Genomic DNA, 116,828 nt, shown 5'->3' with positions numbered 1-116,828 from the left:
TAACTGCCTGGTATGTATTGATAAAACACAATATTTGATGTTCTATATTATTTGAATGGCAGCGTGTAAATATTATGCCTTAATGTACCGGAAACATGATTTATGCATTTTTTAAGGTTTACATCAATCTCCCACTGGTGTATGTTAAGTCATACCTGGGTGATAATACAACAAATAATAAACGTGATAAAAAACTATGATTAATATAAGATTATTTTTAATGAGGCTAATCAACAATTTTCCAGGCGCTCAAAGTTTTGACTTAGCACTCGGTGTGTGCTTTCGTTCTAAATTTCATTTTAATAGACAGTGTAAACTTCGTCTAAAATTCCAGAAAAAAATAGCATATTTCGTATAAAGAAGATATGTTCTTACACAAAAATATACATTAATTCTGTATACTTTATAAAGAAATTTGGTAGGCTCAAAACATTGTTTTAAGCTGCGATGCGCCGGTATATGTCTTGAAATATGAGTATGGACTATATCATCGCCTTGGACTATATCTTATTTATTTATCATTTACACGTTTAAATTCTAATAAGAGAACTTTCTTTACTTATACTTAAAACACATCATATCTAAGTATTAGACATTAAATGCTATGTATCTGAATAATGTTGAACAATGATATGAGCATCTTAAATGAGTTCCGGTATTTCGAAATCCGACGTTTCTTAAATGACACAAGTGACAATTCTTACATGTAAATTACCTTATTTAATTTACCTAATTATTTTGAAATAGGATTCAGAATCCACAGTCTGATTTCAACCTTAATTAATAAAAATCAATGTTCTAGTCTGCTTAATATAGTCATATCCTACATGATTTCCGGGAGATCGAAATTTGACGCTTCTATAATGAAAAAGAAACGGACAATTAAAAAAAATCACAAAATCAGCTATAATGGTTTCAGAGATTTCCGTCTTTTTTTACGTGTTTTCCGCTCGGCCCCCTGTCTTGTTTAGTTTTCCTCATACTCGGGTGCAGTTCCCGGCTTTTAACAACAACGCATCGTTGTTTTTTTTTTTTAGAATTCATGTTTCGCTACAGAACATCCACTTATTAACGATTGTGTTTTGTCTTTTCACTTTAGAAATACGTGTGAATTGAGGAAGCGCACGCCGAAATCAACTAGAATGTCTTCGCCATTTGATTCCTTTGTTTGTCGGGCCTAGCATGAATTGTTCCCCCTGAAAACTGGTAGGCGTGGCTACAGGCTATCTGGCGTAAGGTCAATTGTTTCTGGAATTTCATACGAAGGCCCACTTATTCACCAAATGAAGACTTTCCCAGCAGTAATCTACACAACTTACTTTTGACACACTTCTATCAAAGCACAATTTCTCCATACCTAGGTTTTATTCATAACCTTGTGCTCCTTTAAAATTGCTTTGAATACATAGCTTTCAGTTAACATTTTGTTCGGACCTTGGGCAATAGATTTGACTATACATGTAGACCGGCGAGCCATTCAGTAAGTGAATTTGCTAGAGGTTTGAAGGACCAAGGGCTAATAGTTTTTACTATTGCCCAGAATCTGAAAGAATGTGCAATAATTTTAGAAGTTTTATTTCGTAATACATTATTTACTAAATTGGACGGCTCCTCCAGAAGACTGTTAGTAATATTTGTTTGTCAGGGTATGAGTTATAAGACAGGGAAGTGCCTACGCCTTTAGTATTTTGAACAATGAAATGGGACTAATCGCTAAGGTGACTATGTCTTTAGACTAGCTGACAAACGAAACAGAATGTCCTTTGTTAAAACGTATAGCTGGTGAGACCAAATATCTCGTATATAGAATTTTCCTCTAGCTACCTTGCCTAAATGATACGTGTACCAATGATTCGTAAATGATTTCTAAATAATTTCAGGGATCTGGCAAATCACTAAATGTTTCAAACTAACAATCTTCAATTAATAATGATTAGCTCAAACTCCTATAGGCTGGAGACTCTATACTTGACTAGTCTTTTTGTTGAAGTTCCCGTCAGACAATGTCTGAATCAACAACATACGAGTCCTGTTGTATAGATGCTCGGCCTCTGTCCTCTTAATTGAAGTTGCAACTCTATATAATTGCCCTGACTCCTGGATGCTCAGTGCCTATATGCTATCATATGTAGCATTCAGCTACCATATAGGTATATCCTCGATGCCTTGGCTGTACTTCGCCAATAATGCTGAACAGTCTATAAGCTGGAATTCTCAGCTTTCCGATGCTCAGCCTATATTTGCTATAGTCTAGCATTCAACTACCTTGAAGGTAAAACTCGTATGCGCTGGTCCTATAGCTTGAAACCTTGTTGAAATTCTGCAACTCTTCTTTAGTCTATGAACTTCAAACGTCTTCTTTTTAGCTCACCTGAGCACGAAGTGCACAAAGGTGAGCTTTTGTGATCATCCGTCGGCGTCGGCATCATCAACAACTTTACTGTTAACACTCTAGAGGTCACAATTTTGGCCCAGTCTAAATGAAACTTGGTCAGAATGTTACTCTCTATAAAATCTTGGACGAGTTGGATATTGGGTCATCTGGGGTCAAAAACTAGGTCACTAGGTCAAATCAAAGGAAAAGCTTGTTAACACTCTAGAGGTCACAATTTTGGTCCGATCTTTATGAAACTAGGTCAGAATGTTACCCTTAATAAAATCTTGGATGAGTTCGATATTGGGTCATCTGGGGTCAAAAACTAGTTCACCAGGTCAAATCAAAGGAAAAGCTTGTTAACATTTTAGAGGCCAAAATTTTGGCCCAATCTTCATGAAAGTTGGTCAGAATGTTACCTTCAATAAAATCTTGGACGAGTTTGCTATTGGGTCATCTGGGGTCAAAAACTAGGTCACCAGGTCAAATCAAAGAAAAAGCTTGTTAACACTGTACATGCCACATTTATGACTGTATCTTCATGAAAGTTGTTCAGAATGTTAATCTTGATGATCTTTAGGTCCAGTTTGAATCTGGGTCATGTAGGATCAAAAACTAGGTCACCAGGTCAAGTCAAAGGAAAAGCTAGTTAACACTCCAGAGAACACATTTATGACCGTATCTTGATGAAACTTGGTCAGAATGTTAATCTTGATAATCTTTAAGTCAAATTAAAGTCTGGGTCATGCCGGGTCAAAAACTAGGTCACCGGGTCACATTTATGACCATATGTTAATGAAACTTGGTCAGAATGTTAATCTTGATGATCTTTAGGTCAAATTTAAATCTGGGTCAGGTGGGGTGAAAAACTAGGTCACTAGGTCAAATCAAAGGAAAAAGCTTGTTAACACCCTAGAGACTACATTTATGACTATATCTTCATGAAACTTAGTCAGAATGTTAATCTTGATCTTTAGGTCAAGTTCGAATCTGGGTCATGTGGGGTCAAAATCTAGATCACTGGGTCAAATCAAAGGAAAAGCTAGTTAACACTCCTGAGGCCAGATTTATGACCATTTCTTAATGAAACTTGGTCAGAATGTTAATCTTTATGATCTTTAGGTCAATAGGTCAGGTGAGCGATACAGGGCCTTCATGGCCCTCTTGTTTAATAATTTATCTGCCCTGACAGGGTAGTTGCAATAACCTCCTTCTCAAGGTACTGGGATAAATTATTAGTTGAATCCTCGATGTGTCTTCTATCGCTGGGCACGGAATAAGCTCTCTGTTGTTGTTGTTTGTAGTTTTATTTATACTCGCTGCTGGGAGTCCCATATGAGCGAGAATATTTGCGCCTTCGCTGTCCATCATAGAGCGTCAGCGGGCGTCTTGTCATGCTGTCCCTTGTAGTCCTTGCGGAGTACCTATCTCAGTGTTCAGCGTGGAAGGTGACAATACAAAGCTGAGGTGGTAAACGATCCTTCTTAGGGCCACAGCCCTCGCCCTTAGTTGTGACTACCGGCTGTCCTCAATATATTTATGATCACTTCTGGTAGAGCCGCATGCCTGCTTCGCGACGTGCACGCGGCGAGAGCTCAGGAGCAGGAATAAGCTCTCTGTCATCCATCTACCTATTTATACCGTAGCAGACGTGAGCTTTGATTGGTGCTATTTATAGAACTTGTTTCTGATTGGTCCAAATTTATACATAGGGTTTTACAACGAGTACCTGCTCTAACAAATATCTGGTTCCCTTTAACTATTGTATATGATATAATGTGTGAAGCTAGGATCCAGCTATCGACATAATGAAACTAAATCAGCCACAAATGAACCAATCCTATTCTTAACAACAATTCAACAATAATTATAGCAATGATAGCATGAAAAGGGAGTCAAGCACTATCTGAGCTTATGTGTTATGTTATCAATATATCAAATATACAAATTATTCTGGCATAGTTGGAGGATAGTGCAAGATAAGGGATGCTCCAATTCCAGAAGCTTTCCTGCCAAGCATAAAGTACCCATACAAGGGACTCATCCCAGTGTTAGTAACTGAATTACGTCTTCTCCTCGCACTTGGGGACACATAATGTTTTTGCCCAGTCTGTAGAACCTTCAAACTTCATAGGGTGGCAGGGCTTATAGAGTAGATGACCCCTATTGTTTCTGGTTTATTTATATTTATATTGTTTGGTTTAACATCGCACCAACATAATTATAGATCATATGGCGACTTTCCAGCTTTGATGGTGGAGGAAGACCCCAGGTGCCCTTCCTTGCATTATTTCATCACAAGCGGACAACATGTTAGAACCACCTTCCGTAAGCCAGCTGGATGGCTACCTCACATGAAGAATTCAACGCCCCGAGTGAGGCTCTAACCCACATCGATGAGGGGCAAGTGATTTGAAGTCAGCAACCATAACCACTCGGCCACAAAGCCCCCTATTGTTTCTGGGGTCACTCCATCAAAGGCCAAGGTCACAGGGGCCTGAGCATGGAAAACCATTACTGATCAATAACTTGAGAACCACTTGACCCAGAATGTTGAAACTTAATAAGATGATTGGACATGGAGTAGATGACCCCTACTGATTTTGGGATCACTATAAGGTCAAGGTCACAGGGGCCAGACCATGGAAATCCATTTCCAATCCATAACTTTAGAACCATTTGACCTAGAACCTTCAAACTATAGGGTGATAGGACTTGCAGAGTAGATGTCCCCTATTATTATTTTTTTAGTCACTCCATCAAAGGTCAGGGTCACAGGGGCTGTAACCTTAGAATTTAGTAGTGTTAAACCTTAGAATTAAGTAGTATGTAACCTTAAGAATTTAGTAGTGTGTAACCTTAAGAATTTAGCAGTGTGTAACCTTAGAATTTAGTAGTAATCTGTAACCTTAGAATTTAGCAGTCTGTATCCTTAAGAATTTAGCAGTCTGCTTCCTTAAGAATTTAGTAGTGTGTTACCTTAAAATTTAGCAGTTTGCATCCTTTAGAATTTAGCAGTCTGTATCCTTAAGAATTTAGTAGTGTGTTACCTTAGAATTTAGTAGTCTGCATCCTTAAGAATTTAGCAGTCTGTAACCTTAGAATTTAGCAGTCTGTGTCCTTAAGAATTTAGTAGTGTGTAGCCTTAAGAATTTAGTAGTCTGTAACCGTAGAATTTAGTAGTGTGTAACCTTAGAGTTAAGCAGTCTGTTACCTTAAAAATTTAGTAGTCTGTAATCTAAAAAAATATTAGTGTTATCCTTAGAATTTAGTAGTCTGTAACCGTAGAATTTAGCAGTCTGTAACATAAAAAGAATAGTAGTATGTCACCGGTTGGCAAGGGAGGTAATTTGTAAACATGCCTCCCAAAGGGAAAGGAGCTGCCAAGGTTATTAAAAAAGTAGTTGATAAAGTTATTCATCCGCCCTTCCTGAAGACAAATATAGCGGCAGGTCAAGCAGCAGCTGCTCCTCCACTTGGACCACAGCTAGGACAGGTAATTTAAAGGCAAAAACTAGTGAAGTCTCAAGTGTCTTAGTATTTGGACACAAGGTAATTCGGGCAACTAGAAGTTTCAGAAGGCTTTAAAGAACCGTCATAAAAGTCATATCCGTTTTTGGTTGTTTAAAGAAATCACTACATTTTTCAATTACAATTCTCTGGAATTCTTTGCCGGCTGACATTGCTCAGGCACCTACCCTGGACCAGTTTAGGCAAACTGGGCCAGGACTTCTGAGTGACCAGGCTGTTTTTAATCCTTTTACTGTACATTTCGCCTTTTTATTAGCACTATCAGCTTTGTCTCTAATTCTCACAAATACTTTATTAGCTCGACTATTCGGAGAATAAGTAGAGCTATCCTACTAACTACGGCGTCGGCGTCACACCTTGGTTAAGTTTTTCGTACCAATCCACATTTTGATAAAGTCTTTTGAGATAAAACTTTGAAACTTTCAACACTTGTTTACCATCATCATGGCCAGTTATAGGCAAGAGCACATAACTCCATCAAGGATTTTGGCTGAATTATGGCCCCTTTTGACTTAGAAATCATGGTTTAGTTTTTCGTACCAGTTCATATTTTGACAAAGTCTTTTAAGACAAAGCTTTGAAACTTTCAACACTTGTTTACCATCACCATGGCCAGTTATAGGCAAGAGTACATAACTCCATCAGGGATTTTGGCTGAATTATGGCCCCTTTCGACTTGGAAATCTGGGTTAAGTTTTTCGTACCAGTTCATATTTAGACAAAGACTTTTGAGATAAAGCTTTGAAACTTTCAACACGTGTTTACCATCACCATGGCCACTTATAGGCAAGAACACATAACTCCATCAAGGATTTTGGCTGAATTATGACCCTTTTTGACTTAGAAATCTGGGTTAATATTCCGTACCAGTTCATATTTTGACAAAGTCTTTTGAGATAAAGCTTTGAAACTTTCAACACCTGTTTACCATCACCATGTCCAGTTATACGCAAGAGTACATAACTCCATCAATGATTTTGGCTGAATTATGGCCCCTTTTGACTTAGAAATCTTGGTGAAGTTTTTTGTACCAGTTCATATTTTTTGTAAAGTGTTTGACATATGGCTTTGAAACTTTTATCACTTGTTTAGTATAATAGTTTCTATCTGTAGGAAAGAGTACATAACTCTGTCCTCTATTTTGGCTGAATTATGGCCCTTTTTGTACTTTGAAATTGGTTCTGTTTTCATACAAGTCCATGTTTTGTCAAAACTATTTGACATATGGCTTTTAAACTTTGAACACTAGTTTATCAGTATGATTTCCATCTGTAGGCAAGAGTACATAACTATTTTGACTGAATTATGGCCCTTTTTGGACTTTGAAATTGGCTCATGCATTGCCATTTTTGACTTATCGAAATCAAAGAAATACAGGAACATTGTTTGTCTAATCTATTTATTTCTTTTGTCTGAATATCCGTGGAAATATTTTGACCCCATTCTTCAATCAATGCTTCGAATAGTCGAGCGCGCTGTCATCAGACAGCTCTTGTGTATTACTTTATTTCTCCTGTACATTCCTGCTTTTAAACTCTTATGCACTGATGCGCACCTGCATAAAATACTCACAAGGGTGTCATGCAGTATTTATAGATAGATACATAATAATTCTTTAAGATCGTCAGTATACATATTTTAAACATCCTGAAATACACACTGCTAACCATAAGAGGTCAGTGACTTCAAAATACGCCTTACTTGATTTTCAGAAATCTTCATTTTTAGCTCGACTATACAAAGTATGGACAGCTGTCGTACAGTAGGTATTTTTTAGATTAAGCCTTTAAGGCTAATTATCCTTCAAAATGCACTGAGATTTTTGTGAGCAGTCCCTTCTCTACTATGTCCAAATAATTGTACTCAAGAGCTGAACATGAGGAAGAATTGACCTCATGACCAGTATGGCAGAAAATCGATATCAGGGGAGACAACAGCTATATGGTATTGGTAACGGGTGACCGGCATTACGATGTCAATATCTGTTGCCTCCGGGTATTATCACCTGGATGTTTATTTCAATTTCAAGAGGTTTTCCATAACTGACATGCACTTTTAATTACAAAGTATGTAAAAGAAGGGACTTTTCATAAGAAATTAAAAAAGTCATTTTTACCATAACAATACTTTATATCAAAGAGCTATAAAAATAAATAGATTGGCAACTTGAATAGCATATAGAGCAAATCTCGCCAACCTCCCGTGACAAAAAAACGAGATCTCGTTTACTAGAAGTGGTGTTTTCTCCACACGCCATTTTGTATGTGAAAGCAATTATTCATCGGTAAAATAATTATCACGGTATGACCACGCTTCTTTCGATGGCAAAAAAAAAAACGTGTACTTCGTGTCTTAAGACAATTTCACATTAAACTAATTTTGTTTTAGAAGCTAAAATGTATTTTAAATGTAGTTTTAAAGGTACGAATTGTAACTCCATGCTTGCTGATGTTTGTTTTTAGTAAGATAACGCCGAATCACGCTCTGACACGAGCTCACGCGAGATTGCAGCCAGTTGCCATTCTGTGTATTTTATACTTCTTTGTTTATATGTAGTTTCTTAAAATTTAATGTTATTTTGTATTTTTGTCTTTCAAGTCACAAAATATCAATAAATAAAACAAATAAATTTTAGAATTGACATTGTTAAATCATGTCGATTTATAATAGTTAATACTGCTCTTTCTTTTCTGTGTGGCATGTAGTATAATTATGTTATCAAATGTTTCAGACCCCAGGTTAAAATCCTGATAATGTTCTTGTTAGATTTTTACAACCACGTCCATTTTTAAGTCACAAAAATACATATACAAGCTGCGTTTTTTTGAAAACGGTTGATTACAATTTATACTATTACATGTGTAGATTTTTTTTCTACTATAAAATGGTTAAATATCACATTAATATATCAATTAAGTAATTCTTTATATATCGGGAAAGTAAGAAATTAAATGAATCGAAAATTATGGTATGTTTGTAGAATAAATAAAAGGGAGACTTCTGTCACCCTTGGTTAAATTGATAATTTTCTTTGTCCTTTAAAAACATTGGCAATCAGTGCGGTACAGGTATTTTGCCATATTCAATGTGAAAATAACTACACAAATTTTACCAAACTGTTGCAAAATAATAATTAAAAGAAATGACGTGAAAAAGTAAAATGGCATTATAATGATATTCAAAACGAATTAAATTTTATAGCCTTATCAGTGTTGTATTATGTCTGTGTTGTTTTAACGCTCCTTATTTAGTGGTAATTGGCATGATTGGGGGCCAATAAAACGGTTATTTACGCGTGATGGATCAACAGTTTCTATCACCTTGCATTACTGTATAGAAATGACATTCATGTAAAATCGTTTCAAATTGAACATGTACAATCAGTTATGAAAGTTTCATAATGACGATTTTCATGATAACTGAAAAAATAATGAAACCAGTTCAAATTGTCATAAAAAGTAAAATTATATTTCCGTACAATGAAAAAAATGATCATGATCATTGTTTTCTAATTTCATAAAAAGTTAGTTGATATGAAAACATATGTATTGCTGATGCAGTTTAAAGCACTGACTTGAAAATATTTTTATATTTATCTTGCATTCATGGAAAATTTATCTGTTATCATCCTTTTTCGTTTCATATTAAATTGACACACATTGTAATTTGCATAACTGACACTGATGTTTAAATGAAAATTAAAAAAGGTAAGAAAAACAACATAAAAAGAAATGCGCATCTCTTTCTTTTTAGAACTAGGATATTAACTGCAATATTTAATTGAATTTCTCATGTTGTAAAATGTGTGATATTAACACAGAAGGAATTACTCGCTAAATAAAATTGATTTAAAACTTACACTCATTGTGTCAAATAAAACATTCAATCACAAATTAACTAAACTGATTATAAATCATTTACTTTAACCCATTGATCACGATACCGCATGTTCACGTGACATTGATATGTCGTCTGCACATAACGCTACAACAACAACTTGGCACTGAAGTTAAATATTCTTCAAAATCAGTGAAAATTAATGGTCTGAGAACGAATCAAATTTTTATTTTACAAAAATGAAATAGATATCATTCAAAAGATAAATTTATTGAGAGTAGGAAATCATTTGCACCTAAGCTTACATATCAATGGTTTTATCCAAAAAATTGCTTTTAAGAAACGCATGTATTAGGTTTTTACACATTTTATATGGAAAATAGAAGGGAAAAAATGACGAAATGATGGCATTAAACATCATGTAAGGAACAAATCAAAAATAAAATATAATTACAAAATAACGCGTGATGAATCAAATGTTTAACTTTAGAAATATTTTTGCACCTAAGGTTTCTTATTTTTAGTAATTTTGTTATTAAGTGAAATGTGTACATGCCCTTCTTATTTCTATATAGAAAATCTGACCGCTATCGATTATTGGCCGGAGGAATATTCTTCTGTATGTATCGTTATATTTTTTTTTACTGGTCAATATCCCCCTCCGAGTCCGAGCTCTTATGGTAGACAACGTGAAATATCAGAATATAAAAGTGGTCTACCCAAGGTCTAGTTATTTAGACTAGGCCTACTTCTCTGCATGATATAATTGCAACCAAACAATCCTTTCAACACTTTCCTGAAATATGTCAGAGTGGGTGCTGAATTATTTCATTATACTCAAGGGTTGTTCTGGGCCTAAAAAGGTCAAAATATAAGATGTGCCCATCCATAATTTTTGTGGGTACATTGTTGATATCTAACTTTTCAACCCATTTGAAGGTTTTGACAAGTATTAATTAATTTTATATAAAAATACCTGGAAGCATCAAATACCGAATATTAGAAAATGGAAATTACGTTTTTAAGTTTGTCACAGCTTTCAATAAAGCTATCAAAGGTTAGATAAATGCAATAAATTTCACAAGTTAATAATGATTAAGTACAATGATAGCCTACAGTGAAATACAATGCCAAAATGAAGTTATTTGATTTCCAGATTAATGAATGATTAATTGCATTGTCAAACCTGTTGAATCATTAATTGCATTATCAATTCTGTAAAAGTTAAAAACCATATATTCAGTTATATATGCCTATCTGTCTGATGATTGATGTCTCAGATTTTGACTGACTTGCCCCACACCACTGTAGGAACAAAACAACAGTTGGAATGTTGAATGAAGCTTATGGGAGTCTGCAAATCGCATAACATAAAGTTGTGTAGTTTTGACTTATACCACAAAATGAATCCCCAAAGATAACGTCAAGGGAAAACAGTGCAACTGCCTGATCCATGTTCATTACGGAGCTTAAAGTTCTGTATCTGGACAAAGGGTGGCAGATAATCACAATCATTATGTTATTTTTAAAAGAGTTGTAGACAGGGATCAGGTCTTAATGATGATATAGTAGCTTATCTGTTGTGGCATTTGTACTAAAACGGGAGAATCTTCTGAAATAAGTTACTGAGTACTCACAGTGTACATACCTGTAATATATAATAGAAACTCATTGACAATGAGCATGTTGTTTTGAGCAAGACATTTTTAAAACCTGGTTACACTGCTTTAGTGCCGACTATTTGTGATTAATATTCTATTAGGCAAACTGACTAGCCACTGAATATATAGTGAAGTATTATAGGCTTATCTATAAATTATTTTCATGAATTTTTTTATACCTTGCAGAGAGGAATACAGATCGGACCATTCTGCAAACAGTTCAATGACCAAACAAATGACATAAAACCAGGGATACCAATACCTACCTATGTGAAACTGAATGTAAGTGAATACCAATACCCACCTATGTGAAACTGAATGTAAGTGTATACCAGTACCTACCTATGTGAAGCTGAATGTAAGTGTATACCAGTACCTACCTATGTGAAGCTGAATGTAAGTGTATACCACCAGTACCTACCTATGTGAAACTGAATGTAAGTGAATACCAGTACCTACCTATGTGAAGCTGAATGTAAGTGTATACCAGTACCTACCTATGTGAAGCTGAATGTAAGTGAATACCAGTACCTACCTATGTGAAACTGAATGTAAGTGAATACCAGTACCTACCTATGTGAAGCTGAATGTAAGTGAATACCAGTACCTACCTATGTGAAGCTGAATGTAAGTGAATACCAGTACCTACCTATGTGAAGCTGAATGTAAGTGTATACCAGTACCTACCTATGTGAAGCTGAATGTAAGTGAATACCAATACCTACCTATGTGAAGCTGAATGTAAGTGAATACCAATACCTACCTATGTGAAGCTGAATGTAAGTGTATACCAATACCTACCTATGTGAAGCTGAATGTAAGTGAATACAAATACCTACCTATGTGAAGCTGATTTGCTTAATTAGTTTTATCAGCTTGGATGAAATTTAAGTCTGAAAGTTATCTAAGGATAACATAGTTAACTGATAGCTGATTTTAAGTATAAGATCATTATTGTATTTTGTACATACATTACTTTTGAATGAGAGTTTAACAACAATATTTCATAGCATAAGAGCTATTTTTACTTTACAAATGTATTCCTTAATTTAAACAGCTTTTGTTGTATAATTGCAGCCAGATCGATCTATCAGTATAACTATACATAAACCTCCAACATCATATTTTCTAAAGATGGCAGCTGGTGCAAGAAAAGGAACCATAGGAAGTATGCATAATTCATGTATCTTTGCAGTTTTTCTTTTGAAATCAACTTGCGATCCATGCAGGTTGATTATGGTATGCACAGTTCGCAATTCAGTCAGAAAATTGTCAGTGAACACCCCTTTGATGAATTGATACTGTCCAAATTGAGTGATGGACCAATCTATTTTAGAAATTTAGCTGGATAAGGGCTAATATCTCCACTGCAGAAAATGTTTTATGTACAAAGCTGTTAACCTAGAAATAGTGTGCGACAATAAAATGTGATATTGCTTTTAGTGGGTAACTATTTATCTACCCAAAATTTGGCCCGCCCGCTTAGCTCAGTAGGTAAGAGCGTTGGTCTACGGATAGCGGGGTCGTGAGTTCGATCCTCGGGCGGGGCGTATGTTCTCCGTGACTATTTGATAAACGACATTGCGTCTGAAATCATTAGTCCTCCACCTCTGATTCATGTGGGGAAGTTGGCAGTTACTAGCGGAGAACAAGTTTGTACTGGTACAGAATCCAGGAACACTGGTTAGGTTAACTGCCCGCCGTTACATGGCTGAAATACTGTTGAAAAACGGCGTTAAACCCAAAACAAACAAACAAAACTACCCAAAATTTAAATCCCTACAAGCAATTTTTGAAACAAATAAAAATTCCAAGTGTCCCTTCAAATATTTTGATGAATTCTGTCATAACAACTTTTATGTAGTGTGCACAAATATGTAGTGAAAAATGACTGCCGGAAGGAATACAAATTTTGAAAAGCAATAACTTTTTTACTGTTATTTGCATTTGCAGGAGATGATGTAGCAGGCAAAATATCTTTAAAGCATGTCTATGAAATAGCAAAGATAAAGATACAAGACCCACAGAACCGGGGAAATACATTACAAGATGTGTGTAAACAAGTGATTGGGACAGCTCATTCTGTTGGCATCCAAGTTGTGAAATCTCTGGACCCAGAAGAGTATGCTGAATTTTTAGAGGAAAGAGAAGAAAGACTTCAACAGTTTGAAATAGAATTAGAGGAAGTTAGGAAATCAAAGTTGTTACGATTGTAGCACAAAGTGATTGTGTTTTGTATGTGTTTATAGAAATTCTGATTAACTATATCTGTATCTGTATTGTGCTAAATAAATATTTAGTGCTATGTTTCAGTTTGTGTGATATTTTGGAGATATTTATGAAAAACAGTAAGGAACAACAGAACTATGTCTTGTCTATGGGTGATGTGGCAAACAAAATATTCAGAGAAGCTTCTAGGATTGGAGTGTTTTATCTTGCACCATCCTCCAAAACCCAAAAATTACTAACATTATGATTATCACAGAGGAGTTGCCAATATGAATAATCAGTAGCAATTTTTAATAGTCTTGATATAAACATACACACACTTAGCCTGTTTTACAAACATTCACAAGTGTCGTATTCTGTTATAATGTTAGATATTTTTTCAATCAGAACTAAAATCGGATAATGAAGAGGTTAAAAAAAACTATATAGGAAGTCCTAGAAACACCTAGTTGAAGTTCTTGTCATAGTAGCCATGGTAAAGCCATTTGAACATTTTCTGAATTTTAATTATAGACCATTTGAGCTGAAATCTTGCATCCCAATCGAAGTTTTTTCGATTTTTTTTTACAGCACTGCCCATGCTACATATAAAATGTAAAGTTTCTTCGAATTGCTCAGCAGAATTATTCTAAACCTTAATTTTAGCTATGTTAAGATGTAGCCTCCTCACAATGTCATGGATTTACTAGATGAATGCTTTTTCCAGGTTAGCATGTTTATAATTAGCAACAAAGTTTGAAGGAAGTGACGATGCAATTGCTCTTTTGCAGTAAATGTCATGCAAATAACTGCACCATTGTACATGTACATTATTGACACTTTCCTCAAATAACTGCACCATTGTGCATTATTGACACTTTCCTCAGAATTGTTTCATTTTGCTTTAAAGTGTAAAAAAAAAAGTCCTCCAGTGAAAATGCCCTTTGAAATGGATTTTGGTAAACATGGTCGGTAGAACCCACACATGGCCTTCTATTCAAAGGTTTATATCTTAGCAGTTCTCCCTGCTACAAAAGGGGCAAATAAAGTTATCCAGTGACGTATCTTAAAAGGAGCAAAAGGGTCATTATAGATGTACATCAGTTTAGAGCAGTAATATGATGTATAATATTTCATTTGCAAGTACATTTGGTTATCATTACCTGTTATCTTGCAACTTCTGATACTGTAAAAGCGCATATTTTCGCTGGGTCAAAATTTCGTGAAATTGAAATTTTGAGAATGTTGTGAGGTTTAATATTCGCGAAATTGTAAAAATAGTATCCTACATGAATTTGAATTATATTAATGGTGAATATTTACTAGAGGATTAATTTTTGCGAGATGTAGGGCCTTGCAAATATACGGTAGCGAAAATTAAACTCTCGCGAAAATTTCTGCTTTTACAGTACATAATCTCAAGGACAACATTTTGTACATGTAAACAAAAGATACAAACTTTTAAGATATTGCTTTTCTTACATACTTTATTTTATATAATTGTATTTTGCTGTTACGAATCATGGTGCATTCTGTGCTAATAGCCTGCACTTTGTTTTATCTAATACTGATGTGTCATTCAGAAGCTGTAAATGAAGACGTAGTACATGATTTAATAAAAAGGATTGATATGCTGGAAAACAAAGGTGCAGTACATTCAAGTTTAAATTAAACCATGTATTCAACATGTCACCTATCATTACAATCTTCCCTATTTACATATGTAAAATAAGTACAAAATGGGAGATAATTAAAAAAATATTCAAGATAGAGCTACAGTTCTTGTTGAAATTATGAAAATATAAACACAAAAGGAGATATCTCTTTATTCCATATACATAGTTATCTTCTGGTCTTTTTGCTTTGCACTTCCTGTCATGGTCATCTATCTCTATATCAAGTTTCATTTCAGCATTAGAACATAAGAAAAGGTGAAAAACAAAATTTCAGCTTTCAAACTTTACTAGATACCTCAGCATCACACGAGATTCCTTGTTTTTTTGGCTCCAGAGATCACATCATAAAGTATCCATAGCTAGCAAACTTTACACAATGTCTAAGTACCACTGGAAGAAGTGCTCTTCTGTTTTAGGGGTCAGTGACTCGAAGGTAAAGGACAGATGAACCTAATTTAATGTTGCCATTACGCTTCTACCATTTCCCTATTTTGAGTGCTAGGGAGGTTTTTATCCATGCTGTCTAAAGATTTGGGAAACACCTGCCTTACTTAGGCAGTCACATTAGATCATTTTTCTTGACAACTTTTGATATTACTGCAATATTTTCAAAGATATTATAAAACTCGCTCATACACTATAAAGTCAAAATAGTATTATTAAATAAATGTCAATATGCCCATGTGTAGCTGAACTGTTCCCTAGGGAAAAGATAAGATGATATCCCCGTATGGAGAGCTGTTCAACTCGACCCGGCGAAGGCGTCCTTCAGCATCCGCACTTTGGTTAAAGTTTTGATGCACTTTCTCTTTATCTCTGTAATTACTTGATGGATTTGTTTCAAACTTGAAGTAGTTATTACTCATGATCACCCACATCAAATGGCACAAGGGCCATAACTCCTGCACCAATATTTCATGAATTATCTCCCCTTTTGACTTAAAATTTCAGGTTAAAGTTTTGGTGCACTTTCACTCTATCTCAGTTATTACTAACTGGATTTGATTCATATTTAAAATAGTTGTTTCACATCATATGACACAAGGTCCATAACTCTGGAACCAATTTTCCATGAATTATGCCTCCTTTTTTACTTAGAATTTCAGGTTAAAGTTTTGGTGCACTTTCACTCTATCTCTGTTAGTACTAAATGGATTTTATTTTGTCTCTCCCCACTGGGGGAGACATATTGTTTTTGCCCTGTCCGTCTTCCGTCACACTTCATTTCCGATCAATAACTGAAGAACTATTTGACCTAGAACCTTCAAACTTCATAGGATGGCAGGGCTTATGGAGTAGACGACCCCTATTGTTTTTGGGGTCACTCCATCAAAGGTCAAGGTCACAGGGGCCTGAACATGGAAAACCATTTCCGATCAATAACTTTAGAACCACTTCGACCCAGAATGTTGAAACTTCATAGGATGATTGATCATGCAGAGTAGATGACCCCTATAGATTTTGGGGCCACTCTGTTAAAGGTCAAGGTCACAGGGGCCTGAACATGGAAAACCATTTCCAATCAATAACTTGAGAACCACTTGACCCAGAATGTTGAAACTTCATAAGATGATTGGACATGTAGAGTAGATTATCCCTTTTGATTTTGGGGTCACTGTATTAAAGTTCAAGGTCACAGGGGCCGTAACATGGAAAACCATTTCCAGTCAGTAACTTGAAAACCATTTGACCCAGAATGTTGCAACTTCATAGGATTATTGGACATGCAGAGTAGATGACTCCCTATTGATTTTAGGGTCACTCTTATTAAACGTCAAGGTTGCAGTAGACAGAACATGGAAATCCATTTCCAGTCAGTAACTTGAGAACCATTTGACTTAGAACCTTCAAACTTCATAGATTGATGGGACTTAAAGTGTAGATGACCCTTATCATTTTTTGGGTCACTTGAGCTAAGGTCAAGGTCACAGGGGCCTGAACATAGAAAAGTCTTTCCAGTCAGTAACTTGAGAACTACTTGATCCAGAATGTTGAAACTTAATAGGATGATTGGACATGCAGAGTAGATGACCCTTACTGATTTTGGGGTCACTCGATCTAAGGTCAAGGTCACAGGGGCCTGAACATTGAAAACTGTTTCCAATTCATAACTTGAGAACCACTAGGTTTAGAATGTTGAAACTTAGTGGGATAATTGGACATGCCAAGTAGATGATCCCTATTGCAGCCAACCGTCAATGTCTTTTTCACTTTCGCTCCTGTCCCCTATTGACGTCGTGCCTATACGATTGTGCATTGGGGGAGACATGCACTTTTCTACAAAAGCATCTTCTAGTTCAAACTTGAAATAGTTGTTCCACATCATCACTCACATCATATAGCAGAAGGGCCATAAATGTTGCACCAATATTTCATGAATTATCCCCCTTTTACTTAGAATTTCATGTAAACTTTTGGTGATGTTTCGCTCTAACTCAGTTAATACTAAATGGATTTGATTCAAACTTAAAATATTTCTCTTATTACAGAGAGGATTTGATTCAAACTTAAAGTAGTTGTTCAGCATCATCATTCACATTATATAACACAAGGACCGTAACTCTAGCACCAGTATTTTATGAATTATCTCCCCTTTTGACTTAGAATTTCAGGTTAAAGTTTTGGTGCATTTCACTCTATCTCAGTTATTACTAAATTGATTTAATTCAAACTGAAAGTAGTTGTTACACATCATCACCCACATCATATGACACAAGGTGTGTCACTCCTGCACCAATATTTCATGAATTATGCCCCCTTCTTGCTTAGGATTATACTTACTTAATGTTTTGATAACTTATCTTTATCTCTCTTATTACTTAATTCTTTTGACACAAACAAGTTATTGTCCAATACCTTCATCCCCACTGGAGTCATTAAACACTCCAGTGACTGCTCCAGCTTCCTCAGATGTGCCAATTTTCACTATCCAGCATCTAAATAGTCGAGCGCGCTATCTCCTGCGACAGCTCTTGTTAAATTTTAGCCCCTAAAAGGGTGTAAGTTGAAGAACTTGAGTAAGGTACATAGAAGGATGTTTCAGACTGTTTCAAAGCTTGAGTCCTTATACTTGAGGGTTCGCACACCCATTCCTAAAGGCATTTCAGAGTCAGTTAATAGTTTCACTGAAACTGATTTAGAAAATGCTCAAGAAAATGTCACAGGTCATATTTGATTAAATTCCATCAGTTGTTAAATTTACTCCAGTCGGACAACAACTATAAGTAAAATTATATATGAACAATACACGCAATTTTCCCAGACTGGCAATTTATATCTGGCCCAAAATAAAATTATACTGAAAGCTTTGAAGACAATGTTCCTAACTGCTATGTAAGAGGATCCTTAATATTGTTTTTTAAGGGTATCCTGAATGCTATGTTTTTATGCCCCCGAAGATGGGCATATTAAAATCGCACTGTCCGTCAGTCTGTGCAAATTCTTGTCCAGGCTGTAACTCTGCCATCCATACAGGGACTTTGAAATAACTTGGGATAAATGTTCACCATAATGAGGCTATGTGTCGTATGCAAGACCCAGACCACTAGTTCCAAGGTCAAGGTCAAACTAAGAGGTCAAAGGTTAACAGGGTCTGTTTCGTGTCCGGTCCATAACTCTGCCATCCATGAAGGGATTTTGAAATAACTTTGATTAAATGTTAACCATAATGAGACGATGTGTCATATGAAAGACCCAGACCCCTAGCTCCAAGGTCAAGGTCACACTTAGAAGTCAAAGGTTAACATGGTCTGTTTCGTGTCTGGTTTATAACTCTGCCAAACTCTATCAAGGGATTTGAAAATAATTTAACATAAATGTTAACCATATTGAGAAGGTGTGTCGTGCTTATGACCTGGGTCTCTCAGGTCAAGGTCACAAAATGATTCATACCTAACCTATTCTGGCATAATTTGTGCAGAAAACTGGCATGCTTCGGGGGCTTTTGTCACCAATAGTGACAGCTCTTATTTCTACATGTTATGTAATGGTATCCTGAATGCTGTGTAAGGATATCCTGAATGCCATGTAAAGGCATATGTGTAATGTGAATGCAATGTAAGGGTAACATAACTGCTGTATAAAGATATCCTGAATAAATTCAAGGGAATCCTGAATGCTATTTAAGGGCATAAGGTTCTATTGAATGTCAAATAAAGATATCCTGAATGCTATTTAAGGGCATAAGGTTCTCTTGAATGCCGAATAAAGATATCCTGAATGCTATTTAAAGACATAAGGTTCTCCTGATTGTTAATAAAGGTATTTTGACTGCTATATAATGGGATGATGAATGCTGTGTAAAGCACTTTCACCAATTCTGTCATTTCGTTGATAAAATTATTAGGAAAGGCGCAGGAGATGCTTATCAAGAACCTTCAAGAAAGAGTGTACGAGGTTGGAAGCAAGATCAACTTGGGGAAACAAGAAACTGAACATATCAAAGCTCTTAATGATAGAACAGATGGAGAAATCAAACTCGGAAGTAATAATGGTGATGAAATACAACAAATTTCAGCCTCACATAGGAAAAAAGTGAAGCGAAGTCAGAATAGTATTCTGACAGATACATTACTTAATCCAGGTGAGCGAATGGTATACATTGAGTAGTCTTTAAAGTCAATAAACTTCTGTTTCATTACTACTTTTCATTACTACTTTCTTATCATTGTTAATGCTACTACTTCATATTGTATGGATCGATTTGAAGAAAAACTGGAACACTGTGATTTACTTATTGTTGGATACACTAAATCCATAACCAGATTTTTCTCAGATTCATTCCATGTAAAGGTCTAGACAAAAGCTATTCATCATTCTACAGGTCTACAACGATGGCAGGGTAAACTTCATACGAGACCTCTTTTAATCATTCTGTAAAATCTTGTGGGAAGCACTGTAATATTCACAGGAAAATCCGGCCTTAAGTAACTTTTGTCCTTTTAAAATTTCAAAAAATAATTTTTATCAAAATGTTATATTGTAATATGTTGTTAGTATGCCTACTAAGATGTTCTGAAAGTCATTTGAATCAAGCAATTTTATCTTTTAAATGTATGACCTAAAGTAGCTGGAAATGAAAAATAGGCCTAGTACCCTGTAAAAATCGGTGCAGAACTTTGGTACATTATAATTTCATCAAAATGACAGCAAGTGTTTTGGTAAAAAGATCATTATTGGGAAAGGGTTGTGAAGTTTCATTTGGTTTTGTCAAAGATGTAGGAGCTTTTTGAGAACCGTAAACACGGGGTCTACGATAATGACAGGCATGTAGCAATAGCTCCCCATACGTCTATTACATTCAGCTAAAAATGCGAAACCTTTTACATCTCCGAGACATTAACCTTTAAAAGTAGAGGTATTTGTTTTATGTGTCACTTATAACCTTGTTTTAGGAAAGTACAAGTATAAACTAATATTATTATTCCTTGACGAGTTCATGAGCAGACATGAAACAGACCTTTGACTTTAATGTGTGACCTTAATCTTTGAGCTAATGGCCTGGGTGTTGCAGATGACCCATTTTCTTGTTCTGGTGAATACTTGTGCCATGTTATTTAAACATCAAACCCAAGCATGGAAATGTTACTGACCACACAGAAAACCTTAAATCTTTTAACTCAAAATGTGATACTGACCTTCAAGGGGTCTGGGCCTTGCCCACGACATTTTGTTACGGGGAACATTTAGTCAAGGAATATTTAAATGCCTTGATGAGTCGCAGTGTTTTAGACAAGAAACAAACCTGTTAACTAGAAGTGTTACCTTTATCTTTAAAGTATAAAGTTAGGTCTTTCATATGACATGCCATATTGATGTAGTTACATTTAAGCGGTCTTTTGAAAATAGGCACTTGCCTTTGGAAGTTATAGCGCAAAGACAAAAAAAGTCCCAAAACTGATTTTAGAAAAAATATGCTAGTGATAGCTCTAATATAAACTGATTTATTTTTTCGAACAGGCACTTACAGTACTGGTACTGTAGCGTTCCATGCCACAATAGACACAAATACAGGCTGGCCTTATGCAGTATCTCATCTAACAGTTGGTCAAGTTATTGTCTTCGACTCTGTGAAACTCAATGTAGGCGGAGGATACCACCAATCTACTGGATTGTTTATTGCACCAACTCCAGGAATATATATGTTTTCAGCTTCTGTGATGACCAAAGGAGAAATTTCATTAAATATTGTGAAGAATGGTGTTCCTTTGGCTGGTGTGTTTGCTGCTAGCAGACAACAGGGCTCTGTTACTATAGTTACTGAACTGAAAGTTGGTGATGAAATGCTAGTTAGAGTACAGAGTCCAAATGATGCATATATTTGGGGTGATAGGCTCACAAGCTTTTCCGGAAGTTTGATACAATCTGTTTCATAATCTTATGTTATATTGATTTATATGAGTTACCGGTATGTCATACAAATTTAGAATTTTCACAAATGGCAATATTTTCAAAAGGGAGATGATTAATTTTTTGACCAACTCTGTGACTATGGACTCTGATATGGCATAGGTATCCATCTCTAGATGTTTGTATAAAACTGTCAACCCGAACACAAAGTTGTAAAAACAGTAAGACATTAGCCATTGTTCAAAATATTACTTCAGCTCAAATTACAGAACATAGGATTGGCTTTTCAAAACATTTCACGTGCTAATGGTTATATGGTTGTGCATTTTGAAAATCTTAATGATAGAAGTATACTGTTTCTAAACCAGTTATAACAAACATGTCAGTATTTTAAGAAGAGTTTTGGCCTGAATACTCTTACTTGGAAATTTATTTGTCACCAGATTTTGCAATAGTTACATATCTGAGGATTTTATCACAAAAAGGCTTTTAGTATTTTTGTATGTGCAATATTCATATATCGGTAAACATAGTGGTGGAGGAAATTTATCAAAATTTCAGCTGTAACAGCACATCTAATTCTGGCACATTACATTCTTCTTGTCAAAGGAATAAAAGAGTGCATTGTTCTGCTCGAGCATCAAGCCTTATTTAGATTATCTGTAGTTAATAGGATCCAAAATCATTCTTTCCAGTGTTGTAAATATTAATGAGGTGACTGTTCTGTCTGCACCAGGTTTTATTTAGAACAGTCTGCAAATGTTCTCAATATTCCAGAACACTATTCTTTTCCACTCTACTGACTTAGTGTGCAGAATGTTTGGATAAGTCAAAGGAATATGGCCTAAGGGTGGTGTGTGTTTCTGTAAGAGTGGTTCCCTATGCCGAGTGTAAGTTTGGCAATCTAAGACAATTATTGGCTATGTCTAAAATTTGCCAATACACAGTTCTTTTTTCCAGAAATAAATTACAAAGTTTGAGAACTACTGTTTTATATTATTATTATTACTACTACTACTACTACTAGAAGGACCCAAATGCCTAATAACAGTACCACAGATTCATTAAGTATTGCCATAATATAACCAGTTGAACCTTGACTGGAGAAATATTTTTTTCTTTCTTCTAACTTTTCAAAAAGCACTGGTTTCAAACATAATAGCATGTGAACAGTACTAGAATTTTAAATTAAATCTTTCCTCTGTGTTTTAACAAAATTCAAACCATCTGCAGAGCAATATATTCCCAAAGGTATGACCTTTGACCTCTAAGTGTGACCTTGACCTTGAAGCAAGCCATCCGAAACATGCACTCTACACGTCTTAACGTGGTGAACATTTGTGCTAAGTTTCTTTAAAATCCTTTAAGCAGTTCAAGAGTTACAGAGCGGACACTAAACAAGCTCATATGACCTTTGACCCCAAAGTGTGACCTTGACCTTGAAGCGAGCCATCACAAAATGAGCTCTGCACGTTGCCTTGATGTGGTGAACATTTGTGTCAAGTTTCTTCTAAATCCTTCAAGAGGTTTAAGAGTTACAGAGTGGACACCAAATTGCTGACAGACGGACGGATGGACACCAGCATCATCACATAATATGTCCTTTTGGGCGTTTATAATGAAGTTTGTGACTGACAGACTGACAGTTTAATGCAAGTATATTGTTCACCATCAAACAGCACTAAGACACAAAAACAAAAATAAAATTCAAAACTGAATGTATGATGTATTGAATAATGACTATTTCACATAAATCTCTGATGTCTTCCTGGTAACTTTTTCTTCTCCTTTTGTGCATTCTTTTTCAGTCTCTTACTCATGTACTGATCCACTTTCCCTGATTTCTGTAACTCCTTGTATTTCTCTGCAAGCTCTAGTTTCTTCTTTTCAGCTGCAATATGATTGGTAATTGAACATGTATGAAATAATGGTATTCATGAAGTCATATCTATCGATAAGTATGAAATATGTAAGTAGCAAACATTATCTTTTTTATTAAACTCCAACAACAGTAAATAAATTATATGCATATAGTAATTTATTGACATACTTTTCCCAATATGCTTGCCATATTTAGTCATCTGCTTTTTACGTAATATAAGAATCTTCCACTGTTTGTATATGCTGACTGGAATATCCCACTTAAGAGTAGCAGTTTAGATTAAAATGAAACTCTCATGAAATCTCAAAATTATAAAACTTTAGTTTGAAGACCAGTCTCCAAATACAGCTTTGCCATTAGTCAATTTCAAGACTGAGCTCAAAGTCAACCAATCTGATCAATGAGTAGTGAGACTGGTCTCTATGTAACTTACATTTCTTTAGGAAGTAAGGTGTCTTTCCATCTTTCACCAACTGTTTCTCTTTCTCCTTCCACTGTTGTTCCATTTCCATTCTATGTCTCTTTTTCTGCTCTATCTGCTCCTGTTGATTCTATTTAAAGAAGAAAATATAAAATTTATGAAATAAAATGCCTTTTTATTCACAATTTTGTTCAAAATAGCCCACCTAAGGCTAGCTTAGCAGGACCCGCATGTCTCAAATAACAGATGATGTGTTCACACAATAACTTTACCAAAACAGTCATGCCCTATAGATGCAGTTTGTGTCACTCCTTAAAAGATGATACCTATTTGTGGTTGGCACGATAAGAAGGGGCTAGAAATTCATTCAAGAAGTCGTATGAAAGCTATGGTGGAGTTTTGTTCAAAATGGAACTAAATCATAATATGAACAGATCTTTGATATTTCAGAATATTTACCCAATATGTAATTGGCCTTGATTTTTTTTTATATATAGCCAGGGCGTCAAGTGCTTTTGGGAGTCAAAAATATAGGTAGGATCCTGAAATATAGGTATTTGGGGGCCAGAAATATAGGATTATATAGGTTGCTTATAATGACGAAAACAAGTCAGACAAGTGTTTTATCCTCCTCCACCACCTACCAGCACTCTCTTTTATTAAACATAAAATACAAAGGAACAGAAAAAGTGGCTACTTTTATGATTTTAAACAAATAACATTTTAACATATATCTTATTTTCATAATAAACTATTAATTCACCAAAATACAAAACTTTACCAATACTGGTACTCAAATCAGTTTAACAGGGAATTAGGCAAACCAAGCCATATTGCTAACAACATATATCAGTACATTGTTAATACAAGTATAAAATATTGTGTTGGGCCTGCATTTGTACATGAATGGAAAAGAAAACAATTATAATCAAACCATCTACAGAACAAAATTACAACAGTTTCATACTTATGAATACTATGATCTCTGTAAACATGATAACACATGGAGTCCCTTGACCCAGGATCCTATAATGTTGTTACATTAGACCTTCTTGGATTTCTTGGCATCTGTTTCTTTATCTTCATTCTTTCTCTTGGATGAATGCTTTTCTGATGAAGGACTTGACTTGAAGAAGAGGCAGCTTGCTTGTCTGGTTCAGATTTTGAAGTTCTTGTTGAAGCAGTGGCAGAGCTTTTGGAACTTGATATGGCTGATTCTTGTTTCTTTCCTTTGCTTGATGATTTAGAACTGCACTTATCTAGTCTGTTAACCAGTAACTGTCTCTTTTGCTGCTCAACTTCCCTTTGGTTTTCACGTACCCTGTCCATTTCCTTTTTTATACCCTCTATCTTTGATGTGGCTGTTGCTATCATCATTTGTGCTACAGAAGCACCTTTCATGTCACTACTTTCAACAGCTTTAGAAAGCTTTTTGTTCCAATCTTTTAACAGTTCCTCTGCTACAGTCAACCTTGTCTGAATCTCCATTTCTTTTTTAAGCAGTGCTTTTTCTTTTTCAAAGCATGGAGGAGGTCTTATTATTCTCTTCTGTTGCAAGTTCTTCCAGTCTTTTCTTTTCAAGCCTTTCTTTCTCTCTCTCTCCTGTTTCTTTTTCTCTCTTTCTTCTTTTTCTGTCTCAATCCTCTGTTTATACTTGTTATGGGCCATTTTTGCTGCCAGAAGTATTTCACTGTTTAATGGTATTTTGTGAGGTTGCTCATCTACAGGATCACTGAACTTAACTATGTCCTTCAAAGTTCTGATGGCAGTAACAGTTTTCTCACCCAAGGCAACTCTGTCCTTAGTCACTACACTAGTGTTCACTGACAAACTTCTCTCAACCTCTGAATTTCCATGTGGTAATACCAGAGCTTTCTTGACAAGTTTGGGTAAAAATCTGTACTTGAGCTGCCCACTATCTTCTTCACAAACACTTGTCTCCAATAATGGTCAATTCTATCTTCTTCTTTCAAATCATCTTCTGTTTGGTATACCTTCCATTCATCCACAATATTAACAGTCATATTTTCATCAAAATGCATCTCCCTGGACAAAATTTCAGCATCAATTACAGAGTCTTTTTCAAATCTTCTGACTGGAGTCAGGCAACCTAATGACTTTATAAGTTTGTTCTGGAAAGGAAGTCGAGTGACCAAGTATTTTGATACTGAGGTGAAGAATGCTCGAATTCCAAGGATTTCTTTGTGCTGAGCTGCTGATGATTTCATGTTTGATATTTCCTGTCGTGCTTCTCCCAAGACAATATCTTCATCACTAAGCTGATTAACAATACTGAAGTCCTGACACACCATAATTTCAGTTCATGTCCATTGCCATCTACTTCTGATAGCCACCTATCTCGAAACTGACTCTTATTAGCAGGCATTATGAGGCTTAATTATGAAACATTAAGGCGTGTTTATTCTGAAAACAAAATAAAAACATGTGCATTTCCTATTCATATTTTTATACATGAAAGCTTTAAGAAATGGAAAATATTCCAATTGAAAAAAGAACTTCCATTACTTAAAGCTTTCCTAAAGCTGGGCTGGGCAGGGTCGCTACACCTAAAGGAATACAAATTTCAATGCCTAAAAGGTAACAGCATATTTATAAACTCAATTATCATAGAATTACTTCTTTTTTAATGGTTTGAATGACCTTTGTATTCCTTGCTTACCACAAAATTTCCAGATTATAGGTATTTATAGGTATTTTGGCAAAATATAGGATTTTATAGGTTATTATAGGTAGAGGGCTAAAATATAGGAAAATATAGGTAAATATAGGTAACTTGACACCCTGTATAGCTGTAAACAATAAATAAAACAAGCATTACTCTTAAAACTTATAACTGTTGTCTCAATAAATCAGTTTTGATTATCATTATATCTTATTATTATGACAAACACTATTAAATCATAATTTAACCATCCCCCATTTTAACAAGTGAATGAAGTATTGCCATGCAATACAAACTCCCCTACTGGAAGGCACCTAATTTTCTCTACTGCAGTATAACATAATGAACTGATATCTGTCAATGATGTGTAAACAATATTGTACTACATATACAATATGTTATAACAACACTCTTGGATTAAAATGTGCATATATAAAAACCCACAGTTGTTTTCATATTGAATTTTTTTGGCTGATTATAAAAATGTTATCATGTAAGTTATTTATAGTAACAACAAAGGGAAATTAATCTTTAAAAAAAAAAAAAAATAAAATAATAATATAAGTCCACAAGAAACTCTTTACCAGGTAGAGATAGGTCAAAATACACCTAAAAATTGGATGTAACCTGCATGCTGTACCACAGAAAAGTGGTCTCGATTTTTCTCTACCGCCAGTAATAAAAAAGTTACAATAAAATCTATTTATAGTAAAACAAAGGGACGTAATTCTAAAAACAAGGGTGCCTCATGGTGGTGAACATTTGGTCCAAGTTACATCAAAATCCCTCCATGAATGAAGAAGAAATGTTCCGTACAAAGTCACTCTTGAATTTGACCTTTGACCTCTAAATATGACCTTGACCTTAGACCTAGGGACCTGGTTCTTGCGCATGACATGTTGTCTCATCCAGGGGAATATTTGTGCCAACTGATATCTAAATCCTGCTCTGCATGACAAAGTTATAGACCGGACAGGAAAAAAATCCTCTTGACCTTTGATCTCAGTGTGACCTTGACCTTTAAGCTAGGGTACTGGGTGTTGCGCATGACATGTCGTCTCATCATGGGACACATTTGTGCCAAGTAATATTAAAATCCCTTCATGGATGGCAGAGTTATGGACGGGACAGGAAAAAAACTCTGTTGACCTTTGACCCCCAATTGTGACCTTGACCTTTGAGCTAGGGGTCCGAAATTTGCGCATGACACGTCGTCTCATCATGGGGAACACTTGTGCTAAGTGATATTAAAATCCCTTAATGAATGTCAGAGTTATGGACCGGACACGAAACAGACCCTGTTCATGCTATGTTAACATTTGACTGCTAAGTGTGACCTTGACCTTTGAGCTAGGGGTCTGAAAGTTGTGCATGACACATCGTCTTATTATGAGGTACATTTGTGCAAAGTAATATTAAAATCCCTTCATAGATGGGAGAGTTATGGACCGGACAGGAAAAAAGCCTTGTTGACCTTTGACCTCCAATTGTGACCTTGACCTTTAAGCTAGGGGTCCAGGTTTTGCGCATGACATGTCTACTCATGGGGAACATTTGTGCCAAGTAATATTAAAATCTCTTCATGGATGGGAGAGTTATGGACCGGACAGGAAAATAGCCCTTCACCTTTGAGCTAGGGGTCCGGGTTTTGCGTATGACACGTTGTCTCATCATGGGGAACATTTGTGCCATGTAATATTAAAATCCCTTCATGGATGACAGAGTTATGGACTGGACACGAAATTGCGGACGGACAGAATGACGGAATGACAGAATGACGGAAAGACGGAATGACGGAAAAGTGCATTCCTATAGTCCCCGAAACTGGTTTTCAACCAGTAGGGGACTAATAATACGCCATGATAGGGAATAAAGCAATTGAGCCGCACCGTAAGAAAACCAACATAGTGCATTTGCGACCAGCATGGACCCAGACCAGCCTGCGCATCTGTGCAGTCTTGTCAGGATCCATGCTGTTCGCTAACGGTTTCTCTCATTGCAATAGGCTTTGAAAGCCAACAGCATGGATCCTGACCAGACTGCACGGATGCACAGGCTGGTCTGGATCCATGCTGGTCGCAAATGCACTATGCTGGTTTTCTTATTGTGCCGCTCAATTGAAGTATTCTACTGTTTCTGTGTTTGAAGACATGGGCAATACTTACCATTCTATTGAGCAATTTTGCCAGTTCTTTCTTCTTGTCTTCATCTTTGGTCTTCTTCATCTTTTTCTGCACAAGCTATTAATACAAATTACAAACATGTTTATTCCAATGAAAACATATCTCAAAGATTTACTGCAAAACTTGAACTATGAAATTTTCTAAACTTTAGGCTGTCTCAAAAATTTCAAAACTTGTGAAGGTTGGGTCTATAATGATTTCATTACTAAGCTTATCCTACAAATAAATTTGTCAGCTCTCAGCTGGTTTCAATGGTGTTTGCATTTAAGTTTTTATAGATTTTGACTACTAACATTTACGTGCAGTTAGATGCAGTTGCTTGCAGTTATGTGTAATTACAATAGATATGTGCAGTTACATGTACTTAAATGAAATTAAGTGAATCAAACTAGCTAAGAAAATGACTTTAGGAAAAAGAAAATGAATATAATTCTTTCATTCTTACCAATTTCTCTTTACTTTTAACATCATTAAGAAAAGAGTAATTTTTCATAAAGTGTTTGTCCTGGAATTCTCCAGATAAATCATCAAATCTTGGATCACGTCTAACCTGAAAATACAATTTGGGTGATAATTCATATAAAATGTGTATTTCTTAAATTTAACATAGTATACCATTGCATCAAACTTAAGGTTTCTCAACAAGGGTGAAAAAAAATTTTTTGGAAAGGACGACAGAAAAATAATTAGTACATGATTTACTTTAAAGCTCATTTATTTGATCAGTTTAAAGTAAATTACACTTTAACACTATTTTTATAGGTGTAATGACTGTCAGTTAACATAACTAGTGTTCCTGGGTTTAGTATTTTAACTTATAAAAAGAATGCTTAAGGTAGATGACAAGCATTTAACCTTTTCTTTTGCTACCGTTGCATGACGTAACACAGGGACCCGTTTTTTTGCTGACATTTCCATAGGTCTGAAATGAAAAACATCAGGCCTAATTGTGCAATATCATATAACCAGTTATTTGAGAAAGAAGACATATAACTATGGACACATGGCCTAATATGGCACCACTCTTTTGCTGAAATGGCTTTACTATATACCTTCAGATAGGACCAAAAGCTCAGTCACATGATCAGTTGTTTATAAAGAAATTTTATATAATTATAATGATATTAAGTCTTGAAAATGAAAAGATACTGGTATTTTAAATCATTTTAAAAAAGCAAAGAATAAGTTATACTCCAACCAACAAATCCAATTAATATGTCCAGTTTTGGCCTCACTACAGATACATAGTTGGTATTTCAAATGTACTCGATGCGGGAATTAGAAACAGTGTACATGTACTATGTAGAGAATTTTCAGACCTGTCAGAGAAAACACACTGTATTTAAGGAACTACTTCTCAATACTTTCCCTACCTGTTTTTATTTTCTCTTTTGAATACTTTCTGTTTCTTCTCCTCAAACTTATCACCATGCATGATTCTGTTGAACCTATAATATAACGGCTTTATAAATGAATACTGTGAAATCATTCAAGGCACTGACCTCCAGGTTTTGGCTAAAAATGAGCTTTCTGTAAAATTGAAGTTTGTTCAAATCATGAACATTAAAACATGAATTTTTGTTTCTAAACTATCTTGTAAATGCCAAATCAAGACAAAAGAAACAAGAGCTGTCCGTAAGACAGCCAAGCTCGACTATTCGAAATATTGTCACAGAAGCAGGAAATTATTACCCAAAATGTTAAATATCAAAAGAGTTTTAAGTTCGAAAGGGGACATAATTTGACCAAAATGCATATCAGAGTTATGGGACTTGATGCTATCAACTAGTTTTATAAACTCGAAGAAACATGTTAAGTTTCAATTCCATAATCTGCATTAGTTTTGGAGATAGTAACTTGCATGTAAAACTTTAACCAGAATTTTCTAAGTCCAAAAGGGGGCATAATTTGCTCAAAATACAAGTTAGAGTTATGGAACTTGACCCAGTGAGGTTGGTAATTGACCTAGAAAAAGAACAAATAAGTTTCAAAGCTATATGCCTTTTGGTAATAGCTGTATGTACTTGCACGCAAAACTTTAACCAGGATTTTCTAAGTCCAAAAGGGGGCATAACTTGCCCAAAATACATGTCAGAGTTATGGGACTTGACCCAGTGAGGTAGGTAATTGATCTAGAAAAAGAAAAAATAAGTTTCAAATATATATGCCTTTTAGTAATAGCTGTATGTACTTGCATGCAAAACTTTAACCAGAATTTCTAAGTCCAAAAGGGGGCATAATTTGCCCAAAATACATGTCAGAGTTATGGGACTTGACCCAGTGAGGTAGGTAATTGATCTAGAAAAAGAAAAAATAAGTTTCAAATCTATATGCCTTTTAGTAATAGCTGTATGTACTTGCACGCAAAACTTTAACCAGAATTTTCTAAGTCCAAAAGGGGGCATAATTTGGCCAAAATGAAGGTCAGAGTTATGGGACTTGGTGCTATCAACTAGTTTTATAACCCCAAAGACACATGTGAAGTTTCAATTCAATATCTGCATTAGTTTTGGAGATAGTAACTTGCATGTAAAACTTTAACCAGAATTTTCTAAGTCCAAAAGGGGGCATAATTTGCTCAAACTACATGTTAGAGTTATGGAACTTGACCCAGTGAGGTTGGTAATTGACCTAGAAAAAGAATAAATAAGTTTCAAAGCTATATGCCTTTAAATGATAGCTGTATGTACTTGCATGCAAAAACTTAACCAAGGTGTGACGCCGACGCCGACGCCGGGGTGAGTAGAATAGCTAGACTATTCTTCGAATAGTCGAGCTAAAAACATGACAGAGTTGAGAATCGAACCCCAGCTGCCATGGTGATAAAAATTTTCCTGCCTTCTTGACCAATACATCTATTTATATCATTAAAATTATAACACCATACATTCATGTCCCCACAAAATAAAACTTTTGTGACTACAAAATGAAATGATTAAATCAAAGTATGACAAAAGGCTTAAGGCTTATCCATGGCAAAAAATGCACTGGATGGCTAGTAGCCCACAAAGCATTCACATGTTAAATTTACTGAACTAAACAAAAAACCAGACATTCATGTCTCCTTAATTTGAATATAATGGTACATAATGACATAACAGCAAAAAAAATCAACAGCTCCAAAAATTAGGCGAGGCAAACAAGACAAATCATCTCCTCTTGTAGAAGGAAACACAAAAATTGTTACGTAATAAATATTATGACACACTGAAAAAGCATCCAATTTACCAGAACATAAATGCTTTCAGATCAGAAAAAGGTCACAACTCCATAAACAGATGTTTTCAAGAGATAGCTACTTACATTTTCAGTCCCAATTTCTCTTTTACTTTCATCAAATCTTCTAGTGGAATATTAGCTAACTCTAAAATGAATGAGAACAAAATTTAACACACAAAAAATTATGCACTCGGCCCTGCATTTTTAGCTGAAAGAAAAAGCAACAAAGGACAGACACACTTCAATCTGCAAGTCTGAAACTCTGAATGACAACAAATTTTATCCAGTTTATAGTTATAGAGCAACTACTGATTTAATAGAATAAAGGGAAATAATTACTCGGACACATCATACACATGAAACTAAAAGAAACTAAAAAGTGTAATAAGAAGTATACTGTCAAGATGATTTTTTGATATAAAGAAGAGACTAAATATTTTACCTTTCTTCACAGCAGCCTGAAATTAGTATAATAACACACATTAGAATTTATATACATTTGTACTGAACCAAAGTCATGTGGTATTTCAAATTTATACCAAACTTACCCAAGAAAAAAACCTACTGTACAAAAAAAGAAATTTCTAATTGTCAGAAAACCATTTGATTTCTATCAAAACTTACAACTGTGAATACCTTACATATAATTACAGGATGGTAAAAATGATGACTTCTCTATGAAACTGCCATTTGTCTATAAACTTTAAAGTCCTAAATCATGTATATTAACCCTTAGCCTGCTAAATTTCTATAATGGACTGGTCCATCATTCAATTTGGGCAATACCATTTATTATTCGAAGGGGTGTTTACTGAAAATTTACTGACTGAATAGCGAACAGTGCAGACCATGATCAGACTGCACGGATGTGCAGTCTGATCTTGGTCTGCACTGGTCGCAAAGGCAGAATTACTGCCGCCAGCAGGCAAAGACTTAAAAGTGATTTATACAAAAGACATATAAACAGAATCCCAGGATATTTAGAACTATAACTGCATAATTATTGATTTTTATTCCCTTAAAAATTGATCACAGAATTTCACTAAGTAACAGAATTAACTTACAAATTCATCTCCGCTTGCATCATTTTCAGAGCCATTCCCAGAAGTAGCAGTGCCTTTAACATCGTCATTTTCATCTGTAATCTTAGCAGCAGCATCCTCCTCCTCCTCCTCATCATCACTTGAATCACTATTTTCAGAGTCTGATGATGATTCTTTCACTTCCATTTTGACACCTTGTGTCACTGTACTGTCCACTTTATGTTTATTACTGATCTGACTAACTTCTGATTTTGAATTTACTTGTTTATCGTCATTATCTGTTTCATCATCATCACTTTTATTATCATTATCACTCTCATCGTCACTGCTAGAACTACTACCTTCTTCATCTTCTTGCATCCCACTATTAGACCTGACTTTTGATTTGGAGTGTGTTTCTTTTTTATGTTCAATATTTTTCTCTTCATCATCACTGTCATCATCATCTTCACTAGAATCACTACTTTCAGCATTATCTGAATTTTCATTCACAGTTCTCTTAAGTTGCTTTTTGTTGCCAATACCAGTGGTATTTTTTGCTGCTTTTTTCTGCTGTTTTTTCTTGACAGGTGCTGTTTTTAATCTAACTGCACCTTTTTTAGTACCGCTTTTCACTGTCTCCTTATTGTCACTATTGTCACTTTCACTCTCACTAGAATCAACACTATCCTCATCTCCAGATGAAGAAATCTCACTTCCAATTTTTTTATCACCACTTTGCAATGATTTACTACTTAGTGTAAGCTTGTCAGCATTATAAAATTTCATTTTACCTGATTCTGTTGTTTTATTTAAGCCATTATTGTCACTGTCATCATCATCATCACTATCATCACCATCATTATCATCATCATCATCACTTTCAGCATTTTCACTGACATCAGAATCTCTACCATCACCATCATCATTGACAACATCATCATCATAGTCTGAACTGTCATTTTCATTGAGTTCTTCAACATGTTCAAAGGATTTACCTTTAAGTTTTTCAACTACCATCTCTTCATCTGAATCAGAGTCACTGTCTGAGCTTGTATCATTTATAGCATTTAACTTATCTTTCTGAACAACTTTCTGTTCAACTCTGCTGTGTTTCTTTGGAGAACAAACCTCTTCTTCATTATCAGAATCTACTTTAGTATTATTACTTTTCCTTTTCTGTCTACTGTTCTGAAGTTCCCTGAATTTACCCATCCTGTTCAGTAGCTTCAGCACTCTAAGAAAATGGATGTTATGTCTGAATGCCGAACTTCACCTGTATAGTCACAGTACTAACAGCTGGCACTAGATTATAATCTTGACTTTAGTAACTTGATTCTGTTTGATTCTAAAAGCATTCTAGAATGACTTCATAATCATTTAACTTCAGAATTCAAACCAGTCCTGGAACAAAAAAGCATTAAACATTAAGGTTGATTGATATTCTTTGCAAAGGTACACACAAAATGTAATCATCTCTACAATTCAGAAAAGTACACTTCAACAATTCATTTTTGTGGCTGTTTCACTGTCCTCATTATTTACATAAAGATATGGATATGGTTGAGGTAAGCAAAAACATGACAGTATGTTTAAGATGTCTTTCTCAACAGTAAAGGGTATTGTTTTTGTTGAGTCTAACATCGCACAAACACAATTATATAGGTCATATGGCAACTTTCCAGCTTTGATGGTGGAGGAAGACACCAGATGCCCTCCATACATTATTTCATCACAGGCGGTGTAGTGTTGTTAAATACAATGTCAATCAAGTGATAGCAGCTCCTCCCACTATCTCCCTAGCAGAAGGATGTCTCTCTGATACCATTATAAGTTAGTTGAATACATGCATGCAATATGACCACTTGTAGTGCCTTAGTAAATAAACTTGTAGAATAGTTTTATTGAGTTACTCATTTCTCAATACAGTACAATGGTGACGAGGATAAAAAAGTTGACTTACAATAAATTGAAATAAAAAGTGTACTTTCAAGGAAGTGCTGGAATTTATGTTTACACATATAAGCAGGAACTTAAAAGTTTAGAACACTTTTGGACACCTTTGTTACAATAACTGTCATTTATCAATAACACTGATATTTTGACAATAAATATGGCACAAGGATTACCAGTTTTTCCCACATTTAGTGTAAACGGGCCTGGCGTAGACAAAAGGTGGAAAAAATGGACAAACCACTTTGAAAATCTTATGATTGGAATGAATATCAAAGACAAAACGCGACAACGTGCATTTTTTCTTCACTACGTAGGGGAAGAAGGCAACGACATATCTGATACATTGCAAGGCACCAGGGACGATTAAGAAACCGCAAAAACAAAACTGACTGAATATTTCGCACCAAAAAAGTGCACCGAGTATGAATCTTCAAATTTCAACAGGCAAAACAGGACTCAAGCGAAAACGTAGACAGTTTTCACACGCGACTAAGGGCATTAAGCAGGAATTGCGAATTTCCTGACACAGACAAAGAAATTAAATCACAAATCATATTCAAGTAGGGCTGTCATTGATTGGGTCTTAGGCATATCGACGATACCGATATATCAGAAGACAAATATCAACGATATATCGATTATTAAGTTCGATTAACAATCTATTTGTTCGTATGCATACTATATACCTTCCTGTAAATGCTATTTTTAGTTTTATTGCCTACTTTTCATATTACTGTTTGATTGTGTTGTATTTGTATTTATGAAATAAAAGAAATAAATAAAAATTAATAAAATCTTTCATTTTTATTTTGCCTTCACTTCTCTTTTGCATTTATCCAAACTTACAACTTTGTGCAGTCAGGGGTGTAACTGTTTTAAGTTATGTAACCTATTTCAGTTACTTTTTCAAGTATTTTATAACCTGTATTAGTTATAAAATATAGATAACTCAGGTAAGTTATTCAAAAAAAGCCTTTTTGCTGTTCTCACAAAGTGACCTTTAAAGTGTAATTAGTAGAAAACTGTGGTTAATAAAATTCTCTTTTAGTCTGATCATGGCCTGATGAGCATAATGGGATGTTAAGAGTTTTATAGCTTTAAAACCATTTGCGTAAGACTTTATCAGCCTTGCGTAAAAGAAATTACTGCATAGCTGGAAAGATAAAAGACCAAGGATTCAGGAAATGATTGCATTAGTCACATTCACAATAAGGAATTGACACAAAAGGGCTTTGTAATATTTGATGATAACTGAAACAAGTTATGAAAATAAACGCAGTAACTCAAATGGGTTATAAAAAGTGATAACTTGAAACAGTTACACCCCTGACTGTTGTGAACTTAATAGTTTTTGAGGGTCTGAGTGTTTATCTAGATAGTTTTTTCTCTCTGTAAAATATCGATTTTTGAAAATGGGAATCGATAATCGATCGACAAAAAAATATCGTTGATACATCGATATTGTTTCTATCGATGACAGCCCTATATTCAAGGTTGTACCTCCACATGGTTACGTAGGAAGGCTTTACGAGATGATCCTACGTTGGACAATTTAATAAAGGAGGCACGTGCCCTGGAAATATTGGATCTACAAGCATCCGAAATTGAGAACAATTCAAAGAGCAGACTGAACCGGGGTGTCAAATGTGTGTGTAGCAAGTCTAACATAAGACTAGGTGACGTGCTACAGTTTTAGGAAGTAGAAATTCAGATTTTATGTAAGAAAACAAAAGATAAAAATATAGTTTCAAAAACAATTCAAATAAATCATCATAACAGATAGAACTGAACCTTCTTTACCACAAATGAAAAACAAAACAAACAAAAAACGTGTAATGTATCGCGAATTTATGTTGCTTTTCTCGGAGCTAATTTCACGGCATCGATTTCAAATGGCGCCGTTCTTGGTTGGGGAGACGCTTTATCGGGATAATTCAAACATTTTATTGATCAAGACGAAAGATGTGGCAAACAATTTTTATTTTTTGACATTTTTAGCTAAAGATAACAATGACAGGCGATCCTGTTAAAAGTGTGCCCTTGCCAAATGGCCCTGCATCTCTTTGTTTTGACAAGGATGAGTTCATGAAGGTGAAGCTTACCAGGCCTTTTTAATTAATTCTTATTTCCTTGCCCAATTATTTTGACAGGTTTCTGACTCCAAATTTGGATTTTTAATGATGTTTCAGTATTGATGCTTTGAGTACCATTTATTACCACTTGCTTCTGACCCATTTTATAGCACATTTTGAAAGTGTCGAGCAGTTGGGTAACCGGACGCCTAACCTGCATTATATTAAAATCAAAGTCGTCGGTAAATAGCTATACATCTATAGCTAATGTTTTCTGTTTATATATATGCAACGACTTTAAATAAATTTGTTTTGTATTCTACATCTACATCTACATCTTTCACCCAACCGTCGATTTCCGACTATCACTGGGCGGCGCTGTCAGAGAAACAGTTGTTAAAGAACTGATATGTTACAATGTTAAAAGAATAAAAGCTAAAAAAGACAGTATGCTACAGTTAAAATGGGACAGAGGCAACAGAATTACATACTGACCACCGCCAGCCTCTCTCTAAAGATACTGAGACTGGGGCTAGATTTAACATAAGTTCGTAGGGAGTTCCAGAGTCGGATGGTCCTAGGGAAGTAGGAGTTAGAAAAGTACTGAGTGTGAGACATGGGGATTAAGTAATTTAGGTTTCTAGTTGGAATAAGATGAGATTGGTCGACTGCAACTGTCTGGGTCCTTATTTTATAAAACATTACTAATGAATTGTGTAACCTTCTATATTGGAGTGTATTCCATTCTAAGGTTTTCAGCATTTGTGTAACACTACTGGTGTAACTGTAGTCATACATGACGTACCTAGCAGCTGACCTTTGGACATTTTCGACTTTGCTAGTGAGGGTTTTTTGCCACGGATGCCAGACGCTTGAACAGTACTCAAGTTGAGGGCGGACATAGGTGTTATAGGCAGCAGTTTTGACCTTTTTATTATCAGTTTTGACATTTCGTTGTATGAAGCGAAGAGTGGAAGTTGCTTTGGAAGTGATATTGTCAATGTGTTTGGACCAGTTTAGATCTTTGGAAATGGTTATGCCTAAGTATTTAGCTGCCTCACAAGTTTTTAACTCTATGTTGTGAAGTTTGTAGGGGTAGACTACAGGATTTTTCTTTCTAAAAATTCTAAGGACTTCACACTTGTCCGGGTTGAACTCCATGGACCATGTCTTCTCCCAGGTTTCTAAGCTAATGAGGTCTTGTATTGTTCGACAACAGGATGCTTAGCCTGTCCCATAGGTTTTTTTCTAAGCATCAAGTGATCAATTTATTTATGAATTGTGTATTTTTCTATGAAGATATTGTATTATTCTTTAGACCTACATCAAATAAGTAGAGCTATATGTGTTACAAGATACAAGAAGATTTATTGAATGTCTGATAAATACAACATAAAACATTAGCTTAAAGTTAATTTCCCACAAACACAAGTAAATAAGCTCAACATAGGGAAAAGAGCTATAAGAAATTTCATACATGTTAAAGGACATTTAAGTAAATATAACATATCTGACAATAAGCAAATAAGAAGAATCACAAATTATCACATACATGTTAAAGCACATTAAAGCAAAATAAAACATAGCTGACGCTATAAGCAAATAAGAAGAATCACAAATTATCACATACATGTTAAAACACATTTAAAGCAACATAAACATAGCTGACACTAAGAAAATAAGACAGATCACAATTTACAACATACATATTATTATTAAAGCAACATAAAAGAAGAAAACACATACATGTTACACGTGTTAAAAATGTTGTTGCTCATAAAGTTACTGTTGTTGTCTAAAAGAGTTCCCAGGGCACTAGACAACTTTTGGGGACAGGTACCCATACCCTCAGGAAGGTGAAATTTTCATCGTTTTAAGACAAAAAGGGGAAGTTTTTAGCCATATATATGTTACTACTTTTCATACTTATTACTATTGTCTTCAGTCATTTCTAACTTATGCAACTATATTGCAGCAGTAACCTTCCTTGGATGCACTATAATATAACTTGAAAGAGAGTTCATATCTAGTTGTGTCAAACAACCTATTATCAGGGGAATTTTCTTCTGAGAAAGGGGGAAAAAACATATTATTTTATGTGGGGAATAGGGCCCATATTCGGCCCCAAAAACAGCCAAACGAGTGCCCTGTTTCCAGTTTATTGTCATGATTGTTCTGAGACAATTTCGCTGAAAGAAGTTTCCAAGATAATGTAAAGACAGATTGTGTTGTGTTTGAAGATTTGGTGCATAGATTCTTATTGCATGCCCAAAACATACAAAAGTTAGAATTTGTTTTTAAATGTAATGAAGCATCTTCTATAAATCGATTACTTTTACTTCATTTTGTGCATATTTTTATAGCAGATATTATTTATATTATTCTAAAATCATGTATTGTGTCTATGAATATTTATTAAAATAATTTTACAAGGTATAAATATAGTGTCAGTATATTAAAAAATTCACTTTACAGAACACATATTTCTACATTTAAATCTTTCCACCGTTATTTTAAAAATTTGTCACATTTCAACTTTGAAAAACACAAATTAAAAAATCTGTCTTGTTTAAGGTTTGAATTCAGCCTAGTATTTGTGTACATCTTGAGCAAACATTTCAACAAAAAATTAAATGAATTAATTACACTATTCATAAACAAATTGCTAACCAAATGCCTTAAAAAACCTTAGAGGATAGGCTAGGTGTCCAGTCACTGGTAAGGCTTCCATTTTACATGATTAAATAAGTCTGTGTCATGTTTGACTGGTAAACGTTTACAAAATTTCTACCCGGTTAAACAAAATGATCACCCTTCCTACCATCAAAGTCTTTCTCTGTTCATAAAACTGAACGAAACAAGTGTTTCTGTTAACAATATTATATGTCTCTTTTCGGTAAACAGTACACCATAATTTTGCGCAGTTGTTTGATAAGGGATAAATTCTGTTATCTGAACGGAACAATAACATGTAAGAAGGCTGTATACAGTGCTAAATTTGAATCAGTTAAAACAAATTGTTTCATTTTGCAATGGAATTGCATCAAACAGTGCCAAATGTAGCGAGGAAACATCAAACAGTCTTGACTTGAGAAAATGTTATCAAAAATTACCATGAATTTCTGATATATTTTCCTGTTTAATTTGAGAAAATAATGCATTTGCGATTATGGGTCCCTGTTATAGAAGGGGAAAAAACAGCCAGAGTCATGACTGAAGACAATGATAGTTTTCATTTAAACGGTATTGTTTCTCGTTCGAAAGATCATGTAAACATTTACAAAAATCTGTTACCGTTGGAGCCTTAGTGGGAAAACGTGGTGTTGCTGTTTTGAAAATTTAATGATTTCAAAACTTGATGATGAAAAGAAAACACTATTAATTTCGAAGTCTATGACAGTGTACTGATCACATGGTCAGAATAGCCCAGGTTATTTGACGCATATTATCCTGACAGCCTAGAGTTAAGTAGTTTAGGTATTTGTGTACTTGGCATTTCCTGTGTTAGTCTTTCCTGTTTAAATAAGATCTCATAAACCACTAAATGCCAGTGCTTATTATTTTCTTCCTTAACCATATTTACCGAGTATTTTCAAATTATTTCAGGATGACTTTAATGTTGACCATTTTGTCCTGGAGTGTAGGAGGCGTGTTCAGCTGGAGGATTTCAGAGATGATCTGTCTATATACCTGAAGATTCTTAGAAGTGCTATGATAGAACTGATCAACAAGGACTATGCAGATTTTGTCAACCTTTCAAGCAATTTGGTATGCTTGTCTAGTTGTTAAGTTTTAATTACACACTTCACTGTTATTCCTGCAATTAAATTTTCATTAAAGTCAAATGGTTTATACACATACAACTCATTGTCAAAAGAAAAAATTGATATAAAAAGGCAGTTTGAACAATTAAGTTGAATTAACTAAATCAAGTCACCAGAATATTGAATTGTTTGCGCAAGTTCAGTACTTTACAAGATTTTCATACAATATTGGATGTACTGTAGCCTATAGGTCTTAATATATTCTTGTTTGAAAAAAGCTGAGACACATGTTTATAGATGTCTTTGATTTAATTGTCAATAAATGATTTTTTTTTCTTCTACTGTATAGGTTGGAATGGACAAAGCAATTGGGAGTTTAACTGCACCCCTTGAACAACTGAGAGATGAAGTTTTAGTAAGTTTGATTTATAGCATGCCAAAACAATTATCTAGATCCCTAAAGATTTTTCTATGGCATTTTTTCACCTTTAAAGTTACATCTAGAAAAGCAGACAGTCCCAAAGCAAAAATTATGTTTTCCCTGCCAGATCTAATTTAAATTTTTCATTTTTTTTGGCTTTTTTGCAGTAATGTTGCCAATGTGTATTTAGGTAACTAAATAATAGTTAGGCTGTTGGACAAATATTAAAAGTCATTACACATTTTCAAACATTATTCTAAAATAATATCTTGTATAATTACTTCAGAACTAATAATTTGGCCAAAAAACGTCGACGTATGGCCGGAAATATACGGTATTATAAGCTTTGTTTTTAGCCCACCATCATCAGATGGTGGGCTATTCAAATCACTCTGCGTCTGTGGTCCGTCGTCCTTCCGTCCGTCCGTCCGTCCGTCCGTCATTCCGTCCGTCCTTCCGTTAACAATTTCTCGTTATCGCATCTCCTCAGAAACTACCAGGGGGATTTTGACCAAACTTTGTCAGAATGATGTATTGGTACCCTAGTTGTGTCCCCCTGAAAATCAGACTGGTTCAACAATTTTTGAATGAGTTATGGCCCTTTGTTTATTTCTATAATTTACATAGGTTTATATAGGGAAAAACTTTGAAAATTTTCTTGTCCAAAACCACAGAGCCTAGGGCTTTGATATTTGGTATGAAGCATCATCTAGTGGTCCTCTACCAAGACGATTCAAATTATTTCCCTGGGGTCTAATATGGCCCGGCCCCAGGGGTCACATGGTTTATATAGACTTATATAGGGAAAAACTTTGAAAAACCTCTTGTTTAAAACCACAGGGCCTAGGGCTTTGATATTTTGTATGTGACATCATCTAGTGGTCTTCTACTAAGATTGTTCAAATTATCCCCATAGGATCAAATATGGCCCCTCCCCGGGGGTCACATGGTTTACATAGACTTATATAGGGAATAACTTTGAAAATCTTCTGGTCCAAACCACAAAGCCTAGGGCTTTGGCATTTGTAATGTAGCATCATCTGGTGGTTCTCTACCAAGTTTGTTCAAATTATCCCCGTAGGGTCAAATATGGCTCCGCCCTGGGGGTCACATGGTTTATATAGACTTGTATAGGGAAAAGCTTTTAAAATCTTCTTGTCAATAACCTACAACATTCAGATTTGGACCACATGTATGGTTTTGAGTGGCAAGATGAACCTTGACATGAGTTGACCTTGATTTTGACCTAGTGACCTACTTTCACATTTCTGTAGGTACAGCCTTCAAATTTGGACCACATGCATAGTTTTGTGCACTGAAAAAAACTTTGACCTTGACATTGACCTAGTGACCTACTTTCACATTTTTGAAGGTACAGGCTTCAAATTTGGACCACATGCATAGTTTCATGTTCTGAAATGAAATTTGACCTTGATTTTGACCTAGTGACCTACTTTCACATTTCTCAAGCTACAGCCTTCAAATTTGGACCACATGCATAGTTTTGTGTACCGAAACAAACCTTGACCTTTACATTGACCTAGTGACCTACTTTCACGTTTTTGAAGGTACAGGCTTCAAATTTGGACCATGCATAGTTCTGTGTTCCGAAATAAAATTTGACCTTGATTTTGACCTAGTGACCTACTTTCACATTTCTCGTGCTACAGCCTTCAAATTTGGACAACTTGCATAGTGTTGTGTACGGAAATGAAATTCGACTTTGAGCTAGTCATTAAGTCTTGAAATTTGGAACACTCAAAAATGGCACATTGGTGGGCGCCAAGATCACTCTATGATCTCTTGTTCCTAGTATAGACAGAGGTACTCCTAAAATGATGACAAATGACCAGATCTAAAGGAACGACTTCTAGAGATAAGGTCATTTGTTATATATATAATAACTATACAGACTGCCTTATAAGGGGTACCTTAAACATTTTTTGTTTACTGTGTAAATGTCTTTAATATTGTTGTCTTGTGTATGTATTTATTGTAATAAAACTTGTAGAATAAATTTCATTTACATAAATCTTACTTTTTTTACAGAATGTAAGAAAGTCCATGGATGAAGCTATATTAGCAGTGGAAGATAAACTCAGAAAAAGGCAGCAAATTAAACAGGGAAAGGTAAGTACTTTTTTAAACATTATTTAGTTATACGCATATTACATTGTAGCATGTAAAATCAAACCAAATATATAATATAAATTCTGACAGAAACTATTAAATTTGTTGTATATTTCACAGCATCTAATTAATATAAGGATAAATGTTTTTAAAAGTAAAGATGTTTGTAATGTGCAGAATTATCAGTCAGGTAGAACAAGTTTTGGTACATAATTTACAATAGTAAAATGTAAATGAGTTTTAAAAGTTGAGATTGTGTTTCTACCAACTCTGCTACAGGCATGTATCCAGAGGTTGATAAATATCACAGAATCTGTGGACAAGATAGAAAGATTGTTAGGGATCCACTCAGCAGATGGTGGAGAAGGACCATCACATGCTGGGTGAGTTACTTACTTCTAATGCATACAGTTTGTATAAAGAGAAAGGAAATGACATTTATCAAGTGAGTTGATATGAGAATGTTAGGTAGTTTAGTACATAGATTTATTTTTGTCAAGGAGAATGTTTAATACATAGATTGATTTTTGTCAAGAGAAATGTCACCTTTTGATCTTCCTATCTGTTCATCTTGATGATGGTCCTGCTGAGGCACAATATAGTATATACATCATTGTTGAAAATAACTGGTAAATGTAAAAGCTCAATTGCTCTAGTGCTTCCTTCAAGACTTCCACAAGTGGTTTTTATCAACAACAGTGACAGATTAATAACTGTATAACATTTCAGCATACAGCCAAAACTGTACTAAAGACCATCTGACTTTTGCAGTGTATACTGACCTCTGAATAAAGATCACTTGTTAATATAGACTACCATTTGGCTCCAGGGTGGTCATTGTGTACAGGTTTGACTGTATTGTAGACTATGAAATAATTATTTGTCACAAACTTATTAATGATACTATTATCATTTAGAGCATGATATTACTGTTTTACAGGCCTTTAAATGGACAGTTGATAGAAAGAGTTGCAACAGAGTTCAACAAACTTCAGTTCTATGTGACAAAGAGCAGGGGATTACCACTAGTTGAACAGATTAAACCGGTATGTTTATTTTCACAAAGAAATTACAAAATTTTCTTATTTTGTAATATTATGTAGATTTATAAATCATTAGCATATACTCTGTATAACATCAGCATAAAACACTGAAGGGATGAGTATATTTTTTGTTTCAAATGTAAAAAAGTAGGTCTACAGCAAGATTCTATTTCATAATCCTTTTTATCTACAGTAATTTAAAAAAAAAGAATGATTTTGATCTGTGACTTTCTGGCTATAAATTTTGAGATGATACTGACTTGAAATTCTGACAGTTTATTTAGAGGATGCCATTATCAAACAAAATGCTTCCAGTTGTTGTACTACTTAATATCAGAATAACTAAATGACATTTCACATCTTTATCCAATCATGTTTATTCATCTTTCAGAGGATAGCAAACATAACAACAACGCTGCAGTTCAGCTTGGAAGGATCATTTTTAGAGGGGCTAGATGCAGGAAATGTTGACATTCTGAGACAATGTCTGAGGACATATTCACTCATAGATAAGATAAGGGATGCTGAGAGTTTATATAGACAACATATCGTAAAACCCTACATGGAAGAGGTAGGAAATGTTTTGTTAGCAAGTTGTTTTAATGTATTATAGACTTCTGAAGCAATTCCTATGTATTTAGTTTAATCCTGTTTGATTTGCTCATTGATTGCAGAGAACATTCTCACAGCTTGGTTTACGTCACTCATTGACTGCTTCTTGAACCTCTGACTAGTACTTATGTGTTGGAAAGGGATTGTGGGACCAGCCACTGAGCAGTCAGATATTGCTTTCTCTAGGATTCGAACCTGAAATCTCCAGATTAGGAGTCCATAGCTGTGCCATATACCACTGCGTTATCCTACACATAGTTACATAGTTTTGAATCTTTCCTAAATCTTAAAAAATCATTGCAGAAAACAGGTCTTTTCATAGAGCAAAATGTTTTTGAATTTTTATTGCATTTCAAATTTTCTGTTATATTTGCTGTAAGTTGTAAATGTTGATATAATTATTAAAAAGTAAATGTCTTTATTTAAGGTGATTTCAGAACAGTTTATAAAATCCAACCACAATGGTTTAAAAGGCATGTTTGATAAAGTGTTACAGTTTATACCACAACACTGCAAACTGCTGACTGATGTTACTTCAAGGGTCACAGCAGGGTAAGTGTTACAATGTTTTAAGACTTGATAATTCATCTTATAATAGTTGTGTGTGACTCATCTGTTTTTGAGTGTTCAGATTTTTCAGGACTGGTTTTGAATTTAGGCTTTTCATTGCCAGATTTTTTCTGTATAGAGGATATTTATTTGCTTCAATTAAGATTGAAAAATCTTTCAGGAGTGAACACCAGATTTAATATTTTCACAAGTGGCAGAGCCACGAGTGAAAATGTAAGATTCGGTGTTCATGAGTGAAAGATATTTTGATCTTACATGTAAAACAAATAAAAAAAATTTATTTTATGTTTTGACAAAATTTATTATGTAGTTTCTTACCAGTGAAAATATATTTGATATTTTTCTCTGTGAAAATACCAGATATATTGCACTCTAATATTTTGATATTTCGCAAAAAACGTGTATTCTAACACAACCCGATTTGTTTTCCTATTAAACAAAGAAGGCTGAAAACTGTGTGTTATTATTCAGCAATTCATTTGTCTGATGTCACAATTATTAAGTCATGGTGTAAGATGGCATAGCGGCATGCTGGAAAAGAAATCAACAGAAATCAGGCAAATATTTGATGGATATCGGCAAGGACGTATATAATAATCCTTGAAAACTGTTAGAATAAAAATAATATATCTCAAACAGTGATAATGTGCGTGAATAAAATCATTGTTTGTTGTTTAGATGCATATTATTATATGACTCGGGCTGCGCCCTCGTGATATAATTCCTTCACATCTAAACTCCATACAATGATATTAATTTGACAATGACAAATCACTGTTTGGGATATATTATTTCTTAAATAAATAACTCTATTGGAAAAGGATATTTCAGGTTTTGAAAAGTAAATTTTAAGGCTTCTGATTTTCATCTGAATCCCAGCCTGAGAAAATTTCAAAGTATAGATAGCACTGTGTAATTTGTACATTTTAAATACAAAGTAATAACAAAGGAAAGACTAGTTCTGTTAATTTGTATATGGCTAGTTGTTGCCATTAAGTTTTAAAAAATGATTTTGACAATAACTTAAAATGAAATGTTATAAACAAACCAGTCAAGTTTCAACTTGTTTCTTTCTTTTTGACAGGAGTTCAGATGCTGTGAGAGGATATGACTTTATTGTGAACTCAGTATGGCCTGAGGTTGTGAGTAATATAGAAGCCAAAACAAGCTCAATATTTGCACCAGGAAATCCTAATATATTTCATGCTGTAAGTTTAAGAAGTCCCCAAATGTCCAACAAATGCTTAGTCTATATTAGAAATTGTTATGAATTTTCTAAATACATGTATATTTATTGAAGAAAATGCTTTAAAAAGCTCTATTAACCCTTAACATGCTGGACACGATTGATTCTGCCTTTGCGACCAGTGTAGATCATGATCAGCCTGCACATCTATGCAGTCTGATCAAGATCTGCACTGTTTGTCATTCAGTCTGTATCTTTTTGGTAAGCACCCCTCCTAACAGTTAATGGTACTGTCCAAATTGAAAAATGGACAAGTTCATAGAAATTTAGCAGGGTAAGGGTTAAGATAGTAGCATTAGTCTCTAACAAGACTTTAGCGGTTTGTGTAAGGAAACCAAAATATCAAAGGCATAGTGGAATTAATATTATTAAAGAGACATTTGTTGATAAAATTTTAAAGATGTCTTCACAAACTGCATGTCATATCTTCTTATGATTTTCAGAAATACCTGATAAGTATGGAGTTTTTGGAGAGATTTGAGGCACTGTGTGGGTCACAGGCAAGTGTAAAAAGATTACGGGACCATCAAAGCTATCATACTTTCATTAACAAGTGGAGCCTTCCTGTCTACTTCCAGATCAGGTTAACTGTTCCCTTTGTTTTCGCTTATTAGTATATACTTGTTACAGCTGAAACTGTCCTGAAAACCTGATGCTTATTTAGTAGCTCTCACATCCTCATGCCCAGACCGTCTCGGTAGCCTAGTGGTAGAATGCCTGCTTTGAGTGTGGGAGGTCGTGGGTTCAATCCCTGGCCGTGTCATACCAAAGACTTAAAAAATGGAACTAGTAGCCTCCTTGCTTGGCGCTCAGCATTAAGAGGATAGTACTAGGACTGGTCAGCTTGGTGTCAGTATAATGTGAATGGGTGGTATCATGTTGTGTGTCTACGGTGTGATATTCCAGTGAAGCAGCACTATAAAGTTGGGCATTGTGCTCACTGCTACAAGTAGACACCGTCATTTATATGACTGAAAAATTGTTGAAAAAAGACGTTAACCCCGAACACACACATCTTCTTCCTGGAAAAAATGAAGTGCTTGGTTCAAGATTATAAGTCTTAAGTTTTGTAGTCCAGTCTGTAAATTGCAACATCAGATTGGTTGTTTGCAAGCACAAATTTAAAATTGACCAATGGTAGGGTTGCATTCTGAGACTGGTTACCAAACTCAGTTTTGTGACCCTGAACCAAGGTGTATTAGGAGATATGGTCATGACACCAACACGGTTTAAGCCCTAAAATTCTTGGTTAAGCTTGTGAACTTCTTTATGTGACAGCAAAGCTGGTTTTGCCAGGAAATAGACTTGGATGAAAGCTTTCTTCATATGAGTTTGAAAAAAATAATATTGAAACTTCGGCAAATGTCTTCCAAATCAGTTTGATCAAAGACATTAATTTTGCCTGTTGGAAAAAACTGACTGGTAGAGAATAGTGATTTGCCTGTTACACGATGACTTTTATGAATATGTTTTTAGCTCACCTGTCACAAAGTGACAAGGTGAGCTTTTGTGATCGCGCGGCGTCCGTCGTCCGTCCGTCCGTGCGTGCGTGCGTGCGTCCGTCCGTAAACTTTTGCTTGTGACCACTCTAGAGGTCACATTTTTCATGGGATCTTTATGAAAGTTGGTCATAATGTTCATCTTGATGATATCTAGGTCAAGTTCGAAACTGGGTCACATGCCATCAAAAACTAGGTCAGTAGGTCTAAAAATAGAAAAACCTTGTGACCTCTCTAGAGGCCATATATTTCACAAGATCTTCATGAAAATTGGTCAGAATGTTCACCTTGATGATATCTAGGTCAAGTTCGAAACTGGGTCATGTGGAGTCAAAAACTAGGTCAGTAGGTCTAAAAATAGAAAAACCTTGTGACCTCTCTAGAGGCCATATTTTTCATGAGATCTTCATGAATATTGGTCAGAATGTTCACCTTGATGATATCTAGGTCAAGTTCGAAACTGGGTCACGTGGGGTCAATAACTAGGTCATTAGGTCTAAAAATAGAAAAATCTTGTGACCTCTCTAGAGGTCATATTTCTCAATGGATCTTCATGAAAATTGGTCAGAATGTTCAGCTTGATGATATCTAGGTCAAGTTCGAAACTGGGTCACGTGGGCGTAAAAACTAGGTCAGTAGATCTAAAAATAGGAAAACCTTGTGACCTCTCTAGAGGCCATATTTTTCATGAGATCTTCATGAATATTGGTCAGAATGTTCACCTTGATGATATCTAGGTCATGTTCGATACTTAGTCATGTGGGATCAAAAACTAGGTCAGTAGGTCTAAAAATAGAAAAACCTTGTGACCTCTCTAGAGGCCATATTTCTCAATGGATCTTCATGAAAATTGGTCAGAATGTTCACCTTGATGATATCTAGGTCAAGTTCGAAACTGGGTCACGTGCGGTCAAAAACTAGGTCAGTAGGTCTTAAAATAGAAAAACCTTGTGACCTCTTTAGAGGCCATATTTTTCAATGGATCTTCATGAAAATTGGTCAGAATGTTTACCTTGATGATATCTAGATCAAGTTCGAAACTGGGTCACGTGGGGTTAACAACTAGGTCAGTAGATCTAAAAATAGAAAAACCTTTTGACCTCTCTAGAGGCCATATTTTTCATGAGATCTTCATGAATATTGGTCAGAATGTTCACCTTGGTGATATCTAGGTTAGGTTTGAAACTGGGTCAAGTAGGGTCAAAAACTAGGTCAGTAGGTCTAAAAATAGAAAAACCTTGTGACCTCTCTAGAGGCCATATTTCTCAATGGATCTTCATGAAAATTGGTGAGAATGTTCAGCTTGATGATATCTAGGTCAGGTTTGTAACTGGGTCATGTGCAGTCAAAAACTAGGTCAGTAGGTCGAAAAATAGAAAAACCTTGTGACCTCTCTAGAGGCCATATTTTTCACGAGATCTTCATGAAAATTGGTGAGAATGTTCACCTTGATGATATCTAAGTCAAGTTTAAAAGTGGGTCACGTGCCTTCAAAAACTAGGTCATTAGGTCAAATAATAGAAAAACCTTGTGACCTCTCTAGAGGCCATATTTTTTAATGGATCTTCATGAAAATTGGTCAGAATTTTTTATCTTGATGATATCTAGGTCACATGTGCTCAGAAACTAGGTCACTATGTCAAATAATAGAAATAACGACATCATACTCAGTTCAACACTGGGTCATGTGGGGATAGGTGAGTGATTCAGGACCATCATGGTCCTCTTGTTGGCATAAGTTTTAAGTACTTTGAATATGCTACAACATTATGGCATTAGTTATTTTATGACGATTGTAAAATGTATTTAAAGCTGTGATTAGCAGCAATGAAAGTCTTTGTTCTGTTTTCTTCCAGGTTCCAGGAGATTGCAGGAGGCTTTGAATCATCCTTGTTTACTGCTTTTAACAAATCACCAGGTATATATGTGTCTTATTTAACATCAGTCCACATGTTCATTGATATCACTATCCTTTCTGACAGGTGTAAGTTATGGTTTCATATTATTTTCTTTTTTAAAAAATCTGATCTGGTACATAAATGAAAAAGTTTTACTTGACACTTGAGGGGCCTCCATGGTTAAGTGGCTAAGGTCACTGGCTTCAAATCACTTGCCTCCCTGCAGTGGGTTTGAGACCTGGCAGTGGATGTAGAATTCTTTCATGTGAGGAAGTAATCCAGCTAGCTTATGAAGGATCAGTGCTTCTACTAATAGGTTGCCCCCTCTTGCCTGAAATAATACCCAGAGGGCAGCAGGGGGTCTTCATCTACCACCAGAAGCTGGAAAGCTGGCCTATATGACATAAAACCCTACAGAAAATATACTTGCCATTTAAAAATATTTATACCCCATCAAAAGAATATTGGAGAGGGACTATGTTGGAACAACTTGGTCATGTTCATCTGTCCATCACAAATAATTTCAGACAATAATTTCAATGCACTGACCGAAATTTAATGTTTAGCAATTGATACTGTCCCAAATGACAACAAAAGTAAGTAAGAATCATAACTTTGTCTGCCATAATTATAATTGCATTTTTCAATACTTAAGTCAGTGACTTTTGGTGTCTTTGAATTGCATTTGTAAATGAATTTTTCTTCCAGCTGGATCAGAATTTCACTTACATTCTACACATGAACTATGGAAGAGTCTACAGACATGTTGGCAGGATGAGATATATCTATTGCCCCTCAGTCACAGGTTCTGGAAATTGAATATACAGATTCTAGCTAGATATTCCACCTGGCTAGATGAGGCATATAAGGAACAGGTTAGAATTTTCTGAAGGTCATTAATTTATAGAGCAAAGTTTGTTATTATACTAGTATGTTTATTGGATTTTACCATTCAGAAACAGGTCTTTTCAGTGGGAGGAAGAAAATTGCATAACATTCAAGGATTATGCATATCTGGGAAGAATTCTATACCCTATTGATGTATTTCATGAAATAAACTCGAGTCATCATAGATTTTATGTTGTGAGTTTCCACAGGTCACACTCCCTCAAAAGTTTTTTGAGCCACTTTCATGCAGAAGTAACATAATTAGAAAACACTTCAAAATATGTAAATTTAAGAGACACAAGAAAAAGTTTGAGCCATTTCATTTAATTATAGGGAATGGCTCAGATGGCAAGTGGCAGAGAGAAGTTGAATTTCATATGTATTTTTTGCGCAGGCTGTTACCTGTGAGTGTGTTAGGGGTTTTGAGTTGACATATCTTGACAGACTATTGGCGTAACAGATGGGCATATGATGTTTGTTCAGAAGTTGAATGTCATTACTGAGAAATATTTTTTAGTGAATAGAAAAAAAATGTCTCATGTCCTTGTCTGATGAACAATATTTCTACCATTAATTGTCTATTTCTTCAACAAATAAGTAAAAAGATAAAGGGTAAGCTTAATTTAAGATTGTACAAAATGTATATAATCAACAGAAAATATGAGCGACATAGCTCTTCTACAAGGTATCTGCTATCGAATACTTAACTGGGCTTATTTTATTTCCTGGTACAACCATTTGAGCCACACCATGAGAAAACCAACATAGTGCATTTGCGACCAGCATGGATCCAGACCAGCCTGTGGGGATGCGCAGGCTGGTCAGGATCCATGCTTTTCGCTAAAGTTTTCTCTAATTGCAATAAGCTTTGAAAGCGAACAGCTGGATCCTGACCAGACTGCGTGGATGCGCAGGCTGGTCTGGATCCATGCTGGTCACAAATGCACTATGTTGGCTTTCGCATGGTGTAGCTCAAGAATTTTAAATATTGAGTACCAAACAAGGTAGCTACCAATTCCATGTTTCACATTTTTTGTCATGCCCAGACATTTAACAGTCAACAAGCCACACTTAAAGCAGACACTGAACCATTGAGCTCCCTGTCAGTTTTTTTGTCTTTAGAAAAAATTATTATTGGCTTTTGTAGATAACTGACAGATCTGACAATGTACCAGAAGTGAAAACCAAGTCTGGTCCAGAAAGAGCAGCCAATGGACCTGACACACTGCCACCTGGTGGTCAGACTGAAGGGCGGATTACTCCTACAGTCCCACAAGCTCCGCCAATAACCATTGGGCAAATTATCTCCCTTATATCAGATGCTGGAAAGCTGTTAGAAATGGTAAACTGTCTAGCAGTTTGAAACTTGATTTTAATACATGCATTTCAGTATAATATATATATGTTTGCCCTTGTCATTTTGACATTTAAGAAGATTACAGTCTTATTATGCCAGATATATAATTTCAGTTGTCAGTTCTTTTGATGTACTCTGTATATTTGAATATGCCAACCCATACTTTTCTCATATTTCATGGAATTATATACTAATACAGGAAAAGATCTTTACATAACGGTTACTTTGTGTTTACTTACATGTAAACAATATTTTAGTACAAACTAAAAAACAACTTAAAGTTTGCTTTTCACTGAAAAGACATGTATTGAAAGTATTGCTGGTGTATTTTAAAATGTACTAAGTATATAATCATATAATTTAAGTGTATAATTTTTAGGTCGACTATTCATAGAATAGTAGAGCTATTGGACTCGCCCATGCGTCTGCGTCCGCATCCCGATTTGGTTAAGTTTTTGTATGTAAGCTAGTATCTCAGCAACCACTTGTGGGAATGGATTGAAACTTCACACATTTATTCACTGTGATAAACTGACTTACATAGCACAGGTTCCATAACTCTATTTTGCTTTTTTACAAAATTGTGCCCCTTTTTTAGCTCACCTGTCACAAAGTGACAAGGTGAGCTTTTGTGATCGCGCGGTGTCCGTCGTCCGTCCGTCCATGCGTGCGTCCGTAAACTTTTGCTTGTGACCACTCTAGAGGTCACATTTTTCACGGGATCTTTATGAAAGTTGGTCAGAATGTTCATCTTGATGATATCTAGGTCAAGTTCGAAACTGGGTCACGTGCCTTCAAAAACTAGGTCAGTAGGTCTAAAAATAGAAAAACCTTGTGACCTCTCTAGAGGCCATATATTTCAAAAGATCTTCATGAAAAATGGTTAGAATGTTCATCTTGATGATATCTAGGTCAAGTTCGAAACTGGGTCACGTGCCCTGAAAAACTAGGTCAGTAGGTCTAAAAATAGAAAAACCTTGTGACCTCTCTAGAGGCCATACATTTCATAAGATCTTCATGAAAATTGGTCAGAACGTTCACCTTGATGATATCTAGGTCAAGTTCGAAAGTGGGCCATGTGCTATCAAAAACTGGGTCAGTAGGTCAAATAATAGAAAAACCTTGTGACCTCTCTAAAGGCCATATTTTTCATGGGATCTGTATGAATGTTGGTCTGAATGTTCATCTTGATGATATCTAGGTCAAGTTCGAAACTGGGTCACATGCGGTCAAAAACTAGGTCAGTAGGTCTAAAAAAAGATAAACCTTCTCTAGAGGCCATATATTTCATGAGATCTTCATGAAAATTGGTCAGAATGTTCATCTTGATGATATCTTAGTCAAGTTCGAAAGTGGGTCACGTGCCATCAAAAACTATGTCAGTAGGTCAAATAATAGAAAAACCTTGTGACCTCTCTAGAGGCCATATTTTTCATGGGATCTGTAAGAAAGTTGGTCTGAATTTTCATCTTGATGATATCTAGGTCAAGTTTGATAGTGGGTCACGTGCCTTCAAAAAGTAGGTCAGTAGGTCAAATAATGAAAAAACGTTGTGACCTCTCTAGAGGCCATATTTTTCATGGGATCTGTATGAAAATTGGTCTGAATGTTTATCTTGATGATATATAGGTCAAGTTTGAAATTGGGTCAACTGCGATCAAAAACTAGGTCAGTAGGTCTTAAAATAGAAAAACCTTGTGACCTCTCTAGAGGCCATACCCTTGAATGGATCTTCATGAAAATTGGTCAGAATGTTCACCTTGATGATATCTAGGTCAAGTTTGAAACTGGGTCATGTGCCTTAAAAAACTAGGTCAGTAGGTCAGATAATATAAAAAACCTTGTGACCTCTCTAGAGGCCATATTTTTCATGGGATCTGTATGCAAGTTGGTCTGAATGTTCATCTTGATGATATCTAGGTCAAGTTTGAAACTGAGTCAGCTGCGGTCAAAAACTAGGTCAGTAGATCTAAAATTATTAAAATCTTTTGACCTCTCTAGAGGTCATATAATTCAATGGATCTTCATGAAAATTTATCTGAATGTTCACCTTGATGATATCTAGGTCAGTTTCGAAACTGGGTCACGTACGGTCAAAAACTAGGCCAGTAGGTATAAAATAGAAAAACCTTGTGACCTCTCTAGAGGCCATATTTTTCTTGAGATCTTCATGAAAATTAGTGAGAATGTTCATCTTGATGATATCTAGGTAAAGTTCAAAACAGGGTCATGTACCTTCGAAAACTAGGTCCATAGGTCAAATAATAGAAAAACCTTGTGACCTCTCTAGAGACCATATTCTTCAATGGTTCTTCATGAAAATTGATAAGAATTTTTATCTTGATAATATCTAGGTCAGGTTCAAAACTGGGTCACATGAGCTCAAAAACTAGGTCACTATGTCAAATAATAGAAAAAAACGACGTCATACTCAAAACTGGGTCATGTGGGAAGAGGTGAGCGATTCAGGACCATCATGGTCCTCTTGTTTACTTAGAAATTTTTGGTTAAGGTTTTGTATGTAAGCTGGTATCTCAGTAACTACATGTGGGAATGGATTGAAACTTCACACACTTATTTACTGTGATAAACTGACTTACAATGCACAGGTTCCATAACTCTGTTTTGCTTTTTTGCAAAATTATGCCCCTTTTTCGACTTAGAATTTTTTGGTTAAGGTTTTGTATGTAAGCTGGTATCTCAGTACTCTTTAATTAGAATGGATTGAAACTTCACACACTTGTTCACTGTCATGATCTGACATGCACAAAGCAGGTCCCATAATTGTATTTTGCTTTTTTACAAACTTATGCCTCTTTTTCATCATAGAAATTTTTAGCCCACCATCATCAGATGGTGGGCTATTAAAATCACTCTGCGTCCGTGGTCCGTCCGTCCGTCATTCCGTCCGTCCGTCCGTCCGTCCGTCCGTCCGTTAACAATTTCTCGTTATCGCATCTCCTCAGAAACTACTGGGGGGATTTTGACCAAACTTTGTCAGAATGATGTATTGGTACCCTAGTTGTGTCCCCCTGAAAATCAGACTGGTTCAAGAATTTATGAGTGAGTTATGGCCCTTTGTTTATTTCTATATTTTACATAGATTTATATAGGGAAAAGCTTTGAAAACCTTCTTGTCCAAAACCACAGAGCCTAGGGCTTTGATATTTGGTATGAAGCATCATCTAGTGGTCCTCTACCAAGATGATTCAAATTATTTCTCTAGGGTCAAATATGGCCCCGCCCTGGGGGTCACATGGTTTATATAGACTTATATAGGGAAAAACTTTGAATAACCTCTTGTCCAAAACCACAGGGCCTAGGGCTTTGATATTTTGTATGTGACATCATCTAGTGGTCTTCAACTAAGATTGTTCAAATTATACCCCTAGGGTCAAATATGGCCCCGCCCTGGGGTCATATGATTTACATAGACTTATATAAGGAAAAACTTTGAAAATCTTCTTGTCCAACCACAAAGCCTAGGCTTTGATACTTGTAACGTAGCATCATCTAGTGGTTCTCTACCAAGTTTGTTCAAATTATCCCCCTAGGGTCAAAAATGGCCCCGCCCCGGTGGTCACATGGTTCATATAGACTTATATAAGGGAAAAGCTTTTAAAATGTTCTTGTCAATAACTACAACATTCAAATTTGGACCACATGTATATTTTTGAGTGGCAAGATGAACCTTGACATGAGTTGACCTTGATTTTGACCTAGTGACCTACTTTCACATTTCTCTAGCTACAGCCTTCAAATTTGGACCACGTGTATATTTTTGAGTGGCAAGATGAACCTTGACATGAGTTGACCTTGATTTTGACCTAGTGACCTACTTTCACATTTCTGTAGCTACAGCCTTCAAATTTGGACCACATGCATAGTTTTGTGCACTGGAAAAAACTTTGACTTTGATTTTGACCTAGTGACCTACTTTCACATTTTTGAAGGTACAGGCGTCAAATTTGGACCATATGCATAGTTCCGTGTTTCAAAATGAAATTTGACATTGATATTGACCTAGTGACCTACTTTCACATTTCTCAAGCTACAGCCTTCAAATTTGGACCACATGCATAGTTTTGTGTACCGAAAAAAACTTTGACCTTTACATTGACCTAGTGACCTACTTTCACATTTTTAAGGTACAGGCTTCAAATTTGGACCACATGCATAGTTTTGTATTCCGAAATAAAATTTGACCTTGATTTTGACCTAGTGACCTACTTTTACATTTCTTAAGCTATAGCCTTCAAATTTGGACCACATGCATAGTTTTGTGTACCGAAATGAACTTTGACCTTTACATTGACCTAGTGACCTATTTTCACATTTTTGAAGGTACAGGCTTCAGATTTGGACCACATGCGTAGTTTTGTATTCTGAAATAGAATTTGACCTTGATTTTGACCTAGTGACCTACTTTTACATTCCTCAAGCTACAGCCTTCAAATTTGGACCACTTGCACAGTTTTGTGTACCGAAATGAACTTTGACCTTAAGATTGACCTAGTGACCTACTTTCACATTTCTGTAGCTACAGGCTTCAAATTTAGACCACATGCATAGGATTGTGTACCGAAACAAACTTTGACCTTGACATTGACCTAGTGACCTACTTTCACATTTCTCAAGCTACAGCTTTCGAATTTGGACCACATGCGCAGTGTTGTGTATGGAAATGAAACTTGACCTTGAGCTAGTCAGTAAGTCTTGAAATTTGGAACACTCAAAAATGGCACATTGGTGGGCGCCAAGATCACTCTGTGATCTCTTGTTGGTTAAGTTTTTGTATGTAAGCTGGTATCTCAGTAACCACTTGTGGGAATGGATTGAAACTTCACACACTTGTTCACTGTCATGATATGACATGCAGTGCAAAAGGTCAATAACTCAACTTCGCATTTTACAAAATTATGCCCATTTTTCAACTTAGGAGTTTTTGGTTAAATTCTTATATGTAAGCTGGTATCTCAGTACCAACTAATTGGAATGGATTGAAACTTCACACACTTGTCCACTGTCATGAGCTGATAAGCACTATGCAGGTTCCATAACCCTATTTTGCTTTTTTACTAAATTATGCCCCTTTTTCGACTTCCGTATTCATTCAATCGACAAGGCTGTTTAATAGTCAAGCGTTGCTGTCCTCCGACAGCTCTTGTTTGTTGATTATTTGATTATTTCATATACTGACCAGTCATCTATTTACACATAGTCAGGTGTTAAAATTACAAGCATGACAACATTGAAAGTTGAATGCTTTTATATTCTTGTCTGTTCTACAGTTAAAGAGATTTTTTTTTTAAAAAAGCATTTATTATTCTGAATATTATTTAAACATAATGATTTTCATATACAGTTAAAACTCGATATTTCAAACTAGCTGATCCCAAAGTTCCAGGTATCTCGAAGACATTTTCAAGTCCCTTCACAAAATATCATTTTAAGTCCAATTTAACCCGTATCATGCTTGACATGATTGATTCTGCCTTTGCAACCAGTGTAGATCATGATCAGCCTGCACATCCGTGCAGTCTGATCAAGATCTGCACTGTTCGCCATTCAGTCAGTATCTTTTTGGTAAGATTTCCTTTTAATGATGCTGTCCAAATTGAAAGATAGACTAGTTCATTAAATAAATTTAGCAGGGTAAGGTTTAAATCATTGCAAATTAAAACACTTGATCCCTTCGAATTTGAGTAACTGAGTTTTAGCTGTATATGTGCTTGAAATCATAGATAATTGCAAGTGGCTAATTTTCAAGGTTGCATCAGTGAAGAAAATTAATCAAGGAAACTGTAAAATCCCCATTCATCTTATCTTCCAAACTGAACATCCACTAATTCACATCCCCAAGAAATATTCATTGTAATATGAACCACAAAATTTTAGCGACTAAAATTACTATAATACATTGTATATGTGTTATATAGCTTCCAGGTTTCCTTGATAAAACTGTGATACCAAGATTGAGTGGCCTTGATGAAGACACCATTAATTCTTTGAAAGGTAACATTATTATATCATCTTTCTGATATTAAAACATGTATTACTTTTAATTCGACTAAGATGCAAGGAATAATTTATATGGTCTGTAAGTAATATGGAATTTTATGGTGCTAATACAAGACCATAAAACTGAATAAAAAGATGAAAAACTGTGACAGTATTGCATGTTAAGCATTCATTTAACATTTAATAATGGAGATTAAACACACTTTTTAACATCAACTTTTGAGAATTTTTATACAGTTCTTGATGACTAATTGCCATTGCTTCACATATATTAAAGTGTAGGGCCAAGTGGTTAAGGTCACTGACTTTCAACTTTTGTCCTTCACCACTGTGGTTCAAAACCTCAAATGGGTTGTAGAATTCTACATGTTAGGAAGCCATCTAGCTGACTTGCAGAATGTCTGTGGTCCTAGCAAGTTATACACCCATGCCTGAAATAATGCTCGGCATCTTTGGGTCTTGTTACAACATTAGAAGCTGGAAAGTCACCGTATGACCTACAGTTGTGTTGGTGTGATGTTATACCCAGCCAAAAAAAAAAATCAAAATTTAATGAGTACCAAGGCCTTCATGTAAGGAAGAGATACTTGAGACAGAGGATTTAAACTCAGACATTAGGTTTGAAGTTCAAGCATTGATCACAGGGATTATCAACGTTACTATTTGTCCTTTCCAGTATGTTTAAATGAATGTAGTAGTGCAATACAGAGTTGTCTCCCTCAGTTCAGAGACTATGTTGTAGTAGATGTAACCAATCAGTGTGCAGTCCACCTGAAACAAGTTAACGACATTCCACGCCTTTACAGAAGAACAAATAGAGAGGTATGTTGTGACTTCTTCATGCTTATAGATAACGATATGTGTGGAAATTTAAAAAGTTTCTGTTAACTCTGTAAAAATTCTCTTGAGTTATATGCAGTATTACTGCTATTGTTCAGTCAAGGAAAGGCCTTGTAACTGAAAGGTTGCTAAGATTAGAATGTGCGCCCTAAATTTTGTAATTGTTCTAGAAGTTCAGGCTGTCAGTGGCAACAATCTAATGTCAATATAAATTTGCAATTAACACATAAATAACTCGACATAGAACAGGTGTAAATAAATAGTGTTTAAGATGTATCTCTGTTTGTACAGGTACCAAGTAAACCGTCTCAGTACATCACGGCAGCTGTTAAACCTCTCACTGTGTTTATTGAGGAGCATAGTGACGTTCTCGGGGACCAACAGAAAATTGATATATGTGCTCAGGTTTTCTCGAATCTTGCTGAACAGTAAGTGAACAATGGTTTGAATGTGTTTTGAAACATGCAGTGCATACATGACACATTATAGTTCTTGGATAGGAAAATAGAATACTGTGGAATAGTATTGTCGGTGAGACAGAAATATGTTTGTTGTTGTACTGAGGTTTCTTTTCTGGAGAGATATATGAGCCGTGCCATGAGAAAACCAACATAGTGGGTTTGCGACCAGCATGGATCCAGACCAGCCTGCGCATCCGCGCAGTCTGGTCAGGCTCCATGCTGTTCGCTTTTAAAGCCTATTGGAATTGAAGAAACTGTTAGCGAACAGCATGGATCCTGACCAGACTGCGCGGATGCGCAGGCTGGTCTGGATCCATGCTGGTCGCACACCCACTATGTTGGTTTTCCCATGGCACGGCTCATATGTCCTAAGAAACAGGTGGAATAGAAGAAATCTGCCTTGGTGAGGAAGTAATTGCTATCAGATGTGTTTTTAACACAAAGGTTGTGCTTCAAATGAAAAACAAAGTCATTCAGAAATTTTATCGAAGTTCTATCAAACAAAGGAAGGATGTTTCAGTGGCAAATGGCTATGCATCATTGGACTGTTCATACATTGTCTGAATTAAGGAAATGAAATAGTGTTCGTTGTTTGTTTGTTTGTTGTTGTTCGTTTTTTAAAACACACAGGCTCAGTTTAGGTCCTGTGGCAACCTTAAAGTTATTAATAGTAGAGTAATCATTTCCAGCACTGGCATGTACCTAGGTAGAACCAACAGTTTTTTACAAGTCAGTTGGATGGTTTCCTCTTGTACTGCTTGAGTATAGCTCAAACCTCCCCTGGTGATGGGCAGTTAACATGAAGTCATTAGCCTTTAACACCACTCAACCACTGTAGCCCAACACTAGCATTTGAAACCACGATATGCAGGTATCATGAAATCATATAATGTAATTCAAACAGTTTTCGTCCCTCTTATCTTCCAATTTTGTCAAGCTATATGTGTTGTTCCAGGTATTTTACTGTAACATCAGATGTGCTGTCATCTGTAAAGAAGATGGAGGAGAGTTTAAAACGGTTGAAGAAAGGACGAGGGCAAGAGAAAACTGCTGGCTCACACGGAATCACCGATGATGATAAAATAAGGCAGCAACTTATCCTTGATATAACAAACTATGGCACACAGGTATTGTTATGAATGTTTAAAATATGCTTTAATACATCTGTTTGAGATTTGTTTACAAAGTTTGTTAAAAAAATCATTTAACTATTCTTTCAAAAGAGACCTTTCATATGAACTTAATAAGTCAGTTCTGTATGATTGCTACACCAGAAATCATCGCTTAGCGTTATTTATCTGGATAACATGAAATAATACCTCATTACGGCATAGGGAAATGTTAAACATACCATGGATAAATGGCAACTCTTGCATGTATTAACTAAAGTAGCATCTATTCTATCTAAAGGCTGAAAATGATAAAATCATTGCCCCTGAAATTCGAAAATTTACTGATGTCATAAAATAAGCTTAAAATGAGGGATTACGCAACTTTCTCAAAACTATACACACATATACATTTTATTTGTCAAAATGATAGAAAATAGATAAAATGTGGAAAGTGACATCAAAATGTACATTGTAAGATTTTATTCTATTCATGAAAACATCATCAAATTGTTATTTTCCCCATAGGCTCCCACTTCAGATACAAACCACACAACCTTATCTTTTTAACTGGGTGAACTTTCCTTTATTTTCCATGCAGCTTTAAAAATTGGTTTTAAGCAAAAGTTATATTGTAGAAAAAAAGTATTTCTGTGAACTAGTGCTTTTAGACAAAATCTTTTGAGTAATGAATAAAATACACATTCAGCTTTGGCATTTTTCTCATCTTTTGTTGTTTCTCTGTTTATGTAGCTTTAAATCAAGAGTAAATAGGCCTAAATAGTGTTATTTTATTGTTTGTGTATTTAGAGGAGGCTTTACATTACTGCACTGTCTTGGAAAAATCTTGGGCAGAGTTTTATTTTGTAGTTGTCTCCCTTCCACCACAATTCTAATTATCAGCTGAATTCTATTATTATTTGTTTCAGGTGAGCAAGTTTGGTGTGGAAACATCACAGGTGAATTACTATAGCAAGTTACTGGAACTCTCAGAGGAGGCTAAATCTTCTATGACATCAGTCAATACAAGCAGTAGCTGATAGTAGCAAAACTTGTAACGCAATTGAATCGATACAAGTAAAATTCCAGGAAAAACGAGAGCTAATGATCATCAGTTAAGTTATCTCCCTTTAGACTCTGGCTTGATCCAGATATATGTATTGTGGGTGTACCATAAATTGTGATATCTTATATGAAAAAGTGTTAACTTACGGTTATGACTTATGTGAAAAAGTGGAGGCTGATATGAAATAGTGATGACTTTTGTCAAGTAGTGATTATGTATGTAAAATAGTGCTGACTGATGTGAAAATGTGATTTTTTTCCTTGTTTGTCTAAACCTCTTGTGACATGCAACCTTTTCTTTTTGTCATGAATATCAGCAGTCAGTTTACTGCATATCAGCATTTATGTTCAAACTTAGTTATTCTGTTATGAAATCAAATCATCTATATTGTATAACTACTTTGGAAAAACATCAGCCAAGTTTAGTTGCAGGCTTGAAATAAAATGTTTTTAATCTTTAGCCTGCTGGCAGTAAGTGATTCTGCCTTTATAACCAGTGTAGACCAAGACTGACTAGCAGTCTGATCATGGTCTGCACTGTTCACTCTTCAGTCAATAAAATTTTAGTGAACACCCCTTTGAATAATAAGTAGTACTGCCCAGATTGGAGGATAGCTCTTACAGCATCTTTAAAGCATTGAAACATTCTTTCATTTAGTTCATGAAAAGTATCAAGGGTCTTTTATGGTTGAAATCTACACCAGAGTATATACTGGAGAAAAAAAAGAAGGCCAAGAAAGAGGCATTGTTAACTTTGTTGTTTACAGGTTGTTGCTGTAGAAAGGGGGAATTTACTAAAAATTTGATTAAATGGAAAAAAGAAAATATCATTTTTGAAAAGAATGTGTTTTCCAAGTGTCATAAATAGAACATGTATGCTATATGCCTACATTTTACAACAATGTATTTATTTACCTCAAACATTAAGTTCATGGCGTGTAGTAAATACAAATACATGAACTGATTGTAGGATTATAATGACTTGTATTCCAGCTTTTAGCAAGTTTAATTGTTTGTGTGTTTGAACTGTTCCATAGGTTTTTAAGCAAATGACTGAAATAAATCGATAATTTTATTTTTTTATCTTAATGTTATCTTCAACATATGTTAATGAATGGAGAATGAAATTATTATTAAAAGAAAAATTGGATCCTGACAAACATGTAACTGGAATACTGTTGAAAAATGGCGCTAAACCGGATTGTGTTTGTAAGGAACTTGTTGCAAAATGTGATGCTGTAGTAAGAGAACTTGTTATCCCTACCTGCCTGTAGAAAATTATGAAAATTTGGTAAAAGTGTGCTTCATAATGCAGTCATGTTTTACCCGACGATTATACCAATTATTTATTTCATAGAAAGATGTACGATATTTATGACTTGTTGGTTTTTTTTCAACATAGATTATAACAGCATTGCTGTTATAACGTGGGTCCTATCACATTAAATTATTGTTATACTAGTAGTCAATACATGGCACATTGTGGCATAGCTGTTTGCTAATAAAGATATTTTACTGCCAAATTGATACTTTCTTTGTTTTTGGTTGATCCTTTGCCACTTGTAGTTCAGTAGACATAATATTTCTCACAGAGTTGGCTGAAATTTAACCAGCGCTTTTTATTCAAGTATGGTGACATAAAGATGTATAGAAGGACCAAAAGACTGGACAAAATGAACTGAAACTGAATGTGAAAACTCATAAAAAATAAAACTTTTATTTTTTTCACAAATAACATTTGCATAGCAGACAGGCATACAGTCATGAAAACGTTAGGAATGAATCTTCAACATTGTTAGCACTTTAAGTCATTTTTCACTTGCTCACTTAAGCCTCTGCAATACATTTAAACAAGGACTCCTTATGTTTCAAAATCTGTCAATATTAAATACATATGATATACTATACAGTTTCAGTAGACTTTTTTGTAAAAGTCTCAAGACAATCTTTGAAGATATGTGTGCAAAGTTTTCTCCACTCTGGGTTAAATATGTTCTTTCCAATAACATTAAAAAGATTAATTTTAGTTATTAAAACAAGTTTCTGTAGAAATAATAGTTTGATAAAGATAGGTTTGAATAATGATTCAAATTAATTCAGTGTTTTTAATTTTTTACAAAAATATCAAGAAGTATTTAAAATGTATGATCATGATGTAGCTAGGAATGATATTATCTCTGTAACTTTTCACAATTCATCTTTCCGCTGTTTATCTTTGGAATCTTTTTTCTTTTTGTTGTTTTTCTCATCTTTGTTTTGCTTTTTCTTATCTTTTTTCTTAGGATCTTTAGTTTTCCTGCAAATACCACTAATATACTGCTCTGCAGCCCTCACACCAGAATTATATGCTCCGTGTAAATTATCAACATGTGAAACAGTCTCGGTGTATGAACCTGCAAAGAATATATAAGGGCAGACCGGTTTCTGTAAATCTTTCCATAAATCTGGTGAGTTGCCAATTCGCGGATAAGAAACTGAGCCTAGAATAAACTCATCTGTGGACCAGTTGGAATGTATAAATGTTTTTATTTCATGAGCCTTGATCGTTTCTGCACCAAAAAGTTCACCTAGAACTAACTTTACAAGTTTCTTTAGTTCCTCTGGTTTAGTTTCCCATAACTTAGCCTCTTCGCCAAATATATTGCCGATAAGGAAAGGATTTCCGCTAAGTCTGTAAGCATTGTTCCAAATTTGTAGAAAACCATTTGACGCTACCTCTGAAAACACATTAAATGTTCCTACATCCTTTGGCCAAAAGGCTTCATCAAACCCAATCACTACTTTACTACTATAGCCAATTCCAACATCTGTTAAAGCCCTTTTCTTTTCTGTTGGGAGAGGTGGTTCAAAAATTACATTTTCGGATTTCAACACGCCAACTGGCAATGCAACAATTACTGCATCTGCTACTATCTGTTTTCGATCTAATGTCCTAATTAAAACTTTCTTTCTTTCACGATCCATTTTTATATTCCTAACAACTTTGTTTAATTCTACCTTAATTGGCAATTCCATTCCTGAACCAGCAACTATTCTGTCTAATAAAGCTCCCATTCCGTCAATAACAGTTTTATCCCAACCAAAGTCATTTTCAATTTTATACAGTGCGGAAGAAAAGTTTTGTAAAACAGTCACTGGCAATGATCTAATTACATGTTCAATGGTGCTCTGATCATACTTTTGATCCTTTTCTGTATTGTATGTTAACTCTAATGCTTCAAGCAAAACCTCATTGACGGGCCTATCTACACCAGCTTCCTGAGCTGAACGTAAAGCCTTGATAACTATTTTAAATACCTCAGTATACAAATCTGTTACATTATCTCCAAAGTATACTTTCTTTTCGCCATTTTTATCCACAAAATGAACCTGCAGACTTCCAGAACTTTCTGTATCCAATTCAAACTCTTCAGCCATTTTAATAAGACTGTTGCTTTTTGCTTTCGTGTTTAAGAGACCTGCCCCTACTTCAACATCAACACCTCTAACACGAGTCGCTGCTTCTCGATATGTCCATATTCTACCACCATACCGGTCTGTCCTTGCTTCAAGAACTTTAACAGCAATATTGCCCTCTTTAAGTAGTCTACGTGCTGCAGCCATACCAGCTATACCCCCACCCACAACAATCACATCTTTTCTCTTGTAACTTTCACTTTTACAATTTACTTCCACCACCAACAAACATGAAAATGTCATAAAAAGTGTGATAAAAATATGATGCAGATCCATTACAGAAATATTTTGAATGTTATATTGATTAATGGAGCAAAACAGAATTGTGTATCATCCAAGAAAAAAGAAAAACCCTTATAAAACAGAAAAGTACTGTACAAAACTGACAAAGATAATTTTTGTCTTTTAAATATAAAACCTTAAATCAATTCAGCTGTTCTAACAAAGTAAACTGACAGATCTGACTTCAGCAAGTAAACATCTCATACATGTATAAAGATATATTCTCAAATGTGTGAAAAATGCACAGAAAAATGAATGAGGATGATGCTGATGAAGAAAATAAAAATGTTTCATCTAAACCCCATCCACACTGATAAAAACCTTCTATTGCTCACATAACAGTTAGAATTCTAAATATCACGACTTGTGTCACATAAAAAGTGGTACAAATATGGCACAACACAACTTGTCAAACATTTACTGTTTATCTAACGGACCCTGCACCAAGCCGTAGTTCCTTCTCAAACTGTTCTGCAGTGAAAGTTCCATCAAGTCTCTCTTGATTGGGGTTAAACACAGAGTAAGCGCTCAGCTGTCCTCTCTGTCTAGGTTCTGTCCGCGTGTTCTTGTACATGAGATAGGAGCAGGAAACCACAAAGTATACTGCTCCGAAGCCCACTTCAATAAAAAACTTCCACAGGCAAAGCCAAAGGAGGACTTTTAACCCCAGTGGTATGTAATCTCTCCAGTTCTTCTCAGATAGTCCATCAATATGCTCTTGGTAGCTTGATGTTGTAACTTCTGAGACTAGTTCAGGTCGTTTTCTACATGGTGACTCCTGGGCCTGAAATGTATTAGTCATATAATGACTGATGACTTTTACAGACCTGGACATGTATACAGTTATTCAAATTTAATCAGTTTAACAGGATCTTGCATGTCATTTCAACTGTTTCCATATAAGTGCTGCATTGTATTTTAAGTAGATTTAAGCATTCTCTTGACTTTAGATAATTGTATTCTAACATAACTTAGAAAATGAAACCGAAAATAAGAGATTAATTTTGAAAAAAAACCAAAAAACATGCAAAACATGTTTATACAAAATTCAGTCTATGACTGGCACTTCACAACATCCCTTTTATACACTCGCAGATAACATGTACTATTTGGGGTAGCAGGGAATACATATTGTTCTAAATCTACAAAGTGTTTCAAATATTTTTAGACCTGGGTGGTGGGGAGGGGGGGGAGGGCAGTTTAAAATGTGAGTTTACTGATGTAAAAACATACTGTAAATGGATCAGGCGCAATGAAAAACTGTTTGCAAAGCTCATGTAAAAAGAAAAATCTAATCTGAAATAGGGGTGCATACTTTTTCTTGACTGGGGTTAAGAATGACAGTTATATGATTAAAACAAACTTACATACCTAGCACCTATAAGAAGAATATAAAAAGAATTTTAAAAGTTGATCTATCTATATTACTGTGTTATCTTTTGACATTTAAGCATTCTTTTAAAAACAACTGTTACTGCACAATGCAAGCCTAGTATTACCTCTAGTCAAAATAATTTTATGTTCAGATTGTTTTATATTTGTGACGGGGCATGCAATCTAAACATCAAAACTTCGAAGGACCAAAATAATGGAGGATACATCACAGTACAGTCATGTAGTCAAGTTATTAGTTTTATCGCTTGCCCATTGTTGGCATGTGTAGTAGGGTAGAGTATAAGGGTGCATTTATACTTCCTTGCTATTGAGCTAGCTTTTATAGTGACGTGGTAGAGTGTGAGAAGTCCCGGGTTCGATTCCCGGCCAGGGCTGAAGCATTTTCAGTCTGTTACACGTGTAGCCCAACGTAAATAACTCACAAGTAGATATCAGGGGTGTGGAATTCCTATATCCGACTTGTCCGACTCGGGACTTTTTGATGGCGGACAAGTGAGTTTTCGCATTCCGTCTGTCCGCGGACAAGCACAAATTTTCCGGTTTAAAATGAAAAAAGGAAAGAAAAATTTAGAAACGCTGAACAGTGCTTCAAGTTTATGGAGTTTATGAAAGAATTTGACGTACGAAACGAATGTTTCACCCGCCAAGGGCCTCTCAATTTCTCCAGTTTTGGGAAAACCATACTGCGTCTAAATTTAGCAGCTCTTTCTCTGCATTGTGATTGGTTCCGCACGGTAACTCGGCGAATAGAAACCAGAAACGTAAACAATCATCACAAAGTTTTGGACAAATTCGTTGTTACAACTTCGTCTGCAAACAAAAATGGAAGTCAACAGTCAAAGCACAAAGAGTTAGCTAGTACGAGTCAGGAAGTTTCATGTGTTTTTTTTCTAACAGTCAGTGTCATGAAAGTGTCATGCTTTCTCACATGGGTTCACATGGCATGATGAGCAGTCTTTTATGTATTTCTGTTGAATGTTTGATGACCACCGTGGACGAACACAAGCTAAATCGTCGAAAGCTTATTTTTAAAACAGCTACAGTATTACACTTTATGTTTGCTTTTGTTACTACTTGTAGATTATTATCAAAAATAAAGAATTATTTGCATGCTAAAATGTTGAAAATCCGGGCAAGTAAGTTTTGACTGCGGACAAGTAGTTTTTTAAGTCTCGTTTGTCCATGGACAAATGAAAAATATTGGGATTTCCACACCCCTGGATATGAATAGACACCTTGGAATGTCCCACAGAGGTTCAAACTCCTGGAATTAGAGGACGAATTCTAAAATGGAGGGGTGTATGTGGTAGGGTAGAGTATAAGGGTGCACTTATACTTCCTTGCTATTGAGCTAGCTTTTATAGTGACGTGGTAGAGTGTCCGCCTTAGGTGTGAGAGGTCCTGGGTTCGATTCCCGGCCAGGGTAGTCGAACTAATCCGGCGTATACAGTTTATTTTATATTGTGACGGTCAAACTGTCACGTCGCGGTGGCTGCAAAAGTCAGAAATTAAAAAGCAGCCACTCAGCGACAGTAAGCTTGTCTACCAGCCAGGGCTGAAGCATTTTCAGTCTATTACACGTGTAGACGCAGTAAACGTTGTGTACAGTACATACATAGTTTTAAATCACCAGAAAATTTGTAATTTTTGAAATTGATACCTCTTAAAAGGAGGGCCTTCCAAACAAAATTAAGATATCATTTTCCACCAAAAAACATTCCCATCAAGTCCACATTTCGGCTGCTATTAAAACGAAACTGAAAGAATGCTAATCCGAATATGACACTACCCGATTTAAATGGCAATTTAATATGAGCGCGTTTAAATGACACTTCTACTTACAGGGGTCGAACTGAAAGATTCTCTTTTATCTTCTGACTTATTTGCGTTATTTCTGTCGCCAAATAACCAGTTATATATGTTTGAACAACGAGAAATCTGCTGTTTTTCCTTTTTTGCCCTATATTCTGCCAACTTAGCCTCCATTTGCCAGACGCTTGCTAACTAACATGAAATTAAAGGCGAATAAATTTCAAGCGCCTACAGGATTGCCGGACATATAAGATAAATAAAAAAAGTTGTGATTTTTGCTGAGGTTGAATACTACTATCTTACGTCGTAGTCAGTCCTCGTATAAAATGCAGAAAAAATGTAGCAAAAAACATTAGTTTCTCTATTTGAAAAGCGTTAAAGTTTTTCAGTCATATTTCAGCAACATTTCTTTATAGTTTTCTGTATTTTATTAAGACAAAGAAGTATAAAATATAATTTATTTTTATAGCTCTTTGATTAAGGACGTATGCTAGAATTTGGTGCGAAAATTTTCCCAATAACAGAATTTCTTCAAACTTCGGATATTGAAAGACAATCATCTAAGAAACAAAAAAATGCAATAAAAATCATAGGTCACCGGTATCGAAAAAGAGTTATCTGCCCTTGAAAACGGCATTTCCCCCAAAAAAGACGTTTTCAAGGGCAGATTACTCTTTTTCGAATCCGGTGACCTATGATTTTTATTGCATTTTTTTGTTTCTTAGATGATTGTCCTTCAATATCCAAAGTTTAAAGAAATTCTGTCATTGGGAAAATTTTCGCCCATCTCATATAAAAGGAATTCTAGCGTACGCCTTTAAGATAGAGAACATGGTAAACATGATCTCGTAGCGTAAAGTCACTGTCCAACGTTTGGTATCAAATTGAGAAAAATATGCAGCAAGACAGGTATTCGACATACCATTCCTATGCTCGACAGTCTGTAATACATAGACCTACTCTCTCCTTTGTAATAAACAAGTCCTATACCCTGACATAATTTTGCTTATTATTTGCAAAACTGTCAATTTGTACAAAAAATATTGCTAATTAAGGTAAAACTTTCAACCCCGATAACCTTTTAAATCTCACGAGTAACTTAAGGCCCCCCCCCCCCCCCCACTCCCCCACCCAAAAAAAAAAAAAAAAAAAAAAAAAACCCTTAATTGTTCCTTTTTCTATTGAAATGTTTTTGTTGTTAAAGTATCAACTACTACGTATGTGTGTGTGTGTGTTTTTTTAGAAGTAGGCTACACAGTAAAACTATATTTATGTCGAGCAGCTTTATTCTAGTGCGTTATACCAGACCAAACTCAGAAATTCACTGAAATACAGTTTGTGCTATACTTGCATGTTTTCGTTTTTACAACTGGGCTTATGGTTACAGGTGCCAGTTTGGCTGGCTGTCACGCGTTAAAGTTCCAGACCCCGTTTCCAAATTTACTGATCAGCAAATTAAAAGGGGTTGGTGCGTGTTACTTTCAATTAGCTAACTCTTTGTCGGTACATTTTAAAGTTGTTTGTAATTTCGAGAGTTCTTTGGGTGTTCAGTACATCCCTCAGTTTATACTGACTTAATTGTTTATATCATTTCTTACTTTTGTGTATATCATTGAGTGGGCTATGAAGCACGCCGTCTGATGTCTGAAGTGGAGCAACAAGAAAGGGGGTGATTTGTTATTCAGACTTGTTTACAGTCTATATATATATGATAATAATCTGAATGGGTTTTGGTTCCGTCACTTCCGGACTTGAATATGTTTAGGTCTCATTGGCCGCTATACTTACAGTCGCACTTTTGCTACTAAATTCATGTTCTTTGGACGAAACTCTCTGGGAATTGCAGAGAGGTAATCAATACCGCTACATTAGAACCAAAACACACTTTAAGAACATGATAAGGGGCGTGTTCGCGGTCTGTACTCTACGTGGCATTTATATGCTTCATTGTGTCTGAAAGGGCGGATGGACCGTAATTAAACTTAAATAGTCAGTCAGTCGGTCGGTTCCGTCAAGTTTATTTCGGTTTGATTAAATATTCCAGCTCTTATTAGATCTTACTGTAACAGTTTTTTGTTGTTTTTTTGGTTCCTTTGTAAATGTGTTTTGAAGGAAATATGTGCGTCCCTTTTTTGGCTTACAGAGTTAGAGAAGCAATCACTGAAAAAAGAATACATTTATACGGTAACAATGTTTTTGTTTTTTTTTTCAATCTTGCTATAATTGCATGTCCTAATCAAACGTTGCGCCAATATATTCTAATCTGAAATTAGGTCCTAGGTGACTAAAAAAACAAGACACCCTCTTCTAATGCAGTTGGGAGTCGATAAGAATTATTAGTGAAAGCTTGTTATTAATTCCTATACAAGCAAACGGTGTCAACGTTATTTTCTAACATATATTTGTATCGCAGTTGGTCTCAAGTCATAATCAAAACATATACCAAGGTCCATTTCAATACGAAAATATTTATCCAGCTAACAATCACTTGATAGATAGAACCCATTTACTTTTTTACCAAAGCAGATGAACTGCTTATAAAAAGTAAAAGAGTTTTTAATGAAGTCGCGAAAATGAAATTAACCGTTATTCTACAATAATTTAATATCTTAAGCAAATATATAAACCAAACACAGTTTCTTCCTTTTCAAGCGATATTATCAAGAGAAACAGCTTAATTGCAGCAATTTTGAGATTAATAAATGATATAGAATACAGGCCATGTAAATAAACAGAAAATTAATGTAGCGGATATTATTCTAATAGATTCCATTTGCGGTTGCCTGGTCCGACTGCAATATGACAACACAAGGCAGCGGCGGATCCAGTAGATTTTTGTGGTCGGGTGTTTTAATTATTTTCTGTTATGCAACATAATGAACTCATAATGTATTTGAACTATGAAAGCTCGATCTTGAAGAAAATGTGTAATATGCATCAAGCTCGAACTCATAATAAATGTGTACTGTAAAAGCTTGATCTTGAAGTAAATATGTTATGCATTAAGCTCGGACTCATACTGAATATACACAAAGCTCAAATTCATAATACATATGCTAAACACTAAGCTTGAACTCCAGACCTAAGTGAATGTTCCGGTATGCACAAATCCCGAGCTCAGAATGAATGAGCTATGCACAATTACCGAACTCAATGAATGAGCTACGCACAAAGGTCGAACTCGAAATAAATGTGCTTCACACTAAGAGCAAGATCGAACTCGAAATTAATATGTTATGCACAAAGCTCCTACTTGAAATGAATGCACTTTACACAAACCGTGATTTTGCATTAAATGCATAAGACTAGAACTAAGATACATGTGCTTTACTTCAAGCTCGAACTTATAATGACACTTCGAACTCGAAAAGGAAATGCTAATTAGTACAACATTAAAGGCTTGTATCGTACATGAACTTTACAAATTGAGCGTTTCTCTGAGTCAGAAATAAAACAGTTAATTTATTACAACATCAAAGAACATAGGCGGTTATAAAAACATTTTCCTTACAGTTCTTTTGTTATGTTTATTAGCTAATCACTTTGAAGTTTCGTATCGATGAATTTTTCAAAGACCGTTTATCAAATTCTAGATAAATTCATTTAATAAATGTATCATGGTACTGATCCCTATAAATAGTCCATGCTAAAATTTTATCATAATTTTCAATTTATAGTATACCCCTGCGGATTTTGAATTGTAGAATTTGTTTACAAAAATATGAGAATCATCCAAGCGGGTACGGCGACAGCATGCAGATACATGATAGTACATTGTACTGGCACGATGTCAACCTTTGTCTCCCTGTGTCAGTGTGTCAAATTCTAGGAAATGGTGAAATTGTACTTTTATACATGCAACAACAATGACATTATTGACGAGATAGGAATGTAAGAAATAACAGTTTCCTGTGTCATACAGAGATTTAAATTTCCAGATGCCCAGGTTTAGTGATGTATTGGTTTAGATTAGTTTATTTTCAATTTCAGCTTTTTAATTCTTACTAAGGTCATTACATTCGTTTAGGCCCCGCCAATTAACTCAGTATGTATAGAGCACGAGAATATGAAGTCCGTTTCTTTGGAAAACCAATACTGTTGTCTCATGAGTAGGTGCATGCGACCTTTAATACAGATGGGATCTAATATACGACCCCGGGTTGCGGGACCATCGTCTTATCCACTTCATCACCATTGAAATTTGTATCTGTGTAATACCCATGCTTTGAAACAATGAAATCCGTTACACATTGCACCATTTGAGGTGGGGCTGCCATAGCGCAATCCCTGAACTGAACAGTTAAGGTCAGTACGAGATTCAAATCCTGGAGACTTTTGCACGTGTAAGTGGCATCATTTATATCCCTGAATGTCATTGCATCTGTATTTTAAGGTGGCATCATTTATATCCCTGAATGTCATTGCATCTGCATTTAAAGGTGGCATCATTTATATCCCTGAATGTCATTGCATCTGTATTTTAAGGTGGAGTCATTTATATCCCTGAATGTCATTGCATCTGCATTTTAAGGTAGCATCATTTATATCCCTGAATGTCATTGCATCTGCATTTAAGGTGGTGGATCGGCATTTTCCGTTTGATTACGTATTCTCCATATGCAGTTTCGGCATTGTTCGGTTCTTATTGAAAAATATGTTCATGACCGAAGGATGTCGAAATAGAATATGAGAATACAAAATCACATCGGAGGATGCCGAAATAGAATATGAGAATACAAAATCACATGGAAATAGCTGTTTGTCATTACGGGTCTAGTTTTGTTTAGTTTAAACATATTTTATTGCTCATTCAATATTTACAAGAATATATAACAATTTTACAAATACAAACAAATAAGCAAATGGATCAGACCGCAAGTTTTTACAACATCAGATGACGGGTCCATTACCTTAAAGTAATAGTATTCCTTTTGTGTGGCGTGGAGGATAGAAATTACATATAGCACGCGCATATTTTTTTGTACAAACATAATGTATATATTGACCAACCATCGGTAGTGCATTAGAATCAGTACACTATGGTGATAGAATATCGATCACCTCCGATATAAATAGCAAGTAATCAATCTAGAGCCCAGTTATCTCTATGCGTCCATCAACTATTTTAATTTTTCCATGTCAGGGTTGTTGTACGCTGTCGTGACTATGAATAAAACACGTTTTCACTGAACATTTTACCTTTATTAATACTGGAAGAGAATTTTTTTGTTATTAATCCACGAGTGTCATATGGTGTGACAAGATTACTTTTAATAATTAAATGGAAAAAAATAATTCTCAAAAAATAAAGAACAAAGTAACATTTTCGGATCTTGATAATGGAAATATCGTTATATTTGTTCATAAGCGGAACTATTGATTTGTTAAACTGGAGCAAATCGATTGTTTTTGGTCGCGGTTTGAATGTCCGTGCCCTTTGTCTTTTCTATTTATCCAGTGTCAATAAAGTAATTCGTTACATGTTGCCTTTTCAAATAGCACCTTGACTACGAGCTGATACGTTCTTGCTTGGACTGATCAGTGCTGTTGACATAAGTATTTATTCCCGCCGATATCAAACTTATTTGGAAATAACTGACCACTCCATAACAGAGGAAATGAGCTAAAAAGTTGTTATCAGGTAAGTAGCTCATGGTTAAATTTGTTTGCAAAACTTTTGGATTTTCATACTACAAAAGTGATTCACGATAGCGCACCGGATATTAATTTTAAACAAACTAGGACTGAAAATGCGGTAACTATTGTTGTTTTTTTTAATACGTCGCGCTTTTGAAATAAAATGCCTATGGTGTTTTTCTGCTCTTCTAGCGTTAAAACGTCTCTTAAATCCACGCATAAAGTGCCACTTATTGACTACAGTGGCTTATAATTTGTTCGAACGATTAAGATTTACCACGGTGTACATTCAAATGACTTTGTGGTTCATACAAATACTTTTTGCACCATAGTTAATTATTTCTATTGTCGTAAATTTTGATAAAATGATCCGGCCATTGTTCGCCGATCAGTGTTCAATAAGCCCGTATTATCGACATACAAAACCCTGACACGAAACATTGCCACTTTAACTATAATGGGAAAACCAAGTAATTTTCATAACAGCTTTTTTCTTTAATAGAGAAGAAACAAGGACATTTAAAGAGTGAGAAATCAGTTTGTTAAGGATATCTGTTTATAAATGATTTTGAACACTTTCCAACAGAAGTGAATTACGATCTCGTAGACGGTAAGAGGTATAAAGATAATAGAAACATTACCTGACTACGTTGTTATGCCCGAATAGAATGCGATCGTGTTACCTTCTTTTTAAAATAGCTTTAAATTCTTTATTGATAGGACATTGTAGGAGAGAAGTATCAATGATTTTTTCAAAATTACATGCGAAGAAAGAATAAAGAAAATAAATTAAGGTATGCCAATTCGCCTCTATTACAGGACCTTTGGACCAAGGACGGGTGATTATGGCGGAACTAGGTTTGGAAAGGCACCATGCAGTCAGTCATAGTGAGCTTACATCGGGACATGACGTAACGCAACTTCTGTCACAGATCAATCAGAACTTTAAACAATCAAAGGCAGATCAGATACTTAGATTGTTACGGGACCAGGATAAACTTACGGATAATACAACAGAATCGGTTGCAGACGACACTGAATTGCTTAGAGAGTACGATCAAATTAAGGAGGAGAAGGTTATTTGTGACAGTGACACCTTAACTGATTCTAGTTCCGATTCAGGAGACAGCCTGAATACAGTGAATATTCAGGATACTGAAGTTATTAATTCACGTCATAACGCTATTCAAAATTTTACAAATATGCAAGAAAATAAAACTGATGAAAATGAAGGTCGGGAAATAAGGGGCTTTAGGCGACACAGAGCTCGCACTTCTTTCGGTTTTCATAATGACATGAATGATGGAATTAATGATGAAAATGTGACTTCTAATTTTGATACCAGGGATTTAAGTATAAGACCAAAGTCTAGTTATGTACGGAGGCACCAGTTTAAAAAAAGAGACGAAACTGATCGTGGGGATGTTCAAGGGGATAATGGAGTCGTTGAACCTCAACCACAGAGGCCGTCAAAGTCAGCAAGGCCGAAAAGTAGGCTTGGACGTGCGTCTGTACCTAAATCAGAACGAAAAATAGTGATGATGGAAGCTGACGTGGCTACTGAACCTGAAAATATCCCTCCAACTAAAGAGGAATTAACACGAGGTGGTGCTAATAACCTGATGTATGACAGATTTGCCAGTACAAGACAACCAAAACGTGAAAGTAAGAGAGCCAAAGCATTCTGCGATTCTAATTTTATTCCCCAGCAACAAACTGTTGAAACTAATAGTGTTGATTCTAGTGCTATTTCAATGGATACACGCGAAGACGTCACTGAGGTGCTGACGATAGCACCAAATTCAAATGTCAACAATACACGTGGCTCTCACATGTCTAGTTTTACAAACAATCAAGTACCTCGGAATTCGCCAGTTCAAACTCATGTTCAGCACGTGCAAAAACGTCCTAGCAATTCGCACACAAGACAGGAGCAAAGTCATAACAATAGCCATTACCAAACAGTGACAGTACCAGGCGAGCCTCATTTAATGCGAACGGACACTATGACAAGCAATGGTACTGGTACAGTAAGATCAGAAAGACCGGATAACATATCTCCAACTTCTCAGATTCCACTGAAACGAAATAATTCTAATCTTGCATATGCCAGACCAAAGAACCCGGAACCAGTGACTTCGAGACCTATAGAACGCCCGGATATCCGGCCAAGCACGCGCACGCGCCGTCTCCATAGACGCTACATGGCACCTACACAGTCGCACATGTCCCAGGTAAGACCTACATCCGAGTCTGTGATTCTTGCTAGGCAAAAGACCGAGAAAAACTTGATGAAAAAGCAAGCAGAAAACAGACCTCATTCGGAGAAAATTATTGTGAATTCACAAAACAAAAACATTGATTTAAACCTCAATCCAACACAAGGACCGCAAACCTATGTGACGTCAAAAAGTGGCGTCGCACAGGCGTCGCATGTTCAGGAAGGAGGATTCCGCGGATATGACCCAAGCAGTCGGTTAAAATCATCAGCACAAGCACGTGACTTCCCAAGTGACTTGACACTTCCTCGTCGTGGTCAGAATAATGTGGTTATGGGCGGGAGACAACCTCTTGCAGCACTTATGAAGTTGCCGCCCCTAGAAGCATCTCTGGCGGCAAAAAAGAAAGAAAGGGGACTAACTCTAGCGGCACGAGAAACTTGTGTATGATAGTGTTTTATGTTTTACGTGTTATTTTTCTTGTGGAATTTATCATGTGTTAAGAAATTCAGCATTAAACAGTTTGCATTTGATTTAAGCCGACGAGGCCGCGCATTTCTGGATAGATGACATATTGTAAAGTGAATTTAAAAAAAAAAGAGTATTTACCGTATATATGGTTAAAAATTGTCGTTGAAATTTACGATATATATTCAAATGTATATCAGTAACTGTAAATGGTATACTCGTTTGTAAAAGTTAATTTGATCTAGTTTATTTTTACAAAATACCGGTATAATTGTTATTTAACAGATAAGAAAACATACTTTTCAAAGTTCAATTTCAATGGTAATTAAACCAATTTCTGTGCGTATTTAAAGTTTTTCTAGCTTTATCTAAGATTTTATTTTCTCTATTTATCTTGTGAAAGTATAGAACATAGGTACCCAACTGTCTTTAAATCATATTTTAAAAAACTCCGACAGTTGTTAAGTTTTTTATTATTCTTAAAATATTTGCTCGGTTTTTTAATCTAACCGATCCTCAAAAAATGTTGAACAAGAGCTGTCTGAACTTGTATTTTAAATACTTCCTTGTTTTAATAAAAAATGTTTAAATATTTCGTCAGTTTTAGACAAATATTACTTTTTATCTTTTAGGCCAAGATATATTTTCTACGGAAAAATGTCTGACAATAATGTACAGAATACTTAATCTGTTATTCTGTTATGACTGAGGTCCAGGTGATTTTATCATTTTATGAATGATGAATTGTTAATGAATCAAATTAATATGAAGAATAATTAAACCATGAAAGGTCACACGGGGGTTATGTGTATATTATTATGTATTACAGCGTCCCTGTAATTGGAATAAAATATGAGAATTAAGGTAGTGAACCCGTGAATTAAGATAGTGGACCCGTGAATTAAGGTAGTGGACCTGGAATCACAATCGCCAAATTCCGTTTTCTCCACTTGCGAATTGGGCATTCACTAGAATTTACGGAAAGTCATATATGTACGTCCGAAGAATGCCGAATCATCTAAACACGTAATTACACGGAAATTGCCGAGTGTCATTACGACTGTCATTACTTTAATGTAGTGGACCCGAAATTAAACTCGGCAATTTCTGTTTGATTACGAACTCTCGTAGGCATTCTTCGGAGGCAAAGATATCTCAACGTATACAATGCTTTCTGTAAAAAAAAAAAACGAATCGCCGACATAATATAAGTAGAATACGTCCTTTGCGGATTGTCATTATGGGTCCAAAACCTTAAAATATACAAACTCAACTGTTTGAATAACATATTACGTAATAGGTTTTTATTTATTTTTATAAGAACTTAAAGGTCCATTGCTAAGGGAAAGTGAGTTGGCAGTTTTTTTCATAGCCAGTGCATAGACTTCTGCAAGACACTAAATAATGAAGATTGGCAGGTCAAAATTTACAGAAGGTCTTTGGAACTCAAAGAAATGTATGTGTATTATGTTGAAATTTTAATGAATCGACAGAGTGACCCCCCAGGTCTTTTTAACTTTCTTCATACTTCATAGAAAAATAATTGTACATATACTGCGATTTATTTCGAATTTCTACATACCAACTTTCATTTTCCAATAAAATGAAATAGTTTCTGTGCTTTTTAAAAGAAATTAAAATGTTCACTTTCCTTAGTATTGGACATTTAAAGAGTGGTAATACCACAACAGGCAATCCTTTAGTTTCTTAGGTATTACGATAAACTTATGATCAAAAGGACATTTAGGTATTTTTAAGTTGTTAATTTCAGACATTTGTCCACAAAATTTTGAAAAATACATTCACACAAATGTAGTGAATCTATTTATTGTTGGATACATAGGCCATTATAAACATTTCAAATTAGTTTCACCACCATAAAACAAGTATATGATAATATAATAATATCTTAATTACACATTTTTTCTCCAAATGTTCAAGCATGATAAATTTTTGGAATATTATGAAAAGCATTTTCTGAAAATATCGCTAGAATTTATAATATTCCAACCGCCATTCTAAGAAATATATTTTGACTTTCGCATAATAAGGAAGAAATCCGTCATAAAATAACTGGAGTAAGTGAAACAAACAATTCTGACCCTCCGACAAACAGCATGTAGAATTGTCAGCCCTTATCATGCTGGGCACGACTTATACTGCCTTTACGACCAGTGTAGATCATTACCAGCCTGCACATCTGTGCAGTCTAATCATGATCTGCACTGTTCGCTATTCAGTCAGTATCCTTTTGTTAAGTACCGCTTTAAATAGTTCATAGTACTGTCCAAATTGAAAGCTGGACAAGTTCATTATAGAAATTTAGCAGAGTATGGGTTAAAAGGAACTCCTGTAAAGAAGAGAACATTATTTCATTTCAGCAGAATACAAATTACAGTGATTGTTCTTAGTTTTATAAGCAAACTAGGTCTATGTCACACTTTGATGACGGAGAAGAATTATTTCGAACACGCTAAGAGTTAATTGGCCAATACGGCATTCACAAATTAGTTAAACTATTCAACATATTTGATTTTGAATATCTTTGCTATTTGTATAGAATATTCACTCTTCGAAATAGGCCGAGAACTAAGTAAAAAGCAAACATTTGAAACTAAGAAACGAGATACCGTGTAAAAAATGTAAAATGGTGTCTTAAGTTTCAAGCCCTTAAAGTCTGTGAGGGGATCATTGGTTTTAGGTGTACTATTTCCCACGTCGAAAAAAAAAAAGTTCTTTGTTCATTTGACATACGTGTCGGTGAATCTTTAATAGAAATTAAGTTCCCTTTATCTTTTTGTTCAAGCGACCCGTAAGCACTGCACTGTTAACAATATGGACTTATAGGGCATAGGATATATATAAATATATATTTCTTAAGTTTGTTTTTGAATAACATGCCACTTCAGGATTTGAGATAAGACTCGTTCGTTTTATTGATTTATATCCATTTGACAAAACTGATAAAAATTTGCTACCTCGGATCAAAGAATCTTTTCAAAAGGGTTAAGTTATCGTCTGTCAAATAGTTTGTATGAATTAAGATGTCTTTTAAGGTTTAGCCATCTTTGAAAAACCCGTTCTCTTTTCTTCTATAGAGGAAACACCGTGATAAAATTAGATTAAACTCGCTTGATCTGCCGCTGAAAATATAGCACGATATTATTAAAGATTTAATAGAGATTTAATGGTAAAAGTAAATTTAATTGATTAATATTAGATATGTTTGTGAACTGAAAAGAAAGGCACGCGATCTCCAAACTCAGTTTTTTTTAGTGAACGGGAAGTAAAAGCTCCCTCCAATAGCAACAATAACAACACTACAATTAAACAAAAGTTAACCCTTAGCCTGCTAAATTTCTAAAATGGACTGGTCCATCATTCAGTTAGGGCAGTACCACTTATCATGCAAAGGGGTGTTCACTGAAAATTTACTGACTGAATAGCGAACAGTGCAGACCATGATCAGACTGCACGGATGTGCAGGTTGATCTTGGTCTGCACTGGTCGCAAAGGCCAGCAGGCTAAAGATTAATTTTACGTTTTAAATCCTTTTACCTAATTCATTTATGTAAATAGGTTTAACCGGTTTCAGGATATTAATGCAAGTAAGAAATATTAAAGAGGATTTTACATACAGTATAACCTGTCTTATCTGACAGCTGTAGGTGTTGTGTTGTTTGTAAGATGTTATCGGTGAATTACTACAATAGAATTCCGTTTAAAGCGGGGATGGGGGAAGGGGCGTACGTGAAAGGTGTTGACCATTCAGTACCTCTAGTGAACAGATTCAAACCAAGTCGTTGCGTTCTCCGCTTCCAAAGGATCGTCTTACAGATTTGATTACATATTATTCAATCTGTAGATCACTTGTGTAAACATGAATAATTCTTACTGAAAGAGCATTTAATAAAGCGTTAGATAACCATACATTGTATTTGAATTGTGCAACAAAATCTAAATGTCTTTAAACTCCCTAGCCAAACAATGACAAACCTGACAATACGTCGGTAGGCGCGGCCGGCAGTGATCTGGGGTCGTGTTTCAGGTATGCAATAAGCTAATTTATAGGTCAGCGCACATAACGTTATACCAATCGATTATTTTTATCGAACTTATAATTAATTCACGCTACTTCCTAGACCACCATATCACTCAATTAAAATGTGAAGTTGATAAATTGATTTTAGATTTTGTAATTAAATTTGAAAAATTGATTTACTGATAAACATTATATCTGTGACAATCATGTTTAACAGAGAATAAACAAAATTTGAGAAAGGGCAGGCACTTACTGTTCAGAACGAAAAATTTGGGATGTCGTTGATAATTCGTGCTTTGTCCTAATATATATACATTTAAGATCCCACTAAATTTGCACTAATTAGTATTGACTGGTATTCATCGAGTTTCTGATATTATTGTCAGTTTGAAGTTAGATTTTTTAAAAAGAAATTTTCAGACTGGATTCCCAGGATAAGCGGCAGATACAACAACCACAGTGTCTAAGTGGCCGGCTCGATGTCATTGTCATCCCTTCGAAAACACCACCACCATCAACATTATTATCATTTTTATGTTATTTTTAGTATTATCATTATAATTGCCGCCCGTCCTTTTCGAAGAATAAATAGGGGGACATAGAAATAGGCTGCGTCTGTCCGTCCTTCCGTCCGTCACACTTAGTGTCCGGTCCATAACTCTGCCATACATGAAAGGATTTTGAAATAACTTGGCATAAATGTTCACCATAATGAGACAACGTGCCATGCGCATGACCCAGATCCCTAGCTCCAAGGTCGAGGTCACACTCAGAAGTCATAGGTTAACATGGTCAGTTTCTTGTCTGGCCCATAACTCTGCCATTTATCAAGGGATTTTAAAATTACTTGTCACAAATGTTCCCAATAATGAGTTAATTTATCACATGCAAGGCCAAGACCCCTAGCTCCAAGGTCAAGGTCACCTTTGGACATTTTTGTATTTTTTGTCTGGTCTGTAACTTTTTTTTATGCATTGTTGTATATTCAAATAACTTGGCATAAATATTCACCATAACAAGACATTGTCATGTGCAAAAGTCAAGGTCACAGGCACCCAAGTTAACTTTCCTTTCTTTTTTTTTTTGTTCGTGAAATTACTTCCCTTTTATAAGAAAAAGTACAATACATGTGTTTTTGTATTAGTTTTCCCACTAATTTAAAAATGAAATTATGTTAAAAATAAGATGATTGGTATAGCTATTAACAATTGTAGACTTGTAAAATGCAAACCCAGGCACAAGTTATATAACTTAATGGTATATATATATATATATATATATATATATATATATAAGTAAATGCAGCATTACTATGGTTGGAAAACATTAGGTTTATAATTATGAAGTGCAGCTCTGCTTTGACCAACAGTAGAATTAACTTTTTCTGGTGCTTAATTCAAAAACAAGTTTTTAGTACTACATAACTTGATAAGTGCCATGCATTTCATTTGTTTATTAATTACCTCCCTTTAATATGATAAAATGTTTCATTATATTTTTCCTTACCAATTTAAAAATAAAACCAAATTAAATCTTTAAAATATAGATATTAGCATTTGTAGATTTCCAGAAATTTTCAAGCTTCATTATGTCTCCATGAATGATACGCTATATACATTGTTAGTATGTTGCCCTATTATTTAGGAGATGCTGTATTGGCGGTTGGACGTTGTCTGCCCGAAATTGTCTCGTGGGTGCATTTAATATGCTGAAGCTTAATGCTGATAAAACGGAGGTAATGTTATTTACATCAAAGCATAACTCTAAGTACATTGATGACGTCTCGGTGAAGGCCAGTGACTCTGTGATTAAATCCACAAATTGTATTAGGAATTTTGGTATAGTATTTGACAACAGTATGGATATGGAACAACAAGTCAACTCTGTGTGCCGGGCTTGATATGCTCAACTACTCAGAATAGGTCACATCAGAAGGTATCTTACCAGTGATGCCATAAAGACCCTTGTCAACAGCCTGGTGACTTCACGGTTAGACTACTGTAATGCCTTGTAATGTGGTATTCCAAACAACATACTCAACAAGTTACAACATGTCCAGAACACGGCAGCTCGCGTTATCACAAAGACACCCCGTTGTAAGCATGTAACACCGGTTCTGAAGGAGCTCCGTTGGTTGCCAGTGAAATAATGGTGCAGTGCAATGTTCTGACCCACACCTTTAAGGCTTTACACAATCAGTCCCTGCCTATATATGATAGAAGTGTATAAACCGGTCAGAAACCTAAGATCACAAGACACACTCTCACTGGTTATGCCAAAAACTAAAACCGTGATGTATGGCAATCGCAGCTTCGTTCACTGCTCCCAAGATTTGGAACTCCCTTCCCGACAATATCAGGGAAGCTCACTCGCTGGCTGCTTTCAAAAGTCTGCTGAAATCCACTTCTTTGTACAACATTTCGTGTGACCAAGGTATTTCTTTTTCTTTTCATAACACAGCATAGAACAGTAATTTATCCTAGGGTCACTTAAATAATTTTAAATACACATGTACGTATGTGAAATGCATTTTTTTTGTGTTGAATGCTAATTTGTTTGTATGTTTGCAATTTATTCTGTAAAGAACTTTTGAACGTGTACTAGTGCACGAAAAGAGTGCTATATAAATGTGGTATAATATAATAATAATAATAATATTTTTGCTGTGCGCTCCGGTTGATAATCATTTCCTGACATGCGCAGAAGACCGCTCCAGGTCTGTAGCGAGAAACATCGCATTTTTTCCATTTTTCTTACAACGACTCGTTTCAGACCGTCAACCCATAGGAACTTAAGATGCATCTTGCAGTCGATAAAACAAATTCAGCTAAGACGATTATAAAATTGTTGTGACCTAAAATGGTCTATCTTCTAAATATAAATTTGTGTGGAGAACAGGGTTTAGGTTCTAAAACTAAGCTTGAGGACCAGCATTGACTTGTCGTCTCTGAGCAGAAATTGAAAATTGACCAATGAAGATGATACATTCTGAGAAAGGTCCATAAGACCTTGGCCTCTTGCTGACTTCTCATACTCAAGTGGAGATAGATGAGTACCTTTAAACTGAATGAATGTGGGCCTCGAAACGATTTTAAGAAATAAATACTTTTACAACCATGATATACTACTTAATTTAAGGATGATTAGCTAGTGTGGTAATAAATCATCAATTAAATTTCAGGATACTAATTTACTGAAAGGTCTTGTGAAGTGACCAAAGATTTTTTGAGTGGCAATTACACGGGTATTTTACTATACTTAGTTTTCGATTTAAATTTAATTGGGAATTTCATGCTACGATAAAAAGTATGATTTATGGTATGTGATTTATGGGTTAAAAAAACATTTTTTAAACAAATTGTTTAATTTTTGACAATTAGCAGTTTGGATGTAACCTGCAAGGTCTTCTTCAATAGTGAAAGATTAAAAAAAAAATAACAACGGCTTTAGAATGAAATTTTCAATATTTGACAAAAACGGTACCATATTGTATCCATGGCATTATAAAACAAAATGGCGGACCTTATTTTTTTTACCTGTACATATGTATTCAAATTGTATTCCCTTAAATGATCTATGTATTTTTCAGCTAGAACAAAAATATCATGCTCCACAACTAAACTACAGACACTGGTCAATTTGATAAGAAGGGGTTTTGCTAAATAAATAATTCAGCAGTGTGTAAATGACGGTATAAACACTAAAATGGCTGCCTGCGTGGTTAGTCATATTACAAATGTTTATGTATTCCTTCTCCTTTAAGTGGCTCGTGTACAGTCAAGTTTCCCTGGTATAAATAAATATGGATGGCACTGATTATTGTGTTACTCTTACTGGCACAATTTCTAATACAAGAAATTGATTAAGCAATGGCGTCAAGGTGAACGACACTTTCAGTAAGTCAATATGTGGAGCAATAATGGATTCTGTATTGGATTGGGAAAATTATATCTTCATCGATTTCGATGTAGGAAATCACGGAAAAATCGTATGATATAATTGCTTTGTCATCGTATCACATGTTAGCCATGGCGGTATTGGCATGTAACGGAGTTTTATGGCTCAAATGACGTCATTCCAAGTGCACGTTCTATTTTCGACCGCTAGGCTTTGCATGAGTGACGTTTTTATTGACTCTCTTCATGTATTTATGGAACAACAGATTATTTTCTGATAAAATAAAGTAAGAACGGACGCCGTGGTCCAGTGGTTATACACTGTTTGGCTACGAAACCAGGCGTCGTTTATTCGAGCCATCGCTCTCCCAACTAAAAATTGCTAACAATAGGGTAAGAGTCCCGTGCATGGGTGCTTTGTACTTTGCACGCTAAAGAACCGGGCGAGTTTTTGGAATTGCAGCGTCTTCTTCCTCTTGCACTATGCTCCCTCTATCACCATCAGTCGTCCACTCAAGTATAGGTTACCAATGGCGTACACATTTTTTTCTGATAGTTCTTCTTCAACCCTTCGGTGCTCGCACACGTCGGAAAGTCAACTGGCATCCACTTAACTAGGACTAAGGTCATAAGTGCATTGAGTTTTTCGTCGGTCAATGGGAGAGGCCCTCAGATGGATCATTTGTTTCGAATCGAAGACGGTCTGCAGTAGATGGCACGTTGAGAAGCCCCCACCCCCCGAGCCTTCAAAGTTTAATCCCTATGCTCACCATGGGGTTTTGGCGGGAACTGGTATCAATATCTGCAGACAGTGACCTACAACCTCCCTTGTCAAGACGACTTTGCCACCAATCATTGTCTCCGGGTAACTGTGTAAAATTAATAAACACATTTTGTTTATGAATTCACTTACCCTTTATGCTTTTTATACAAGCACTGTTACTTTTAAAATGAAAACTCGGGAAAACTCGGGAAAACTCGGGAAAACTCGTAGTTTTTTTTTAAATTTCCGAATTGTTCAACAGTTGAACGCATTTTTTAAAATTGTTTATAGACAGAAACATAGCAGTAAAAATAGAGATATTTAAAAAGGTACATGTAAATAAGTCTGCGTAAATAAGACAATTAAAAACAATCAGTTTTTCTTGCGAATATTTTTTAAGATTACGTATTTGCTTTACTGTTAACTGTTTACATATTGCAAATTATTTCAAAATGACAAAAGTACTGTATATAAAAAAAAAAAAACAAAAACAAAAAAAAAAAACATGCGTCCGTGCAAAATATTGTCTGATAAAATTACTATAACAATGTAACAATGTTTAAACAGCTAGACGCCTTGTGATTTTAATAGTATTTTGATTGTAAATTATCAGAATTAACACACACGAATATATTATTGCAAACTCTTGTTGTTTTGCGATTTGTTTTTTCGGGGAAAAAATAATTCAGTTAAATTGAAAACATGATTAATGGTCCCAGTTTACATCAATTTATAGATGACAACAATCCAAACTACAAGATTATCGATTTTTCAAAAGGAACTTATCAGCAGCCGTGTTGGATATGAATGGACACCATTTGATGAACAAAGTTAAAAACATAAGACCAAATTTTGTTTAACTCGTAAACACTAAATTTTGCATTTTCACTCTGGCGTTTATTCATTTAAAGTTTTATCTATCATATATTGAAACAAAACATTACATAAACACACACCCTATTAAAACAAACACTTCTTCATACGTACTGAATGTTTTGTACTCAAGCCCTACGTACTTGCTGAACTGAAGAACAGTTCTGATTATTTTTTCATTAAATTTATTTTTTATTTACAAATGTAGTTCTAAGTTTAATCGACTCATTACGCTCTTGAAATATGGCCTAATTGAGAAGATACTGACAGTGATAGGCACTTGATTATTTTATAGGAATGCACCGGTAAAACAACATTTGTTTTACAAAGAATATTAAATGTTGTAAATCACCAAGCCCTTACACTCAAAATGACATTTACAGTCATCCCGTAAAGGGATGGTATTTCAGGTTACTTTATTTTTTATAATAGCGAGAGATCATTACATGCACTAAACACATTTCTTGGTATATTTCTTAGCCGATAGTATTAAAAAATTTCTTAGGTGCAAGGAAAACATTTTAAATCAATTTTTGTCTAAAGGCTTAAACGGTCAAATGCTTTTTTCAAACTTTTATACTTTAATCCTGCCAAGACGCATTAAGAACCTCATTTCCACAGGTAGACGTTTTTGAAGCAGAAGTCGAAAAAAGAGAACTGAGACAGATGTCAAAGACAGAAAACTGTAGAAGGTGAAAGAAATCAAAGCTTACGAAGCTGAAGCATGAAAACTCCAAAGAAGTCCACAAAACTAGCAGAGCCAAACTAGAAGCTTCCGTAAAAGCGTATGGAGCAGGAATGTAAGAATGATAACTCCTAAAATGCCGACAAAAATAAAAAATTAATGCGGCAGCAGTGGAAATACGACTACCAGCTTTTTAAAGAGTTGACGAAAGAAAGGCCTGTGAAGCCAAAAGGGGAAAACTTAAATCCTATGAAGCAAAAGTGGAAACGAAAACTGAAAAAAGTAGACAGCGCTGAAGCTAAAGCGGAAATGGTAGTACAAATGAGTGAACTAGAAGCTAAAGCGCGGAAATGGTAGTACAAATGAGTGAACTAGAAGCTAAAGCGCGGAAATTGTAGTACAAATAAGAGAACTAGAAGCTAAAGCGCGGAAGTGGTAGTACAAATGAGTGAACTAGAAGCTAAAGCGCGGAAATGGTAGTACAAATAAGAGAACTAGAAGCTAAAACGCGGAAATGGTAGTGCAAATGAGTGAACTAGAAGCTAAAGCGCGGAAATGGTAGTACAAATAAGAGAACTAGAAGCTAAAGCGCGGAAATGGTCGTACAAATGAAAGCGGGAGTGTAAGAACTTCAGTTCTGAAAGCGTCCACAAAACTAAAAGATCTTTTGAGTATGAAAGTAAAAGCTTATGAAAAATCTGTAGAGGCGTTTACCACAAACTTCTTCACTAATACAACTCTAAATATCTAATAGACAGGGGGATTTTTTGAAGGATCGGTCCCTTTAATTTAAGTATGTGTAACGGATCGTCATCTTCATGCATAGCAACGTGCATGTCATGCTTAAAATCAACTGGTATACGTACATTAAGTAAACTTTACGGAAATGTGCATATAAAGGTATTAGCCTAGTGCCCTGTAACAACACGCGCACTCCGCAAACAGTTTAGACATAATAGAAGGAATCTGAGAATTTATCGATACATACAATAAATAAAATGACATGGTTTTGTTTCTGGCACTGACCGTTTTATGTGAAATCCTAGAAGATAAATAGCACGAGATCGATGCTCTTGAAATAACTGACCCTGATACAACAAACTCGTTAGGATTGCAGCTCGTTAGGATAAATTTCAAACAGAATACATGTGCTAGATAATGGCTGTAGATAATGTAACTGGGATGAATTTAGGACAAAATTCCTCGTGGTTCAATTTGACCAATTCAGATCCACCCCGCCCCAGAGCGGAGGTATAGTGGTCCAGTGGTAAACACTGTCTGACTTGGAAACAAGGGGTCGCGAGTTCGAGCCCTCGCTCCTGCAACTAAATATTACTACCATCTATTAAGAGTCTCATGTATTTGTGATTTACACCTGTCACGCAAAAGAGCCAGGAAAGCTTTTGGAATTGGGGCGTCTTCTATAAATAAGCTTAAACACCCCGCTACACTTAGTTTATTCCGGACATTTAAGTGTAAAAAAAAAAACATATAATACGTACCTTAAATTGTTAAACTTTTTCTATTCATGTTGATTTCTTTTAGTTGCTGCGAGATTAATTACAAATCACAGTATTCGATGTTTTAATTAGTTTTTTTCTTCGTCTGATAAAAAGCAAACTATTGTTTCTCTATTTTCTTTTAGAAATGGCTATAACTGTGACAGTTGTGAAATATTTCCACAACTTAAATATTCGTCAAACATAAAAAGCGTTTTTACGAGTTTTAATCATGTTAAATAATATCTTATTGAGGATATTTAGTGTACACCCGCACATGTCCGGGTCTAGGACCCGGATGCAGACCGAGTTTCATCTCAATTCTCCTATACACTTTATAGGGTAGCTGAATTACCTTTCATAGTTACAAGTCATCTCATTCTTCAATTAAGAAAAACGTATGTTTACTAAGTGAGAAGTATAAATCTAATATATATTTTTAATAAAGATTTAACCAAACTGATTATGTTGCATTTGATATGTTTATAACTAAACCAGTCGGCTGTCTATATTACACGTGTAACTCGATTATTTATTCTACTCTCCACACCCTATTATCAAACAATCTTACCATATAAACTGCGTATCTTATAAATAAGATTTTGTTACGAATATAAAAAAAAAACAACAACAACAAAACAGAAGGCTTACAATGTGTAAGAAATGTTATCTTATTATCAAGGCCTACACTCATTGAACACATTGGACACTTGTGATCCCCAACCGTTGTAATATTTAATAAAACACGCGTAAAAAGTCAAATAAAATTGAAATATTTTTACTTAATTTGGTTTACATTGTACTTAATTCGAAATTTAGTATGTTGTAATAAAACTGAATCCAGGAACTGGCAGACTGGGATGCTATGTTTGGAGCCGGTCGCATGTTGCCGGTATTTGTTTAATTTCTTGACAATATAACTGAGACATTTTCTTTCGAGCAATGTTTTGGTCCTGAAAAGGACCTTTTTGTAAGGGATCATCAAGCGTCTAAGATGTGGTCTAGAAACGGCGATGGAATGCCGAATCTACTTCTGCATCAGAGATGTCTTCATCGTCCTCGTCGTCGGAAAAGTCATTGTCCTCATCATCAAAGTCAACGGATATGAGAACAATTTCGCCAGTCGTCCTCCAGAGAATATCACTGAGTTCGTCTGCTGCAGCACGTGCAGTTTCATAAACCATATTTCGGATGCCCTCGGTGATGTCTATACGAATAGCCAGGCTCTGTAGAAGACTTGCCCTCTGAGTAGATTTGTAGCGAGTGATGAGGTCCCGAAGTTGTCTTTTCAGATGAAATATCTGCCTCTTGGAACGCTGAAGCAGACGAGATAAGTAGATTCTGCGTTGAGCGTCGGTGACTATCCTTATACCAAGCACAAAGTTGGCAAATACAGGGTCATGTGACATCATCTGGTAGAGTTGCAGGGTATTCATGGTGATAAGAAATAACGTCGTTTTTGTTTGAGAAGTTTTTTGCAAATGAACTTTTCAAAGACAGTGTCTTGAACAATATGGCAATTTTAAAATTGACTGTGCAATGGCTTAGGCGGAATATCCCGTGTATTGTCAATTAAGGACAAGCAGGTTGACAGCATGGCCCCAATGGCGACAGTCAATACCTGCCCTGGGTCCAATATACATTACAAGTGACACTAAAACAAATGTCAACAACTTTTATTTCACAATTCGGGTTTAAGGGAAAGCGGCAATTTTTATGTTTTAAATTATTATTTCAGATTATTACTTTTCACTTCAAATTATAAGATTTATGTTTAAGTGAACAATAATGCCGTTATTTTTCCCGTATTTTTTTCTTCAGATACACGAATAGCATGTACAATGTACACTTATTGATTGTTAAATTTGTGTAAGGCTTAATTTGATAGCTTATTAGAATCAATCATGTTTTAATGTATATTTATGCTGCTAACTATAATATCATTATTTTCCTTTATTGTCATCTTAAGGTACATGTATAATCTCATTCTCCTGTTAACAGTACCTTATCTACCTGTATTTATTTATTTTTTTTTTTTTACTTTTTTCAGTATAATAAATGATAACAACCATTATGTGGCCAACCATGTAAGTTGTAAAAGTGTTTAGCAATAACTATGTACACAATGTTGTATACGTTATTAATAAATATTCTGTTCTGTTTCTGATATTTAGTTTGAATGATAAAAACTTAAATTGTGCTATTTTTTCATCGGTTTCGCTGCTAGACAATTTTGGTTTGATATTAATTAATTAAGTTGACTATGAATGGGCGGCCATCTTTTTTTTTTCATTTAATGTTATTTTCGTGTTTTCATTGATACATGTATATTTAGTTGTACCATGTAGATATTTTCTGTGTTTGTAAAAATGTTCAAATCTTCAATATCGAAGGAAAAATAAAGATCTATCTATCTGCTAATTGGTGACACCTCGTTTCGACGTGTGGTATTGGGAGAACAAGAAGACGTTCACACCTATTGCTTACCTGTGTGACACGTAAAAGGTGTTAGGGTTAAAAAAAACCCTTTCCCCCTGAAGAAATGGTCGACTGGACACTATTCCAGAAATTCATTCGATTGCTTTATTCCAAACAATCAACAACTCTCAGAAATATTTATTTTCTAAAAAAAAATATGATCGTTACTCGGAGTCAGTCAGCGATTATTCGCAAAATCAATCACGCAGAGACCAAGTTACTAAAAGTTTGCGACCAACTTCATATTTTGACTTTGAAGCTCCAGGAACTTCGTCTGCGTCGGGATTTAGCCACCAGAGAGAACCAACGTCACTTTGTCTACAGCATAACTCTACGTATGTCAGTCATCGACGGCGTTGTGAATGTACTTTACGAGTATATAAGAGATATTGCCGACGAGATCCGCGAACTAAGATGGTTGGCTTATCAGCAAATTGTGATCGTCGTCGGAAGCGGCGATTCGGAGACAGACGATGAAATGATGGAGATAGCTGTTTAATTTTCCCGCCGGATGTTCCCTACTTAACAGAAACGGCCCTTTTCAGGGCCACGCACACTGTCTGAAAGACACCTCTCAGAATTGTCTACATTTAATAACAAAAAATTCATCTTTATTTTAAAGATATACACAGTAGGAAATTGCATGTACAAAAATTGCACCCAAACATTCCGTGCAATTGTTTATCCTATAATGCTGTTTAATTTTAGAGTGATCTAACGTCATTTCTTAATTATGCGCACTGCTCGGTATCATGTGACGGGATATGTATTCATACTCTACTTAAAAGTCTTAAAGGATGATATTTGGTCCAAAATTACTCGATGCCACTGTAATATAGACCGTCGTTCCCATAGTTTTATTGAATTTTATCTCTAATGACAAATTTTTATCGACCTTTTGAATCAAACACATCTATTATAGACGGTCAACCGTCATGATTTGCAATATTTTTGTATAGTTTAATATTTCTATATCATTTACGAAAAATCTATTGAAAAGCCATCAAAATAAGATTATCTTCGTATATACGTTATATTGTTTATACTGTAATGAGTGCGATCTAATTTCATAATAATTGATTATTTAAAGGCACATTTCATAAGGAAGCCATTGTTTTCATGGGGAGGACGTATTTTAAGTGCGACTTTTACGACATCTAGATTAGTTGCTTGCTATTATTTGACTCGGTTTGTGGCAATGTTTTAGAATAATTTTGTTTATTAATACAATTTGGCACTTTTAATCAGAAATATGTGCTTGTTTGCTTTTTTTTTCTTATTCAGCATTGTCACTCCACATCATACAGGCATTTACTATCAAAATAAAGTTCTTATTTAGCATTTTTCTCACTTTTTAAAAAAAGAATTCGTTGAAAAGCCAATGTGGTTTATATTAAAAAATAATTCAAAGGATTACGACTTAAAATATATTCCTACTCCATCCACAAAATGAAAAAAAAATGCCAACAAATAATGTGAACAATTTTAGGTCTAAAAAGTGCTATTGTTGTCGTATAACTCGGTAATGGGCTCAGAATTTTGTCCGAGGTATAATTTTAATCTGAATTTTTCAATGGTCTGTTTAAAAGTGTTTATGGTTGTTTAAAGGGAGTAGTGGTCTACGACCCAGGATGTCACATGGTGGGTTCGAGTTTTCTCATATAACATCAGTACAGCTTTTTTATGTATTGGGATCGAGAATCATAACCAAGGCAAAATAAATAAGTATATACTAAACTAAGGTTGTTTGATGGTTATTAACATTATTAAAATGACCCTCAAAGATATTATCGCCAGCACCACCATCATCAAGATATATTATCGTCGTCCTCATAATAAAAATAATAATAATCATCATCATCGTCGGCGTCGTCATCGTCGTCGTCATCATCATCATCATCTTCTTCTTCTTCATTGTTGTCATCATCATCATCATCATCATCATCATCAAGAAATATCATCATAAGCAGCAGTAGCAGCAGAATGTTCACTTCAAATCCTTTCTTTTAATTACAGGTAACATGCAAAACAGAACCGGAACATTGCCACACGATAAGTCGTCCACGAAATAGACAATTTCATAAGCCCCAATTTCATACTGAATCTTGCCAAGTAGTTATGGTAATTGCATTATTAAATCAATTAAAATTGCTGTCGTTGTTTCGACTTCCTACCTACCATTATGTTTAGATGAACCCAGATTCGAAAGTAGATCTGCACGCGACAATTTGATCCAAGTTTTGCAATTTTCTGCAGTGTCATTGTTATGATAGTAATTATTTTCGCTATTTTATCAAATGATTTGTATCGATATTAAACAGAGCAATTATCTTCCTTGGAGGTTATCTACACGACACCCTTAATTGAAAAATAACGTTTTAGTTTTTATAATGTAAATAAGCCTTTTTTACTAACCTGTTGCAGACAACCTAGTGAGTGAGCATGGTATGCCATTAAGAGTTATGTCTCTTGGAATCTTGATTCTATATCGCATTGAATGTTATATTAAAAATTGATTTTACTCTCTAAAATAAATTTGAAAATACATGTTGGAAAGGGAGTGTGTGAAAAAGGGCGTTTTACTTTAATTTCACGTCAAAGAAGTTGTGGTGGACCCGATGAGTTGAAATGTACATGTAGTTACAATGTACACATAGTAAGTGGGGTTGAAGGGGCAGGGGGTAGGGTGGGAGGTCGAATGTCTTTTAGATCAATAACGCCTCCAGCTATGTTTAGCAATGTAAAATACTGCCTTGAATGATCTTGGCTTGTCTATTGAACAGTCGACAATCAAGGGCAAGAACTCTTGTATGTATTAAAGGGGACGTAACAATACAGGACCTTGAGCTCATCTGAAGCAACTTAGCAGTCAAGAAACTTTAATATTCTTTCTTACCCTAGTTGCCTACAGATATAGGTAACTTATTTCTATCTACATCAAAAACGTTATAACCGATATTGAATTTCTGTAATTCTATTTAAATATAAATTAAAAATGAGGGGATTTTATAACGCGTCATTTGATATTCTGACAATTATTTCATTATTTCAAAATTGATATTAATTGAATTACGTACAGGGTATCATGTTCACTAGAATTAGAGGGCAAGAGTTTTGGTATGCTCGTAAAATTTGAATACTGAAATGGTAATTGTTTGTGGTTACGTGTTAATAATATATTTTAGTCATATAACAAAGTAATTTGTAACTATCAAGTAACAGCATTATAAATAGTTTTCAATTATGCAAGAGCCAAATGGCGCTTTGTTAGCGCACACGGAAAAAGAGACACGGAATTTATTTTGTTATCCGCAGCCTTACTGTCGCTTTTCTCGACAAATAGTATAAAGCGTGGGGTCTGGATATGTAGTCAAATATTTTCTAAACGCACTGTTTTTTGGTAAAAGATAGCAAACTTGTATATTCGTGTTTTCATTTATGTTAACGGTATACCTCGGAGTAGTGAATTATTCCACTTATAGGCAGATATTTTCTGTTAAACTACAGTTTCTAAATAAATTAGCTGCCACTATACAGCAACCAATTTTCAGGTGCTCTACATTAATCTAATGTGTCTACGTTTCGGCAGACTTAATCAGCAGTATATTTAGTTCTGTGGAGTGTGGTCTTTAGTTTCCAGAGCAGATGATGGAACGAAACCAGGGGGCGTGAGTTCGACTACCAAACGAAACAAAGATAACTAACATTGGGTCCCGTGTATGGGTGCTTTACACCTGGCACGCTAAAGAACCAGGGAAGCTTCTGGAATTGGGACGTCTTCTGTTTCTTGCACTATCCTCCCACTTACATTTCTAACAGTCTTTTTTTAAATTTCACTCGATATAGACTTATGACAGATTTAGTTATGACTGTATAATTAAACATATGTAAGCCTACTAATCAGGATTCGTAGGAAATCGACCAGTTCCAATACTATAGACGTTATCCAACAGAAACGAAAAATGACTACATTTTTTAATACAAATTTTTCAACTTTTTTTTGTTAAGTGAACACTTTATTGCGTAAGTTTCAGTATTGTTTACATTGTAGGCAGTTTTTTACTGAGAGGACCTGCACTAAATTCAACTTCTGGAAGGTTAGGCCTTTTGCGGTCATAACTTTTAACTTTTGTCCCTTTTGTACTTAATATCAATTTACTTATTTTTGGAAACCCGAACGTAACCGTATGGAATTTACCGCCAAATTACACCAGTGTTATGGTCAGGGGGAGACAGACCGAAAGAAACATTCAAATATTGTTGTTGCGTTTTAAACTGACAAATAAAATAAGATAAATATGTATTAAAACGATTAACTTCTTTAAAAATGTTTAAATCCAAGACTATTTCCATCGTGCCATTTCTTTGTTTGGAGGAGGGAAACTAGGCACAATTAAATCAAAATATTGTTGTTCTCATGGTGTAACATTGTTACAATATTTATTTTCTTAATACAGGGTGACGGCGGAATAAGAGAACCGCTTCGTTTGCGTTCAACTTCTCATGTACATCAAATGCCAATATTTTTTTTATATATATAGAAACATGCTACCTTATTGCTGACGTTTGCTGTAGTTTATATACGAAGTCATTTTTACAGTAAATTGCGAAGAAGTCCAAAAGATTATTCGAATCACTTTCGAAACGGCAGCTTTCCGGTCATAGTAGGGAATATCTCAAAAAGTTTTATTTAGTTTTTACACATTTATTTTAGCTCGACTGTGACGAAAGCTGCAAGCTCTCGAGCCAGTACTCGTGTCAATTAGTAAGTGGGGCTCGAAACCACGACCTCCGGGTTGAGCAGCCGACGCCTCACACACGTTTTATCTGAGTCGCTTCGTTAAAGAAGAGGGGTCAGCTAAAAAGACATGCCCCAAGGTTTCTGTGGTGTTTTTTAAATTAAAGTAACAGTTTTATTAAAACATAAACAAGAGTGCCAGAATGTCACAATATACGCCCGTCATAGCAAATTTCTTTACACTAGCACAAAGGTAAATTGATACCTTAAAATACATCTGAAATTTGAAAGTAACATCTATATTGTACCACAGAAAAGTGGTCTTGGTTTTTCCCTATGATTATAAAAAAGTTACAATATAAGTTATTTATAGTAACAACTAAGGGAAGTTAATCTTAAAAATTTTAAACAAAAATTCCAAGTCCACACAAAAATCCTAACCAGGTAGAGATAGGTCAAAATACACTTCAATATTGGATGTAACATGCATGTTGTACTACAGAAAAGTGGTCTCGATTTTGCCCTATGACTAGTAATGAAAAAGTTACAATATAAGCTATTTGTAGTAACAACAATGGGAAGTAATTCTAAAGAAGGGACCTGCGCATGACACTCCGTCTCATGATGGTGTACAATTGTGCCAATTTACATCAAAATCCTTCCATGCATGAAGAAGAAATGCTCCGGACAAAGTCGTTCTTGCATCTGACCTTTGGCCTCTAAGTGTGACCTTGATCTTAGAACTAGGGACCTGGGTTCTTGTGCCTGACACTCCGTCTCATGGTGGTGAACATTTGTGCCAAGTTATATCAAAATCCCTCCATGCATGAAGAAATGCTCCGGACAAAGTTTTCATTCTTGTAACCTTTGACTTCTAATTGTGACCTTGACCTTAGACCTAGGGACCTGGTTCTTGCGCATGACACTCCGTCTCATGATGGTGAACAATTGTATCAAGTTACATCAAAATCCCTCCATGCATGAAAAAGATATGCTACGGACAAAGTCATTCTTGAATTTGACCTTTGACCTCAAAGTGTGACCTTGACCTTAGACCTAGGGACCTGGTTCTTGCGCATGACACTCCGTCTCATGATGGTGAACAACTGTGCCAAGTTTCATCAAAATCCCTCCATGCATGAAGAAGATATGTTTCGGACAAAGTCTGCGGACGCCGCCAGCCCGCCAGGGGCGTTCCCATAATACGTCCCGTTTTTCAAACGGGCGTATAAAAAGTGATTCAGGCCTAGTCGGTATTTCTATACGAAAAAAACTTGCGTAGTTTGTATTTTACACTTATAAATGACATGACATTAACATAGAACGCTATTTATTGCGTTAGTAACGTGGTATAATTTGATGTAAAGTAGATGGAATTTAACCGCTATGTTTTTTTATATTGTGATGTTCATATGTAAGACATGTCTAAAATTAACTTATGAAGTACACGTAACCATTTTGACTTTACTGACAGACAGACGTAATGTGACAGTTATGAACATATGGCAACTGTAAGGCTGATAATAAATAACAAACTAAAGTTATTAATTTCATTGTTGTAAAGCATAAATCATAATTTATAATCATTTAAAATCATAAGTAATACAATTTATTATGAAAATATAAAAATCAGGATGCATACAAATTACTATTCAGGTACATGCATTCACACTGAACAATGTTCCTTTCAATTAAACAATGGTAAATATACTTACAAAGCCTTTATAGTGAAACGTGTATGGTAACATATATTTCGAACATTTTGAAAACATCTTTTTTTGTACGTGTTCACTCTAGTACCAGCGGTAAAATATAGATACACGTATGGTTTGAATGTTGCCAGTATGGTTTGAATGTTGCCATAAATAAAATATTTCTCAAAACCTTTGACTACTTATATACTGTGTATGTCTGTGTCTTTTCATCACTGTAATCGCCTGACTGTGGATTGAATTCAAAAGCATTAGCATACGTTTATTTTAATGAATTTCGCATTCTGTCATTTCAACTGGGTTCTTGCCTTGAACACAGCTATATACGTCTAAGATTTCCAAAAGAAAACACAAGGGATAATGAAGAATAAACCATATGACACAATGTAGATCAAACGAAATTTCATATTCGTCTGCAGACACGCACATCTTTGGTAAAAGTTAAATACATTACATTCACACGTCTTACAAATATTGTAGAAAGTCACACAGACGCGCACTAAAATGCAGATTCCCCTGAGAAAGGTTAGTTATATGAATATGGCATAAATTTTGAACAGGATGGGTAACCTGATTTCATCTCTATGGCAAATTATCATCACATGTAGTGTTATCCATTCGGTAACACAAAAAAAATCCTGACTTTTTGTCAAAGGTCTAGGTATTCTAATGGCTCCTCTTCGACAAAACTGTTGTCTGACAACGGCGGCGTTTTGCTCGGAGGTGGAGCAGAAGGACGCTCTGGAATAATGTCACGTGACAGCGGCGGAAGTTGTTTCGAAATTATTCTTTGGTTACCCGTGTTTCCTTTTCTGTGTATTTTGCCGTGTCTGATGAAACTGTTTTGGCGAGGAACTTTTAGATTATTATTATACATGTCTGCATGACCCTGAGGAAGGGACCTTGATAATATTTGATGGTCGTTTGAAGTTTTTGTAACACCACGTGGGCACGTGAGCATATTGATTAAAACTGGGTCAAGTTTTGGCGCGGATTTTTTCTGAGTTGAATACAGAATTTCATTATCTAGCATATCTTCATCACTATCGGCAGAGTCTGTCGCGCGATCAAGAAATCCTGAATCGCACGTGTTACTTTTGATACAGTTCTGTCCAATGCTTGGTAGTGGCGCCTTTTTCTGCAGGCGCATTGAAGTTGGAAGACGTTCGAACTGGATATCTCGGACAAACCGAATAATTTCATCAGTGTTTTTATCGTTGCATCGTTGGCGTAAAGATTCTGTCCGGGTCACCTGCCGTTTTAGATTCGGCGAGTCTGCACGTGGCGGCCTCATAGCGGTATTAATACGCACGGGTTTTAATGGATTTACACTCGAAGCATCTGAAAAGAGAATAAACAAAAATATATGTCTATAATTATTCTAGTTATAGTAAACTTTTGTTTAGGAAGGTTTTGAAAATCTATATTGTGATAAAACAAAATTGTGTCAATACTCCAGTTTTGTTTACTCAATGAAGATTCACTGACAAATGTTCTTCTTTTACAAATATTTACAATACGTTTAACATTATACGACCTCCATTTGTCTTACTTTTGCAAACAAAGAAGAAAATTTAAGAATGTTTGTACATAGTTTCAATACACCTAAATATCATTTCTTCGCCTTGATATTTTTGATAAAGGCGAATATACTAACCAGATATTTGTAACCAAACTATTTTGCTTTATAACCTTCTAAACGTCTTCAAAAATAGGAAGATCTGGTCATTCGTGATAAAATACGAAATTCAAAACAAAGAATTTTTATTTTGCTACAAGTTTTAGTATCCCTTTATTTTATTCCACAAACACAAGTCTACATCATTTCTTGATAAACTGATTGTAATAATAATTCTCCTTTATTTATATTTGACAAGATTCGACGAACAAAGCTGTTTATCCCATGAAGCTATTGCACTTTCTAATTTCGCGCTGAACTGTCTAGTTCATCGATCCTATACACTTGTCCGATCAAGTACCGCCAGTTCATTCTTGACTCGGCTGTTTGTTGAGGAAATAAATATTAATTTTTACACTAAAATGACTCGTACAAACATTTATGTAGCTTATTTTCACAACTAGTAGTTTAGAAGTTTAATGATCAAGGTATTCCCAGGCACTTGCATAAATATCAAAGCGATTTGAAGCCAAATTAGGCACACATTTCTATCTCATTAAGTTTTGTAATAAAACGTATTTAGGGTGTATGCTTTCACTTAATACGCCTTAATTGGCAAAAATTTCAAATTGATATGCTTTACTTTGATGGCATTTCTCTTTTATACCAAAACTTCAAGGTCTTGATTTTTTTTTACAAAATGTGACTGCTGAAGTAAAATTGTTAAACACTATATATAGAAATGTTTTTATTTTTTTTTTAATTTTAGGGACTCAAATGGATCATCTTAACAGTGTGACACTGACTGTGAAAACGCTGTATTATATTAAACTAGCGTATGCGAGATTTGAGATTTAAATATTGTCTAGTGTATTGAATAACTTGTCTGTCAGAACCCTTCGGACCGAAGGCAAATAGTTTTGACTGTTTACCGGCAAGTCATTCAATAAGTGTTTTATTAACCATTAAAACATTTTTTTGTAAGATTTGACTTTAGCCTGGCAAAATTTAGTGTATAACTATACACTGGTCAATAGCACAAACTACGAACTGGCGACTAATAGAACAGGTCATGTAATAATTTTGAATATTGACCAGCATGCAAGCCACTTAAATATGTGTGCATGTATACTATAAAAGCTCTTCTGTCGGCTAACAGTCCCTTTGACGACCTCAACACTAAGATTCTGTTAGACACCGAAAGAAAACGAAAAACACATTTTCTAAAAAAAAAAAAATAATTTCAGAAATTGTTCCGTGTATACTGAAGTATCAACATGTTATGTCACGGCTTGCAATGATTGTTCTTCTTATAAAAGTTGCGTAACTGAATTGTGGACATTGACCATTGCGCTGCCCCAGTCAAATGACAACTACAAATGAAGGCGGACAGTTTGCGATTTAATAAAGCAACGACACAGGTATTGAGTAGACGCTGTGACATTCACATTTTAGATGATTATATAACAAAAAAAGAAAAAAATCTGAGTTTAATGGTTATTATAACGGTATAAAAGACAAATTCAGTAGTCCTCAATACGGAAATAATTTCCATATCGGACTAATTGCAGAATTGACCGTTTTGAAAATAGCAGCGTTGCTTGGATACATGCTGCAATATTACTGCATTTATGCTCGAGATTCACTGCAACAGATATCAAGATCAAAGGAGATATGCACACATCTGACGCAAATTCGACCCCACAGGTTGGGTATTTCTAGTAAAACTATTAACTGGAAATACAATTAAACTAATGTCAGTGCAAATAGATTGTCACAAATGTCGTGAAAACCGTGTCGTATAACCAGAACCATAGTATTCAAGTTAGATAAGGTCGCAATGTTTCTTATAAAAATGCAGCCAAATAAATCATAGTTTCAATAAAAATTAATTCATTGTTCTCCTCATCTATAAAGCGTTGGTGCAAAGGGCACTATTTCGGTTTCTTCTATTGCACGTAGACACTAAACTCATTTTCCTTTGTTTTGTATGCAATGCCAAGACAGTCAGGACGAATATCGAAATGTAACATAAAAATTCCACTTTTTTGAAAATTATGCAAGGGAAACCCGTGCAAATGTAGAATAAAATGCAACTTCGAGGATATTTTATGGCAGTTAATAATCGATCAACGGTTTATAGTTAGATGCGAAGCATGCATCAGCACACGGTACTTTATCAAAATGTTGTAGTAAATCCTTCTTAACGTCAAAAAATATCTGCTGAGAGAATGAGCGATTGCATGTGTTGTTTTTTCCATTCATGGTGTTTCCAATCATGGGCTTAAATTGATTCATGAAACGGCTCTAGTTGGCATTGCAGTTAATACTTTTTGATATCAACAACACACGTCGGTGTCACTAAAACAACAGCAAAAATAAACAAACAGATAAAAATAAGTGAAAAAAATCTCGGGTTGAAAGTTCATGGCGGCGTGAGGCTATTGAAGTAAAACGCAAAAATGCAATGCACTTTTAGACTTAAGTCGAATGAATAAATAATACCTTAGGTTAAAGTTCACGGTGAAAGATAAAGCCTTCCTCAAAGAAGGGAAAGGTGAAAAGGTTAATTGTCGTTTTAAACAAAACAAAAATGTACAATTTTGTAGTTATAGCATTGTCATCGTACAAAAGAAGCATAGATAAGACAATTATAACACGAAGGGACACTAACCTTCAAGGCTAAAAATATTTAGTAATGTAAAATATTTTTTCTTCAATGCTTCCCTTTCATTATTTTGATAACACTAATAAACTCTCCACGCGATCTAAATATTGTCATATTTCGTATATATGTATATATATATATAAACTGTACTCAGACCATTTTAAATATATCTAATATGTGATTTTTTTTAAAATAGGTCATTGGAAGTATTGGTCTTTTTTCGTTTTTAAGGCATTCTTCATATTCTTAGATAAAAAAGAAACTCCATATGAAAACTCTATCAAATGAAGCTTCTTTTTGTGTGTTGTTTGTTGTTGTTTCTTGCATATCCATTGGTGAAAATAATAAGATTTTGATTTTTTTCTCGAGGAGAGGGTCGGGACAAGGAATTCGGTTAGTAAGATTTTCACTTGGATACTGAAATATAGAGTTTTTTTAATCGATCAATACACCTATTTTATGCAAATAAGGAACACCAGACTTCAAACAAGAGATTGACATAAAAGTTTAGTTTCATCTTCCATTAACTCAAACTGATTTAAGCAACAGTAGCAAAGCCATGCCACACACTGTGACTGGTAACCAAGACGCTGGAATTTCAATCATCATATAAAGTAGGGCTCTATATCATTTTCAAGTGAAATATTTGAATTAATTACAGATCCTTGACTTGTGTATTTGACATTTGCAATAAAAGCTTTATGAAACACTGATTTGCACTTCCAGACAATTTAATGTTGGAATTTTCATTGATGAAACACTTGAAATATTTTATACCCTACCAATTTTTAAGAGAGTATTCCACGTTAGCAAAATTTTCATTTCAGTGAGGTTGTCACACTTCAATTTTATTGATTACAGCTTAAGTAAAAAATTGCAATAACAGCTATTCTGTCACTGAAAGTGGCATCTAAACGATTAATGCACGTAAATCACGAATTTCGTTTTACTAATTCAAAAAGCAGAGCTAAATTCTAAAACACCTAAAAGAAATAAAATGTCTGATGGTCCCTGGGCCTCCTTTAATAGAACAAATTTAGAACTTAGTGTTTCACAAAAAAGTTAAGTGTATTCGTTTCATCTGCTCATCTATTCCTAGAGCATGCGCAGAAAAATGTGATAATTGTGTTAAAACGTTGATAAAATGACATCTTTTAGAATGATGTTACTAATGTCTATGAAAGAAAACTCACTTTCGAACTTTCGTGAAACAGGCCCCGGCTGATTTAAACAAACGATAACGTAAACGTACAAGAAAAACAGTCTGTCAAACGTTTACTGACGTTGTTTTGCATGATGATACCATGATCAGTCATTTACCCTGCTAAATTTCTAAAATGGACTAGTCTGTCATTCAGCTTGGACAGTACCATTCATTATTCAAAGGGATGTTTACTAAAAATTTGCTGACTAAATAGCGAACAGTGCTGACCATGATCAGTCTGCACATCCGTGCAGGCTGATCTTGATCTGCGCTGGTCACAAAGGCAAAACACTTGAAAATTGAAAAAAAAACAAAAACAAAAAAACACTAATATACGGAAATATCGTTTACGGTTATATGGGGTTCAAATTCGAACCGTTGAGAAATTATGAATAAATTGGTACTTTCAACGAAAAAAAGTCGAAGAAAAAGAGGTTTGGAAAACAATAAAGTGTTCATCTATTGTTTGTATAAGAATGTAATACTTGTATGCTGTCATTTATATGACATATCTTGCCAAACAACGATTTTTAGATGAATCACTGAATAAATACATTTTTAGAGTTTATTATACATGTAGTTTAATATGACGAGACGCATACATAGATATAAGCAATGTTTCAAGATGACACATTTTATACTCATTTTTCGTGTCTATTGTCTATCTTTTAAAGTACACATAATATACATGTCCATTTTGTCAATTGACCGACTTCTGATACATCAAATAATCAAACATTTACGACAATAGGGTATGCAAATATTTTAGTTTGAAATAATTTCATTATCTTAATATTGGTGGCAACTCAATTACTGATAGTTGCTCTGAAATAAATGGGCCAAGTTTTGTTGACAGAAACATCGATTTTTGCTGTCAACATAGTAAACAATACGTTCTCGACTTTCTTTGCAAACAAAATTCGTTTACTTAAACTAAAGCACCATTTCCGGCGGTCAGTACATTTTGCAAGGCCGCGTATACTTGAATTCTTACTGCACTGACAGTATGCTAATGACATTGCAGAACCCATTATTCATTGTTACCAGTTTGAAATTATCATACTAAAAAACCAAAAACATCGCTGCTATATATCACAGTTCAGCATGCATGGCTCTGCATTGCATGAAACCTATCGAAATAGTGGGCAAAATTACAGCTCCGCATCGCAATTTTGTCATGTTGTGGATACGAACAAAATCTCCACATAGAAGCCATACCACTGCTCTGTTAAACGAAACCAGAAAAGCCTCCTCTTTCTCCTTTATCTTTTTTTAAAATATAACCTAATTTCAATTCATTCCGTTTTAATTAAAAATTATCACCATTCTTATTTTTCGATTTATGTCAAAATAGACTTTTGAATTATAAAGAAAGTACAGAAAGTTTATTTCACAAATCCACATTGACGGTGGGGTTGAGGATGGGACAATGGGCGGGAAGGGGTGGGGGAGGGGTTGCGGGCGTACGGAATGGCAGGGGAAGGGCTTTTTATCCGAGAAGATTTTGTGCTTCATTTCATCATATGGTGTCATATTACCGTGTCGAACTGTTGTAATGTAGTGCCAAAACGTAATAGTAAATATACTTTAGTAATGATAGTGTCATGTTGAATTATCGCAATGACATGTCGAATGATCGCATTGTCTTGTCGAGTTGTCGTTATTTCGTGCGCCGTACTTTACTAAGACACCAAGACATGCGACGTCTTCAACAAGATTGCTAACGTATTGTTATATTTCATCAGTTCTTGACAATTAGTCTCTTTCAGGGTAAAAAATTCAACATTAAAGACGAGAATATGATATAAGAAGTAAATCATCGCAATCACTTGAGTGTCCTAGCTCTCAGACGGATCAATGAAATCTAAACTTTTTTTAGATAGAATCTCTGTGATAATTTCATAATCTGATTTGATTTAAATGAGGAAAAAGCCGAGAAATGTTGTAATAATTTAAATGACAAAATAAGGAAAAGACTCGTACCTGGCACTTCTGAAAGTTTAGTCATGTTTCCAAAACACTTTTTTCTTTGATTTTTCAGTCACTTGTATTTGTTTCAGAATTTTGTCTGCAATGACCACAGTTAAATAGCTATCCACTTTATTATCACGTGCCATAGAGGTCATTAAGTATTTTCATTACTAATAATAGCTCCTGGAGGCGTTGACACCTCAGAACTTGTTACTTATTAATATTTCATGCGCAGACGACACCTCGACCCGCATTGAAGCTAAACAATCGTAACAGCCTCAATATGAATACGCACCTTCACCACTTTTGTTCTCAATCCACGTATTGCACCAGCTTCTCAGACGATCATACAGAGATTTTATCACCTTAACATGCTTCGCGTTTGTGGCTACCATTTTTCTTCTAGTGAAGCCGCGATAGTTTATTAATAATTGATAATAAACTGATTACACACAAAACAAGCACTGAAAATGTCACACATGACGTAGATAGGGTGACAATGATGGCGGGTGCACTCTAAGGTACTAGTACACTGTACTGTACTGTAGCAGTTGGTCGTTTCCAGCTTTAGATACGAACTGGCCGAGAGTCAAAATCTTAAAATAAAGGTACGTCTCACAAACAGAAGCCTTGTTTTCCTAAACATTTAAAGAGATTTTGTGGCATAGTGCTCTAAAATGGACATTCTAAAAACTTCACGCCATGCCACGCCACCCAGTTTCATAAGTGGTCTACAATATGCAACACTTGAAAAAAAAAAACCCCTCTAAAATAAGTAAGAAAAGTACAATAGATATATAATAATGTTTTTTTTTCAGAACATTTACTCTCAGATATCCTAAAATGGGAAAGCAATGTCTACAATTATCAGTGACGCTTTCTTCTTCATAACAAGTCAATAATTCGTCAAAATTATTACAATGGATTCCATGCTTAATCTAAAGACGTCCTATGAAAGCATTTTCTTTTTTTCTGGTGCAGAACGGATGTAGAATAAATTTACGGTTTTCATATTATGTTAAAAGGCAATCTGACTAAAGTACATCTCCTATACTACGCTACGCATAGGATCTGAAAACGACCTATTCATTGCCTCGTTCTGACGGCTCTTTCACTAGCCAATCAGAGCCTAGCTTACAACATCTTGCAAATCTACATGTAGCATTGACTTTTGATATTTACAATTCTTATGTCGTAATGTATCAGATAGCCGGTTAGCTCAGTAGGTAGGCCACTTGCTTTGTAAGCGAGGGGTCCCGAGTTCGAGTCCTGGAATAACCGCATATTTTTCTTATCCTTTGACAATCGAACAAGTCGTCTGATTGGATAACATAAAAATAGCAATAATGGAAATCCAAAATATACAGGAGACGAATGTGAATAGGTCGTTCTCAGATCTTCGTTTAGAAGATCAAGTACTTTAGTCAGATTGGTTAAAAGGCATTGTTTCGGTAACTACCCGTCTTCTCTGAGACATGTAAAAACAAACGCAACGTGTAAAATTGTACGCGACGTGAGAAGAGGCTTGTTACATATAATGAGTCAACACGCCAAGAAACCTGAAACTACATTTAAAAGCCGTATGACATACGCAAATTACCGACCACCATCAAGTTTTCGTGTTACTTATCGCTTATCGTTAAACATTCCTAAGTCGATATCTATAAGACTCATAATGCAAGAAAAATATGACTGTTGAAAAGTAAGCGATATGAAGTTGGCAGTTACAGTAGCAAACCATGAAACTGGCAGCAGCAGTAGCAAACCATAAAAGTGGCGGCAGCAGTAGCAAACCATGAAACTGCAGCAGCAGAAGCAAACCATAAAAGTGACAGCAGCAGTAGCAAACCATGAAACTGCAGCAGCAGAAGCAAACCATAAAAGTGGCAGCAGCAGTAGCAAACCATGAAACTACAGCAGCAGAAGCAAACCATAAAAGTGGCAGCAGCAGTAGCAAACCATAAAAGTGGCGGCAGCAGTAGCAAACTATAAAAGTGGCAGCAGCAGTAGCAAACCATGAAACTGGAAGCAGCAGTAGCAATCCATGAAACTGCAGCAGCAGAAGCAAACCATAAAAGTGGCAGCAGCAGTAGCAAACCAGGAAACTGGAAGCAGCAGTAGCAAACCAGGAAACTGCAGCAGCAGTAGCAAACAATGGAACTGGCAGCTGCAGTAACAAACAATGAAACTGGCTGCAGCAGTATCAATCTGTGAAACTGGCAGTTGCAGTAGCTAACCATGAAATTGACAGCTGCGGTAACAAACAATAGCAAATCATGAACCTGGCAATAGCAGAAGCAGCAATAGCAGACCGTGAAACTGGTAGTTGTAGTACCAAACTGTGAAACTGGCAGCAACAGGAACAAACCATGAACCTGGCAGCTGCAGTAGCAAATCGCGAAACTGGCAGCTGCAGTAGAAACCATGAAACTGGCAGCAGCAGGAGCAAACCATGAAACTGGCTGCAGTTGTAGCAAACCACGAAATTGTCAGCTGCAGTAGCAAACCATGAACCTGGCAGCAGCAGGAGCAAACCATGAAACTGGCTGCAGTTGTAGCAAACCACGAAATTGTCAGCTGCAGTAGCAAACCATGAACCTGGCAGCTGCAGTAGCAAATCCCGAAACTGGCAGCTGCAGTAGCAAACCATGAAACTGGCAGCAGCAGCAGCAAACCATGAAACTGGCTGCATCAGTAGCAAACCATGAAACTGGCAGCTGCAGTAGCAAATCACGAAACTGATTGCAGCAGTAGCAAACCATGAAACTGGCAGCTGCAGTAGCTAACCATGAACCTGGCAACTGCAGCAGCAAATCGCAAAACTGGCAGCAGCAATAGCAAACCGTGAAACAAGCAGTAGCAGTAGCAATCTGCGAAAGTGGCAGTAGCAGTAGTAAACCGTAAAACTGGCAGCAGCAGTAACAAACCATGAAACTGGCAGCTGCAGTAGCAAATCACGAAACTGATTGCAGCAGTAGCAAACCATGAAACTGGTAACTGCAGTAGCAAACTATGAACCTGGCAGCTGCAGTAGCAAATGACAAAACTGGCAGCAGCAATAGCAAACCGTGAAACAAGCAGTAGCTGTAGCAATCTGCGAAAGTGGCAGTAGTAGTAGTAAACCGTAAAACTGGCAGCAGCAGTAACAAACCGTGAAACTGCAGCAGCAGTGGCAAATCACGAAACTGACAGCAGCAATAGTGAATCGTGAAACTGGCAGCAGCAGTAACAAACCATGAAACCGGCAGCACTAGTAGCAGGAAATCACGCAACTGGCGGCAGCAATAGCATACCGTGAAACTGGCAGCAGAAGTAACAAACCGTGAAACCAGCAGCAGTAGTAAAATATGTGAAACTGGCAGCAGCAGCCGCAGCAAACCGTGAACAGCCTACTTCTGCTAACTTCCTATACAGCGAAACATAATCATCTACAACAGAAAGCTGTTATCGGTTTGAAAATTTTCGATTACGACATAATTTTGCCGTTTTGTCTGCTTGTGTACAGATAGGGTACGTCAATACCGGGTACGTCAATACCGGATATAATATCCAGAATAAAATAGTTCTGTTTTATCAGGGTATAACTATCAATTAATAATTAGATGTTATTGCTCCTATAACCCATTTGTACTTGGCCTAATGGTTGTTTTTCTAAGATGAATTGCCATTTTTATGGTGCATCATTTTCTGTCTTGTAACTGGGGCATATAGTGACACGATTACAGAGAAAACGTCTTGTGCATGTATATAACATGTTCAGGTTTTCGCAGAATATCACAATACCACGGAAAGAAGGTGCTGTGTTTAATATGAAAATTTAATATCAACTAAAACATTTTTATCATACTACTAAAGAAAGGTCATTTTATTAAGAAATGCACCTCTTACAAAACTCGGAAAGGACTCTACAGGAAGGGTTCTCACTTACGTATAGTTCTAAGTTGTTAATATATTGCTGTAGTCTTAAAACTGCAAAAACGTGTTTTCATGTATTTACCCTAACGCCCGAGCCCTAAAATTGAAAAATAGTTGTAATACCACTACCTTCTTCTGCTTATACCATTTATGGTTACGTTATGTGAAAGGAGTATCTGTTTGTTCGTCCGCCAGTCCGTCTTTATCAGCGTTATGAATTTCAAGATATTTCTTTATATCTCATTCCAGTTAAATTATTGATGTTTTTCCAATATTATATACAACGCATTAACAAAACATCAAATGGAGAGAAAATTAATGATGCCACAAATGTTTGTATTCAATGAGTAGCGCTCAGTTGAAAGCTCTTGAATTTGTGCAAACTCTTCTGACAGCACCCCTAACAATACATCTAATTAAGATGTACAAAGGTACAACTTGTCGCCGTTTATGTTCATTCTCTAAAAATGGAAATTATTAACTGAATCACGAAATGCAATTACTGCAAATCTGTTACTGCTTAATTATTTATTCATATTCTTTCTTCCGTCCCCATGCCACTGTGGGTGGAACTTTTGTTTCAACAATAAAGCGCATTCATCCAACATTTGTTGACATAAGATTTTAATGAATATAATATTTATTTAATAAAATCGACAACAAACTCGTATTTTGTTTAACTCCATATTTTTATCAAAAAGCAAAGTGGGGACCTTCCGTATCATTTGTTTAAGTTAAAGCCATTACTGAAATTAATGATTTCATTACGAAACAACAAAACATTATTGAAAAGTCGATGTGACCCTTTCCGCCGTGATTTTTTAATTAAACACTCAAATCACGCGATTACGCCTCTGCAGTACCAAGTTAATTAATTTCTTTGTCTTTTTCAGGATAAAGTTCTGAAGTTTGGAAACCAGTCTCAGACTGGAGTCTCCCCTTCGTTAAATTCGAATATGCGCTTAGAAAACTGATGGTAGATCTATGATGGTAGATCTATATCTTAGCAACTAGACACTACTTCTTTGGAGATTGAAGTCTTGAATTTAACTAAAACCTATGATATAATAATGAGTTAACTTACAGTTAGTGATGATATTATCAAAATATCATAGAATTAATTTAGTCCTGCCGATATAAGTCCGTGTTCAATAAATAATTTATCAAAAAAGGGAAAATGTTTTCATCGATTTCAACTCTTTCTGTCGCTGATTACGATAAAATCTAAATATGCATTTAGAAAACGAAATCGTTGAACAAACAAAACCTTGTTCCAAAAATCCAGTAACCCTTAGATAAATCTCAAAGAAGAACGAAGGGATATCAGGGCTTCGATCGTTATAATATTGAAATACAATTTGATATTGTAAGGCCATGTCTTATCTTTCATTTTTGTATCAACTTTTAATTCGGACGCTTGAACAATTAAGCGAAAGACTGAAAGAAAATTGTACTTATATCACGCAATTTTTAAATTGAATAAATAATATTTTAATAAAAAATTCAACATCGTTTTTTTTTCTAGGGTGAAACATTTGAAAGTGCCCTTTTAAGGCAACGGGTCATGGGTATCAAGATAAACATTATCCACAAAATCAGTCCTAAATTATTTAACTGGTTTTTACAACTTTTGACATGCTTATCAATGTTCATCTTACACTGCAGAAAGTGAACCATTTCAAGTTGGCGAACCATAGTTAAAACGTTATATTTGGATAATAAAAGCTCTTAGAAAACATAAATAAGACATTTGTTTTCCCTATTTTTTTAAAAAAAAAGAAACAAAATGCTGCCAAACATAATAAATGCGCCAACTTTTAAATCAATAAGCTTGAAAATGTTGATCGAGCCAGGAACAGTTCAAAACTGCCTACATGATATTGTTTTCCATGTTTTACATTTAACAATATGTCCTGTAGTATTCAATTCATAAAAGATTAACAAAATATTTTTAATTTTCCATACCTGTCTCTGCTATCTTCCAACAAAGTTCACTTTTTATCTGCTGACTTTTTTCCTGTTAATGAAGCAGCAGCGCTATCAAAATTTGTTCAATAGCAAATTTTCAAATTGTCCTATTTAACTGAAGAACTGTTCAAACAATAGGACGAGTTTTCAGGACAATATATCCCTCTCAGATTGTTCTCAGTCTCTCTGGCGTTGCCCGACAACACCAAAAGCTTCTTGACCCGGTTGCATTAAACTTGATATGGTTCCAATAGATCTCTTCTGCCACTAACTGATCAAATCAATTTCCCATTTCTTTTGATCTATTAGCTTGTGTTTGGTAAAACTGTTATTAGATATTTACTATCGTTTTTGTAATAAATTTCAAAGTCAAAGTTGTAATTTATTTCTAATGGCTAGAAAAGTTTCAAAACATTAAAAGCATCCCTTTCATAAAATGTTAAATATTCTTTGTGTTCGTCCACGCCTAAAATCGTTTTTGTAACGAAGAGTAAACTAAATTTTAACTGAACATTTTGAATACTCAAAAGTCTTAGGCCAATGCAAACTTTGCTTCTGGTCCCTGTCAAAGAATAGATTTACATTAACGTTCGCTATTTTTAGAGAATAATCTTGTTAGAATGACATAGAAAATTATGTCTGATTCATTTGTAAGTCTTACTTTTCGTATGAACAATTTGACTTTATTTTTTTAACGCTGTTACTGAAATGTAGGACATAACCGAAAGTAGGCCTGACATTTGGCCTGTTTATTTGGCTTTAAAGGACCTATATGAATGTTGTCAGCGGAAAGTAAACAAGAAATGGTTAATGTTAATGAAGCGTTTTACATTCAATATTTATACAGTACTGGCTAATCATGTGTTTCATAGATAAACTATATAGTTCAAATGAAATATCAAATCCAAACATCCCTGAATGTCTAAGATAAAGAGTACTTTTGTAAACCGCTCCTGAAAGCAGCGCAATTCAAATGTAGTCAATCACTTGTAAGACACATTTCCACCATAAGTCTTTCTCTCATTATTGATTCTGCGAATAAAACACCCAAACCGTTCACGGAATTTCGCGAATTGAGTTATTACTTCCCTTTATATTGGAAAAATATAACAAACATTATCAACATGTTTTATTTTTCAACAAAATGCTTAGCCTTCATTGACAAGCCGTAACAATAAAGTATGCAACTGCCTTATTTAACCCTTACCCTGCTAAATTTCTAATATGGACTTGTCCATCTTTAAATTTGGACAGTACCATTAACTGTTAAAAATGGTGCTTAACAAAAAGATACTGACTGAATGGCGAACAGTGCAGATCATGATCAGACTGCACGGATGTGCAGGGTGATCATGATCTACACTGGTCGCAAAGGCAAAATCAATCGTACCCAGCATGATAAGGGTTAAACTACGAGGTCTTTGCCTTACTTCAGGTGTCGGCACCGGCGTCCGTGTTATCGATTTCATGTAAGCTCATATTTTTACTAGTCACAACCAAATACAACTTCAAACATGTCTTCCTCTTTGTAACATCAAGTGAATGACATAGGATCCATAACTCCTGCTATGATTTTGTATTTCTTTATGTCTACCTTTCAATTCCTGGATTGATCTTACCATTGATACAACGTACGAAACCCGTTAGATAATGGTCAAGGTCTAAACAAAAGGTCAAAGGTTAGATAGGCATATTCGTGTCTGCTTCGTGTCTTTTACAACATCGGGAAGACTTTCATACAAACTGACTTAATTATTAATATCTCAGCGAGTAAACGTTGTGAATGGTCAACGCTTCATTTACAAGGGGTAACGTACTTATATATATTTTTTTTGATGAGTCGAAGGGTATTGTATTGACTTTTTGTTGGCTTTCTGACCATTGACCTATGGTTCTGATGACATCCGCTGGACAAAGACTTATTAGTCTAAATAGACATTAAAAATGCCGTACTAAAGTAGAAACTAAAAGTACTCGTACTCCTTTTATATGAACAAACTTATTGACACGCTAATACGCCTCTGTCAAAATTTGTTCAAGTTTTTCGTACGCCACGGATTTATGTAAAAACGTCAAGGGATTTATGCAAAGTTAGTGTTGCTAACCCTTGTACACCCACTTCAAAATTATAAACTAAAACATAAGAACACATAAGATATGTTCAAGTTTGTTTACTTTTGCTTTTATAAGTATGTATATTAGAAATTTGATTATCCCAATGTCCTATCGGTTAGCAATATAGAGCCAATATATTGTGGAAAGAAAGGTTGTTCAAGATTATACCTACGTCGATACTAGTTCAAAATATTTGAACAAGACCTTCGATGAACGACCTTTCTGTTTACTTACTTTTGACTCAATAACTGTGGCATTTATATGGGAAATATAACGCTTGCTCGGGGTAAACATTCGATAAACAGGACTTCATAAATAAGGCTGGATGTCATCCAAATATCAACAGGTCTATTCGTTATACAATAGAATCACTCTATACTGACCAACCTTTGTACCAGTGAAAGTTTTGTTTGAACGGACTCGAGTTAAGATAGAAGAAACTTATTCCGGACAAATGAAATTGTTCTCTTACACAATTTCGACAGGACAGAGATCACTTCTTGGATAGTCGTGTCTACTCAAGAAAAGTTTACTAATTGAAAGAAAGATTCTGCTTTTGTTAGGAGACATTTGTCCGTCAGAGGTGTCTTTAACAAGGAGTGGTGATCTAGAGGTTAAGGTGTCGGCCGCTCAGTCTGGAGGTTTGTGGGTTCGACTATGACACCAGTACTGTTTTAGCAGGAAGCGGACTCTGGAGTAGTTCAAAGAAGTCATCACAACCGAGCTAAAATAAATCAGTATAAACTAAGCTAACAAACGGTATACTGTATTACAGTATTTATTGCGCACGGTATACTGTATTACAGTATTTATTGCGCTTTATCAATACATCTCAAAAACATCTTTACTGAGAATAAAGGAAATTTTATAAATTAACAAAATCTGCAAACTTCGAAAAAATATCTAGCGAATTCCCTGTTACACTTACACTGTTCCCCTGACATAATTTTTATATTTTGTTTACAGTCTCATCCAAGTTTGATATTATTTATTCCGTTAAACAGTTTGGTGCTCACACCAATATTTTATAATAGGACTTTTATGACCAGACATCTATGTTCGTGTGTTAGAGTGTGTACGTGTGCTCAGCCGCTGTTTACTCATATCAATTTTTTCATGCGGAGTGCTGTATAGGTGGGAGTGTTCTTTGAATATGGCTTTTCCTGTTTGAGTTTTGTCCTTGGTTTTTTGGTGACCAAAGAATCTTTCAACTGAACATGACGATGTCGATAACCGAGCATGACGATGTCGATAACCCAGTATTAGGGCAGCACATTACTAAATTAGATACAATGGAGAGCGTTTCCAGTCACACGCGTCTGTTGAAATGACCCCGATTTGCATCCGTATATGTGACGCCCTAGAATAGCGATAACTCTTGAAATATTTCTGTTATAACCATAATTTTATTTGAAACTTTAATTGACTTTTTAGCCTTCTTTATTTGCTCATATAATAAATCTTGGGGCACTTATGGTATCGTAGACAGAGTTGAGCAGGGTAATAATTTTATGATACTCTAATATTAACATTATTTATGAGTAATATCACATACATGTAACAGTACTTGAACACAAAATACAACTATTTACAATTATGACATCAAATACATCAAACGCTGATCATGTTAGCTAAACCGGTCTCCTCAGTTAACAAAGACTTTTACTGGTGTAATACTGCTTAAGAATAACTGGAACCGTTAAAAAAATAACCTGCCAAATCATTCTAAGACATGATATGTGGTACTGGTATTGCACGAAAGATGTCCACCAGCATGTTTGTTATGAAAGTCAGTTTCTTGTTGTAGCTGGAAGCGAAAAGTTTGCTCTGGGGTAAAAGTTGGCTTTCCCAGTGCAGTTTTAAGGTGGACTGAAGACATTTAAATATCTGGCAGAGTGGGCACCTTGGAAGAAATTTGAACCATGAACCTTCCACACGTTAGCGTCGATTCCTGGCGAAGTTTGTACCCAAAGTAGTGAACTGAAAGTGAACTTTGAAGCCAGCGTTATGGGTGTTTATTAATCATCAATACAACCACTGGCACCAGATCAGAAAGAAAATGCCTCCGTACGTGTTATACCCTACCCCTAGGTATTCTGTAAGAACCATGGTCGTGAACGGGAAAATATACTAACCCGTTTCAATCGCGCATTTCATACCTAAAACACGCAGTGCGGTAAATGTGTACTAAGGATATCAAACAAGTGGTAATTTATCTTCCATTGTGTACCGGTCACATTTTTTCAATACATCTTATTTTAGAAAAACAACGCGTAGTTTACAGTAATTTCAACATTACACAAAAAACTTGCTTGAACTTCCCTGGTGAAGTTCCGTTCTAGATTACAAAACCATTCTGATTGGCTGTTGTGAAAATGTATGTCAATCGTCATTTTACTACACGTGTTCGCTAAAATGTGAAAATGCAGCAAAATGTGCAAAATGAATAAAATATACAGAACAGATGCAGACCAATGTATGATTTCAAATTAAAGATCATATACAAGATGAATTTCATTCATCATTTCGAGTTTTAGTGTAAAATTGTGATTTTTTAAAAATCTGTTTTTGTTTGTTTACGTTTCGCCAAACATGTGCGCACTGCCGTGACCTCTAGACCGGATGTTCATTAGGGAAGTTCAAGCAAGTTTTTTCTGTAACGTTGACGGAAGCATAAAATATGTTGATAATCTCAGCAATATGGAATATTGAGACAATGTGACTGGTGCACGATGGAAGATAAATTATCGCTTGTTCAATATACTAGGTACACATTCACCGAACTGCGCGTTTAAGTTGAGAAATGTACGATTGAAACGGGTTAGTGCACTTTCCCGTTCATGACCATGGTTCTTATAGAATACCTAGGGGTAGGGTATAACACGGAGGCATTTTCTTTCTGATCTGGTGCCAGTGAATACAACTACCATTAGAGTAACATTACAAATACGAAAGAAACTCTAATTTTTCAAAACTCTTGGGCAGCATTTCAACAAACTAAAAGAGTCCACAAAGCAGAGGGGCCTATGACACCGTGAGAATGGAACTACAGTTTCAATGTGACCTTGTCCTTGACATTATGTCATAAGAGTGCTAATATTGCATAAAGTATTCAATACTCATACGGCGTTATTGGCAATATTGTTCATTATTTGTCAAGTGCTACAGTGCTATATGTCGGACCAAAGTTCTATGCTCTGTGACATTTCCCCTAGAAATCAAAATAAACACGGTAATTAATTAATTCTTATATTTAACAACGAAGAAATGAAAGCTGAGCAAACATCCACCTCAGTTTTTTTTTATGGAAACTTCAATTTCATACGTCATTTACAAACGAACGTGATTTGAAAAATATGTTTTGGAATATTTAACCAAAGGGAAGGTGCGATAGATTCAAGTCGCTGAATATCGACT

The 116,828-nt window shown here is 35.3% G+C and overlaps 8 protein-coding genes across 16 annotated transcripts; 4 read left to right on the top strand and 4 right to left on the bottom strand.

Moving 5' to 3' along the window:
- The first annotated feature begins 5,696 nt into the window (after nucleotides 1-5,696).
- On the top strand, nucleotides 5,697-13,708 carry LOC123532691 (39S ribosomal protein L11, mitochondrial-like). Its single transcript, XM_045314232.2, has 4 exons — nucleotides 5,697-5,870; nucleotides 11,590-11,685; nucleotides 12,481-12,571; nucleotides 13,357-13,708. Exons 1-4 carry the CDS (start codon nucleotides 5,733-5,735, stop codon nucleotides 13,617-13,619), a joined length of 588 nt encoding a protein of 195 aa, XP_045170167.2. The 5' UTR covers nucleotides 5,697-5,732; the 3' UTR covers nucleotides 13,620-13,708.
- A 144-nt stretch (nucleotides 13,709-13,852) lies between these two features.
- Nucleotides 13,853-22,618, top strand: LOC128559754 (cerebellin-3-like). The gene is made up of 3 exons (XM_053552168.1): nucleotides 13,853-15,257; nucleotides 19,633-19,869; nucleotides 21,246-22,618. Exons 1-3 carry the CDS (start codon nucleotides 15,134-15,136, stop codon nucleotides 21,659-21,661), a joined length of 777 nt encoding a protein of 258 aa, XP_053408143.1. The 5' UTR covers nucleotides 13,853-15,133; the 3' UTR covers nucleotides 21,662-22,618.
- Nucleotides 22,619-23,267: 649 nt separating this feature from the next.
- LOC123532674 (uncharacterized) lies at nucleotides 23,268-36,906 on the bottom strand. 2 transcript variants are annotated; one of them, XM_045314220.2, is made up of 10 exons: nucleotides 36,802-36,906; nucleotides 33,088-34,449; nucleotides 32,466-32,481; nucleotides 32,108-32,168; nucleotides 30,178-30,252; nucleotides 29,660-29,726; nucleotides 29,250-29,354; nucleotides 28,787-28,861; nucleotides 23,951-24,068; nucleotides 23,268-23,526 (listed from the first exon to the last, which is right to left on the bottom strand). In XM_045314220.2, the coding sequence occupies exons 2-10, from the start codon at nucleotides 34,258-34,260 to the stop codon at nucleotides 23,381-23,383; spliced, it is 1,836 nt and encodes a 611-aa protein (XP_045170155.2). In that variant the 5' UTR covers nucleotides 34,261-34,449; nucleotides 36,802-36,906; the 3' UTR covers nucleotides 23,268-23,380. The 2 variants fall into 2 exon arrangements, with proteins under 2 accessions (XP_045170155.2, XP_053408131.1); XM_053552156.1 differs by having other exon boundaries at nucleotides 36,793-36,902.
- A 25-nt stretch (nucleotides 36,907-36,931) lies between these two features.
- Nucleotides 36,932-63,524, top strand: LOC123532660 (conserved oligomeric Golgi complex subunit 2-like). Its single transcript, XM_045314186.2, has 18 exons — nucleotides 36,932-37,092; nucleotides 40,680-40,841; nucleotides 41,187-41,252; nucleotides 43,308-43,388; nucleotides 43,668-43,771; nucleotides 44,329-44,434; nucleotides 44,823-45,002; nucleotides 45,471-45,595; nucleotides 46,698-46,821; nucleotides 47,303-47,442; nucleotides 50,215-50,276; nucleotides 50,965-51,131; nucleotides 52,292-52,486; nucleotides 58,441-58,516; nucleotides 59,199-59,344; nucleotides 59,654-59,790; nucleotides 60,779-60,950; nucleotides 61,862-63,524. Exons 1-18 carry the CDS (start codon nucleotides 37,012-37,014, stop codon nucleotides 61,970-61,972), a joined length of 2,235 nt encoding a protein of 744 aa, XP_045170121.2. The 5' UTR covers nucleotides 36,932-37,011; the 3' UTR covers nucleotides 61,973-63,524.
- Nucleotides 63,525-63,694: 170 nt separating this feature from the next.
- On the bottom strand, nucleotides 63,695-65,736 carry LOC123532668 (uncharacterized). The gene has a single exon (XM_045314197.2). It carries the CDS (start codon nucleotides 65,727-65,729, stop codon nucleotides 64,185-64,187), a length of 1,545 nt encoding a protein of 514 aa, XP_045170132.2. The 5' UTR covers nucleotides 65,730-65,736; the 3' UTR covers nucleotides 63,695-64,184.
- A 423-nt stretch (nucleotides 65,737-66,159) lies between these two features.
- LOC123532702 (SAYSvFN domain-containing protein 1-like) lies at nucleotides 66,160-69,133 on the bottom strand. Its single transcript, XM_045314243.2, has 2 exons — nucleotides 68,973-69,133; nucleotides 66,160-66,519 (listed from the first exon to the last, which is right to left on the bottom strand). The coding sequence occupies exons 1-2, from the start codon at nucleotides 69,114-69,116 to the stop codon at nucleotides 66,160-66,162; spliced, it is 504 nt and encodes a 167-aa protein (XP_045170178.2). The 5' UTR covers nucleotides 69,117-69,133.
- A 4,939-nt stretch (nucleotides 69,134-74,072) lies between these two features.
- Nucleotides 74,073-78,060, top strand: LOC123532707 (uncharacterized). Of its 5 annotated transcripts, none has more exons than XM_045314265.2 (2): nucleotides 74,073-74,583; nucleotides 75,399-78,060. In XM_045314265.2, the coding sequence occupies exon 2, from the start codon at nucleotides 75,425-75,427 to the stop codon at nucleotides 77,246-77,248; it is 1,824 nt and encodes a 607-aa protein (XP_045170200.1). In that variant the 5' UTR covers nucleotides 74,073-74,583; nucleotides 75,399-75,424; the 3' UTR covers nucleotides 77,249-78,060. The 5 variants fall into 5 exon arrangements, with proteins under 5 accessions (XP_045170200.1, XP_045170224.1, XP_045170192.1 ...); XM_045314289.2 differs by lacking the exon at nucleotides 74,073-74,583 and adding an exon at nucleotides 74,661-74,697; XM_045314257.2 differs by lacking the exon at nucleotides 74,073-74,583 and adding an exon at nucleotides 75,022-75,049.
- Nucleotides 78,061-97,782: 19,722 nt separating this feature from the next.
- Nucleotides 97,783-111,796, bottom strand: LOC123545444 (uncharacterized). Of its 4 annotated transcripts, none has more exons than XM_045331763.2 (2): nucleotides 111,294-111,796; nucleotides 97,783-99,293 (listed from the first exon to the last, which is right to left on the bottom strand). In XM_045331763.2, the coding sequence occupies exon 2, from the start codon at nucleotides 99,244-99,246 to the stop codon at nucleotides 98,602-98,604; it is 645 nt and encodes a 214-aa protein (XP_045187698.1). In that variant the 5' UTR covers nucleotides 99,247-99,293; nucleotides 111,294-111,796; the 3' UTR covers nucleotides 97,783-98,601. The 4 variants fall into 4 exon arrangements, with proteins under 4 accessions (XP_045187698.1, XP_045187699.1, XP_045187696.1 ...); XM_045331764.2 differs by lacking the exon at nucleotides 111,294-111,796 and adding an exon at nucleotides 110,413-110,545; XM_045331761.2 differs by lacking the exon at nucleotides 111,294-111,796 and adding an exon at nucleotides 105,426-105,693.
- Nucleotides 111,797-116,828: the final 5,032 nt, after the last annotated feature.

Source organism: Mercenaria mercenaria, chromosome 1, assembly GCF_021730395.1.
Source record: "Mercenaria mercenaria strain notata chromosome 1, MADL_Memer_1, whole genome shotgun sequence".
NCBI lineage: Eukaryota > Metazoa > Mollusca > Bivalvia > Venerida > Veneridae > Mercenaria > Mercenaria mercenaria.
The sequence above is the reverse complement of the archived record's forward strand: the minus strand, read 5'-3'. Positions and strand labels throughout refer to the sequence as shown.

What these genes read in the sequence shown, in the direction of transcription:
- LOC123532691 (XM_045314232.2), top strand. Translation starts at nt 5,733, where the DNA reads ATGCCTCCCAAAGGGAAAGGAGCTGCCAAGGTTATTAAAAAAGTAGTT. An exon ending in TTGGACCACAGCTAGGACAG is followed by an intron (nt 5,871 to 11,589) that starts GTAATTTAAAGG and finishes TATACCTTGCAG; the next exon opens with AGAGGAATACAGATCGGACC. An exon ending in AAGAAAAGGAACCATAGGAA is followed by an intron (nt 12,572 to 13,356) that starts GTATGCATAATT and finishes TTGCATTTGCAG; the next exon opens with GAGATGATGTAGCAGGCAAA.
- LOC128559754 (XM_053552168.1), top strand. Translation starts at nt 15,134, where the DNA reads ATGGTGCATTCTGTGCTAATAGCCTGCACTTTGTTTTATCTAATACTG. An exon ending in TGATATGCTGGAAAACAAAG is followed by an intron (nt 15,258 to 19,632) that starts GTGCAGTACATT and finishes TAAAATTATTAG; the next exon opens with GAAAGGCGCAGGAGATGCTT. An exon ending in AGATACATTACTTAATCCAG is followed by an intron (nt 19,870 to 21,245) that starts GTGAGCGAATGG and finishes TTTTTCGAACAG; the next exon opens with GCACTTACAGTACTGGTACT.
- LOC123532674 (XM_045314220.2), bottom strand. Translation starts at nt 34,260, where the DNA reads ATGGGTAAATTCAGGGAACTTCAGAACAGTAGACAGAAAAGGAAAAGT. An exon ending in TTAAAAGTAAAGAGAAATTG is followed by an intron (nt 28,862 to 29,249) that starts GTAAGAATGAAA and finishes TTGTATTAATAG; the next exon opens with CTTGTGCAGAAAAAGATGAA. An exon ending in CAAAATTGCTCAATAGAATG is followed by an intron (nt 24,069 to 28,786) that starts GTAAGTATTGCC and finishes TTCTTTAAATAG; the next exon opens with AATCAACAGGAGCAGATAGA.
- LOC123532660 (XM_045314186.2), top strand. Translation starts at nt 37,012, where the DNA reads ATGACAGGCGATCCTGTTAAAAGTGTGCCCTTGCCAAATGGCCCTGCA. An exon ending in TCAACCTTTCAAGCAATTTG is followed by an intron (nt 40,842 to 41,186) that starts GTATGCTTGTCT and finishes TCTACTGTATAG; the next exon opens with GTTGGAATGGACAAAGCAAT. An exon ending in TAACAAACTATGGCACACAG is followed by an intron (nt 60,951 to 61,861) that starts GTATTGTTATGA and finishes TATTTGTTTCAG; the next exon opens with GTGAGCAAGTTTGGTGTGGA.
- LOC123532668 (XM_045314197.2), bottom strand. Translation starts at nt 65,729, where the DNA reads ATGGATCTGCATCATATTTTTATCACACTTTTTATGACATTTTCATGT.
- LOC123532702 (XM_045314243.2), bottom strand. Translation starts at nt 69,116, where the DNA reads ATGGAGGCTAAGTTGGCAGAATATAGGGCAAAAAAGGAAAAACAGCAG. An exon ending in AATCTTTCAGTTCGACCCCT is followed by an intron (nt 66,520 to 68,972) that starts GTAAGTAGAAGT and finishes AATACATTTCAG; the next exon opens with GCCCAGGAGTCACCATGTAG.
- LOC123545444 (XM_045331761.2), bottom strand. Translation starts at nt 105,450, where the DNA reads ATGACTAAACTTTCAGAAGTGCCAG. An exon ending in TAAACTTTCAGAAGTGCCAG is followed by an intron (nt 99,294 to 105,425) that starts GTACGAGTCTTT and finishes TTCTCTTTTCAG; the next exon opens with ATGCTTCGAGTGTAAATCCA.